At 39.7% G+C, this 144179-nt stretch overlaps 1 protein-coding gene across 7 annotated transcripts; it reads right to left on the minus strand.

The window, feature by feature from the left end:
• Positions 1 to 308: 308 nt before the first annotated feature.
• IL15 (interleukin 15) lies at positions 309 to 99483 on the minus strand. Of its 7 annotated transcripts, XM_069556846.1 has the most exons (9): positions 98944 to 99118; positions 91547 to 91624; positions 67302 to 67426; positions 17751 to 17849; positions 16556 to 16653; positions 15176 to 15260; positions 7192 to 7236; positions 5107 to 5244; positions 309 to 2107 (listed from the first exon to the last, which is right to left on the minus strand). In XM_069556846.1, the coding sequence occupies exons 4-9, from the start codon at positions 17760 to 17762 to the stop codon at positions 2000 to 2002; spliced, it is 486 nt and encodes a 161-aa protein (XP_069412947.1). In that variant the 5' UTR covers positions 17763 to 17849; positions 67302 to 67426; positions 91547 to 91624; positions 98944 to 99118; the 3' UTR covers positions 309 to 1999. The 7 variants fall into 7 exon arrangements, with proteins under 7 accessions (XP_069412947.1, XP_069412943.1, XP_069412944.1 ...); XM_069556842.1 differs by lacking the exon at positions 91547 to 91624 and having other exon boundaries at positions 98426 to 99483; XM_069556843.1 differs by lacking the exon at positions 91547 to 91624 and having other exon boundaries at positions 98944 to 99261.
• Between the last annotated feature and the right edge of the window lie 44696 nt (positions 99484 to 144179).

A 144179-nucleotide genomic window follows, 5' to 3' on the forward strand; every position in this document is an offset into this window, starting at 1 on the left:
TGAAAGAAAATATTAAGCATACATTGACTGAAAGAATGAGATACAAGAGCATGGATGGGGTATTAGACTACTAAAGAATGATTCAATAGAGAAATGGTTTGCACTATGACATGGAAAGAAATCAAATTCTTAAGATAAATTCCTACTCTTTGATCTCTCAGTGAAGTCTGCCAGAAGTGAACTAGGGGCAAGAAATCTGTGATGAGATGAGCATATTTCATTTCAGTCAGTTCAGTTTCAAGAGAGTTTGAAAATTATAGACAGTATACTAAAAAATAATAGAAACAATTATTTCATGCCACATCATGTTAGCTCTCATCAGCAGTTTTTTATTATCCAAACATGACAAAAACAATGTAGGAAAGTAAAATACTTGTACATGAGGGAAGAATGAAATATAAACATTGTTGCAACCATTAGCTTTTGATACACAATTTCACCTGTCAGTAAAGGTTTATTATAGCCACAGTAAAGGTTTGTTATAGATGGACTGATGCATAGTCCCTGCCAGGCACTTGCAAACTCTCTTCATAATAATCAGAGCTTTAGTGGTGGCTCAGTGGTAAAGAATCCACCTGCAGTGCAGCAGATGCAGGCTCAACCCCTGGGTCAGGAAGATTCCCTAGAGAAGGAACTGGCAGCCCACTCCAGTATTGCTGCCTGGAAAATCCCCTGGACAGAGGAAACTGGCAGGCTACAGTGCGTTGTTGTTCAGTCGCTAAGTCATGTCTCTGACTCTTTGCAACCCCATGAACCGCAGCACGCTAGGCTTCCTTGTCCCTCACCATCTCCTGAAGTTTGCTCAAATTCATGTCCATTTAGTTGGTGATGCTATCTGACCATCTCGTCCCCTGCTGCCCTCTTCTCCTCGTGCCTTCAATCCTTCCCAGCATCAAGGTCTTTTCCGATGAGTTAGCTCTTCGCATCAGGTGGCCAAAGTATTGGAGCTTCAGCTTCAGCATCAGTCCTTCCAATGAATATTCAGGGCTCACTTCCTGTAGGATTGACTGGTTTGATCTCCTTGCTGTCAAAAGCACTCTCAGAGTTTTCTCTATCACAACAGTTTGAAAGCATCAATTCTTCAGTGATCAGACTTCTTTATGGTCCAACTCTCACATCCATACATGACTACTGGAAAAACCATAGCTTTAAACTCTACGGACCTTTGTTGGCAAAGTAATGTCTCTGCTTTTTATTACGCTGTCTAGGTTTGTCATAGTTTTTCTTCCAAGGAGCAAGTGTCTTCTAGTTTTATGGCTGCAGTCACTGTCTGGAGGGATTCTGGAGTCCAAGAATATAAAATCTGTCACTACTTATACTTTTTCCCCTTCTATTTGCCATGAAGTGATGGGACTGGATGCCATGTTCTAGGGCTAAAGTCTATGAAGTCACAAAAAATGTTGGACACGACTTTGCGACTAAACAACAACAACAGCAAGAAGAAGGGCCTTGTATATCAATAATGAAATTACTGGTTTCTACCGAGTTCCTCCTTTCTTGTTGGTAGTCAATTCTCCTTTCAAGTGCTACACCTGAAGAAGTAATTGAAGGTTGGTAGTCAATTTCCACATTGGGTAAGGCATCCTCTATGCCTATAGCCATAGTACCAAGTGGTACAGCTTGTTAAATAATTTGACTGTCACCCTTGAACCAAACACCCTCTATTTTCTTATAAGATGTAAAATATCAGTGCAATTTCAAAGGATAAAATATGTACACAATTTTATTCAACATTTTACATTATGCTACAGATATGTACAACTTCAGTAATAAATTAAAAATAAATGAACAAAATAAGTCCGTCCTTGGCAGACAATGTGATCTCACTGCTATGTTTCAACTTTTACTGTTATGAATCCATCCCAACCAAGATCCTGAGCATCGTCTTGCCAGGAGAATTTGTTCTGGCAGCACATTTGAAATGCTGAGTGCTTTGTTGCCTCTACGCCGTGGAAAGATGTTTGTTAATAATAGAAATGTGCAAAAGGATCAGCTGCAATCAAGAAGTGTTGAACATTTGCACAATATGTACAAAACTCTTCAAAAATTCTTTGATACTTTTTTCCTCCAGTTCCTCACATTCTTTGCATCCCAATTCTGTTTTATTCTGCAAATAAAAAGAAAGGATTAGATTGGAAAATCTAAAATGTGCCTTGCCTGTGAATATCATATCATTTGAACCACATGGTGAGGTGTCCAGACATAAAATATTTGGCAGATTAATTACCATATTAGGAAGAACTAAGGGAAAAGAGAACTGGAGAGATTTGATAAGGACTGATTTTTCCCTAGAGTGAATTAAGGACAGTGAAAATATAATTTTAAAAAAGATCTATTGAACCACAAACTTCTTGCTTAGAGGCCTGCAGTAGTTTCTGGTCGTCTATCCTAGCATGAAGTCCCTGGTCCCCTGCACGGCATGCCGGCTCTCCTTGAGCTGTTCCTTACCCATTTCTTTCACTTTTCCCACAGCTCAAAGACTCAGCCCTAGGAACACTGGGCTCATGCCTTTTGGTCCCATACATACATCAACCTATTAGGTATTTTGCTGTCTTTGCTTTTCTCTCTTCCTTTCACACTTCTATTTTAGCTACAACCACTCACACTTAAGATCACTCAGGTGCTGTCTCTACTGGGAATGCTTTTCTGAACCTGGGAGCTCCCGAGGCTGGACTAAATGTCCCATCTCTTCATCCTCAGAACTCTGTATTGAGGCTCTCTCTCACATCACATCATGTGTTAGGCTGATATTAAGGAGCTTTATGCTTCTCAGACCACTGTTTGCTCTAGGCTTTTCCAGGAAGTCAAGGCTATGTATTGTTGCTTCGCACAGGGCCTGGCACATGATATTCAGCCAATTATTATTGGTTATTTGAACTATTTTTATGAATACCATAAATTATTGTACTTTAAACACAGTTTCTACAAGTGTAGCAATCTACAAAACAAACTTTCCCGGGATCATCTGAACTGTGAAAGCGGTTTCAGGAAAAATCAAAATGAGAATTTTCCATCCATTAAGCATTTAAAATTCAAATTCACCAACGTTTATCCAGCACATACCCTCTGCCAGGTGCTGTCATATTCCATATAATGCTGTCCTATTTGATTCTGAAAGTAATCATGTCAGATAGGAAGGCAGAGATAGTAAATGACTCATTTAGTTGACACAATCAGTGAAATTCTCCACATCCAGGTCTTCTGACTGTGCATTTGGGCCACACTATGCCATGATGAGGGGGACTATAAAAATGCACATTAAAGAGTTCCCCATTGACATTTGCTATGAATTATCTGTTGCATGGCTCAGCCTTTCCACCAATAACAGAGAGATAACATATCACAAGAGTATTTTAAGCATTAATATATTCATTTCAGAAATAGATCAGCATTCTAGTACATGTCAAGCATTGTTCTAGGATTTGGGATACAGCATTAAAAACAAACAAACAAAAAAAAATGGAAACAAAACACCTGCCCCTCTGAAGCTGAAATTCTAGTAGGAAAAATCAGACAATATCCAGCAAGTAAAATATATAGTATTTAAGATGGTGGGACAGATAGAGAGGGGGGTGAGGCATGCTGAGGTGGGGGCAGGATTGCAGTTGTGAAGAAGTGACATTGCTGTGAGATGGTGACATTGAAGTAGAGACCTAAAGCAGCTTGGTACTTTAGGGAAAATCAGCGGTGTCCAGCCACCCTAGCTCAGGGTCTCTGCTCTTTCAGTTGCCTCTGACTGAACATACTTCCCCATGGCATCCTTGAAGCTCATTCTCTCTCATGTTTTTGCCAACTGTCAGCTTTGTAAGCAAACCTTCTCTAGAGCCTCAGTGTCCTTATCTGCCTCTTTTGTGGCCACTACAGTTATTAATAAACACCTGACCTACTATTTATTTGCTAATTGATTACTACGTGTTTCCTCCTTTTGTAAGAGCAGGAACAGTATGTTTGTTTTAACTTCTGTTATCATGAGGGCCTACAATGGGTCCCAAAGCGTATTTGTTAAGTGGACAAATTATGATGATGGCTTTGTTTGTTTATGAAACTTTTTCTGTCCACTTTCCTTTGGCCACTAGTGTTTCGCCATGCAAGCCATAATCGTCTGTACTTCAGGGCCTTGCACAGCTGATGCTCCAGCCTCGCACAGGGGTCCCTGGCATTTGCACTCCAGGAGCCCGATACTGCTCTTGCTACCTAGGAGTGTACCTTATACTCCAAGTATTCAGATTTTTATGATTATTTTTTTGCAACATTTATCCTTTGAGTAGATAAGAAGGTAGACTCTGGAGAGAAATTGCTCGGGGATTCCTGGCTCCTCATTTTACTAACTGTATAAACTGGAGAGAGAGATGCAAGCTCCCAGAGCCCCAATTTTTTAAACCTCAAAACAGAAACAATGATAACCATATCTCACAGATTGACAGAGAATTCAATGAGTTACCATCTGACCCTGGAAGAACAGCATCTGGCACAGAGTAATAACACAAGTATTACTCTATGGATGCTCAACAGTTGGGCATCAGACATAAAGAACCTTCCCTGTTGGCTCAGACATAAAGAATCTGCCTGTATGCAGGAGATCCAGGTTTGATCCCTGGGTTGGGAAGATCCCCTGGAGAAGGAAATGGCAATTCACTCCAGTATTCTTGCCTGCAGAATTCCATGGACAGAGGAGCCTGGTGGCTTATAGTCCACAGGGTCAAAAACAGTTGGCTAGGACAGAGTGACTAACACACACACACGGACACACACACATGCTTAACAATTATGTAACTATATCAGGTGATCGACACCATGAGGTCAGTGACCTCTTTGTCTAGTTAACCTTTGTCATTTCAACACATTTCAGCACACGCCTGTGTGCACTGAAGCACACACTGCGGAGCATGTAGGAAATGTTTGTTGAATGAATAAATCAAGGAAAAGTTTAGGATTGTGTGCACAGGAGTGGTGGTGCAGCTTCTGGCAGCCATTCTGCTGGAATTAACTCCTTTTCCCAAGTGCTCCCTCCAAGGGTCTCCATGTCCATTCCCATCCAGCTAATGATTGCCCCCAGTCAATCCAAGAGCATCTGATGCAACTCTGGACAACTACTGGATAACTCACCTCAATAGAAGATAAATTTCTGTCTGCTAGCATGGTAAGATTTTCTATTATTTCATAAATGGCGGCATTTTTGGACTCGTGTAAAATAACGCGTAGCTCGAGGAGAAAGCACTGCAACGCTGTTACCTTGCAATTGGGCTAAAACAGAATTACAAAGAATCATTTTTGAAAACAATTATTTTCCCATTATTTCAGTTTCACACAGATGCAATTCTGATTTTGTAAAAAGTCAATCCAACTATTTTATAAAGAAACACAATATTCGTAAGACGTTTTACATAGGAAACAGCTTCACTTATTTTTCTCTTTTGGCTTTGAAATCAAAACAAAAACAAACTGAGAGCAAAAAACAGTCAGGAAAGATGGGGATACTGTGCAGAAGAAAGAACATAAAACTAGACAATGTAGAAATAATACGCCACTTTTCCCCACTAAGCACATTTCCTCTGTCTAAAGGGGTGATAATATTGACCTGGAACTCTCAAAACATGAATATAGACGGTGCATATGGAAGATTTTTTTTTGAATCAGACTGTATGGTTAACATTTTAAATTTGGTAGCTGCTAATCATACTATTCCTGCAAGTTCCAGTGGCACACAGGATTCCAAGAAATTTCTTAGAACAATCAAAGCAGGAGTATGGCCTATGCGCAGGCTGGCCAAATCAGAAAGGTACTTTTCAGGTCTCATAAAAATACATTTCTCAAGAGGACTACTTTAACAAAAACCTAAACTTCAAACCAAAGTATTTAATGAGCATGTGGGGGATTTGACAGAGACTGTCTGATTTCTTGTTTTCAATGCCATGAGTAGTGCCTGGAGCTCTGCAGGCACTTGGCAAGTGCTTACTGAATGAATGAAGGCGGGAAGAAAGGAAAGGACACAGCCACCTGGCTGGCACTGGAAATACTCCTTACCTTCCCATAGCCACTGCTCTGGATTGAAACGGTAAATACTGTTGCCATGTCAATAAAATAAATAACAACTAAAATATAAATAATAAAACTGAGGTTCAGAAGTATTTAGTGTCTTCCGAGGCAACAAAGCTAGAAAGTGACTGAGTCAGGGTTTAAATCTAAATTTCGGTCTCAGCTTCTTGCTAGCTACAACCCCAGGAGCAGCAAGGTTATCTTCTTACAAAAACAGCAGCCTCAGGATTCTGAATGTTGGCGGTTAACTGACTACTTTCTACTTTGAAGAAAATGCAAAGGAAAATGGAAAACACGTCGAAGCCAAAAGAGGAGACTGTTTCTAGTGCAGCAGCACTGTATCCAAGGGTTGATAGATACCTGTGCCCCTCTCCCCTAATTTCTGGCTGTGGCTTCTTTCCAATGCTTAAAAAGTCTCGGTAGGGTAAACTTTCTATTTTGGAGAAGTTCTAATTAAGGAATAATAGAAGACTCACTGTGGTGAATACACACAACTCAGAGTTGGTTTTCCATGAAAAGATGTCAGGGATTTGTGTCTTGGTTTTAGTAACCAATTCAGAGAGAATGGACCACCAACTCAACAGAAATTCTATATGCCTTAAGCAATGTCAGCATATTAATGAAGTGATTTAAGATCATTTTTGAATTCTGATAGATTTTATGGGTTTTGTTTGTTTCTTTTCTCACATAAAGAATAACCAGGCAGAATCCTTTTCTGACTACTGTAGAGATTCAGGCAAAATGTAGAACAGGAATATACTTAAACAATTTGTAAAAAATATGATTAAAAGTGATAGCACTGGATAAAATTGATATGTTGGATATTTTAAAATTGACCAACTTGATTCTTGCATCAATTGCATTATGTTTTACTTGCATGACAGAATATATATACTATGTTTTGTTTGACATTGATAGAAAAAGGCGTATTCATGTCTTGATTTGACAAAGATGCTACAGTGTAAATAGCATCTATGTAGCTCTTTCTCCCTAAAGTGCTATAATCTCAACAATTGCATATAAAATTCATTGATCATATGAACACCGCAAACATTAGATTTAAAACTATACATGTTCCAGTAAATTTATAAAAATATATTTCCAAGCCTTTGAACACTGGAAAAGACAGCAATGTTGAAAACAAAATATACTCACATGAGCATCACTTTCAGTATATAAAGTGGCATCCATATGCATAGACTGAAAAGAAACAAAAAGAAGCAACATGAGAAGCTATTCCCTGCTTTAGATACGATGGGAACAACCTACTGAAAACATTAAATTAAACTTTTTAAATTAAAGTCTTTATTTTGAGATAATTTTATTCATGTGATGTTATAAGAAAAATACAGCAAGATCTTGTGTGCAGCAAGATCTTGTGTGCCCCTTCACCACTTCCTCCAGTGATGACGTCATGCACCATCAGTTCAGTTCAGTCGCTCAGTCGTGTCCGACTCTTTACGACCCCATGGACTGCAGCACGCCAGGCCTCCCTGTCCATCATCAACTCCCAGAGCTTGCTCAAACTCATGTCCATCAAGTCAGTGATGCCATCTAGCCATCTCACCCTCTGTCATCCCCTTCTCCTCCTGCCCTCAATCCCTCCCATCACCACATCTTTTGAAATGAGTCAGTCTTTCACATCAGGTGCCCAAAGTATTGGAGTTCCAGCTTCCATATCAGTCTTCCAATGAACATTCAGGTCTGATTTCCTTTAGGATGGACTGTTTGGATCTCCCTGCAGTCCAAGAGACTAAGAGGCTTCTCCAACTCCACATTTCAAAAGCGTCAATTCTTCGGCGCTCAGCTTTCTTCACAGTCCAACTCTCACATCCATACATGACCACTGGAAACACCATAGCCTTGACTAGACAGACTTTTGTTGGCAAAGTAATGTCTCTGCTTTTTAATATGCTGTCTAGGTTGGTCATAGTTTTTAGTCCAAGGAGCAACCGTCTTTTAATTTCACGATTGCAGTCACCATCTGCAGTGATTTTGGAGCCTCCCGAAACAGTGTCTGTCACCGTTTCCCTAATTTTCCCACCTATTTGCCATGAACTGATGGGACCTGATGCCATGATCTTAGTTTTCTGAACTTCTATTTTTAAGCCAACTTTTTGACTCTCCTCTTTTACTTTCATCAAAGCTCTTCAGTTATTCTTCACTTTCTGCCATAAAGGTGGTGTCATCTGCATATCTGAGGTTATTGATATTTCTCCCGGCAATCTTGATTCCAGCTTGTGCTTCAAATAGCCTGTATTTTTTATGATGTACTCTGGATATAAATTAAATTAGCAGGGTGACAATATACAGCCTTTACATACTCCTTTCCCAATTTGGAACCAGTCTGTTGTTCCATGTCCAGTTCTAACTGGTGCTTAAGCCTGCATACAGATTTCTCAGGAGGCAGGTCAGGTGGTCTGGTGTTCCCATCACTTGAAGAATTTCAAGTGCTGGGAGAAATAGCAATAACCTCAGACATGCAGATGACACCACCCTTATGGCAGAAAATGAAAAGGAATTAAAAAGCCTCTTGATGAAAGTGAAAGTGGAGAGTCAAAAAGTTGGCCTAAAGCTCAACATTCAGAAAACGAAGATCATGGCATCTGGTCCTATCACTTCATGGGAAATAGATGGGGAAATAGTGGAAACAGTGTCAGACTTTATTTTTTGGGGCTCCAAAATCACTGCAGATGGTGACTGCAGCCATGAAATTAAAAGATGCTTACTCCTTGGAAGAAAAATTATGACCAACCTAGAGAGTATATTCAAAAGCAGAGACATTACTTTGCTGACTAAGGTCCGTCTAGTCAAGCCTATGGTTTTTCCTGTGGTCATGTATGGATGTGAGAGTTGGACTGTGAAGAGCGCCGAAGAATTGATGCTTTTGAACTGTGGTGTTGGAGAAGACTCTTGCGAGTCCCTTGGACTGCAAGGAGATCCAACCAGTTCATTCTAAAGGAGATCAGTCCTGGGATTTCTTTGGAAGGAATGATGCTAAAGCTGAAACTCCAGTACTTTGGCCACCTCATGTTAAGAGTTGACTCATTGAAAAAGACTCTGATGCTGGGAGGGATTGGGGGCAGGAACAGAAGGGGGCGACCGAGGATGAGATGGCTGGATGGCATCACGGACTCGATGGCCATGAGTCTGAGTGAACTCCGGGAGTTGGTGATGGACAGGGAGGCCTAGCGTGCTGCAATTCATGGGGTCGCAAAGAGTCGGACACGACTGAGCAACTGAACTGAACTAAACTGAAGAATTTCCCATAGTTTGTTGTGATCCACACAATCAAAGGCTTTGGCGTAGTCAATAAAGCAGAAAGAGATGTTTGTCTGGAACTCTCTTACTTTTTCCATGATCCAGTGGATGTTGGCAATTTGATCTCTGGTTCCTCTGCCTTTTCTAAAACCAGCCTGAACATCTGGAAGTTCACAGTACAGATACTGCTAAAGCCTGGCTTGGAGAATTTTCAGCGTTCCTTTGCTAGTGTGTGAGATGAGTGCAATTGTGCGGTAGTTTGAGCATTCTTTGGCATTGCCTTTCTTTGGAGTTGAATGAAAACTTGAATGACCTTTGGCCTGTGACCACTGCTGAGTATTCCAAATTTGCTGGTTTACTGAGTGTAGCAGTTACACAGCACCATCTTTCAGGATTTGAAAAATAGCTCAACTGGAATTCCAATACCTCCACTAGCTTTGTTCGTAGTGATGCTTCTTAAAGCCCACTTGACTTCACATTCAGGATGTCTGGCTCTAGGTGAGTGATCACACCATCATGATTATCTGGGTCATGAAGATCTTTTTGTACAGTTCTTTTGTGTATTTTTGCCACCTCTTCTTAATATCTTCTGCTTCTGTTAGGTCCATACCATTTCTGTCCTTTATTGAGCTCATCTTTGCATGAAATGTTTGCTTAGTATCTCTAATTTTCTTGAAGAGATCTCTAGTCTTTCCCATTCTATTGTTTTCCCCTATTTCTTTTCAATGACCACTGAAGAAGGCTTTTTTATCTCTCCTTGTTATTCTTTGGAACTCTGCATTCAAATGGATGTATCTTTTCTTTTCTCCTTTGCCTTTACCTTCTCTTCTTTTCTCAGCTATTTGTAAGGCCTCTTCAGATAACCATTTTGCCTTTTTGCATTTCTTTTTCTTGGGGATGGTCTTGATCCCTGTCTCCTGTACAATGTCACAAACCTTGGTCCATAGTTCTTCAGGCACTCTGTCTCTCAGATCTAATTCCTTTAATCTATTTCTAACTTCTACTGTAAAATTGTAAGGGATTTGATTTAGGTCATACCTGAATGGTCTAGTGGTTTTCCCTACTTTCTTCAATTTAAGTCTGAATTTGGCAATAAGGAGTTCATGATCTGAGCCACAGTCAGCTCCCGGTCTTGCTTTTGCCGACTGTATAGAGCTTCTCCATCTTTGGCTGCAAAGAATATAATCAATCTGATTTTGATATTGACCATCTGGTGATGTCCATGTGTAGTCTTCTTTTGTGTTCTTGGAAGAGGGTGTTTCCTATGACCAGTGCATTCTCTTGGCAAAACTCTGTTAGCCTCTGACCTGCTTCATTTTGTATTCCAAGGCCAAATTTGCCTGTTACCCCAGGTATCTCTTGACTTCCTACTTTTGCATTCCAGTCCCCTATAAAGAAAAGGACATCTTTTGGGGGGTGTTAGCTCTAGAAGGTCTTATAGGTCTTCATAGAACTGTTCAACTTCAGCTTCTTCAGTGTTACTGGTTGGGGTATAGACTTGGATTACTGTGATACTGAATGGTTTGCCTTGGAAACGAACAGAGATTATTCTGTCATTTTTTAGATTGCATCCAAGTACTGCATTTCGGACTCTTTTGTTGACTATGATGGCTACTCCATTTCTTCTAAGGGATTCTTGCCCATAGTAGTAGATATAACGGTCATCTGAGTTAAATTCACCCGTTTCAGTCCATTTTAGTCCATTGCTTCCTAAATTATCGATGCTCCCTCTTGCCATCTCCTTGTTTGACCACTTCCAATTTGTCTTGATTCATGGATTTAACATTCAGGTTCCTATGCAATACTGTTCTTTACAGCATCAGACTTCACTTCCATCACCAGTCACATTCACAACTGGGTGCTGTTTTTGCTTTTGCTCCATCTCTTCATTCTTTCTGAAGTCATTTCTCCACTGATTTCCAGTAGCTAATCAGGCACCTACTGACCTGGGGAATTCATCTTTCAGTGTCCTATCTTTTTGCCTTTTCGTACCATTCATGGGGTTCTCAAAGCAAGAATAGTGAAGTGGCTTGCCATTCCCTTTTCCAGTAGACCACATTTTGCCCTGCATAACATGGTACAAGATCGTAATGAGGAGATTGACATGGATACAGCCACCGACTTTGTTCAGATTTCACCAGTTTTTGTGTGTATGTGTATAGTTCTTTACCATCTTATCAAATGTGCAAATTCATGTAACCACTGCCATATTGAAGATACAGAACAATCCATTACCATAAGGAAGATTTCATTACTCTTTTATAGCTAAAATCACCTTCCTCCCGAAACATTCGTATTCCCCTCCACCATCCTCCTATATACCTGTCAACCACTTCTCTGCTCTTCATTCCTATGATATCATTTCAAGAATATTATATAAATGGAATCATACAGTAGGTAACCTTTTGAAACTGGCTTATTGAAAAAGTTAATAGACTTTATTTTTTAAGTGGTTGTGGGTTTGCAGGACATGGCAAGAAAAGTTCCCATATGGCCCCAGGCCCCTTCCCAAGTTGCCCCTATTATTAATATCTTATATTAGGATGGTACATCTATTACACCTGATGAGTCAATATTGATACTTTTTCAGCTAAACTCCATAGATTACATTAGGGTTCACTGTTGGTATTGTACACCTATAGTTATTGAAAATGTGTCATGACATGCATGGATCATTATAGTTACATACAAAATAGTTCCACTGCCCTAAAAATCACCTGTTCTCCAGACTTTCATCCATCCCTTTTTCCTAACCACTGGTAATCACTGATGATTTTATTGTATCCAACCTTTTCCAGAATATCATATAGTTGGAATCACATACAGTATGTAGCCTATTTTGATTGGCTTCTTTCACTTAGCAAATGGGTTTTAAGGATCCTCTTCACCTTTTCATGGCTAAGTAGCTCATTTCTTTTTATCTACTGAGTAACGTTGCACTGTATGGATGAACTAGTTTGTTAACCCCATTTACTACTTTTACACAGCTGTATGTGGATCTCCACTGAAACCAGCTGATCTGGAGATTCTATTTGGGGAGCTTATGAATTCAAATATTTAGTAGTTATAGGAGAGTTCACATTATCTATTTCATCTTGGCTACATTTAGATAGGTTGTGGTTTATGAGAAAATTGTCCATTTCCTCTAAATTATCAAATTTATCAGAATCAAGTTGTTCATGGTTTTTCTTTAGTATCCTTTTAATGTTTGTAGGTTCTGTAGTAAGACCCCAATTTTAGTCCTGATATTAATGGTATCTGTCATCTCTTATCTTTGTCGAGATTTCTAAAGGTTTATTGATTTTATTGATTTTTTTCCACAAGTAATGAGCTTTATATTGAGTTGATTTTTCCCTATTGCTTTCCTAACTTGAATTTCATTACTTTTTGTTTTTGTCTTTATTACTTCCTTCCTTCTGCATGGGTTAGATTTATTTCGCTCTTCTTTCCCCAGTTTCTTGAGGCACTAATTTAGATTGGTGATCTGAGATCTTTCCTCTTTTCTAATGTAATCATTTAATTTTATCAGTTTTCCACTCAGTAATGCTTTAGCTAAATCCCCCAGATCTTCCTATGGTGCATTTTTTTCTTCATTCAGTTCTATATTTTAATATCTTTTGAGACTTGCTCTTTGACCCATGGAACGTTTCTAAGCGTATAATTTAACTTCCAAGTATTTAGAGATTTTTCTGTTGTATTTATGTAATCAGCTTCTACTTGAGTTCACTGTGGTTGGACAACATATGCTGCATGGTTTCAGTTCTGATAAATGTGTTCAAGTTTATTTCATGGCTCAGGATACATCCAGTCTCGGTGAGTGGTGCCTGAGAAGAATGTTTAGTAGCTGTTGTTGTGTGAAATGTTCTATCCATGACATCAGATATTGTTGGTAGACTGTGCTGTCCAGTTCTCCATCTTTCCTGATTTTCTGTCTAGTAGTTCAATTTGTCGCTGAGGAAGTGCTAAAATCAACTATATTTATGGAATCATCTGCTTCTCCTTTTGGATCTATTATTTGTTTTTGCTTCTTACATTTGGAGGCGCTGCTGTTTGGTGGGTACACATTTAAGATCATTATGTTTTCCTGGTGATTAATCTCTTTTTTACCAAGGTGTAATGTCTCTCCTGGCTCTAGTAATTTTATCTGCTATTAAGTTTGCATTATCTGATATGAATAAAGCCATTTCTGATTTTTAAAATTATTGTGTGAATGACTATGTGTGTGTGCCTCAGTTTCCTAGAGCTGCTGTAGCAGGGAACCACAAAGTGAGGGCCTTCAAGTAACAATTCATGCTCTTTCAGTTCAAAGCCAGGGATTCAGCTGAGCCTGCTCCCTCTGAAGGTACTAGAGAACTGTCACTCTCTCTGACTCCCAAACCCTTGCTGCATCACGCCAGTCATTCCAGTCTTGTTTGGCTGTGGCTGCCGGTTCTCACAGGGCCTTCTTCCCTGTGTCTATGTATCCTGTTCTCGTCTTATAAAGACAATAGTCAAGGATTTAGGGCCCACCTCACCTCACTGTAATCTCACCCTAACTGAGTATATTTGCAAAGACTTCTGCGGTCTAGGTGAACATGAATTTAGGGGTGGACACTATTCAGTCTACTACAACACGACATATTCTTTTCTCTTTCTTAATTTCAACCTATCTATTTCCTTGTAGACAGCACAAAGTCAGTTTGTATTTTGTCAATGATTTGGCTGATCTATGTCTTTTTGTTAGTATTCTTTTTCTCCTCTCCTTCTAGGATGATAATGCCCGGAAGGCTGGATCTTTTATTGTCCCCCAAATCCCTGAGGCTTTATTTACTTTTTTCCAATCTGTTTTCTCTCTGTTCTACCCTCTAGTTGACTGTCTTTCCTCTGTCATATTCATTCTGCTAATGAGCCTTTTCAGTCTGTTTTATATCTCAGCTATTGTATTTTTCAGCTCTGTCATTTCCATTTGGTGTGCTTTTACATATTGTATTTCTTTGCTAAGACTTTCTGAGTTGTTTTTTTGTTTTATTTTCAGTTGTTCCAAGGATATCCACAGTTGCTTGCTGGCACATCTTCACGATGGCTGCTTTGAAATTCTTGTCAAATAATTCCAACATCTAATCCATCTCGGTTTCAGAGTCTGTTTCAGACTTTCTTCTCATTCAAGTTGTGATTTTCCTGCTTTTTGGTTTGAAAACTGAGTTTTCAATATATTCTGGTATTTAGGATATTATGTGAGAAGACCCTGGTCCTATGTAAGTCCTGTAGTTTAGCGTGCAGCCACTCTGTGTAGGCTTAGCACAGAGGGGCTGACTTAGTTTGTATGCTATGATTCCAACGATGGTTTAGTTTTCAGAATCTTTGTGGGGCAAATTTGGAAGGTTTGGTATACCTGCTGCCCCTGGGATGCTCACTGGTCCTCTTGTGTTGCCCATACAACAATACAGCCCCTATTTCTCTCCTCTACAGTTTCTGCCAGAAGAACCGGTGTCTCCAGAGGGGGTTTTCTAGCCCATGGAACAGAGAGTCCTTCCCTGGGTCAGCCTATTTCCCGTATAAGGGTCACCAAGTCACCTGGTTTTTCTGCTAACGAGCTTCTCCAGTCTGTTTCATATCTGGAGGATAGATCTGTTATATATCTGACAGGAAAAGGGAGTCTCTCTGGCCTGTGGTCACATAGAGCTCTTCAAACTAGGCCATTCATAAACTGAGGTTTAAAGGTAATTGCTATCTGAAAATTCTAAATAAAAGATTTCATTGGAGGTTCTATGAGGCATACCAATTCTACTGAAACATTATTGTTTTATGTGAGATTTCATTAAGACTGACAGCAAAACACAGAGAGAAACAGACTCCATAGCAATTATACGAAATATTTTATGGAAAAATGAGTACTTACTTGAATAAGATGCTCAATTGTTTTCAAATCCTGTATTACAGACTGCCAGTTTGCTTCTGTTTTGGGAAGACCTGCACTGATACAGCTGAAAGCAAAACCAAAGAGCAAAGCATTGTGAATGAACACAACACTCTCTTGATGAATACTACAGGCAAAAGAGCAATCAAGACCTTTTCATTCCACCAAGTGAAAAAATGAGTGCTATCTTTGCCTTTGTGCCTCGTAGATGAATATAAACACTGAACATAGAATACAATTTTGGTGCTTTACTCTAGCTTGATGACCAACCTGGATTACAGAAAAATCTAATTCAGAGGGATACTTTATAGATAAGCTGGTGCAATTTATCACATCAAAATAAAAACATTGCTTGATATGTGGCAGTGCCCAGAATATGTTTTTGAATGAATTATTACTTTCCTTTAAGTAGAGGTCCCATCAGACTTTTAAGTCTAATAAATGGGTAAAATCATTAAATAAGCAATCACCTCACCTTTTTCATGTAAGGATTTTGACAGTAAGGGACAGTAATATGCCCCTTACATGCACCTTATAGCAGCTTTCTCCATAAACATTATGGACTCGGGCCTAGTCACAAAACTAGATCATACAACTTACTTAGTTTTGCAAAATGGAATTTAATATCAGGACAAAAGATACACACACTGACCAAGTAACTGCAGAATAGTTCTTATAGCTTCAGGAAAAATAGTTGCTCCCTGATGGATCCAGGAAAGAAGCGTGCAAGTCAAAACTATTCTGTTTTTGAGAGGAGGAGTTACCTGCACAAATCTATGGTTCCCCATAGCATGAAGGCATTAGCAGAATAAAACTGAATTGTAATTCAGATCACAAAACTACAAGTTGGGTGAGTGCAGTATATTAGTTTTCCTCTAACAGAGAAGGAAACAGTTAATAGGCATGGGAAAATATGAATGTTTATTAAGAGGAAAATCAAAAGGCCTAAATGAAGAAACAAATGTTTCAAACTGAACTAAGATAGGGCTCAAAGGATAGCAAGAGTCAATGCCAGGGGTAGATAAAAAAGTAACATTGGTAAGCCCTCAATATCTATTTTCTTACTGGTGTCAAAATCACACAGGATGGTAATAAAGAGTTTCCTCCCAAGTTTAGTCAGATACCAAGAAGTCCAATTTATTTGCAGGATGTAATACTCATTTGGAATTTTATAAGAATATAGAAATTCTCTGTAGGATGTTTACCAAACCTCCTCTGAATCTCCATAATCTGCTCTCATACCCCACATACTAAGAACCTAAAGATTTAAACAATGAACATGAACCAATTTAATAGAGAAGATATTGAAGAACAATGATGCTGGTTATTAACATGATGATTCTATGCTGAAAAAAAAATTACCCCAAAATGAAGACATGAATGCCAGCCTCTGTTAAAAAATGACTGTTCAGAAGTAAACACAAGTAGCATTGGATGGAAGTACTTCTCAAATACGGTTTCTGAAAAATAAAATTATAGACAAAGTGGTTAAACTCAGTGAAAAAATGAGATTCAAAACAATACCTTATCATATTTTTAGGTTCCAAAATGTAAATATATCAAACTTTCAGAATTCCCTATTGGAATTAATGAAATTAGAATGTATCCTTTTTGCTTTCTCCCCTACCTTCAACTTTGTCTCCTACATGCAAATTCTTTAATACATATTTCTCCAGATGCACTTCAATAATAATGATGCATTGAAAATATGTATATTTACTAATTTACCTATATGGTAATGTAATTTGTTTCTATTATCCTTAACTTCCTTCTCATCCTTGTTTTCTTTTTTCTTCTTTTTTTCTTACTTCCTTTTTAATTGTCCAACATATTTCATGTTAGTTATATGAATTACTAATATAGGTATGCTAGTTATATATTAATTTCATATAACAATATGAAAATTAATTACATATTAATATCATTTGGAGACAAACTGAATAGAAATGAAACCAACCAAAGATACTCTATGCTATCTTAAGAGCTGATATATAATAAATTTTCTGGGTGATTTAGGAAGATTACTTATCTCAGAACTTCCTGGAGTTTTGATATTTCTGCCTGCCTCTTTCATGTGGTCAAAATCTTTATAGTTTCAGAGAGCAATGCTTTTTCTATTTTTTGGCCATGCAGCATCGTGGGATCTCAGCCCCCTAACCAGGGGTCAGACTCACAGCCCCCTGCATTGGAAGGCAGAGACTTAACCACTGAACTGCCAGGGAAGTCCACAAAGAGCAGTGTTGACTTAACCTCTAAGAATCTGTGCTCCATGTTATTCACACTGAAAGAATGAATTACACAACTTATTGATTAGCCATTTAAAGAACAAAATAGAGTGACATAAGTGAAGAACAAGAAGAGCACATCAAGGTGCTAATAGACTTTAAAAACCTAGTTTGTTTACTTTCAAAATAAGAATAACCCAAATGTCAACAGACATCTGTGATATCCCAAAATCTCCAGAGAAGAGCCATATAAATTATTATTATGAAGTATCTGAGACACAAGTGACCTTTTAAGAAAAGTCCATATACTATCTTCATCTAATTTTTCTTACCAAAATTCTCATTACTCAATGCCAGAGTAAATCTTTCAGTATTGAAGAAGAGCTGGCTATGGCAATGGGTTTCCAGCAGCCATCCATCCAGAATACTTCCTACAATACAACCCAGAGTAAAGACGATCCATTAAAAACACAAGTGGACTAGTAGGGGCAAAGAAAGGGAAGAGAATTAACAGTTATTGAGCATTGACTTTTTCACAGTCACTCGATTAGTCACTTAGAAATGTGCACCTCATTCAATCATCAGAACAATCCTATGATGGAGGGTTAGCAACTTTGCGGTGAGCTGCCCAAGCCCCACAGGAAGTATGAGACAGCCATGATTTGAGACTAGGTTTGTCTGATTACAAAGCCCAAGTCCTTTCCACTATATTAGATTCTTGAATTGACTGAATTCCAAAGACATATTAATGAAAAGTTGAAGCAGCCAAATACCTTAATGCATATAAACTACTGGCTATTAATATAATTTACAACAGAAGTAGCTACTTCTATAGACACTGAATAGATGTCTTCAGTCTTTATATCACTGTTAACTGAAACTCACTTGAGAATTTCATAAGTAACAAAATCCTGTTTTCTTTAATTCAAAGTGATGAAGTATATGAAGATTACACATTCCCATATCCAATTCCACTTCATTTAAAAAAAATAAAACCAAAATATATAAAATTTAAACAACTATTTTGGCCATCATTCTAAAATAGTACGTATTTGTTGACTTTCCTTCAAAAACCAAAATCTGCCATGTCTCTCAACATAAGTATTCACTGCAATTAAGTTTTGTAGATTGAAATAATTATTTTATTTTCAGATGTTTTTGAAATATAAAAATGATTACCTTATATGATGTATAACTCTTTAAAAGAAAAACTAGAATTCAACTAAGTATTAAAAAAGAGAGTGTAAGTGTATTTCCAATAAAAACGCCATATATTCCACAATAAAATATTAAGCCTAATCTTCCTATTGCACATAATCTAAACCACTCATTAATCAGTGTAATTAAAGCAACCTCTGTTACTCTCATCTTAATCATTCTCTTTGTCTATGTTATCTCACTGCTCCAAATTATTTGCAAAACTTAAAAATTATCTTCACCATTTCACTCAAACTCTTTTAAATTCCCTACTCCCTTTTTAGTTGTAGGATCCCCCACTCCACATTGTTCAAGAAACAGGATTTACTGAGCTGGGACCAAGCAGTACAAAGGGTGATACAATTGTTAATGAGGCCTCATGAAGCTGCTTGAGTAAGCAATGAGTATTTCAATCCTGGGCTTTTGCTTCAGTGCGTCTCCACACACGCAGGATGTTAAAATCTTACCAGTCAGACTTTCACTGTCCTGTCCACCCACTAGCAGCTGCTGTAAGTCAAGGACAACTAACAGCGTTAGTCAGAATGCTCCATGCAAAGTATGGTAGAATAAGTAGGAAATGACCTCAAAGACGTCTAACAAATAATGATAATAAAAACCAGTGTTACTTGAGGATATTTTTACTGCTTTGTTAATTTGGCAAAAGAACTGATGTGGTTTTCTGGCTGACAGAAAGACAGATTTTCATAACATTTTTGGAAGTTTTGACATTCCATACTTCTGTGGATCAATAACTTTGCTAAGAATGAGAGTGTGTGTAATCCAGGAGAGTAAAGAAGATCCAAAAAGGTAAAATACTCTGTAACTTTCTCTTTGAGTAAGACTCAGTGTTAACATTTAATATAATCATCACTCACGATGGCAATACTAATTAGAGTAAGAATTGTTTACCAAATGCTTTTAAGTCTACAAAATTATTTCACATACATTATCATATTCAATCCTGGCAATATCTTTATATGAGATATATAACTCTTATTTTACAGTGAAGAAATTGAGGTTCTGAGAGGTTAAGTGACTTGCTTCAGATAAATGTCATACATGTGGCTATCAAAATTCTACCTCAAAATCCAGGCTGCACAAGTAGAAGAGAGATGCAAGAAATAATAAACTCTGGTTGAGAAGGGGAGGTCCTTACTGTAAAAAGCAGCTGATCCATCCCATGTGAATCATAAAAAGCCATTGCTCTCTGATAGTTTACAAACAGGTCTTTCATTTGTGGTTGCCAAGGGGGAGGAAGGTGGGAGAGGGATGGACTGGGAGTTTGGAATTAATAGATGCAAAATAGTGTACACAGAATGTGTAAACATTCCAAAGTCCTACTGTATAGCACAGGGAACTATATCCAGTATCTTCAGGTAGACCATAATGGAAAAGAATATAAAAAAGGACATATGTGCTTGTTTATATACGTGTGTGTGTGTGTGTGTGTGTAACTGAATCACTCTGCTATACAGCAGAAATTAGCAAGATGTTATAAATTAACTGTACTTCAATAAAAAACAAACAAATGTGTTTCAAACTGTTGTGACGTGAAACGAAACTCAAGTCCTTTCACAAACATCATCTCATTTGACCCCCACAAAGTACCTGTTAGACAAAAGTGGCTGAAACCAGGTTAATTACTTTCTGAGAATAGAATTGTAGTGATGCAATAAATTGTCCACTTCCTTATAATGTCATATTTGCGGGGAACTGTGGAAGCAGGGTTTAATCCTGGCACACAGTTGGCATATGGTCATGAAAGGCCCTAGCAATCAGCATCTTTGACGTGCCCTTCATTCACCTGCGTACCTAGATCCAGGAATGAAACAGACTAAATCCAAGCCCTACTCTCAAAGAGGTGTCAGAGTTTAAGCTGATTTTTTTTTGATTCCTGTGACAGGGTCTTACTGCAGGGCACTCCCTGAACTTATGGCAGCAATACTATCTATTTCACTGCCTAAGAGTTAGACATCGTGAAAAGCGGACAATCCACACAACGGGGTGGCTCCAGCAGCTTTAATTCTGGAGTGACTTGTGAAAACAATTGTAAATATTCTGCATGCTAAGGTGCTTCAGTTGTGTCCGACTCTTAGTGACCCTACAGGCTATAGCTTGCCAGGCTCTCTGTCCATGGGATTCTCCAGGCAAGAATACTAGAGTGGGTTGCCCCTCCCTCCAGGGCGTCTTCTCAACCCAAGGACTGAACCCACGTTTCTTAAGTCTCCTGCATTGGCAAGTGGTTTCTCTACCACCAGCACCACCGGGGAAGCCCCTATTCTATGCCAATAGTAGTTTTTCCCAGTTAGGACAAACAATCGAGCATACTGCAGTTTTCTTTTGCTTTATTCTGTTTAATTATTTACCTGCCTAGTCACACATTTAAAATAAACTTAAATAGACTCTGCAAGAAGAGAAGGGCTATAAGTATTGGTTTATTTGGTACACATATTCAGCTAGTCACTCAAAAAAAAACTAAAACCAAGGGCAGACCAAGGTTGCATGCTTATGTGGAATATAAAAAATGTAAGATTACATGGCTGTCCTTAACCATTTAGTATGCATTTATTGAGTACTTACTACTTGCTGGATGTTTTGGTATGACTGAGGCATACCTGTTCACAAAGCAAATCAGTGAACACAGAAGCACCTTGGTTTCAGGAAGAAAGATGGACTATATATAGTATACATAAGTAAATGGATTATATATTTCATTAAAGAGTGGCTAAATGATACAGGAAACAGGAAACAGGTAAGAAGGATAAGGTTGCAACTTTAAGAAGGGTGATATTCTAGAAGTCAAGTGAGAAAAGTACATTCAAGAAAAGGAAATGAAGAGCATGTCAGATGTGCTGACAGGTCAAGGAAGACACAGACTGAGTGCTTAGCAACATGAAGGTCATGGGTGACATAAAAGAGCACTTAGAGGGGAGTAATGGAGGCAGAAACCTACGTGAAGTGGGCAGCAGAGAAAGCGAAAGGATTCTAAATTGCTAGTGCAGACAATCCATGGGGTCGCAAAGAGTCGGACACGACTGAGTGACTGAACTGAACTGAACTGAAGCGCAGACAATGTTTTAAAGAATATTGCTCCAAAAGGTGATAATAGGTGGTAGAAAATGAGGGAAATAACAGCACATTTGTATGCTGCGGTAAAAACTGATTATGGAAGAGAGGGGAACAATTGTCAGAGGGACACTCTTAAACAGGGCTTCCCTGGTGGCTCGGAGGGTAAAGAATCTGCCTGCAATGCAGGAGACCGGTGTTCAATCCCTGGGTCAGGAAGATCCCCTGGAGGAGGGAATGGCTACCCACTCCAGTATTCTTGCCCAGAGAATCCCATGGACAGAGGAGCCTGACAGGCTATATAGTACATGCAGTCCCAAAGACTTGGATACAACTGAGCGATTAACACACACACGAGAGGGGAACGATTGTTACAGTGATATTCTTGAATAGGCAAGTGAGGATGATATCTGGGGTATCGTGATTTATAATATGTATTTGGTCTTCATTCTCATTTCTGGCCCACAGCTCCTAAAACCCTGGGAATTTTCAGTGATGAGGGTGATAAGGAGTCTTTGAGAGTGATGAGATCTTTTATTATGATTATCAGGTGATTTTGGGAGTCCATCCAAGGATGTGGGCTGGTTTCAGGGAGAAACCAACTGTGAGAACCAACTATGTGATCGGAGAAGGCAATGGCACCCCACTCCAGCACTCTTGCCTGGAAAATCCCATGGACAGAGGAGCCAGGTGGGCCGCAGTCCATGGGGTCTCTGAGTTGGACACGACTGAGCAACTTCACTCTCACTTTTCACTTTCATGCATTGGAGAAGGAAATGGCAACCCACTCCAGTGTCCTTGCCTGGAGAATCCCAGGGACGGGGGAGCCTGGTGGGCTGCCGTCTAGGGGGTCACACAGAGTTGGACATGACTGAAGTGACTTGGCAGCAGCAGTAGCAGCAACTATGTGATTAGAGGGTTGAAACTTTCAGTCCTATTTCTGCCCCCACCTCAGGAGAGGAGAGAAGAGAGGAACTGGAGATTGAGTTCAGTCACCAAGGATCAGCAATTTAATCGGTCATGTCTATGTAATGAAATGTACATAAAAAACCATACGGGTCTGGAGAGCTTCAGGGTTTTGGGGGCCATGTGGAGGTGCTAGGAGAGGGCATGGAGCTCTGTGCCCTTGCTTCACACCTTGTCCTGTGCAGCTCTTCCTTCCATCTACCTATTCCTGAGTTATTCATTTATTAAAAACCAATAAACTGGGGGTGTTGGGGACCTCTGATTTATAGCCAGTTGGTCAGAAGCATAGATAACAACTTAGACTTTCCACAGGCAACTGAAAGCTCATGATGGAAGGCTGGGAGGGGGCCAGTCTGGATGGCTGAACCATCAACCTGTGGGATCTGACTCCTCATTTGGGTAAAAAGTATCTGAATCGAGTTGAATTCTTGGACATCACCCTACTGGTGTCTGAGGATTGCCTGTTAGTCACAGGGCAAATCCACCCTCCTCACGTTGAAACTGAGTGCTCAGAACATCAAAAGAGTATTTTATACACAAGGAGGTCCAAAATTGGTCACTTTTCAATATGATCTTGGGAAGGAAGGCTGAGAAGAAGGAACCCTAGATGCACAGGCTGAGAGGCAGGTGGACATGGTGCTGAAATTTCTTGACATTGCTTCGATTTTCTGTTAAGTAGGACTAAAGTCATCAACAGACAGCCTGGGAAGGAGGTGTTATGGGTTGAAGGTTGGAGAATACATGAAAGAGCTATCAAGGTATAGAGGACAGTGCATAGATGTTAAGTATTTTACAAGAGCCTAGCCTAATGGACTTCCCTGGTGGCTCTGATGGTAAAGCATCTGTCTACAATGTGAGAGACCCGGGTTCGATCCCTGGGTTGGGAAGATTCCCTGAAGAAGGAAATGGTAACCCCCTCCAGTACTCTTGCCTTGAAAATCCCATAGACAGAGGAGCTTGGTGCAGGCTACTATCCATGGGGTCACAAAGAGTCAGGTACGACTGAGTGACTTCACTTTCACTAGCCTAATGAAAGTTCATGGCCATGAAGGGCCAGAAAGTAAGATGAGTCAGCATGCTTGTGTTTCCTACAGCCACATTACTACATACAAAGAATAGCTAGGCTTGGAGTAGGTAGAGAAACGGATTTAGTCATGGTTGCATATGTCAATGGAGAAGGCAATGGCACCCTACTCCAGTACTCTTGCCTGGAAAATCCCATGGCTGGAGGAGCCTGGTGGGCTGCAGTCCGTGGGGTCACTAGGAGTCGGACACGACTGAGGGAGTTCACTTTCACTTTTCACTTTCATGTGTTGGAGAAGGAAATGGCAACCCACTCCAGTGTTCTTACCTGGAGAATCCCAGGGACAGGGGAGCCTGGTAGGCTGCCGCCTATGGGGTTGCAGAGTCGGACAGGACTGAAGCCACTTAGCAGCAGCAGCAGTAGCATATGTCAAGCAAGTACAACCAAGAGAAAGGCAAGGGATTTTAGAGTATACGTAAAGGAGTATAAAAGACATGTGTCTAGGTAATATCACTTTTTTAAAAAATTGTAATTGTGGAGCTTCATAAAGGAAGGGTTAATGGAATCATGGGGCTTTCCTGATGGCTCAGTGGTAAAGAATCTGCTTGCCAAGCAGGAGATGTGGGTTTGATTCCTGGGTGGGGAATATCCCCTGGAGAAGAAAATGGCAACCCACTCCAGTATTCTTGCCTGGGAAACCCCATGGACAGAGGAGCCTAGTGGGTTACAGTCCATAGGGTCACAAAGAGTTGGACAAGACTTTGGAACTAAACACTTCAATTGAATCATATCTTGAAGAACAGATAGATTTTAGATATGAGCAAAAAGAAACAAGACTTTAGGTGGAGAAAAGAGCCTTCAGGGACTTGTGTACTCAGAGGAAAGTGAGTCATTTGATAACAAAGTGAAGTCACTCAGTCGTGTCCGACTCTTTGCGACCCCGTGGACTGTAGCCCGCCAGGCTCCTCTGTCCATGGGATTCTCCAGGCAAGAGTACTGGAGTGGGTTGCCATTTCCTTCTCCAGAGGATCTTCCCCACCCATTTGATAACGGTGTGAAAGTAATGGGAGGAAACTGTAAACAAGACTGTCACTATTGTATAAAGCAGGAGTGAGTAAACACTCTCTGTAAGGGGTCAGATAGTAAACTTCACGCTTTGTAAATCCTGTAGTCTCTGTTTCAACTATCTAAGGCTGACACAATGTGAAAACAGCCATATACAATGCAGGAATGAATGGGTATATCCAATACAACTTTACTTACCAAAATAGACTCTTGATGGATTTGACCCACAGGCCAGCCTCTGACACTTAGGGATTTCCTGCTGCTGCTGCTGCTGCTGCTAAGTCGCTTTAGTTGTGTCCGACTCTGTGCGACCCCATAGACGGCAGCCCACCAGGCTCCCCCGTCCCTGGGATTCTCCAGGCAAGAACACTGGAGTGGGTTGTCATTTCCCTCTCCAATGCATGAGAGTGAAAAGTGAAAGTGAAGTCACTCAGTCGTGTCCGACTCTTTGCGAATCCATGGACTGCAGCCTCCCAGGCTCCTCCGTCCATGGGATTTTCCAGACAAGAGGACTAGAGTGGGGTGCCACCACCTTCCCAATTTCAGTAGAGTTGAGAAAGTGATATCTTTAACATCTTAAATTGTCCTGTCATTAAGGGTACTTGCATTTTTCAGTAACTTCTTTCAAGCTGATTTCAACTGACACCAATACTATGAAATTTTCAAATAAGAAATTTCTTAAACACACAATCTGTGTTCAATATTAAGGCTAAAAAAATCCAATGTGAACTATGTTACCATGAGTTACTACTGTGACTTTTAAAAATCACTTCCATTTAAAAACAAGAATTGGTGCACTGGGATGACCCTGAGGGGTGGGATGGGGAGGCAGGCGGGTGGGAGGGTCAGGATGTGGAACACATGTACACCCATGGCTGATTCACGTGAATATATGGCAAAAACCACCACAATGTTATAAAGTAATTAGCCTCCAATTAAAATTAAATAAATAAATAAAAATAAAAACAAGATTTGAAGTTGCCATTTAATTTTCATGACTCCACACAATATGTTATTAAGGCCTATGAATCACAACAGTTTATCAAAACAACAAAAATAAATGATTAAGTAAGATTATTTTAGTATTTAAAAAATGCTATTTCATATAAGACCTATAAAATAATATACACATATATTTTAAATAAAACAACCCGAAGTTCTTGGAATACTTAAGACAAATTGCTTAACTATACTGAAATGCTTCCAAACAAATCACAGCCATTTAAATATCACACTGCCAAGGACAAAGGTAGTTATGAAGTTTGGACACCTTAGTTACCAGGACAACTCAAAAGGCCTTAACTAGAGAGACGGTATTATAGAAAGTGAATATAGAAACACCTAAGGTAGTTTATCATCAAAGACAACAATGACGCATGTCTGTGTGTATGCACGGTAGATGTTCAGTCGTGTCTGACTCTCTGCGACCCTATGGGCTGTAGCCCACCAAGCTCCACTGCCCATGGAAGTCTGCAGGCAAGAACACTGGGGTGGGTAGCCATTTCCTTCTCCAGACCATGAAGCATATATGTAGCTAAAGGGCATATACAAACGATGCTCTTACTACTCTTTGATAATAGTTCTACACAGCAATATGTTCGTGTGCGTTTTTTATCATTTGGTGTAAGTGTTGTTGAAAAATGTTTTGGGTAAATGTTTTTGAGAAAGGCTAACTCTAGGGCAGGTGTAAGTAGACAGCTTCTGCAGAGCAGCACGACTTTAATACTTAACCTACTGTCCAGAAATGGTCAATAAGATCTATTCCTCTAGCTTAGTTTCCAAAAGCACTTTTTTTCCAAAAACTGGTGAAGATGAAACCATAGTACAGAAGAACATTAGTATTTGAGAAAGAGGATAAAGAACATTCTTCCTACCAGACCTCAGAAAATTTAAAATCCACTGAACGTCTATGAAATAATAATGTGAAAATACATTCTAGGAAACTAAAAAAAAAAAAGTTATCCAAGAAAAAGAAAAATATGGGATATAAGAAATCATGGAGCCCAACACATGTAATATTCACACTTGGGTATAAATAACAGCCACATTTTTTAAAGTTTTTTTTTTTTTAATAAATCTCATTCATTCATTTAATTTTGCAAAAATGTGAGATTCTTGTGGTAGTAACCTTGTGTATCGTGTTCATTACTGAACTCCAAAACAAAAAAGCATACTAGGTACATAACGAGCACGGGTCACATTTGTTGGATTTTATTTTTCACTTCTTTACAATTACACAGCCCCCATCTCACACACACACACACACACACACACACACACACGCACACACTCAGAACTTTATCAGACTCTTAACCTGCAGTTGCTTCCCTATCCAGCAGGTGTCCCAGTCGGCCACTGTGATACTATCCTAAAGAGAATCTAAATCTTCCTCCACCGAGTTTTCTCCACATTTCACCTTTCTGATACTTTTATTTTGCCAGTGTCCAATTCCAAGCTACATAGTATTGTTGGAAAAAATGTTCCCTGATAAATTTTTGAAATGCAATCTTTAATTGGGCCTTCTCTACATCTTGCTAATGATTTCTGGTTCTTTCTGACACTCCCCACTATACATTTAAAATCAATTTTATTGATATAATTTCAAGGTGATAAAACATACCAATTTTAGGTATATGATATGCAGAGTTTTGATAACTGTATATAGCCATGAAATTGCTCCACAACAACAGAAAACAGCTATAATCATCAAAATTTCTCCCATGCCCCTTTACAGTCACACCAGTCCCAACCTCTACACCAGGCAACTCCTGACCTAATATGTACTTTTCCAGATAGCAGTGTGGAAGGAAAATCACAGGTAAATTCCATGTGGTAAATATTGTGAGAAAAGAGGAAAACTCATGCTAAGATTATTACTTTATGCGGAAATCAAAAGTTCAATACAGAAAAAGAATATCCTGGATATACTGTAATTTTCAAGCTTAAAAATAAAATAAAGTAAAATGAGGCAAAGAAAACCTAAGCAAACTAACAGAAGGTAATGGTAAGCATAAAAGGAGAAAATTAAACAAAGAAATCACAATAAGAAGTTCACACATAAAAAGTAATGTAGCAGTAGTAAATCTAAATATACAAGTACATTCACCCATACATGAAACGATGTGATCAAAAACTACATTTGATTACTAAAAGACACTTAGATTGAGTTTTAAAAATAGAGAGGTAGAAAGATAACAGATAATGTTTTTTTAATATGGTATTTGTAAAAAATTAAACAAAAATAAAATGTTACGAAAAGCTTGAAAATGAAAGTACAAGAAAAAATATGCTAAGCAAATATGAGTATAGTTAGTAATAATAATACCATAAAATTAGAATTCAAGGCAGAAATTCAATTAGAATTCTAAGCAATACAAAGATAATGGATATGGATGAAAGTTACTATCTGTAAGAGGATATAATAACCATGAAGCTTTATGCTTCTAAGAATATAGTTTCAAATATATAACAATATAGCTTCAAATTATATAAAGGAAAATCTAATAGAAAAACAAGGAATTATTTAAAAATCTTAAACTCTGCTCAGAAATTTAAACATTAAAAAAATGAGTAGGGCTGTGGTTTGGGTATGTGAGTTAGCTAATTCTCAAAACACCACCACCACCATCACCTTGTAGCATTTGCCAATTTCTGTTATGTAAGTACCTCACCATACTGATTTCAAGTCACAGTGTTTTAACAACTGGTTCACAAAATTTCTGCATATTTAACCGTTGGCTCTCACAAGCCAATTAGAGCTGGCTCTAGCACACCACTGACTGTGGTAAATTTTAAAACACAATGAACAATGTTTTATGTAGGGTGTATGTATATTAGATTAACTATAGATAGATGAAATATTCTACCTCATAGACATAGCACATAGAAAATAAATACATAGGACATTCCTAAGAGGTTGCTTATGACATATTCCTAAAGCATCAATGTGCTAAACTTAATGTCTCAAAAAAATTACACAAAAATCTGAAATCAGATTCTATATGCCACATGCTATAAACACAAATCAATAATATCAATAATATTGGATGATTGAATTGAATAATGTTGAATTAATATCAATGCTGTTGAATTAAAAAGCAATAAAAATAGAAAATAGAAAATGTATACACTTGAAAATGTAAATTACCCTTTTAAATAGAGCTGGTATAAAAGAAAATCAATTTGAAAATTACATGTCATTAAAAAACATTATGGCAAAAGCATAACATATAGAATTCTATAGATTCTCACAGAAAATAAGTAGATTGAAATACTTTACTATTTATTAATCTCAAGAATGTATAAAATAATTTTAAAAGGAGAATTAAGTATTACTAAAGATAAAAAGAGTAATAAAGTAGAAAAAGGTAATTAGTATAACTAAGAGATGTATCTTTGAAAAATAAATCTGATCAAAACTAAAAAGCAAAATGTCAGATTACAAATATATGTATTAAAATACAAAAAGGCAATTAGTAGTATAATTTTTGCAAATTATATGTTCATGCAAATCTATGTGAACACTGATTTCTAAGAAAATTATCAAAACGGACTCATGAAAATAAGGAAAACTTAATTAAAGATTAATCAAAATACATGTAATAAAGGGGGCTTTCTGTTGGCTCAGATTACTAAGGAATCTACCTGCAATTCAGGAAACCCAGGTTCAATCTCCGGGTTGGGAGGAGCCCCTTGAGAAGGGAATGGCAACCCACTCCAGTGTTCTTGCCTGCAGAATCCAATCGACAGAGGAGCCTGGCGGGCCACAATCAATGGGATTGCAGAGTTGGACACTATTGAGCGACTAACACAGACATGTATTAAAAGACTCTGAATTCTTTAGGAAGGCTTTTACCAAAAATTCAGGAAATGTACAGATCCTTACAGTATTTACAGTATTATTCTAATTCATGGGCACCAAAATCTACATCAAAACTATGTAATGATAACCTAGGAAAGAAAATCATATAGCAATCTCTTATTGGAACACAGATACTAATTTCCAAAACATTAAATTTTACTAAGTAGAGAAGTTTGTTCTTGAAAAGATGGTCAGCATCAGGAAGTTTACTTGTGGGCATGCACGTGTGCTAAGTTGCTTCAGTCATGTCTGACTTTTTGCAACCCTGTGGACTGTTGCCAGCCTGGCTCCTCTCTGTGGGATTCTCCAGGAAAGAATACTTGAATGGGTTGCCATGCCCTCCTCCAGTACCTGCGTCTCTTATGTCTCCTGCCTTGGCAGACGAGTTCTTGACCATGGGTTCTTTCCCAGGGCGCCACCTGGGAAGCCCTTAGTTGTGTGTTCACTACATTAACAGATAAACAGAGAAAAGTCACATGGTTGCCTTTGTAGATGGAAAAAATAATTTAAGAAAATTCAGCACAAAATTTTTAAAATATCAGAATAAGATCCAACTGAAAAACAGTGTCTAATGCAAACCTGTAAGATTCCTATCTGGGGTCATTTACACAAAGTACAGGCCCTGAATGAGGAGACACACACTCAGGGCTGCCAGTCAACACTGACACGGTCACAACTATACAGGTTTGAATCCTCTCATTTATACGCTAGGTGACTTCAAGACATGCATATGCCTTAGTTCCTTTTTTTTCCCCAAATCATCAAAATGGAGATGATCATAGAACATATCTCTTATGACATGTGAAGATTACTGTGAAGATTAAAATTTATATCTTGCACAAGGCATAGTAAGGACTCACAACATCATCTATGAATTGAGACGGCATCTCATCAACAACCTATGAGAAAAATATGGCAGGCACCATTATTATCAGCCTCCGTTCACAAAAGGAAGGGAGTAAACCTCAAAGAAGTGAAATCATCTGCCCAGCATTACACATGGGAAGCAGAAACATAATTGGAGTTTATTCCTGGTTCCTTCATTCACTCACACATTCATCAAAAATATATTAAGCCCCTACTATGTGTCACTCATTATCCTAAGGACACAGCACTGAAAAAAAGGAAAAAAAAAAGAAACAACCCAGGAAGTCAGGACATAACTAAAGGAGTGAAAAAAAAAAAAATATATATATATATGACTGACAAAACACAACTACCATGGAAAACAATAAATACAGTACTTGTGAGGTTAACCTCTATTTTACAAGAGATGGGCAAGAAAGACCTCACTAATAGGTGACATCTGTCCATCTAGTCAAGGCTATGGTTTTTCCAGTGGTCATGTATGGATGTGAGAGTTGGACTGTGAAGAAAGCTGAGCAACGAAGAATTGATGCTTTTGAACGGTGGTGTTGGAGAAGACTCTTGAGAGTCCCTTGGACTGCAAGGAGATCCAACCAGTCCATTCTAAAGGAGATCAGTCCTGGGAGTTCTTTGGAAGAAATGATACTAAAGCTGAAACTCCAGTACTCTGGCCACCTCATGCAAAGAGTTGACTCATTGGAAAAGACTCTGATGCTGGGAGGGATTGGGGGCAGGAGGAGAAGGGGACAAGAGGATGAGATGGCTGGATGGCATCACTGACTCAATGCACGTGAGTTTGAGTGAACTCCGGGGGTTGGTGATGGACAGGGAGGCCTGGCGTGCTACGATTCATGGGGTCGCAAAGAGTCAGACACGACTGAGCAACTGAACTGAACTGAACTGAAATTGAAGCAAAGTCCTAAAGGAAGAGAGTGAGACAGTGTCTGAGGAAACAGTTTTCCAGGCAGAGGCAACAAGGAATACAAAGACCCTTGTATGGGAAAAGCTTGCTGGGAAAGGCAAGGAGGCTCTATTTTCAATCCTTTTGACCTTGCTGCATGGCATGTGGGATTTTAATTCCCAGACCAGGGATTGAAACTGTCCCCCTACCCGCCGCCCCACCCCCACCCCCTCGCTGCAGTGGGAGCATAGAATCTTAACCACTGGACCCAAAGAGGCTGTAATTCAGCCAGAAATTTAGGAAGTGAGGTGAGACGAGAGTAGGGGACAGGAGCAAGAGGTATGGACTTGGGTAAGGTCTTGAGCTTTCACTGGAAAATCTCTTTGAAACATATTGAGCACAAGAAGGATGTAAGCTGGTTTAGTTTTTTATTATTTATTTATTTTTACAATTAAATTTTTTTTTATTTTAAAATAATTTCAGAGTCACAGAATGGTTGTAATAATAACAGAAAAGATTCTTGTGTACCTTTCAGCCAGTCTTTCCAAACAGAGGAAGGAACCTTTTACATTTCTCTACTCAAACACAATCTCCTGCCTTCTGCTAAATGTAACCACTATTCTGCTTTTAATGGGAATAAGTTCTTTCCTTTTTCACTCCCCTAGTTCTTTGTCTTTTAAGTCTTCTTTAATCTCCACCTCATCTCTTTTTGTTCCTAACCATTTATTTGCTGAGGCTGCAGGATTGGCCTTTCTGCTCTGGTTTAGATTGTTAAAGCTACACTCTGGCTACCATATTGAGAAAGACTTTGCTTGGGTAAGCACAGGCTTGGGGAAATGATTGTAATATTGCTACAGTAGTCCAGGATGACAGTAATGGAGAGAGAGAGAATGTATATTTTGAAGATACAGGATTTTCTGCTGAATTGGATGTTAGTTATAAAAGAAAAAGAAGTGTCAAGGATGACAACGAAGATGTGGGCCTGAAATGGCAAGAGCCAGTTCACTGTTTATTCAGCTGAGGGAGTCAGGGAGCGGTGATTTAAGAGAAAAGTCAGGAGTTCCGTCTTGAAAAGATTAAGTCCCACAGCTGTTAAGCATCCAATTTTATCAAGATGTTAGGAAGAGAGCGAGAACTGGATTTCAGGACAAAGACCACAAAAAGAATACTGGGAATGTTGATAATACACTAAATAAACAATAAAGTGTGTGTTAGTCACCCAGTCGTGTCTGACTCTTTGCGATTCCAATGACTGTAGCCTGCCTGGCTTCTCTGCCCGTGGGATCTCCCAGGCAAGAATACTGGAGTGAGTTGCCATTCCCTTCTTCAGGGGATCTTCCCGACCCAGGGATAGAACCCAGGCCTCCTGTATTGCAGGCAGACTCTTTAAATAAGTAAATATAAAGGGAACCAGAGAGCTGCTGTCTTCACTCTCCAGTTCTGTTCACCAGACATTTACTGAGCATTCTCTGTGTGCTTGGCATTAGGATTACAAAGGTGAATAACCACAGTCCCTGTCTGTGAAGAAATCACAGAAAGCAAACATACTTTCCTTGGTGTCGTTTAGTCACTAAGTCCTGTCTGACTCTTTGGCAACTCCATGAACTGTAGCCCGCCAGGCTCCTCTGTCCATGGGATTCTCCAGACGAGAATACCGAAGTGGGTTGCCATTTCCTTCTCCAGGGGATCTTCCCCACCCAGGGGTCAAAATCATGTCTTTTGCATTGGCAAGCAGATTCTTTAGCACTGAGCCACTAGGGAAGCCCAATAGTGTAAATGCTAAACCAGTTTGGATATCCAGGTCTGTAGGTAGAGAAAGCATCCTAGAGGAGATGACAAAAACTGATTGCCTTAAAGGGAAATTAAAGTTAGCCAATCTTAGAAAGAGGAAAAGGGCTTTTCAAGCAGAGGAAAATAGTGGGGGAAGGCATGGAGGCAAGAAATACTGTGAAGCATTCAGGTAAACTCCAAGCACTTCAATTTTACCAGCACATCAAGGTGGAGAAAGGGGGTAAAAGTGGAATAATTGAAAGTCGCTCAGTTGACTCTTTGAGGCCCCATGGACTATACTATTCTGGCCTGGGGAATTCTCCAGGCCAGAATACTGGAGTGGGCAGCCTTTCCCTTCTCCAGGGGATCTTCCCAACCCAGGGATCGAACGCAGGCCTCCCTATTGCAGGCGGATTCTTAACCAGTTGAGCCACAAGGGAAGCCCAAAAGTGTTATGAAAGTGGTATGATCAAGGATAAATGAGTTGTCATGGAAAACCTTGCTTGATAGAACTTGCTGCTCACTGTATTCAGAAGTGCAAGGCACAATCAAAATTTGCATTTGATTTAGATATCTTGACCACCCTGAAGAGAATATATTTAAAGGAAGCAAGCCTGAAGGTAGCAAAACAAATCAACATTATTACAGTGGATAGTTCATGTGCTACCGAACATAGTTCACGTCTGAAGAAGTAGTAATAGGAATTCCAAAGTAGTAACAGCAAAGAGTCGGACATGACTGAGCAATTGAACTGAACTGAACTGAACTGAACAGTGTTACTTGGAGAAGGCAATGGCAACCCACTCCAGTACTCTTGCCTGGAAAATCCCATGGACGGGGGAGCCTGGTGGGCTGCAGTCCATGGGGTCACAAGGAGTCGGACACAACTGGGTGACTTCGCTTTCACTTTTCACTTTCATGCATTGGAGAGGGAAGTGGCAACCCACTCCAGTGTTCTTGCCTGGAGAATCCCAGGGATGGGGGAGCCTGGTGGGCTGCCGTCTACGGGGTCTCACAGAGTCGGACACAACTGAAGTGACTTAGCAGCAGCAACAGTGTTACTTATTGGAGTAACATTTCCCAGAAAAATTGGCAGGTTGCATTGACTGTCTGGTATGTAGAGGGAAAAAGCAGGAAGAGGCTTGAATGACTCACAGGTTTTGGGTTTGGAATGTCAGAGTAGTGGAGCTACTAATTGAGACTGGACATAAGACAGGGTTGGCTGGAAGGGAAGATGATTCACTCAGGGTGAAGCTTGGGAGGGTGGTGGAATAGCAAAGATAATGGTTTGCATATCATCAAAGACAGATGATATACAAATTAGAATCTTAAGACATGGCAGCGCTGAAGATATAATGCATGGGCTTAAAACCATGAATTCAGATCAAGCTAGGAGAGCATATAAAGAGAAAACTGCAGTGAGAAATGGGAAGAATAATCTTTAAACTTTCTTCAGATGATAGCTTTGGTGAAAGGCTTCTAATTGCTTGGGGTTAGTCACAGCTAACATGATCATGGGACAATGGAAACAGTGACAGACTTTATTTACTTGGGTTCCAAAATCACTGCAGATGGTCACTGCAGCCGTGAAATTAAAAGATGCTTTCAAGAAAAGCTATGACCAACCTAGACAGAATATTTTAAAAAAAAAAAAAGCAGAGACATTACTTTGCAAACAAAGATCCATATAGTCAAAGCTATGATTTTTCCAGTAGTCATGTATGGATGTGAGAATTTGACCATAAAGAAGGTTGAGTGCCAAAGAACTGACGACTCTTGAGAGTCCCTTGGACTGCAAGGAGATTCAACAAGTCAATCCTACAGGAAATCAATCTTGAATATTCATTGGAAGGACTGATGCTGAAACTCCAATACTTCGGCCACCTGATGTGTAGAGCTGACTCATTAGAAAAGACCCTGATGCTGGGAAAGACTGAGGGCAGGAGGAGAAGGGGGCAACAGAGGATGAAATGGTTGGATGGACATGAGTTTGAGCAAGCTCTGGGAGATGGTGATGGACAGGGAAGCCTGGCGTGCTGCAATCCATGGGGCTGCAAAGAATAGGACCTGGCTGAGCAACTAAACAACCACAGCATGATCCTGGGCTTCCCTGGTGGCTCAGTGGTAAAGAACTCCCCTGCTAATGCAGGAGACGCAGGTCCAGTCTCTGGGTAGAGAAGATCACCTGGAGAAGGAAATGGCAACCCACTCCAGGATTCTTACCTGAGAAATTCCATGGACAGAGGAGGTTTGCAGGCTAGTCCATGGGGTCACAACAGAGTTGGACGCAACTTAGCAACTGAACAACAAAAACATGATCACACAGCCAGCAATTACAGCTCTCCTATGGACTCAGCACAATTTGTTTGAATGTACAAAGCACATTTTTTCAATTCAAACATTTCTGAAGTAGGGTCTCATCTTATAAGTGATCTCTAATTTCATCTCGAGAAAAACTGATTTTCCAGGCGAGAGTACTGGAGTGGGGTGCCATTGCCTTCTCTAGTAAAAAGATAGGTGCTTCTTAAAGACAATGACGGCATCTCAAGGCAAGTTCTCCGGGAAGGAGACTCTGAAACAGATTTATGTGCAGGATGTATATTGAGAAGTGTCTTTGGGATCACTCCCAGTGGGGTAAGGAAGGAGAAATAAAGCCCAGTAAGGCCCAGTCTCTCTCTCGGCTCTGTGGTGCACTGAAGCTGGGATGGCCCTTGACGTGGTCGATCTTGGAGAAAACAGGGCTTTTGTAAGACTCCCCTCTCTGCAAAGAACACTGGGCACACAATGCCCCGGGGGTGGCTGTGACCTGGGCAACGAGAGGTTCTCCCAGAGAAGACTGTCCAGCAACCGGCACTCCCAACCAAGCGGACAGCAAAGTCATCACTCCTTAAGGAAAATACAGCCACAGCACAGCACCCACTGCAGATGATTCTTGAGAATGAAGGAAAGACAGCCCTTCTATCTCCATGTGATTTGATTTTAATATGATCCTGAAGTTTCAAACATAAATATTCCTTGGAACAAGCCATTTTAAAATCTGTCTTAGTAAAAGGTTAGGTCACCTGGAATCCCACCCTGTTTGGCATAAAGTGTAGAAAGAGAATTACTCTGGGACATTTAAAGTAATATATAAGATTTTTAAAAGACATTCATTGCAAAATTCCCAGAGACTGACTGAAACATTATTAGGGACAAAATACTAAATAATAATGGTTAAGTTCTAACTTTCTGAGCACTTAGAATGAGGTAGATTTATCATGTAATTAGTAGCTCTGAGGTTCCAATGCTCCTATCTTAAATGGCGAGGAAGGAAGAGCCCCAGCCCTGTAGTGGAGGCATGGAGGGTGACCCCAGCCTTGTGTCACATTCTGCCTCCTAGTTGGCATCTCAGGTTAACAGCAGGTCCTATCAGTAGGCAGGCTGCCAGCACTCCCCTCAATCTACCTTGACTCCAGTGACAACCTAACCCCAGCAGACCTCATGGGGAATCTAAACCTTATCTGTGACTCTCAAGGACCTGAACACCAAGCCTGGTGCCTTGACTCCCCAGGGCTTTCAGCTACTTTATATTTGTGTATATTGCATGCTAAGTCCCATCAGTCATGTCTGACTCTTTGCCTCCCTAAAGACTGTAGTCTGCCAGGCTCCTCTGTTCTTGGGATTCTCCAGGTAAGAATATTGAAGTGTATTGCTATGTCCTCCTCCAGGGGATCTTCCAGACCCAAGGATCAAACCCATGTCTCTTATGTTTTCTGCTCTGGCAGGCGAGTTCTTTACCACTAGCGCCACCTAGGAAACCCAGATGCTCTATCCAGATATGTGCTAATGAAGCAACAGTTAGAACTGGACATGGAACAACAGACTGGTTCCAAACCGGGCAAGGAGTACATCAAGGCTGTATATTGTCACCCTGTTTATTTAACATATGCAGAGTACATCATGAGAAAAGCTGGGCTGGATGAAGCATAAGCTGGAATCAAGACTGCTGGAAGGAATATCAATAACCTCAGATATGCAGATGACACCACCCTTATGGCAGAAAGTGAAGAGGAACTAAAGAGCCTCTTGATGAAAGTGAAAGAGGAGAGTGAAAAAGCTGGCTTAAAACTCAACATTCAGAAAGCTAAGATCATGACATCTGGTCCCATCACTTCATGGCAAATAGATGGGGAAACAGTGGAAGCAGTGACAGACTCTATTATTTTGGGGGGCTCCAAAATCACTGCAGATGGTGACTGCAGCAATGAAATTAAAAGACGCTTACTCCTTGGAAGGAAAGTTATGACCAACCTAGACAGCATATTAAAAAGCAGAGACATTACTTTACCAACAAAAATCCATCTAGTCAAAGCGATGGTTTTTCCAGAGTCATGTATGGCTGTAAGAATTGGACTATAAAGAAAGCTGAGCTCCTCTGTACATGGATTTTCCAGGCAAGAGTACTAGAGTGGGGTGCCATTGCCTTCGGAGGAGGTTAAAAATGCACTACTTCTGGTAATGCATTCTGAAGGTAAAGGAATACTTCCTAAACCATCAACCAAAAAAAAATTTTTTTTTCAATCTACTCTGCCACAGGAAATAATAACTTTTCCTTCTATTCTCCCTATAGAAAACATTAAGAATCATTATCACATAAAAGAGGAAATCTGAGTGTATGCAGACAAAAACCCAGCTTAGAGTATTGTTGTTCTTCCAAAGCCTCTGTTCTTTAGTTGGGTGCTTGTTTCATACAAATTGAAAACATGAGCTCTTGAATCTCTCTTTTTTTAAATGATCAATGACACCTTTAACATCTAAAAGCTATGCACTCCCTCCTCAGAAAAATGCATATAAACACATATCCAAAAATTGGATGAAATCATATGAAGCTAAAACATCAAATCCTCTAAAAGTTTCAGAATACCTTTTTTTCTCAATTGTTGGCTCTGCAAAGTGATTTTTTAAAAATGCATATACATAGCACATACATAAAATACATTCGTTTATCTCCTACAGTGCCTAGCATTGCAGTTAACACGATGGAAGTTTTAATAAATGTCCACTGATTTCAATTACCCAAGAACTAAGTAGCCAACAGAAGACAGAACCATCCTTGTAATTCTTTGCCTGGTCATATCTTACACTATATTATGATTTCCTTTTTTTAAAAAAGACATAATTATTGTTACTGTGGGTTCAGGTTTAGAGCAGACGTAAAATAAACATTAAACCACAAACTCAGTATAACTACTTGGATATAACTATACATGCAATAAAAATTCACATTTAGGTGAGGAAAGTACCTGTAACATAGGCAGTACTCAATAAGTATTTGTGGATTATGAATACATGAATATATGAATAATAAATAAGACAGGAGAAAGGCTGCTGCAAATGGAGGTTTTTGGATGGTTGGGGGCAATTGAGGTTAGTACTGAAGAGTGAATATGATTTGAATAGGAAGAAGGAGGCTATTCCAGCTAATATAGCCCCAGCATAAATTATACCATCCAAGGATGAAAAAACTTAAGAGGAGTCACCAACTGGAAAGTAAGGAAGGAAGTCAAAGGAAATACATTTGAATAGGTGAATTGGAGTGAGACTACATATGACCTTCCAAGTCAAGGTGAAGAATCAGATATTTGTTCTGGACAACAGAATACAACTTCAGATTCTTAAGACAGTGAAGTTACCTAACAATCATACTTTACAAGAATTAGTCAGTAATTAAACCCATAACTGAAGAGAAAAAAAATCATTCATCATTTTTTAACATCAGCTAGTATGATACTCAACCAAGTGTTTACTTAGTAGACAAACTATTACCTTAATCTGAGTGATAGCTCTTCTACTTTAAAAAAATTAGCTTTTGTTTCCTGGTCATCAACAATCACCCTTTTGTTCCAGGAAAATAGAGACTGTTGATAATTTAAGAGTGAAATTTGTAGGTGATGGCATGCTGAACCACACGTTAATTATTAGAAGGGTAAATAGAGGACTGGGTCATAACTAGTTGAGATCCCAGCATAAAATTCTCCAGTCTCTCCAGCACATATGCCCAATAGGAACTTCCATCTGGGTTGTGACTATTGTCTCTCATAATATACATAAATATTATATATACATCATTAGACTTATCAAGTATGCATGGTGTTTCTGCATTTTGACTGGCCTACTAAAGCCAGCCTTCATTCAATCTCTCTATAAATCCCTTCAGAGTACATTTGGTTATGGCCCTCTTTAGAACTCTAACTATTGATAAAAGTGAAAAGTAAACAATGTTTTTTTCTTTCCCAGAAAATTTGTACCACCCCATCTCCAGCCAAAAACCTTATTCCTCCCCTTCAGCACCACCTTCTCCGCTGGCAAACAAGTATTATTTCAATGACTGAAAGTGGAAGTAAACTTGAGAAAGTGAAGTCACTCAGTCGTGTCCAACTCTTTGCAACCCCGTGGGCTGTAGCCCACCAGGCTCCTCCGCCCATGGGATTCTCCAGGCAAGAATACTGGAGTGGGTTGCCATTTCCTTCTCCAGGGGATCTTCCCGATCCAGGGATCGAACCCAGGTTTCCCACATTCCCACGCTTTAACCTCTGAGCCACCAGGGAAGCCCCAAACTTGAGAATGCTGTCCTAATATATAGATAGGATAAAAGTGAGCCATTAGTTGTTAAATAAATTATACCAGGTTCCTACACTTTATCTATGACATCACAGCGTCTCTCACTATTCCTTAACTGTCCGGGGAACTTCCCAGTGTTGGCTTGCCGTTGTATGTCTATCTATGTGTGTGTGTGTGTGTGCATGCCACGTGCACACACACATATCTTTCCCATTTCATAGAATCTGATAAAAGTCTCCACTTCTATAAATCTTATATATTTTTTTGATGTGACTATTATGTAAGGGTGTTGTAGCTATGGGGAGGTATATAGCACTGGCCTTCTGATGGAAAATTCTAGCTAGTACCTTATACCTTAAATGGTTTTGATCAAAAGTTTGATGGGGAAAAGCTTGTAATTAGATAAAATCAAAATTTTTGTGGAATTCAATTATCAATATTTTCCAAGGTTAGACTTGACAGAAAACTCAGATTTCACTAACTCAAGTTCACCTTGTTGTTAACATTTCTTATGGATCTGAATTTAAGAGGAAAGTATAGAGAAGGAGAACAAAGCTGGATATTATGGTTGTAGTCACCTACATAGAAAGATAATAGTTGAACCTGTCTTTATTGTTAACATTAGTAAGTGTTCAGAAAAAGCTCACAATGGTCTTCACTGGTAGCCCAGCGGATAAGAACCCACCTGTCAATGCAGGACACATGGGTTCAGTCCCCGGTTCAGGAAGATTCTATATGCCACGGAGCAAATAAACCCCTGTGCCACAACCACTGAGCCTGCGCTCTAGAGCCTGTATGCCACAACTACCCAGCCCGAGTGCCCAGAGACTGCATTCCACAAGAGAAGCCACGGCAGTGAGAAGCCCACACACCCAAACGAAGAGTAGCCTCCCATCACCGCAACTAGAGAGAGCCCACGGAGAGCAACGAAGACCCCGTACAGCCAAAAAAATAAAACGAAAGAAGTAAATATAGAAAGAAGAAAGCACTCACAGTATGTCACAAACTATCCCTGAAGATAGAAAGTACATTAAAAGAACAAAGTGTTAACATTAATAATCTCTGTAGCAGAACATACCATTCAAATATATCTAACGTATCTAATGTTGGCTTCCCCGGTGGCTCAGAGGTTAAAGTGTCTGCCTCCAACGTGGGGGACGCAGGTTTGATCCCTGGGTCGGGAAGATCCCCTGGAGAAGGAAATGGCAACCCACTCCAGTATTTTTGCCTGGAGAATCCCATGGATGGAGGAGCCTGGTGGGTACAGTCCATGGGGTTGCAAAGAGACATGACTGAAGCGACTTCTCTTTCTTAATTTAAAAAAATTAGGGACTTCCCTGTGGTCTGGTGGTTCGGATTCTGTGTTTCCACTGCAGGATGCATGGGTTCTGTCCCCGGTGGGGGAACAAAGATTCTGCATTCTGGATGCATGTCCAAAAAATATTAAGAAGAGTTCAGAACAAAAATTCAGAAAGCAGCAGTGGAAAAGAAGTGTTTAAAAAAATTGAACAACTGTATAGAGAAATTAGTCTTCAGCATAAATTACTTCAATATGAGCTGTAAATTTGTGAATTCTATTGAAATACACAATCTGCATGATGCCAAGAGGAAATAGAAATTCTTGGCCTCAGAAACAACAAAATGGATCACTTGATGTCAGGGAGTTTTGTACAACCAATGGAGATTAGGCTCTGCACTAATGATCTCTTATCAAGAAACTAATGACTTAACTTGATCTCCTGAAGAGTCTGTGGATTATTATCTGAAAAGAAAGAAAGCCCCATAATAGGGTAAAAGGCCATGCAGAGTAACTGCCTTTGGAAAAAAAAAAAAAAGCTTTCTCCGTTTCCAACAGAAACACATAAAACATAAATTATACGGGAATGAAAAATATGTTAAAAATCTTGTTTTTTCACTTCGATTCCTTCGGGCACCCATTATCATGCTTGAACTGAATATTTACATCAAATAAACACCATTAGCAGAAAAGATGATGAAAGAAAATTCTTTCCCCACTTAGAGCATTTCAACATCTGGGCTACCATGGGTCATTAAGGAACAGGGAAATAGACCCTCTAGACTGCCACCTACCCTTTGATTTTTTTTTTAAAGGGAAATGTGAAGAAATATCTGTATTGTTAGATTCCATTGCGATGCTGGATAACCTGTTTCCAGGCAAAGAAAAGATTACTGTGACTTCTATTAACCCTTTAAAAAAATGTCTTCTTCTTTTAACTCGGGTTAATGAGACATGCCAATTCTTAAGAAAACAGAAGAAGGAAAGGCACCGTGTTTCGCAGTGCATCTCACGTAAGAGTTCTGAGCAACAATCAAGTGGGGTTCTGGGGAAAGAAGGAAACGTACAGTGAGAGAAACAGGCATTCTCTCAGGCTTGGCTTAATTAAGGTAAAACAAGACCACTTAGAGTCACAGAATTATTGGGCGGGTGTTAAGGCTGAGCTGAGTACCAGAAATGTCACCACAAAGGGTAAGTGGAGAATGAGAAATTTTAATAAGGAAAAACTGGCATTAAAGTATGCTCATTTCAATGGAAAAACAAAACAAAACAAAAAACCTCTCCAAGATGTTTAATTAATGCTCAGTGAGGATTCCTTGGTCTGAGGCACTTCTTAGGAGTTATGCCCAGAGTAATAAAAGAGGTGAATTACTGAACATAAATGATGTTTGATCCTTTACAGTGCAAATAGCCAAGGAAAGAAGTACAAAAGCTTGATTCTAATGCACAGCAAGGACGAGCTGAACAAGACTAGAAGCGCGCCAGCAATGACTGACCGCGCAGAGGCATGGCCGAGAGGGGATACCCCTCACCCAAGGTCAGGGGCGGCGGTCGAGAGGAGCTACCCCTCACCCAAGGTCAGGGGCAGCAGCCGAGAGGAGCCACCCTACGCCTGAGGCAGCCGGGAGGAGCAACCCCCCGTCCAAGGAGCGGCAGCTGCGCGGGCACAGGAGGGCTGAGAGGAGCTACTCCATGTTCAAGGTCAGGAGGGGCAGCCGTGAGGAGATACCCTTCGTCCAAGGTAAGGAGCTGCGGCTGCACTTTGCTAGAGCAGCCATGAAGAGATACCCCACATCCAAGGTAAGAGAAACTCAAGGAAGACGGTAGGTGTGGCGAGAGGGCATCAGAGGGCAGACACACTGAAACCACAGTCACAGACAACTAGTCAATCTGATCACATGGACCACAGCCTTGTCTAATTCAATGAAACTAAGCCATGCCGTGTGGGGCCACCCAAGATGGACGGGTCATGGGGTAGAGTTCTGACAGAATGTGGTCCACTGGAGAAGGGAATGGCAAACCACTTCAGTATTCGTGCTTTGAAAACCCCATGAACAGTATGAAAAGGCAAAATGATAGGATACCAAAAGAGGAACTCCCCAGGTCCGTAGGTGCCCAATATGCTACTAGATATCAGTGGAGAAATAACTCCAGAAAGAATGAAGGGATGGAGCCAAAGCAAAAACAATACCCAGCTGTGGATGTGACTGGTGATAGAAGCAAGGTCTGATGCTGTAAAGAGCAATACTGCATAGGAACCTGGAATGTTAGGTCCATGAATCAAGGCAAATTGGAAGTGGTCAAACAGGAGATGGCAAGAGTGAACGTCGACATTCTAGGAATCAGCGAACTAAAATGGACTGGAATGGGTGAATTTAACTCAAATAACCATTATATCTACTACTGTGGGCAGGAATCCCTTAGAAGAAATTGAGCAGCCATCATGGTCAACAAAAGAGTCTGAAATGCAGTACTTGGATGCAATCTCAAAAACAACAGAATAATCTCTGTTCGTTTCCAAGGCAAACCATTCAATATCACAGTAATCCAAATCTATGCCCCAACAAGTAATGCTGAAGAAGCTGAAGTTAAATGGTTCTATGAAGACCTACAAGACCTTTTAGAACTAACACCCAAAAAAGATGTCCTTTCATTACAGGGGACTGGAATGCAAAAGTAGGAAGTCAAGAAACACCTGGCTGCTGCGGCTAAGTCACTTCAGTCATGCCCAACTCTGTGTGACCCCATAGACGGCGGCCCACCAGGCTCCCCCGTCCTGGGGATTCTCCAGGCAAGAACACTGGAGTGGGTTGCCATTTCCATCTCGAATGCATGAAAGTGAAAAGTGAAAGTGAAGTCGCTCAGTTGTTTCCGACTGTTCACGACCCCATGGACTGCAGCCTACCCGGCTCCCCTGTCCATGGGATTTTCCAGGCAAGAGTACTGGAGTGGGGTGCCATTGCCTTCTCCAAGAAACACCAGGGGTAAGAGGCATTTTGGCCTTGGAGTATGGAGTGAAGCAGGGCAAAGACTAATAGAGTTTTGCCGAGAGTATGCACTGGTCATAGCAAACACCCTCTTCCAACAACATAAGAGAAGACTCTACACATGGACATCACCAGATGGTCAACACTGAAATCAGATTGATTATATTCTTTGCAGCCAAAGAGAAGAAGCTCTATTCAGTCAGCAAAAACAAGATCGGGAGCTGACTGTGGCTCAGATCATGAACTCCTTATTGCCAAACTCAGACTTAAATTTAAGAAAGTAGGGAAAACCACCAAACCATTCAGGTATAACCTAAATCAAATCCCTTATGATATACAGTGGAAGTGAGAAATAGATTTAAGGGACTAGATCAGATAGAGTGTGTGATGAACTATGGACGGAGGTTCATGACATTGTACAGGAGACAGGGATCAAGACCATCCCCAAGAAAAAGAAACGCAAAAAAGCAAAATTGCTGTCTGGGGAGGCCTTACAAATAGCTGTGAAAAGAAGAAAAGTGAAAAGCAAAGGAGAAGAGGAAATATATAAGCATCTGAATGCAGAGTTCCAAAGAATATCAAGGAGAGATAAGAAAGCCTTCCTCAGAGATCAATGCAAAGAAATAGAGGAAAACAACAGAATGGGAAAGACGAGAGATCTCTTCAAGAAAATTAGAGATACCAAGGGAACATTTCACCCAAAGATGGGCTCGATAAAGGACATAAATGGTATGGACCTAACAGAAGCAGAAGATATTAAGAAGAGGTGGCAAGAATACACAGAACTGTACAAAAAAGAGCTTCATGACCCAAATAATCACGATGGTGTGATCTCTCACCTAGAACCAGACATCCTGGAATGTGAAGTTAAGTGGGCCATAGAAAGCTTCACTACGAACAAAGCTAGTGGAGGTGATGGAATTCCAATTGAGCTATTTCAAATCCCGAAAGATGATGCTATGAAAGTGCTACACTCAATATGCCAGCAAATTTGGAAAACTCAGTAGTGGCCACAAGACTGGAAAAGGTCAGTTTTCATTCCAAACCCAAAGAAAGGCAATGCCAAAGAATGCTCAGACTACCGCACAATTGCACTCATCTCACACTCTAGTAAAGTAATGCTTAAAATTCTCCAAGCCAGGTTTCAGTAATACAAGAACCGTGAACTGCCAGATGTTTAAACTGGTTTTAGAAAAGGCAGAGGAACCATAGATCAAATTGCCAACATCTGCTGGATCATCAAAAAAGGAAGAGAGTTCCAGAAAAACATCTATTTCTGCTTTAGTGACTATGCCAAAGCCTTTGACTGTGAATTACAATAAACTGTGGAAAATTCTGAAAGAGATGGGAATACAAGACCACCTGACCTGCCTCTTGAGAAACCTGTATGCAGGTCAGGAAGCAGCAGTTAGAACTGGACATGGAACAACAGACTGGTTCCAAATAGGAAAAGGTGTATGTCAAGGCTGTATATTGTCACCCTGCTTATTTAACTTATATGCAGAGTACATCATGAGAAACACTGGGCTGGAAGAAGCACAAGCTGGAATCGAGATTGCCGGGAGAAATATCAATAACCTCAGATATTCAGATGACACCACCCTTATGGCAGAAAGTGAAGAGGAGCTAAAAAGCCTCTTGATGAAAGTGAAAGAGGAGAGTGAAAAAGCTGGCTTAAAGCTCAACATTCAGAAAACGAAGATCATGGCATCTGTTCCCATCACTTCATGGGAAATAGATGGGGAAACAGTGGAAGCAGTGTCAGACTTTATTTTGGGGGGCTCCAAAATCACTGCAGATGGTGACAGCAGCCATGAAATTAAAAGACGCTGACTCCTTGGGAGGAAAGTTATGACCAACCTAGACAGCATATTGAAAAGCAGAGACATTACTTTGGCAACAAAGGTCCATCTAGTTAAGGCTATGGTTTTTCCAGTGGTCATATATGGATGTGAGAGTTGGACTGTGCAGAAAGCTGAGCACTGAAGAATTGATGCTTTTGAACTGTGGTGTTGAAGACTCTTGAGAGTCCCTTGGACTGCAAGGAGATCCAACCAGTCCTTCCTAAAGTAGACCAGTCCTGGGTGTTCATTGGAAGGACTGACGCTAAAGCTGAAACTCAAATACTTTGGCCACCTCATGCGAAGAGTTGACTCATTGGAAAAGACTCTGATGCTGGGAGGGATTGGGGGCAGGAGGAGAAGGGGACGCCAGAGGATGAGATGGCTGTATGTCATCACCAACTCAATGGACACGAGTTTGAGTAAACTCTGGGAGCTGGTGATGGACAGGGAGGCCTGGCCTGCTGCAATTCATGGGGTCGCAAAGAGTCAAACAAGACTGATTGACTGAACTGAACTGAACTGAACTGATTGAGCCCCCAAAGAAAGGCTAGTGGGACAAATGTTCTGTCAGAAGAAGGTGGTCAGATGAAAGATGTGTCCAAATACACTAGGCAAACACAGCACTGAGTTAGGTACTTTGTAATAACACAGAGGGCAGAATTCATAAAGACAATTTCCAATCAACTTTTATGAGATTTCCTTTATAGCCAAGTTGTAAAGCCATCTCCATGCAGGAAGCTTTACTTCCCATCAAATATTTGACAGAAACAGAACCATTTGACAAGTCTCTGATACTCAAAGAACAAAAAAATAAAAGCAGTGATACAATATTCATTCAGTAGAGTGAAGCACATAAAACAGGAGATAGCTCACTCTGGACATGATACTGGTGGCATCAGGCTTCCTGCCTCTAACGATTGTAGTCACACGCTCCCTCTAGCTATAATAAAACATTGTTATCTAGCTAGAAAATCAACACATTGGCTTCCAAAGCACATGGACTCACTAGTTTTCCTATCAGAATCCTACAGCTTTATGAAGCCACGCGCTGACAGAATGGCAGAGTAAAAAGAAAATAAAACCAAAAGAAAACCAGATAAACAGCTGTTTCCCCTTGCACGAAGGCATCACTGCAAACACATAGTAGTAAAGGTTCTTGCATTGTGAAAAGTCTTTTTGTTCCCTACATACTGAATGGCAGCATGAATGGTTTTGTTCTGTTTGGGTTGCTATTTTCCAAACTTTATTACCAGAAAAATCATTCCCTAGATGCATGTTGCTCATAATATCCTCCCCTCTAGGGAGAGAAGTTATAGCTCAGACCCCATTTCTAATTTAACCATTCACTTAATTTTCTTTAACAGTTTAAAATGTCCTGTGGATGCTACGACTTGGGCCATCAATTTGGGGGAGAGCCTGTCAGAATGACACCAGTATTTCATACAACATATTTCACAAAGAAAGGCAAAAACAACCTTGCTAAGACAATGTGTGATAACTATTCTGGCTCTGGTCTGCTATTATGATGCCTGTGTCTCAATATTTTGGTAATTTATCCTAGATAGCAGAAATATGACTGTCTCATCAAAGTGAGAATAATCATGCCTAGTTTGTAACCAAATAGTCAAATACTCAGTATAAAAGATATGCTTGGTGAAATGGAGAAAAGGCAAAAAAAAAAGAAAGAAAGAAAAGAAAGAAAATGAAACACTTGAGAAGAGCAGAGCATCAAAACTGGAAGCTAAGAGTTTCATTGTGTGAAGAAAGAAAAACAGTCCTATAACTTGTCAAGCCCCATGTACATTCCAATCAATTTTATTATTATAATAGTCACACACCCACCTCCTACAGAAATGGAAATAAAAATAAACAAATGGAACCTAATTAAACTAAAAAAAAATAGTCACAAACATTCATCTGTAAATTTTCTTCATATGTTTTGTTGAGATCCAACAAACTCTAGGTAGTCAAACCAAAATAAATTAAAAGTCTCTAGCAACCTGGAAACTAGCCAAAGTATGTTGTTCATTTTATAGTTGGGACAATGAGGTCCAGAGATGTCTACTGACTTGTCCCAAATTACTTAATTACTGAGTAAATAATAATTATTAAAGTAATTGCTATTATGAAAATCCAGAATGCACACTGTTTCACACATAAACTATACTGCTCCTAATACAACTGAGCTGGTTCCCACAACTGTGAGGCTGGATCCAACCTCTAAATCAGCCTCTAAATGTGGAAAAAATAGATTCTCTCATTGTCTTAATGGGGAGAAAAAACAAGATTCACAAGCAGTCAACAAAGAAATCAATAGTACTCTCAGAAAAGTTACACTCAATAGCCTAAGTAGTATATATCCCATATTCAATATAACACCATGTGCTGTATATGTGCGTGTGCACCAGATCAAAAATTCTACTCCATGTGGTCTCTAGTTAATGGTAGCTTGCTATCCTCAAGAGTGGGAATTTTCTTCATTGACTTTATATTGTTTGCAGTTCCGTTAGCACACTCTTAAAGGAATTATAGTCATTTACTTCAATTACCTCTGAAAAGAATATGAATAAAAAAGAAAAACTACAATTGCACTCTGATTTCCAAAAGAAACTGAAATGAGTTTGACTCAGTTAATCAAGTCTTTAAAGTGCATTTCTAAGATAAGCAGAGAGGAGACAGGGTGCAAGCAGAAACCACAGCTTGAAATACAACAGGGCGGATTAAACTGAAGTCCAGTGCAAATCACGGGAATATGCAGAGCATAACAAAGCCTAATTTAGGTTACTCTTGGCCATCTGGATATCCTATTTCGTAGGTCCAGTGCTCATGTAAAGCTTGTGCTGGCACCCTCTAATGCAGTAGTTTTCACAGCAGTATGTAGAACCAACACAGTCTGGCTATGTAGCAATAATGTTGGTTCCCATAATGCCCGTGTATAAAATCAGGCCCTCTGATGAATGTGCTATGGGGACAAAGTTCTGTAGTTCAACCAAATCCAGGCTTGCCCAACTCAGTCAATTGCTATTTTGGAGGAACAGGGCATGACAAGCAAAATTATATACCTCGCCCTGCACCCCTACCAAATCCTACCTTAAAATGTGCATATGGTGAGATATTACCCCTGTTATATGGAGATGTTATATGGCACAGTTGACCTTGACAGGGAGATTATATGAGGGGAAGTGGGCAAAGAGGACAACTAATTTAATCACATGCACTCAGAACTTTTTCTGGATGGTGGCACAAAGGGATGCCAGAGAGATTCAAGTCATAAGAAGGACTACACATGCCTTTGCTAGTCTCACGATGAAGGGAGTCATGTAAGAAGGGATACTGGTGGCTTCTAGGACTCGTGTGTAGCCCCTGCTGACAGGCAGCAAGGAGACAAGGACTTCACCCGTACAACCACAGGAACTGAATTATGCTCACAATGAATTATGCTGAATAATTAAATTTAACTTAAATGCTTGGCAATCGATGTTTCTGGAGTTTCAAAGCCTCCACATAAAAAGCCCAGCCTGGAAAACACCTTGATTTCTACCTTGTGAGACCCTGAGTAAAATACCCAGTCAAGCTTGTCTGGACTTCTGATCTACATAACTGTAATATAATTAATGGATGTTATTTTAAGCCACTAAGTTTGGAATGATTTGTTACACGGCATAGAAAACTACTACATAGGGCAATTTACTTACCTCCCAAAGCTTGTAAAAAGCAAAGATGACAATATAAATCATAAGAAGCTGTAATGAAGAGTAAAGAGATGATGCACACGATAAACCTAGCAAAGTAAGTGAAAGTGAAGTGAAGTCTCTCAGTCGTGTCCGACTCTTTGTGACCCCGTGGACTGTAGCCCACCAGGCTCCTCTGTCCATGGGATTCTCCAGGCAAGAATACTGGAGTGGGGTGCCATTTCCTTCTCCAAAGTAATTAGCATGCAATAAGAAATTAAGAAGCAATTACTGTACTTTTAAATATTTTATGACATTTCAAAGATATTTGTCACATTTTGGAAGTCAACCATTCTGAAATCCCCTGCAAAGTTGTTTGGCTATTATTTCTGCCAAAGTCGCCAATACCTTAAACAGACTTAACAGGTGTGTGTAATTGAAATGTCACGTGAGATAACACATGAAATTAATCAGATGACTCACAAAGTACATTTGAAAATAATTTTGGCTCATTTGTGTATTTTCATCTTATACATGCTCCAATTCAGCAGAGCATAAAAAACAATAATAATATTTTTAAAGATATCTTTAAACAAGATTAGGATCCTGATAAATAAAGCCACAAGTGCTCTAGGTTCTGGTTCATTATTACAATAAAGAACAACTGAAGAATTACCTGAAACCTGCGCAAGGCTAATATCAACTTTAGCAAAATACTCTGAATTTTAGGATCCAAACAGGAAAGAGTAAGTGCCTTGTGAATGCTCAATTTGCTTACATGGTTTGACTAGTCAAAATAATGCATAGTTATGAAAGTGGAAATGTGGCTTGAGAGAAAAGAGCAGAAAATTAATTATGTTGGAATATTAGGAATAGGATAAGAAATGAAAGTACTCTGAAGGAAGATAAACCATGTAATAAAGTTAGAAAGAAACTAGAATGCTTTGAAAGAGGATAAACCATTTAGTAAGATGAAAAATTAAGTGGATCTATGAGATCACTGTTAGGATGAGAGCAAGATATCACATATAAATGACACAAACGGACACGAGTTAAGGAAAAGACCTTACACAGTGACAAAGGGTCAATCCGAGAGGAAGGAAAAACATTCGTAAATATTTATCCACCAACATAAAGTGAAAGTGAAGTCGCTCAGTCGTGTCCAACTCTTTGCGACCCGTGGACTGTAGCCCACCAAGCTCCTCTGTCCATAGAAGCACCTAAATATATAAAGCAAATATTAATGTACCCAAGGGGAGAAAAGGAAAAAAAAATACAATAATAGCAAAGGACTTAACATCCCAATGATATCAGTGGATAGATCATCCAGACAAAATATCAATAAGGAAACCCTTGATTTAAACTACATGTTAGGCCAGTCTGACCTAACAAACATATACAAAAGATTCTATCCAAAAGTAGCAGAATATTTAAAAGTCAGAAGATAAGAAATTACGTTTATCTTCAAGAAAAATAAAAGACATTCCCTATCATGAGAGACTATAATCAATATATGTAATTTGTTTTCCCTGCTAATAGGAACATATATATCAATAATTACATTAAGTGTAAATGGATTAAATGCTCCAACCAAAAGACACACACTACCTGAATAGATACAAACACAAGACTTATACATATGCTGTCTGCAAGAGACCCACTTCAGACTAGAGACACATACAAACTGAAAGTGAGACGATGAAAAGAGATATTCCATGCAAGTGAAAATCAAAAGAAAGCAGAAGTAGCAATTCTCATATTAGACAAAATATACCTTAAAATAAAGAATATTATAAGAGATAAGGAAGGATATTACATAATGATCAAGGGATCAGTACAAGAAGAAGACATAACAATTGTAAACATTTATGAACCAAATATACAAGCACCTCAATACATAAGGCAAACTCTAACAGACGTAAAAGGGGGAATAGACAGTAACACAATAATAGCGGAGAACTTTAACACCCCACTTACACCAATGGACAGATCATCAAAACAGAAAATAAAGAAACACAAGCCTTAAATGACATATTGCACCTAATTAGATCTAATAGATATCTTCAGGACATTCCATCCAATGCAGAAGAATACATTTTCTTCTCAGGTGCACACAACATTCTCTAGGATAGATCACATTTTGGGTCACAAATCAAGCCTTAGTAAATTTAAGAAAAACTGAAGTCAAATCAAACATTTTTCTGACCACAACACTATGAGACTAGATATCAATTATAGGGATATATATATATATATATATATATATATATAATAAAAACAAATTGAGATTAACCAATGCATTTCTAAATAGCAAACAGGTTACTGAAAAAATAAAATGGGAAATAAAAAAAATTTTTAGAAACAAATGATAATGAAAACACAATGATTCAAAACCTATGGGATACAGCAAACTCAGTTTTATGAAGGAAGTTTATAGCCATACAATCCAACCTCAAGAAACAAGAAAAATATCAGATAGATAACCTAACCTTACACCTAAAGCAACTGGCAAAAAGAACAAAAGAACTCCAAAGTTAGTAGAAGGAAAGAAATCATAAAGTTAAGAGCAGGAATAACTGAAAAAGAAATGAAAGAAACAATAGCAATGATCAATAAAACTAAAAGCTGGTTCCTTGAGAAGATAAACAAAATTGACAAACCATTAGCCAGACTCAAAAACAAACAAACAAACAAAAAAAAAAAAACAAAGGGAGAAGACTCTAATCAACAAAATTAGGAATGAAAAAGAGATTACAAAAGACAATGCAGAAACACACAGGATCATAAGAGGGATAGGATGGGATGGGAGGTGGGAGGGAGGTTTAGCAGAGAGGGAAACATGCATACCCACGGCTGATGCATGTTGATGTATGGCAGAAGCCCACACAACATTGCAAAGCAATTATCCCTCAATTAAAAATTTTAAAAAGTAAGGAGACTAAACAGCTAGAAATGACATTAAAACAGAAATGACATGAACACTACTCGGCTCTGCTCAGTTGCTCAGTCATGTCTGACTCTTTGTGACCCTTCAGGCTATAGCCCACTAGATTCCTCTATCCAGCGGGATTTTTCAGGCAAGAATACAAGAGTGGGTCACCATTCCCATCTCCAGGTGACCTTCCCAACCCAGGGATCAAACCCAGTCTCCTTCATCGCAGGAAGATCCTTTTACCCGCTAAGTCATTGGGGGAAGCCATTAAAACCACCAGATTAAAAAATAAAACAAAATTGCTCCCCATCTCCACTCTATTATCTCTAAGCCTTGGCTATACACTGAAATAAAAGAAAACTGAATTAAAATATATTTATCTTTTTGTTATGAAGGAATAAAAATGACAGCTAGTAAGAGGTAGGACTTATTTCTATGGTTAAACCACTGAAGATCAACTAATGGGATGTAAAATTCAAATTAGTAGATTTTACCCATATACAGATAGAACCTTTACTCATAATAAATGCATAAGTCAGAAGAAGCTGCAATACTTCCTTTATCTTATTTCATATAATTATTTACTAGTAATGATTACCAAAATTAAAAAAATACAACTGTCAGTCTCTGTATATAGAAAGATTTTATCAAAGGTAAAATGAAAACTCACCATATTGCAAAGATGGCCACAACAATCCCTTCATCCCTGTGCCTTTGTGCAACATAATGTTACTTCTCCTTCCATAGAGGGATGGAATCGCTTTTCTGTCCCATTAACCTGGGCTGGCCCTATCTCTATAACTTGCTGAGGTTGAGAAGATTGGCAAAAATAAATAGGAATTTCCAGGGCTAGGTTGTAGGAAGCTGTGCCTCTCTGTTTTCTCCATCTTTGAATGCTTCCACTGCCATGAAAGAAAATCCAGCTAGACTGCTAAATGAAATAATCATATATAGAGAAAAACTCAGATCACAGCCAGCCCCATGGGCCCAGATATGTGAGTGAGGAATCTTGAGTAAGTCCAGACAAGACCAACAGAGAAACTGACCAGTCAACAAGCAGAATTGTAAGAAATAATAAAGCACTGTGGCTTTAAGTCCACTAATTTTGGATAATTTGTTACCTAGCAACAGATTGTAAGATTTAGAAAATATGAGTTATCTCTACTTAATAGATCTCAGCCTATAATGTTAAACCATCTAACTTTCTACAGCATTTTGCAGTACATTTCACAACCTAGTTTTTCCCCTAACCATAACCTTAGGAGCTAGTTATTATTAATATCCAGACTTAAAGAAGAGAAAACAAAGGCTGACTAGTTTACTTAGCTAAAACTGTGCCCACAAAACTATCCTCACTAATCTGTGATCTTCTTTAGGTAGGGGATGTCTTACTCATCTTTGAATCTCAAGCACATGCAAGATGACAAACGTAAAGAAGGAAATTTTTAAAAGGTTGGATGGATGGATGGTTGGGTGGATGGTTGGATAAATGGATGGATGAATCAACCCGTTACTTCCTCTACTCTTATAAATATTTTAAAAAATTGATATACATGGAGCCACCCTCATGCACAGCCCATCCAAAGTCTTTCTTTGCTAGGTGTTTTGGCTATTTTTCACTTGAGTTAGTAATAGATAGCTTCTATTCCTGATTGTCTCCTTGTAAGTAAAACCTAATGTATCAATGTTTTTCTCAAAACTTAGTACCTAAAACTAAACACAATAATGAATTTATCTAAAACTCCTTTCTGTAATCCAAATTCTGCATCTATAAGAAAGCAATGCTTTGTAAATTTCAAAAGTTTATCTGAAATAAGGTATCACATTAAAGAAAACAAATAAAATAATGTCTTGGTTCTAATGGGATGAGATTGAATCTCTCTAGAAATCTGTTGTAAGAAGCAAAATGCCTTAGTTAAACTTAAGATCAATAAAACTCAGTCGGAAAATATAATTATTCTCTTGTGATCTACTTGAATTGAGGGAATAAATGGACTCATTAATTTTAGCTAGTTTAAGAGGCTTCTTTAAACTGTGCCATTGATTTTGGTTAATTTAGATAGAATTAAAGAACTCAAGTTGTTTTATTAAATGCTTTTTATAATGCATTTATTTTGGTCAGTTTTGAAAGATTATTACACCCTTTAATCCCATGGTTAAAACATAAATAATCCCCAATCCTTGATGCCAAGTGCAGCTAGCTACAATTATGTGCTGTTTTGTTCTATCATTTACCATGATGCTCTCATAAACCAAACGTAAGCCAAACTTTACATTAATTTCTTTAGAATTATGAAGTTAAGAATTTTCAGAAACTATTATGTTAATGCTAACAATTTTTTAAAGTCTATATTAATTTGGGGTTTCCCAGGTGGCACTAGGGGTAAAGAACCAGCCTGCCAATGCAGGAGATGGAAGACATGTGGGTCTGATCTCTGGGTTGGGAAGATCTCCTGGAGGAGGGCATGGCAACCCACTTCAGTAATGACTTTTCAAAACATATATATGCTAAAGATTAGGAAATCTAGATTTCTAGCCCGGACATGTCTGCCATCATTCTGTTCTCTGACAATAAATTATAGCAGGGGTTTGGGAAATATGGCTTGATGGGGAAAATCAGGTTGAAGCTTCTGTTCTACATTTTAAAATTAGAAAAAAAAAGAAATTAAAAAAGAAGAATATGTAACAGAGACAATCGTTGTCCCATAACAATTAAAATATTTACTATTTGACCCTTTACACAAAAAAGTTTGATCACTATCAATCGTATTTCCACCCAAATAGGCTATCACTTTTTCAAACTTCATTAATCTAAAAGCAAAGCTTTTCTGCCAAGACAACACCTTCTGCTAGCTTTTCATTCAACTTGCTTCGACCATGACCCCTGGCTCAGAAGCACCTGTTACCAGAGCCTCTCTCTGGGCCCCAGTAACCATTCCTATGCTTTTGTGTGTCACCACCGCTATTTTCAACAACTTAGTTGAAACTTACATCACCTTAAGGCTGAATTCCCATAATGATAATCTCTGTTTCACCCTTTAATTCTGCTGTCTGTGCCTCTAATGGGTTGATTTAAAACAACAACTTTATTATCATCATAGATCACTTAAACTGTATCAAGTTTTCCATTGCTTACTATTGTATGTATAAATTATACGGCATTGTTCGAGTTTATGGTGGGCTGCTGTCTATGGGGTTGCACAGAGTTGGACATGACTGAAGCGACTTAGCAGCAGCAGCAGGGATAGGGAGGGAGCTTGGGATGGTCGTGTACACACTGATATATTTAAAATAGATAACCAACAAAGGACCCATTGTATAGCACGTGGATCTCTGCTCAATGTTCTGTGGCAGCCTGGGTGGGAGAGAGGTTTGTGGGGAGAATGGATACATGTATATGTATAGCTGAGTCCCTTTTCTATTCACTTGAAACTATCACAACATTGTTAACTGGCTATACACCAATATAAAATAAAAAGCAAAAAAAAAGGAAAATAAACCCCAGGTAAAAGGACCAATTTAGGAGTTGAGATCTTATAGGACAGAGGTACAGCCATAAGAGGAGTTTACAAAGAAGTCTGAATGATTTAAAGAGTTTCTTTAATAAAAGGAAATGTTTCTTTAAAAATAATAAATAAATTATATAGCATTTTCAAAGTCCTACATAATCAGACACCTGCATTTTTAACTTTATTTTCCAATTAAGTGGTGGCCAATAAAAAGTTGCAGGGGGTGTAGCTCTGTGGTACATTGCATGCCTTGCATATATGAGGCCCCAGGTTCAACCCCCACCTCCTCCATCTGTGTATTTTGGGCTTCTCTTATGGTTCAGTGGTAAAGAATATGCCTGTAATGCAGGAGACACAGGAGATGAGGTTCAATCACTGGTTGGGAAGATCCCCTGGAGGAGGAAATGGCAACCCACTCCAGTATTCTTGTCTGAAAAATCCCATGGACAGAGGAGCCCGGTGGACTACAGCACAATGGGTCACAAAGAGACAGACAAGACTGAGCAATTTAGCATGCACAAATAAGAAGTTACTTACCTTCCTTCAGTTAGGCTCCTCACTTTATTGTATTCTACTTATGCTCTCCATCTTCCAATATATAAAATAAGGATTTTTAAACTATTATTTAAAATCATAAAAAAGAATAATTACTAACAAATATCAAGTACTGACTACTTAGTTATTGTTCTACGCTATTACATTTACATAGTATGAACCAATGTTTTTGTTACAACAACTTTGTAAGGAAAGGATTGTTATTATCATAATTCTAAAGTTAAGAAACCTGAGGAACAGGGTTTCCTGGTCCAAAGTTACACAGCTAGTAAGTGTCAGCACCAGGGCAGGAAAGCAGGAAGGCTGGCTTGCTTCCTTGCACCATGCTCCTCTCAGAATTAAACTAATGTCACCTCCTGTTTGGAAAATTCCTACCACTTGGCTCTCCGGAGGCTCCTTGAAAAGGAAAGTGGATCTAAATAGAGTTTCTTTTACAGTAGAAGTAGAAGGAGACAGGTAGAAAATTCTCAAGGTCAGAAAGATGTGATCCAAGGGAATGTTTCAGCCAGGAGGGAGAGAAAGCTAAAACAGGGAGGAGACAACAGATGTGAGATAAACTCTCCATTGAGGGATCAGCACCCTTGGTGGAGTGGGCTGAGGGTACACTTGATGGCAAGGCTTAGTCCTGGCTCATGCTTTGGAATTCCTGATGGATATCAACAAAAAGGGTACCCCCCACAAAACAGGCAGCCAAATGTGATAGAAAAATAAAGGTGAGGATTAACTAGGCAGAGGGAAGGACTGAATTAACACACCCAAGCCTCCTCACTGGAAGGGATCCAGAAGTTTCTGTCAAAACCCACAAAAGAATGGTGAGGATAGCTAAGGAGAGAGCCCTACTTGTATGTGAGAGGCAGTGGCGAGGTGACATAAAGGAAGATAAGCCAATTAAAGCAGAGATAGTTTAAAAGTGTTGCCTGAATAGGTAGGCCGAGGCTCAGAGGATCTGCCGGATCTAACTTGCAAAAGGTCCTCCATTGGATTTCCCTGGTATCGAGTGGTAAAGAATCCACCGGTCAATGCAGGGGACATGGGTTCAATTGCTGGGCTGGGAAGATCCCACATGCTATGGAGCAACTAAGCCCCTGAGCCACAACTACTGAGCCAGCACTCTAGAGCTGGTGCTCCAAGAGGCCACCACGACTAGAGAGCAACCCCTGCTCACTGCAACTAGAGGGAGCCTGTGGGCAGTAACCAAGACCCAGGGTAGCCAAAAGTCAATGAACAAAGAAACAAAAATTTTTAAATGTTTTAAATTAAAAAAAGGATCCTTCATTCCGAAGAAAAGACTTCTTAACAAGGATGTGCTTACATTTCCTGGCATATGTACTACTAAGTATTACCTCTATCACAAAATCAATAATTTAACAAGTTTTAATAAAACCACAAAGTGTTTTAACCACAATTATACAATATGTATTCATAAAAGGTATACCTCCTTTCTGCACATTTTAATGTACAAATTATAGTTCTGTAACAGCCATGAAATTAAAAGACGCTTACTCCTTGGAAGAAAAGTTATGACCAACCTAGATAGTATATTCAAAAGCAGAGACATTACTTTGCCGACTAAGGTTCGTCTAGTCAAGGCTATGGTTTTTCCAGTGGTCGTCTATGGATGTGAGAGTTGGACTGTGAAGAAGGCTGAACGCCGAAGCATTGATGCTTTTGAACTGTGGTGTTGGAGAAGACTCTTGAGAGTCCCTTGGACTGCAAGGAGATCCAACCAGTCCATTCTGAAGGAGATCAGCCCTGGAATTTCTTTGGAAGGAATGATGCTTAAGCTGAAACTCCACTTTGGCCACCTCATGTGAAGAGTTGACTCAATGGAAAAGACTCTGATGCTGGGAGGGATTGGGGGCAGGAGGAGAAGGGGACGACCCAGGATGAGATGGCTGGATGGCATCACTGACTCAAAGGACATGAGTCTGTGTGAACTCTGGGAGTTGGTGATGGACAGGGTGGCCTGGCATGCTGCGATTCATGAGGTCACAAAGAGTTGGACACGACTGAGAGACTGAACTGAACTGAACTGAATGTAAGTTTACTACTACTGCTGCTGCTGCTAAGTCACTTCAGTCGTGTCTGACTCTGTGTGACCCCATAGACGGCAGCCCACCAGGCTCCGCCTTCCCTGGGATTCTCCAGGCAAGAACACTGGAGTGGGAAATCTCCACTGCCTCATAAAAAATGTTAAGATTTCAGGTGAGGTTTCCACAGAATATTAAAATAATCACCTGTATAAGAAAATTAGAATTAAGACAAGATAGAGGATAAAATGGGGCTTCCCAGGTGGCACTAGTTAGTGGTAAAGAACCCTCCTGCCAATGCAGGAGACATAAGAGACGCAAGTCCCATCCCTGGGTCAGGAAGATCCCCTGAGGAGGGGATTACAACCCACTCCAGTATTCTTGTCTGAAGAAACCCATGGACAGAAGAGACTGGCGGGCTACAGTCTCTAGCATAGTAAAGAGTCAGGAAGGACTGAAGCACTCATGCAGAAGATGAATAAGTAAGCTTGCTAACAGTGAAATAGTAATAGATTGGCAGTGAGGTTCAGGCTTATATGCATTGTGACTAGCCCTCCATACATATGGGCAGATGACTAACCAGTCAGAGTATTTTGACAACTTCTTGAATGTTATGCACATTAGGACACCAAGACAAAAATAAACATGCTCCACCTTATGAGAACTTAAACATCTCAAAAATTAGTATCCAACTCAACTCCACCCTTCCTTCCCGAATAAACAGAGCCTTGAAAAGCAGAAGACAAACTTATTTCTTAATCTTTCTGACTAGAAGAAGCAAATACATTTTTTTTGAAGGTGAGTGACTTACTAAGAGCGGTGTTCTGAAAAAATAGGGTATGAATTAAGCCATACAACACCTGCTGTGTCCATTTTACAAACAACAAAGCTGCGAGGAGCAAGTAGCTAGCCTGCATTTGATATAGTGCTCCTAAGTGCTAGAGCTGGGCTTCAAATTCTAATAGTGTCCCACAATGCATTTCACAAAATTCAGCATCTTCTCTTAAAAAAAGGAATTCTTAATAAAAGGAATAGAATAGTTACTTCTTAACATAATCAAGTCTTCTTTAAACTAATACCAACTTCTAACCTACTAACAAATAACTCTGTCCCCACTGTATTCCGGACTAAGAATAAGATACCCTGGTGGCTATTCTTGGAACTTTTTTGGGAATTTCTGATTAATAAAGTAGAAAAAATAAGATATTCTAGTTAAAACTACTCAAAAAAATAAGACCATCACTTTTATAAATTCAACAACTATTTAATACAACAAAGCTAAATACATTACTTGAGCTATCACAGACTGAAATGGCAAGTTCTTCAAGGTGGTTTGGAGCAAAACAAATGATAAATAACTAAATAACCATAATTTTCATATTCACCATTCTATATTTTAACAATATGTAGAGGAAATTATATAACTCACATTATTGACAAAAGTATGCAATTAGGATAAATATTAGAACTATATAAAAATCAATAAAGCTAAATTAAAAAGCAAAAAAGACAAATACTTTGAGAAGTATACTTTATTCCTGGATAGAAACACTATATATTCAGAGATATGTTTCCAAACTATTTCATAGGAAATGAAATTGACATTACAATCTTTATGTTCATCTTGGAAAAATCTACTAGCAAAAACAGTGAGAATAATTTTGAAGTAGTAAAGTAATTAACCTCCAATTAAAATAAACAAATTTATATTTTTAAAAAAATTAAAAAAAAGAAAAGTAATAAAGAGGAATCAGGCCTAATAGATGTGAAACAAATATATAAAAGCCTGATTTGGGGATAGGATTTAAAGCAATTTTTTCAAAATTCAACAAAATAAAATTGATAGAGTTGACAAAATAAAAATTAATATTTCTATAAGTTAATGTACAATAAACCAAATGAAAGGGAAAACAGTTAAGAAAAGTGAAAAAAAGACTAAAATGTACTTGTTCCTTATATTTTTAAAGGATTATAAAATTTGGTAAGAAAAACAAAATATCTCTAAATATAAATAACAAAGATCATTGCAGTAAAAATACAAACAACAAATGAACACTTTATGGAATCCAATATCTACGGTAATCAAGAAAGCAAATTAGACTCAAATGCATTTCTCACTTTTCAAATCTGGGGAAAATGTTACATTTTATTGACTTTAGGAAGTGATCACTATGTATGCAGATGTCAAATTATAAGGTTGTACAGCTGAAACTTATGTAATTAAAAAATTACAGTTTGTTATATTTTTTTTATAAAAGTAGTGTACATAGTTGAAAAACAAACAAAAAGAAAAGATATTCATTTTAGAAACTGTACCCTGATTCCTATCCCTGTTCACCTGTTTTCCCTCCACATTCCTGCCTTGACTTAGGCAAACATTTTTAGTTCTTGCAAATACTTAAAAGCTTCCTTATGAAATGCAAGCAAATTTAGTAATATATACTTGTATTTCCACATTCCTCAAATAAAATTAAATAACAAGCAGCACTTCACATGAGGTTGAACATATTTTTTATGAATCAAAACACTATTTGTATTACTTACAAATAGTAAGTATTATTTGACTGTAATGGGTCTTTGCTGTTGAACGGGCTTTTCTCTAGGTGCAGAAAGTGGGGGCCACTCTAGTTGGTTAATGGGCCTCTCATTGCAGCAGCTTCTCTTGCTGCAGAGCGCAATCTCTAGAGTGTCTGGGCTTCAGTAGCCGCGGCACATAGGCTTTAGAGCACAGGCTCAATACTTGTGGCACACGGGCTTAGCTGTCCTGTGGTACGTGGGATTTTCTTGAGCTAGGAATCGAACCTGTGTCTCTTGCACTGGCAGGCAGATTCTTTACCATGGAGCCACTGGGGAGGCCCACTATTTGTATTTTTTAATGCTCATTTATCTTTGCCTAATTGGCTGATTTGGTAAAGAATCTGCCTGCAGTGTGGGAGACCTGGGTTTGATCCCTAGGTCAGGAAGATCCCCTGGAGGAGGGCATGGCAACCCACTCTAGTATTCTTGCCTGGAGAATCCCATGGACAGAGGAGCTTTGCGGGCTACAGTCCATGGGGTCACAAAGGGTTGGACACAACTTAGGGACTAACACACACTGTTCTATTGCTTTGTATTTCTTTACACTCCCACAATTCCTAAAATATATTTAAGAGAGAAAACTCCTGGTCATTTGAGAGGCAAATATTTTTTCCCAGCTTATCATTCTCCTTTAGAATTTCTCCAGAGTTTTCTTTTGTTTTGGCTTGTATTTTTTGCCAACCAAAGGATTTCTTTTAATGAGTCAGAGTTACTTTTCTCTCTTTCTTTTAGATGCTGCAATTGAGCAATAGAAAATGTTCAGCTAGATTTCATTTTTATTTTTAAGTATTAAGTCATTTACAAATAATAGCTTTACTTACACTTTTTAAAATTTCATACCTCAAATTCCTTTGCCTTTTTTGGTTTTGTTAACTAATATCTCTGGTACAACATCACTAGCAGGGGTAATAGGTAAACACAATTATCTTGTTTGTTTTTTGAGCAGAAATAACAGAAACACCTCTAGCATTTAGCCATTATGTTTGTGCATGTGTATGTGTGAACATACAGTTTATTGTTTTGTCATGGTTATAAAATGTTTGACTCTTTCTTTATTGAGCTATCTCTCTTTTTAAAACATCCAGAATGGTTGCTAAATTTTATCAAATGGGTAGAAATTAAACATATGATTTTTTCCCTTAGATCAACTATTACGATGAAATATTTTAATAGACTTCATAATCTTTCATCCCTGGAATGAACTTTACTTCATCATGAATACATAATTCCTTTAATGAGCTGCAAATAATTTTCTGAAGAGCTTTTCATTGATATTCATAAATAAAATTGAAAATAGTTTTCTTCTTGTGAAATTTTGTAGGTGTCAATGATAATCTTCCTTCACTAAAACAAGCTAAGTTTATATTCCTCTGGAAGGGTTTAAATCACACTGAAGTACTCTCTTCTTTTAAAAAATCATTAGGTAGGGTATAATATACAAATGATACATACTGTAATATCTAGGTAACTACATCTTGAGCTACAATTTTTAAAGATACATTTAATATTTAAGGGAAAAATAATGAGTGAAATAATATTAATTAATAGATTAGTAGAGGAAATAAGGATAGCAAAAAATTCATTAATCCATATAAAGTCAAGAAAGGAAGGATAAAACTACATAAAGAGATGAGTCAAGTGGAAACAAATAGTAGGCTGGTAGATATGAATCCAACTATATCAGTAATTTTATTAAATGAAAATGGGCTAAATACTCTATGTAAAAGACTAGGATTGCCAGATTAAGTTAAAAACAAAAACAGCTACCTCTTGTCACAGGACGCACACCTGTAATGTAAGGACAATGCCAGGGTGAAATGGAGGGGAAAATATGTATCATGCAAACACTGAAAAAAATAAGCTGGAGCAGCTCTACTAATTTTGGATAAAGCAGACTTGAAGGCCAGTCACTTACTAGAAAGATAGGCGGGCATTTCATACCCTGTAAAAGGTCCATCCACCAGGGGAATATCATGATTAAAAAAAATGCAGCCTCCTAAAAATTGTAGCTTTAAAGTTTATAAAGTGAAGCTAGAAGAACTAGAGAAAAGAGAAAACGGCAAATTCACCATCATCTGGGTGACTTTAAAATATCTCTCTCAAAAGCTAACAGAACAGAGAGAGAAAATCATCAAGGGTAGAGTAGGTCTGAAAAAAAAAAAAAAAAGCTTGGTCTACCTGACATGTATGATGCATTGTACCTCAAAATGGAAAAAGTCACTCTTCTACTTCTGGAATATGTGCCAAAGGTGACCGACCATGTGCTGGACCACAAAGCAAGTCATTATATTTAAAGAACTAAAATTATTCAGTGTTTATTATCTGATAGAATTCTGGCTGTGAAATCAATAATAAACTCTCAGTTTATTTTCTCAATTCTCAACTGTGTGAAAAATAAACAATAGACTTCTTAAAGAATTCACGAATCTGAAGAAATTCCAATGGAATTCAAGCAAACAAAAAAGATATGACATCATCATTAGGCACAGAAAAAGGATTCTAGTAAATAGTGCACTTCCAAGAAAGCAAGAGAAGGTAAAAATGGGAAAGCAGCAGGACAGGGGTGAGGCCCCTAGAAGGAAGTGCCCAGGAAGGCTGGCCATTCTTAAGTGCACAGAGCCACACAAAGGGCAGCTTTGCAGTCACCCCCAGGCAGAGGAAGGGGCAAGATTTGCAAGAATGTGTTACTAACTCCTACAACCCACAGGACAAAGATTAGCCAGACAGCCTGTTAACTTGCTGACATTTCCATCATGAGGAAACCCCATGCAGGAAATCCAGGATATGAGCTGATACCCGACCCCACCTGTCACTGAGGGACACAGCCACTTCGTACCAAGGCATTTCCTTCCTTTTTGAAAAATGCGCTTTCTGAGATCTGCTGCTCATGGGGACAAAGACCCTTTCTCCGTTTCTCCTGGCAACGACTCCCTGCTCAGGCTCAGTCTCCACACAGAACCGGGCTCCTTCTTTCCCACTGGTGATAGCTAACAAATGTCATCACACGGCCCCTCCATACTTCATTTCTCTCAGTCTCTCAACCGAACTTCCTCTGCAAATGTTACGAGCCTCAGGTGCTTTAGTCTACAGCCCACATTACAGCTTTTCACTTCGGATTTTACAGCTTTTTCACTATCTCTGAGTTTTGCTTTAGACTTAGTTTGTGAGTCTTTCCCCAGTCCCATTCTATTAATACATGATTTCCAAGATGAGAATTATATTTGGTCCAATCCACTGCTCATCTTGGAAGCAGGAAAGATTGCTTTAAAATTGTTAAATGTCAGCAATGAAGAGAATGTAGTGTCAAAAAGACTCACAATGGTATGATGAAGACGTAAATCTGTACATATTTTCTGAAATATGTCTGGAGTACCATTTATAACTTTAAACATTTGAATTTTCCTAGAAAATTTTCCTAATAAAAATTTCAAACATCTGGTCACAGATTTATTAAAAAATTATACTTACTGAAGTTCTCTTTTAATAACTACAAGTTAATGACATTATAATAGGTTAAGATATATTTAAATTGAAGTATTATATACACATGAAAATAATATCAACTTATGTAATATCACAAGGAAATGCCACAGTTTGCTGTTGAACAGACAAAAGTACAAGGCAAATTTTCAATATTTTTTATATCAACCATGTAGAAAAAAATAGCCCTGGAAAAAATCATGTAATAATCTGCCTCTTAGTTATTGCATTACTGGCAATGTTTCTCTCACTTTATGCTTTTCTGTACTCTTCACTCTTATGATACCAAGCACATGTTACTTTGATAATCAGAAAGATAACAAATAAAACAAAAATCCTGAGACGCTCTCCCACAGATAAGAACAGCTATTGCAGGCCTCCACAAACCATCAAAAGGGTTGTTTTTAAGGACCCCAAAGGAAGCTGCTCTGCATTTTTATTAAGAATCCCTAAACTCAAGAAACCACCTGCTCAAAAACTAGGAATAAAAAAATTCCAATAAACTGAAAGTACTTTTGTTATGACTTCAAAACAACTGAGGGGATATTCCTGCTTACTTTCTTACATATTTCAAGTATGATTTCACTTAATGAAAAGACCCCTGGTTTTTGCCCCAGAATTGATCATAATGGAATTTTTTTAATAACATGTCTATTCATTTTCATAAACAGTGACAATTTAGAGCTATGTTGCTGTGACAACAATGTCCCAAGTTCTATTCCTCAACATCCAAAGGACTCTCCCTCTTCTTCTTTGAGCCTGCAGTGGTAGCAACACATGAAATGTGTTTATCTCTAAGACTGTCAGTAAGTTGCTTCTCAAGTTTAGGGAATTCCTAATGAAGATTCTAGGAAACAGAGCAGTTTCAAAGAAACACATGAAGTTAGAAGATATGCCTATTTTGTAGGTAGTTATAAACAAAGGACATTTTCTTCATTCTTTTTCTTTCAATTTATACTTACTTTATTATTTATTATGCCAGAAATGATTGCATAAGAAAGGAATTACTTTTTTCCCCTCTTAGGATTCTTGTAAAGGGTTTCACTTTTCATAAACCCCTGTACTTTACTGCCTATTCTGATCTGAACACATGGTACAGAAATTTTTCTAACAGAGTTATATATTATAACTGAAAGTAAAATTAAATCATGTGTTCACTTTATCAAAAGAAGCTAGTTCCTTGGATTTCCATTTCTGTGACTTTATTTTGTTTAGTTCTTGAGACTACTTGATTTTACATCGCTCTCACTTTTCAAAAGTTTCAAATAGTCCCTCTAGAACTCTAATCTATATTATTCTCTGATCTCCTTACCTTTGTAAAATCATTCAGAGATTGGATCGCTGTGTTACCTTTATTATCTAATTATAAGTACACTAGTTTGTTTTAAATTGACTTAATAATAGAAAAAAATGAGAGGCAGAATTTCTTCAACTAATATGCCAAGGGTCAGAAAACTGACCCACAGGCCAAATTTCACTTGCCATTTGTTAAGTTTTGTTAGGATAAAGCCATTCCCATCTATGTCTATACTTTCCCAATACTTTCAGTATATAGTGGCAGAGTTGAGCAGTTGCAAGAGACATCATTTGGCCGGAAAAACCTAAAATATTTACCGTCTGGGTTTTTTTGGAAGAAAATTTGCCTACCTCTGTTGTGTGCAATGTTCTCTGTTCTCAGAAAATGCTTTCAACCTTCTACGACAAATGGCATTTTAGTTTTTACTAAGATGCCCACTTCTTAAAAATCTCAGGTACATCTATTTGCAATTTTTTAAGGAATCTCCACACTGTTCTCCAAAGTGGCTGTACTAGTTTGCATTCCCACCAACAGTGTAGGAGGGTTCCCTTTTCTCCACACCCTCTCCAACATTTATTGCTTGCAGATTTTTGGATCGCAGACATTCTGACTGGTGTGAAGTGGTACCTCATTGTGGTTTTGATTTGCATTTCTCTAATAATGAGTGATGTTGAGCATCTTTTCATGTGTTTGTTAGCCATCTGTATGTCTTCTTTGGAGAAATGTCTATTTAGTTCTTTGGCCCATTTTTTGATTGGGTCGTTTACTTTTCTGGAATTGAGCTGCATAAGTTGCTTGTATAGTTTTGAGATTAGTTGTTTGTCAGTTGCTTCATTTGCTATTATTTTCTCCCATTCAGAAGGCTGTCTTTTCACCTTGCTTATATTTTCCTTTGTTGTGCAGAAGCTTTTGCAAAACAGCAAAAAAGACACAGATGTGTATAACGGACTTTTGGACTCAGAGGGAGAGGGAGAGGGTGGGATGATTTGGGAGAATGGAATTGTAACATGTATACTATCACGTAAGAATCGAATCGCCAGTCTATGTCCAACGCAGGATACAGCATGCTTGGAGCTGGTGCACGGTGATGACCCAGAGAGATGTTATGGGGAGGGAGGTGGGAGGGGGATTCATGTTTGGGAACGCATGTAAACCCATGGGGATTCATGTCAATGTATGGCAAAACCATACAGTATTGTAAAGTAAAATAAAGTAAAAATAAGAGACAAAAAAAAATAATAAAAAAAGAAAAAAAATCTCAGGTACATATATAATATCTAATATTATATCAATATCATATCTAATTGCCACATCTTCTTTATTGTTAATTACATTATTACATAAATGGGTCTATACTGCATGATGTAATTCTTAAAACCTTACTTACATGACCTCCTATATGCTGGCTATCTGCTAACAGTGACTTCGTGACTTGCTGTGACATCACCAACATGGCACATGATGAGACATTATTATTTTGAAGAGCCACATGACCATATATAGGAATGGATTCTGTAGGAGTCAAAGGCAGGATAAAGAGATTAAAAATTATGTACTGAATAATCTTCCCTTCCTTGAATTTATAATTACTTCTGCATCTGATGATGCTGGAAAAGACAGGAAGACTCATGGAGAAAGCTTCAGAAGTCAATAAGAACATTTTAAAATTAATTGTCCCTAAAATCTTCAGTCTTCCTCATAATTTAACTCACATCCATGCTGAATATAGCTGCTTCATTTGGGAAAAGAAATAATCATACATTATTTAAAAGGAGGATTTTTTTACTCTTGCCCTGAACTGGTGATGAGAACCAAATATTGGGGATAAAGAAGCATTAAGCTGCCCTACATTCTAAAGAGAGTTTTGTAGGTTTCTAGACACCTACTCCAGGGAGAATTCAGAGGCAGGCAAACCCTTACTCTACTTCTCCTACCTCAACACCATCACCTCCAAGACCCCATGACTGGTCCATATACAGAAGACTAAAATACTAGCATGGGAAGTGAGAGGCAATGATTGGAATCACCAGTCAGCAACATGACAGGAAGTACTATGGGACTATACACAAGAGCCACTGTGTTATAAACTGAGCTGTGTCTCACCAAAATTCTTATGTTGAGGCCCTAGCCCCCATTGTAACAGTATTTGCAGATGGGGTTTGGAAGGTGACTAGGGTTAAATGAGATTGTACAGGTGGGAACCTCATGATGGGATTAATGTGGAATTATGAGAAGTGGTATTAGCACACTTGTTTCCTTCTCTCTCTACACTTCATGAGGACACAGCAAGAAGGCAGCCATCTGCAAGCCAGGAAGGGAGGCCTCCCCCAGGGAACTCAATCAGCTGGCATCTTGATCTTGTACCCTCAGGGGAGGGATCTGAAAGGGCAGGAAAAGCCCAATTCTGGAACCTTCCACACAGAACATATCAATAACCTGTTCCTGTTAGCTAGGAAGGGAAGCAACAGCTAACAGAGTATAGCCTAGTTAAGTCAGGAGCCATCTGGTATGTCTGTCCTTCACCACCCTTTATGCCCTCAACTTCCAGCGGTTAAAACCAGAAGGAGGTTAGAAAGCATGAAAATGCTGACCACACCCTCTTCCCTCAACTGGTTCCACAGGCCTAACTTGAGCTAACTGAACATCATCTGGAGATGAGACTGGAATTTTAAATGGACTAGACAATTCAATAATCGGAAGTGATCAAGATGCCACCTGATCTGACAATTTTGTGAATGGATAATTACAAACGGGTTACGAAAGAAGCTGTATCTGGAACACTGAAGAGTCAGCATACCTAGGTCTTTGATACCATGTGCTAAGAAGGAAAAGGAAGAGGCGAGGGCTGTTCAAAAAAGAGTAACGCATTTTGGATCACTTTAAGGCAAATTCCTTTTCTATCATTTCTCCCACTTTCTAGAATTCATTTTTCTAGTTTATTCCCTTTCAAATTCCTTTTTTAACAATCTTTCACCTAATCCACTACTATTATATAACAGTAAGAATAACAAGAATTTTTATGAAGCTTTTTGTTGAAAGAAAAAAAGATTTTTGAGAAAAATGTTGATCTTAAGACACAGCCACTAACAAACCTTTCTCTCTCTCTGTTTTTTTTTTTTTCTTTCGTTTCTTCTCTGCATCATGTTCATACACCAGCCAACTCCTTAGTTCTGGTTTTTCTTCCTACTTGTATTATCTGTATGCAGGTCAGGAAGCAACAGTTAGAACTGGACATGGAGCAATGGACTGGTTCCATATAGGAAAAGGAGTACGTCAAGGCTGTATATTGTCACCCTGCTTGTTTAAGTTATATGCAGACTACATCATGCGATGGATGAAGCACAAGCTGGAATCAAAATTGCCAGGAGAAATACCAATAACCTCAGATATGTAGATGACACCACCCTTATGGCAGAAAATGAAGAAGAACTAAAGAGTCTCTTGATGAAAGTAAAAGAGGAGAGTGAAAAAGTTGGCTTAAAGCTCAACATTCAGAAAACGAAGATCATGGCATGTGATCCCATCACTTCATGGCAAATAGAAGGGGAAATAGTGGAAACAGTGGCTGACTTTATTTTGAGGGGCTCCAAAATCACTGCAGATGGTGACTGCAGCCATGAAATTGAAGGACGCTTGCTCCTTGGAAGGAAAGTTATGACCAACCTAGACAGCATACTAAAAAGCAGAGACATTACTTTGCCAACAAAGGTCTGTCTAGTTAAGGCTATGGTTTTTCCAATAGTCATGTATGGATGTGAGAGTAGGACTATAAAGAAAGCTGAGCACTAAAGAATTGATGCTTTTGAACTGTGGTGTTGGAGAAGACTCTTGAGAGTCCCTTGGACTGCAAGGAGATCCAACCAGTCCATCCTAAAGAAGATCAGTCCTGGGTGTTCATTGGAAGGACTGATGTTGAAGCTGAAACTCCAGTACTTTGGCCACCTGATACAAAGAACTGACTCATTTGAAAAGACCCTGATGCTGGGAAAGATTGAGGGCAGGAGGAGAAGGGGATGACAGAGGATGAGATGGTTGGATGGCATCACCAACTCAATGGACATGAGTTTGGGTAGACTCCAGGAGTTGGAGATGGGCAAAGAAGCCTGGTGTGCTGCAGTCCATGGGGTCGCAAAGAGTCGGAAATGACTGACTGACTAAACTAAACTGAACTGAACTGAACTCTATTTTCTCAGAAGAATTTATTCTTTGAGATTTTTCTTGGATGTTTTCCCATCCACTCTACAAACACTCATCAACTTGATCAGGAACACCTAAGAGAGATCTCTTCCTTGGGCATTTTCCCTCTGCAACCAAGAAATAAGCTTTTTGGATAGGCACCACAACTGAGAATTCCACAGAATGTGTGAGAATGAAATCAGCAAATACGCTGAAAGGCACAGGATGAGCACGCAGACCCATCTGATTCTCAACAGGAAGGACCCTGAGAGCTGCTATGACTTTTTGGCTACCCCCTGGGCTTCCCAGGTAACGCTAGTGATAAAGGACCCACCTACCAATGCAGGAGACATAAGAGATGTCGGTTCAATCCCTGGGTCAGGAAGATTCCCTTAATGAAGTAAATGACAATCCACTCTAGTATTGTTGCCTGGAGAATCCCATGGACAGAGGAGCCTGGCAGGCTACAGTTCACAGGGTTGCAAAGAGTTAGACGTGGCTGCAGCAACTTCACACGCATGCACGTTTACCCTTTAAAGCTTCAAAACAGAGGATGAATAAAAGCACCTACATCTCTGATTTAAAGCTAGATAGATCCCTGCCTTTCATGTCCTCTGTTGGCTGATGTTCCAATTATTAGCAACAAGGGATAATGTTTCTAGAAAATAGGAGGCAAGCTTCTTCAGGAAATACCTAAGAAGGGGTAATGAAAATATTTAAAAACCAAATTCAACTCAGCTCTGCTGCCATTTGCCCCAACAACCTGCCTCAACTAATGCTACACACTCTTGAAATGCCGTAACAATGCATGTCCTCCATCTCCACACTGCAGTTAAGGCTGACTGATCCAGACCACTAGCCTCTCTGTGGCCAAATGCATGTTTGGGAAATATTTTTGTCTCTTACTTTGGCCTTCAGTTTGTACACACTGAAATGGAATAGAATCAAAGAGTGTTTGATACTCCAAACAACTTCCATCCAGGCATCCATATTTCAGAGAGGATAAATGGTTCCCTCTGGAAAGGTTCAGAGGAAATGCCTTCCTCTGACCACCAAAGCCATCTCAGGATTGTTATCCCTTTCCATAAAAGATGCAAAGAGGCTCGGCAGAACTGTCATGAACATGGAGGCAGTCGTCACACTAGCTGAGAGCTCAGAGCTGAGTCTCTGCAGAGATGCCCTCAACGGACTCCTCCCTGGGGACCTGGCCTCCTTCCCTGGAGTCGGAGCACGCCTGAAGGGTCATCAAGCTTCAGAGAACTCCTTATGGGATTGACTGGCTGAGGTCTTTGCTCCAACTGCCCCCCAGTCCAACTTGTCCTTTTACCCACTTACTTCCATCCCCCTCATTTCCATCGGGTGTTCCTGAAGACACACCCCCTGAAGCTCCTGCATGTACATTCCTGTCTCAGAGTCTGCTTCCCAGGGAAGGCAATCTACAAAAAGGTTATACTCTCTTAGCTCAGAAAATGTATGGTTGAGAAACACTTGGATCAACCCTACTTAAGACTGGGAGGGGGGGCGGGGGTCTCCTTTAATTTGACAATGTGCACTGTGAATCTTCAATGAATATCCAGAAGTTATTTAACCACAGAACTCTCTTCTCATATTGGACATCTTCTAAGATCCATACTCTATGGCGTATGCTCTGGGAAACATGAATGCAGTTCACTCTAGCTCACATAAGAATATAATTGGTGAAGTTCTTCATGCCAGTCCCTCCCGTAATGGCAAAAGAATGGAAATAACAATGGGGGAACAATAAAGAAAACAATAGGGGAATGTTTATATAAATTATGACATTTCATGAAATATTATGAATCCCTAGAAAGAAATAAATTCTTTAAGTTCTAGAAAGAAAAAGTATCCAAAGTATATATTTTTAGTCCAAACAGCAAGGTTAGGTGACTGTGTGTACTTGTTCTTTAAAAAGGGAAGGATTAAATACAAGCGTACATTTTCTTCTGCATGCATAAAATATTTGGAAAGGCATACTTTAGAAAATGATGGCACTAGCTGTTTCTGTAGAAGAAAATTAAAAGCACTTTGACGTTTTTATTTTAAACCATGGAAATAGACGACCTCTTCAAACAATTAAACTATTAAAAATTAAAAGCAAAACACTACAAAATATTAGATAGCAGATATTTAAATACTTCATCTAATCATATATGAAGAAACTCTGGAAAATGTATAACATCCTCTACAAAGTTACTTATACTGTGAGCTCCTTAAAGACAGGAATCATATTTTATTCACTTATTCATAATTTCCACAGCCCAGTGGACTGTCTGAAACAGAGGAGATGGTAGATCATTTGTTTGCTTTTTAATTGAATCCTACTGTATCTATATAGCAATAGATTTAACACAGTCCTTCCTTCCTGAAAATTTTTTTTTTTTAATTTGAGATCTAGGGAAATTCTAAAAATGGAGAAAGACTAGCACATTCTCTGAATGTATTTTCCTGGTTTGGTTTTCCCCTTATAAGCCTATAGTCAGCAACACTTGAAAGTATCTGAAGCAGTGCTGTCCAATACAATGGCCACTACCCACATGTGGCTATTTAAATATAAATGTAAATTAATTAAAATAAAATGCAACTAGAAATTCACATCCCTAGTTGAGCCAGCAATATTTCAAGTGCTCAAAAAGTCACACATGGTTAGTGGGTACCATACTGGACACAGCAGACAGAGAACATTTTCATTGCTGCAGAAATTTCTGGATAGCACTGTTTGAGGTATAGTACAGAAATTGATTTTGGACATCAATGGGTTGAATTCCAACTTAGGCACTTGAAACTCCAATACTTTGGCCACCTCATGCGAAGAGTTGACTCATTGGAAAAGACTTTGATGCTGGGAGGGATTGGGGGCAGGAGGAGAAGGGGAAGACAGAGGATGAGATGGCTGGATGGCATCACTGACTCGATGGACGTGAGTCTGAGTGAACTCCGGGAGTTGGTGATGGACAGGGAGGCCTGGCGTGCTGCGATTCATGGGGTCGCAAAGAGTCGGACACGACTGAGCGACTGAATTGAACTGAACTGAGAAGTAGAATTTAGGGAAAGTTGATCTCTCACAGCCTCAGTTTCCTCATCTGGAGAATAGGGAAAATGAGAAAACTTATGCCACTGGGTCATTGTGAAGTTCAAACGAGCTCTTTCATGCAGATTTCACAGGACACGGGGAACACATAAAATGTTACCTCTCAGTGACTATCACTACTGTGAATATTACACCTCACCATGAGCCAGTCATTTTGTCCCTCCCAAACAGGCTCTTCCACCCCTTCCACAGGACTGGAAACTAACAGAGTAGCCTTTAACATTCTCACAGTCTAGGTCAGTGCTATTCAAATACCAGTTTTACCAGACCACCTGACCTGCCTCTTGAGACATATGTATGCAGGTCAGGAAGCAACAGTTAGAACTGGACATGGAACAACAGACTGGTTCCAAATAGGAAAAGGAGTACATCAAGGCTGTATATTGTCACCCTGCTTATTTAACTTCTATGCAGAGTACATCATGAGAAACACTGGGCCGGAAGAAGCACAGGCTGGAATCAAGATTGCCAGGAGAAATATCAATAACCTCAGATATGCAGATGACACCACCCTTATGGCAGAGAGTGAAGAAGAATTAAAAAGCCTCCAGATGAAAGCGAAAGAGGAGAGCGAAAAAGTTGGCTTAAAGCTCAACATTCAGAAAACGAAGACCATAGCATCTGGTCCCATCACATAATGGAAAATAGATGGGGAAACAGTGGAAACAGTGTCAGACTTTATTTTGGGGGCTCCAAAATCACTGCAGATGGTGATTGCAGCCATGAAATTAAAAGACGCTTACTCCCTGGAAGGAAAGTTATGACCAACCTAGACAGCATATTAAAAAGCAGAGACATTACTTTGCCAACAAAGGTCCATCTAGTCAAGGCTATGGTTTCTCCAGTGGTCATGTATGGATGCGAGAGTTAGACTGTGAAGAAAGCTGAGTACCGAAGAATTGATGCTTTTGAACTGTGGTGTTGGAGAAGACTCTTGAGAGTCCCTTGGACTGCAAGGAAATCCAACCAGTCCATCCTAAAGGAGATCAGTCCTGGGTGTTCATTGGAAGGAATGATGCTAAAGCTGAAACCCCAATACTTTGGCCACCTCATGTGAAGAGTTGACTCATTGGAAAAGGCCCTGATGCTGGGAGGGAGTGGGGGCAGGAGGAGAAGGGGACGACAGAGGATGAGATGGCTTGATGGTATCACCGACTTGACGGACACGAGTTTGAGTGAACTCCAGGAGTCAGTGATGGACAGGGAGGCCTGGTGTGATTCATGGGGTCGCAAAGAGTCGGACACGACTGAGCAACTGAACTGAACTGAACTGAAGCATGCACTAAATCTTTGTTCAGAAAAGTCTTGTTAGAGAAAAAAGGTCAGATGAACTAAATACATGTTAGTGGTGTGGTGCATTTACATTCTGGGGCAAGCTCTTCACTGGGCCAAATTCTGGGAACAAATATTTTGATACTTTGGCCTGCAATGGTCTAGTTAGAAACACATAAGCCCCTTGATATGATTTTAAAATTCTCACAAAGAAATGGATCGCCAGTGCAGGTTTGATGCTTGAGACAGGGTGCTCGGGGCTGGTGCACTGGGATGACCCAGAGCAATGGGATGGGGAAGGAGATAGGAGGGGGGTTCAGGATGGAGAACGCACGTACACCTGTGGCTGATTCATGTCAAAGTATGGCAAAGCCACTACAATATTGTAATTAGCCTCCAATTAAAATGAATAAATTTTTAAAAAATAATAATACTTCCTGAAAAAAATAAAATAAAATTCTTATAAAGAAGTCTATTAAACTTTTCCATGAGTAGAGCAAAGTCTAAGACAACAGAATTAAAGGATAAAAGAAAGCTGGGTCAGTCCAAATGAAGTTTTTATAGTGGGTAAGCCTGAGCTCAATTTTGAAGAACATAAGAATTGTGATGAGGGAATAGAGAGAAGTAAGAAAAATAACAAAGGAATAATACCGAGAGAAAGGAAACAGAAAGATGGGAGAGAAGACTTTAGCTTTTAGCCCTTCAAGAACAAAGTAGTATTTTCCTCTTATCCCTTAAGCCCAGACATTCCCATGTTAACTCATGGCTTTCCAAAGAGAAAATCAGATAGACTTGATTTTGGGCATCCTTAGTCCTATTAAAGCTAGTGGAGGTGATAGGATTCCAGTTGAGCTGTTTCAAATCCTGAAAGATGATGCTATGAAAGTGCTGCACTCAATATGCCAGCAAATTTGGAAAACTCAGCAGTGGCCACAGGACTGGAAAAGGTCAGTTTTCATTCCAATCCCAAGGAAAGGGAATGCCAAAGAATGCTCAAACTATCGCACGATTGCACTCATCTCACACTCTAGTAGAGTAAAGCTCAAAATTCTCCAAGCCAGGCTTCAGCAATACGTGAACTGTGAACTCCCTGATGTTCAAGCTGGTTTTAGAAAAGGCAGAGGAACCAGAGATCAAATTGCCAACATCCGCTGGATCATGGAGAAAGCAAGAGAGTTCCAGAAAAACATCTATTTCTGCTTTATTGACTATGCCAAAGCCTTTGACTCTGTGGATCACAATAAACTGTGGAAAATTCTGAGAGAGATGGGAATACAAGACCACCTGACCTGCCTCTTGAGAAACCTGTATGCAGGTCAGGAAGCAACAGTTAGAACTGGACATGGAACAACAGACTGGTTCCAAATAGGAAAAGGAGTACGTCAAGGCTGTATATTGTCATCCTGCTTATTTAACTTCTATGCAGAGTACATCATGAGAAACGCTGGACTGGAAGAAACACAAGCTAGAATCAAGATTGCCGGGAGAAATATCAATAACCTCAGATATGCAGATAACACCACCCTTACAGCAGAAAGTGAAGAGAAGCTAAAAAGCCTCTTGATGAAAGTGAAAGAGGAGAGTGAAAAAGTTGGCTTAAAGCTCAACATTCAGAAAACGAAGATCATGGCAACTGGTCCCATCACTTCATGAGAAATAGATGGGGAAACAGTGGAAACAGTGTCAGACTTCATTTTTGGGGGCTCCAAAATCACTGCAGATGGTGGCTGCAGCCATGAAATTAAAAGACGCTTACTCCTTGGAAGAAAAGTTATGACCAACCTAGATAGCATATTCAAAAGCAGAGACATTACTTTGCCGGCTAAGGTCCGTCTAGTCAAGGCTATGGTTTTTCCTGTGGTCATGTATGGATGTGAGAGTTGGACTGTGAAGAAGGCTGAGTGCTGAAGAATTGATGCTTTTGAACTGTGGTGTTGGAGAATACCCTTGAGAGTCCCTTGGACTGCAAGGAGATCCAACCAGTCCATTCTGAAGGAGATCAACCCTGGGATTTCTTTGGAAGGAATGATGCTAAAGCTGAAGCTCCAGTACTTTGGCCACCTCATGCGAAGAGTTGACTCATTGGAAAAGACTGATGCTGGGAGGGATTGGGGGTAGGAGGAGAAGGGGACGACTGAGGATGAGATGGCTGGATGGCATCACGGACTCGATGGACGTGAGTCTGTGTGAACTCCGGGAGTTGGTGATGGACAGGGAGGCCTGGCATGCTGCGATTCATGGGGTCGCAAAGAGTCGGGCACGACTGAGCGACTGAACTGAACCTAACTAGTCCTATTATGCAGTATCTATCTACCTAGAATAAAAATATGAAATACATAATAATTTTAAACTCTCTAAAGTTATATATGGAAAGCTATTTTGGTGACTTTCTGATCCTTCAAATATTTGCAGTTAAAGATAAATGAGCTCCAAACCAAAAATATCCCAAGTACGTGTTTCAAATGAGTGTTCTTTTTCCTTCTTCAGATATTTATAGAAAAAGATCCATATCAAAATTATTCTTCATCATAAAAGTCAGCCAATCATTACTAAACAATTTTCCAGCACTGCCACTACAGATAATTGTTTAACTATTAAAGTGTATGTTGTGAATTATAACTGCCATAATGGCACCAATCTCTACATGGTTGCTGGATGCTGCCATGGAAGACATAGCTCATCTGTTGTGGCATGAAATGCCGTGTGACAATTTATACTGATGCGCATTTCTTATTACCTGCTGCTAATAACCCATCAGTGAAAACGACAGCTTAATTATACAGCACATCTCCCGCTGGCAAATAACTAGAGTCAAACATTTCTCTTGCTTCTCACCTATCCCTAATAGAAGCAGAAAGAAGAATCACTGCAACCCTCAGAAACAGCACTTAAAATTAAGAAAAAAAAAAGTCTAAGTCAAAGTTGATCTTTTATTAACCACATATGTACTTTAGCCCGATAATTTCTCAGCAACCCATTTCCAGTTCACGAGAGCGGGTTACCATTCTCCTTTGCTTTTATATTTCTTGCTGATTAGGCCTCTGATATTTCTCATTCCAAATATTGGGCTTTTTATGAAATGGGTCAAATGATTTATCCTAAGCATTGAATCTCTGAATCAACACCACGGCCACAGATTTGCTGTAGTAATCCCAAAGGTCTTGTTTCTAAGGCATTGCTTGTAGGTTCCTTCCTGACAAGTAGATTCAGCTTCTCAAGCCTACAGAGCAAAGCAGTAGTGCTTACAAAACTAGGTGGCTGGATGTTTCTATCAATTAAGTTTATTTAACTGGCAGCATGCTTACATTCCTAAGTTCCATGTGGTCCATGGGGCTGTGGCCTTCTCTTCCCTGGACTGGATGGCGGAACTTCCTGACCTTTTCCACACTGGTGGGTTCCTTCTTTTCCACTAGAGCTGTGTGTCATTATCTGGGAACAGCCTACAGAATGGCTGCCCCCCAGTTAGGAAACTTAAGGCAGTTTTAGCTCTCTACCTCGTCTTTCATCGTCTCATTAAATATTCTTTTTTTGAATGAATTTTTATTGGAGTACAGTTCCTTTACAATGCTGTGTTAGTCTCTACTGTAAACAAAGCGAATCAGCTATACATATACATGTATATTCTCCTTTTTTGATTTCCTGCCCATGTAGGTCACCACAAAGGATTGAGTAGAGTCTCCTGAGCTATATGGTAGGTTCTTATTAGTTATCTATCTTATACATGGTATAAACAGTGTATATACGTCATTCTCAACCTCCCAATTCCTCCTACCCTCCCCTTTCCCCCTTGATACATATATACAATGGAATATTACTCGGCCATGAAAAAGAACAAAACTGGATCATTCGCAGGGATGTGGGCGGACCTAGAAACTATCATGCAGAGTGAGGTAAGTCAGAAAAAGAAAAATAAATATTGTATATTATTAATACTTATATATTAAATCTAGAAAATGTTACAGATGATTTTATTAGAGACACAGACATGAGATCATTAAATATTCTTATTCAATAGCTACTAAAACTACTACTATGAATAGACTGCTATTCCTTTATTCTTTCTAAACTTTGCTTTCCATTTTCTCTGCTTTTTACTTCTTCCAAGCTCCTCAGTTTTTCTTCCAAGAAAATAGGCTATTAGTTCAGTTCGGTCAGTCAGTCGTGTCCAACTCTTTGTGACCCCATAGCCTGCAGCATGCCGGGCTTCCCTGTCCATCAGCAACTCCTGGAGCTATAGACATCATCAAATATTCAGTGTGCCTCCATGGGACTGAAATACTCAATTCCTTCTCTGGGATTACATATTTGTTAGAGTCTTTAAGAGTTTGACCCTTTCTACTGGGTGTCCTTGTACAAGATGCCCAAGATGGCTGCATTTTTGTAGTTTAAAATGTTAGATTTTTTTGAGAGCTTTTTTGTTTGTTATCACAGAGGATTATAAACAGGTAAATGTAGGAGGCTGCTTCTTGCACCAGAGCTATTCCTAAATAACAGAGGCTGCACTATTAACTTCAGTGAACAAAGGAAACTAAAAAGTTTTATAGAATATAGCTACAGGATAGAAAATTATCTTCATTCAGCTGTAGGACATAGCCTTCTAAGCAAATAGCATTAAAAGTATCACAACCATGTGCTGGGATCACAAACATCCATCTTTGTAGAAATAAAACCTCTCTCTTTGGACTCATGTAAATAATAGTGATGGTCACTATCTTTTCTCTTACTGGACTCCTAGCATCCTTCTATTCTTTTCATCATTAGAACATTATAAACATTGCTCTTATCATTAGAACACTAATTCTTTCCATCATAACTACCAGACAGCAGGGCACCAACAGCAAAAGACTGGGAAGGATACTTGGGAAACAAGTTATCGGAAGAGCACAGAGCCATGGAATTGTTAAATCCAGTAAAAAGTCTTCAGAAGACTTGATGCTTCTGAACTGTGGTGCTGCAGATAACTCTCGAGAGTTCCTTGGACAGCAAGGAGGTCAAACCAGTTCATCCGAAAGGAAATCAACCCTGAATATTCATTGGAAGGATTGATGCTGAAGCTGAAGCTCCAATACTTTTGCCACCTGATGCAAAGAGTCGACTCATTGGAAAAGACCCTGATGCTGGGAAAGACTGCAGGCAAAAGGAGAAAGGGGCAGCAGAGGATGAGATGGTTAGACAGCACCACTGATTCAATGGGCATGGAACTGAGTAAGCTCCAGGAGACAGTGAAGGACAGGGAAGCCTGGCATGCTGCAGTCCATAGTGTTGCAAAGAGTTGGACATGACTTAGCAACTGAGCAACCATGGCAACAAAGTATCTTCAACCTGAAGGGTGCCCCACCCAACACATTTGGAAAACTGTATCAAGAGCCAAGGGCTTTGTCTTTCAGCTGATAATACTAAGCTAACAAAGATCACAATTTAAGAAATATAATATTACATGGAACAATATTAGTGGGAATTCCATAAAAGAGTGACAAAAACTGGAAAAATATATGCCAGATGGGGAAAGCCTAGTGGAAGAACTAAGAATTTAAACACGAATTTTAAAAAATAGTAAACACCTTGCAGTATGTACCCGTCAATCTCAATCTCCCAATTTATCCCTCACCTTCCCCCAGAATGCATCTTTTTTTTTAAAGTGGGGTATAGTTGCTTTGTACACACTCCTATATATAAAACAGATAACTATTAGAACCTACTGAATTGCACAAGAAACTCTATGCAATACTCTATAATGCCCCAAATGGGAAAAGAATATAAAAATTGAATACGTATATATGCATAACTGATTCATTTGTCTGTACAGCTGAAACTAATACAACATTATAAATCAACTATACTCCAACAATTTTTTTAAATAATAAATACTGGAGCAGTAAGAAGGGTTTTGGAAACATGAGTCAAGAGGAAGAAATTGTGAAGAAATAAATGGGTATAATAAATATTTTTAAAATAAGTGATAAAGTAAGGAATTAGCCAAATAGCTTGAATGCAGGATGAAAACTACTGCAGGGTGAAAGAATGAGCTACGCAGTTCCATCAGGCATTGTCCCCAGAGGCATTTGGGCCTAACAATTACATAAGGAAAATGAAGGAAGAGTCAAATGACATGGAAGATGAAAGCAGAAATTTCCACTTCTGTCTACGTGTGGTCTGCAAACAGAAAAAAAGGACAGAAATGAGAATATAATAATCAAGATGTTTCTAAAATTGCAAATGTAAGACCTCAAAATAAAGAGGATAGTAGAGTAGCAAAGAAGATAAATCAAAAACTCAGAGTCAGGAATATTTTAGTGCATTCAAGAATATGCAGGCCAAGGAGAAACCTTGGAAATATTCATTACAGTGAAAGCAGACAAAAGTCAGACAGACATCAGGTTTCTTGAAAGAAACACCGGATGCAAGAAGATAATAGAGTCCCCACAGTGTGGAAGGAAAATAGCCTTGCACCTAGAATTAAATATCCAGGGAAACCATTATTTAAATGTGCAGACAAAATGACTATATCCACAGGCATATGAGACCTCTGAAAAATTCACCCTTCATTTACCATTTGTGAAATAATTTTGAGAGGAAGCAAAAAGACCGAGGAAACAACGATAAGTAAAGAAGAGTCTGTGTCTGTGTGTGCGTCCAAAGTTTCTCAGCTGTGTCCGACTCTGAGACGGTATAGCCCTCCAGGCTCCTCTGTCCTTGGGACTCCCCAGGAAAGAATACTCAAGTTGGTTGCCATGTCCTTCTCCAGGGGATCGTCCCAATCCAGGGATCAAGCCTGTATCTTTTATGTCTCCTGCATTGGCAGGTGGGTTCTTTATCACTAGCACCACCTGGGAAGCCCTTCAGTTCAGTTCAGTTCAGTTCAGTCGCTCAGTCGTGTCGGACTCTTTGCGACCCCATGAATTGCAGCACGCCAGGCCTCCCTGTCCATCACCAACTTCTGGAGTTCACCCAAACTCACGTCCATCGAGCCAGTGATGCCATCCAGCCATCTCATCCTCAGTCATCCCCTTCTCCTTCTGCCCCCAGTCCCTCCCAGCATCAGAGTCTTTTCCAATGAGTCAACTCTTCGCATGAGGTGGCCAAAGTACTGGAGTTTCAGCTTTAGCATCATTCCTTCCAAAGAAATCCCAGGGCTGATCTCCTTCAGAATGGGCTGGTTGGATCTCCTTGCAGTCCAAGGGACTCTCAAGAGTCTTCTCCAACACCACAGTTCAAAAGCATTAAGAGTCTATTAATATTTAAATAAGCAAAACATATAAAGCACTTAAAATACTGCTTAGCACATAGTGAGTACTCCGTGAAAATGAGTTGTTACTATTATTTTGGTCCTCAGTTTCTGATTAAATAGTTGCATTGAAATCTCTAAAAAGTAAAGAAAATGCTTTTTAAAGTTCTATATGTGTGATGTTTACTAGAGATTTTTTAGTGGATATCATTAATCCATTCATGTATTTATTTGGAAGACCCCATCAAATTTTATCAAGCTCTTATTTAAGATAAAATAGATAACTAATGAAAACCTATTTTATAGCTCATTTCAGTTCAGTTCAGTCACTCAGTTATGTGCAGTTCTTTGTGGACCCCATGGAAGGCAGCACGCCAGGCCTCCCTGTCCATCACCAACTCCCAGAGTTTACTCAAACTCTTGTCCATTGAGTCAGTGATGCCATCCAACCCTCTCATCCTGTCATCCCCTTCTCCTCCTGCCTTCAGTGTTTCCCCACATCCGGGTCTTTACCAATGAGTCAGTTCTTTGCATCAGGTGGCCAAAGTATTGGGGTTTCAGCTTCAGCTTCAGTCCTTCCAATGAATATTCAGGACCGATTACCTTTAGGATACACTGGTTGGATCTCCTTGCAGTCCAAGGGACTCTCAAGAGTTCAACACCACAGTTCAGAAGCATCAATTCTTCAGCACTCAGCTTTCCTATAGTCCTACTCTCATATCCATACATGTCCACTGGAAAAACCATAGCTTTGACTAGATGGACCTCTGTGGGCAAAGTAATGTCTCTGCTTTTGAATATGCTGTGTAGGTTGGTCATAACTTTTCTTCCAAGGAACAAACATCTTTTTACTTTCATGGCTGCAGTCACCATCTGCGGTGATTCTGGAGCCCAAAATAATAAAGTCTGTCACTGTTTCCACTGTTTCCCCATCTATCTGCCAGGAAGTGATGGGACCAGATCCAGTGATCTTAGTTTTCTGAACGCTGAGTTTTAAGCCAGCTTTTTCACTCTCCTCTTTCACTTTCATCAAGAGGTTCTTTAGTTCTTCACTTTCTGCCATAAGGGTGGTGTCATCTGTATATTTGAGGTTATTGATATTTCTCCTGGCAATCTTGATTCCAGCTTGTGCTTCATCCAGCCCACGATTTCTCATGATGTACTCTGCATATATGTTAAATAAACAGGCTGACAATATATAGCCTTAACATACTTCTTTCAAGATTTGGAGCCAATCTGTTGTTCCATGTCCAATTCTAACTGTTGCTTCCTGACCTGCATACAGATTTCTCAGGAGGCAGGTAAGGTGGGCTGCTATTCCCATCTCCTTCAGAATTTTTCACAGCTTGTTGTGATCCACACAGTCAAAGGCTTTGGCATACTTAATAAAGCAGAAGTAGATGTTTTTCTAGAACTCTCTTGCTTTTTCCATGATCCAACAGATGTTGGCAATTTGATCTCTGGTTCCTCTGCCTTTTCTAAATCCAGCTTGAACATCTGGAAGTTTACAGTTCACGTACTGTTAAAAGCCTGGCTTGGAGAATTTTGAGCATTACTTTGCTAGCATGTGAGATGAGTGCAATTATCAGTAGTTTGAGCATTCTTTGGCATTGCCTTTCTTTGGAATTGGAATGAAAACTGACATTTTCCAGTCCTGTGGCCACTGCTGAGTTGTCTAAATTTGCTGGCATATTGAGTGCAGCACTTTCACAGCATCATCTTTCAGAATTTGAAATAGCTCAATTGGAATTCCATCACCTCCACTAGCTTTGTTCGTAGTGATGCTTTCTAAGGCCCACTTGACTTCACATGCCAGGATGTCTGGCTCTAGGTGAGTGATCAGACCATCGTGATTATCTTGGTCATGAAGATCTTTTTTGTACAGTTCTTCTGTGTATTCTTGCCACCTCTTCTTAATATCTTCTGCTTCTGTTAGGTCCATACCATTTATGTCCTTTACTGAGCCCATCTTTGCATGAAATGTTCCCTTGGTATCTCTAATTTTCTCAAAGAGATCTCTAGACTTTCCCATTCAATTGTTTTCCTCTATTTCTTTGTGGTGAATCAATCACTGAGGAAGGCTTTCTTATCTCTCCTTGCTATTCTTTGGAACTGAACTCTGCATTCAAGGGGGTATACTTTTCCTTTTCTCCTTTGCCTTTTGCTTCTCTTCTTTTCATAGATATTTGTAAGGCCTTCTCAGACAATCATTTTGCATTTTTGCATTCCTTTTTCTTGGGGATGGTCTTAATCCCTGCCTCCAGTACAATGTCACAAACGTCCCTCCATAGTTGTTCAGGCACTCCATCTCTCAGTCTAATCCTTTGAATCTATTTCTAGTTTCCACTGTATAATTGTAAGGGATTTGATTTAGCTCATACCTGAATGGTCTAGTGGTTTTCCCTACTTTCTTCAATTTAAGTCTGAATTTGGCAATAAGGAGCTCATGATCTGAGCCACAGTCAGCTCCTGGTCTTGCTTTTGCTGACTGTATAGAGCTTCTCCATTTTTGGCTGCAAAGAATATAATCAACCTGATTTTGGTATTGACCATCTGGTGATGCCCTTGTGTTGAGTCTTCTCTTGTGTTGTTGGAAGAGTGTGTTTGCTATGACCAGTGCATTCTCTTGGCAAAACTCTATTAGCCTTTGTCCTGCTTCATTCTGTACTCCAAGGCCAAATTTGCCTGTTACACCAGGTATTTCTTGATTTCCTCCTTTTGCATTCCAGTCCCTAAAATGAAAAGGACACCTTTTTTGGGTGTTAGTTCTAGAATGTCTTATAGGTCTTCATAGAGCTGTTCAACTTCAGCTTCTTCAGCATTACTGGTTGGGGCATAGACTTGGATTACTGTGATATTGAGTGGTTTGCCTTGGAAACGAACAGAGATTATTCTGTCATTTTTTAGATTGCATCCATGTACTGCATTTCAGACTTTTGTTGACTATGATGGCTACTCCATTTCTTCTAAGGGATTCTTGCCCACAGTAGTAGATATAACGGTCATCTGAGTTAAATTCACCCATTCCAGTCCATTTTAGTTCACTGATTTCCTAACATGTTGAAGTTCACTCTTGCCATCTGCTGTTTGACCACTTCCAATTTGCCTTGATTCATGGACCTAACATTCCAGGTTCCTATGCAATATTGTTCTTTACAGCATTGGACTTCACTTCCATCACCAGTCACATCCACAACTGAGTGTTGTTGTTGCTTTGGCTCCGTTTCTTTACTGTTTCTTGAGTTATTTCTCCACTGATCTGCAGTAGCGTATGGGGCACCTACCAACCTGGCGAGGTCATGTTTCAGTGTCCTATCTTTTGCCCTTTTCATACTGTTCATGGGGTTCTCAAGGCAAGAATATTGAGGTGGTTTGCCATTCCCTTCTCCAGTGGACCATGTTTTGTCAGAACTCTCCACCATGACCCGTCCATCTTCAGTGGCCCTACATATCATGGCTCATGGTTTCACTGAGTCAGAGAAGGCTGTGGTCCATGTGATCAGATTGATTAGCTTCCTGCGACTGTGGTTTTCAGTCAATCTGCCCTGTGATTATTGTTTTTTATGTTAGCTAACATTCTATTTAGTGTTGAAAAATGCTACTGATTTTCCATTATTCTTCTGCCTGGCAATCTTGCTGAACTTGCCTACTACTTGTAATAGTTTGTTAATATTCACAACTTTCATTTATAAACAATGATAATTTTATCTCTTCCCATTTCATCTTTATATCTCACATTAGTTTTTACACTGAAGCAACACCCACTAGGTGAACAGTTAATGTTCTGGAGAGATATCTGGGTTAAAAGTCTAATTCCATCTCTCTGTGGAGCCTAGCCAAGTCACCTAAACTCTTGCGGTTTCAGTTGCATCACTGGAAAAGTGGTGAAGATGTAAACACCTTAAGGAGCTTGGGAGGGTTACACAAGTGGAAGGGCTTCGCATGTGGCTGACAATAAATGCTAACCATAGCCCTGTTTCTGTATACACCAGGGACTAGTCCAAGGAACCCCATGGATACCAGTCTTATATAAAATGATGGAATATTGGCCTATAACCTATATACATCTTGTATACTTTGAAGTGTGTTAGTCGCTCAGGCGTGCCTGACTCTTGGCAACCCCAAGGACTGCAGCCCACCAGGCTCCTCTGTCCATGGGATTCTCCTGGCCAGGACACCAGAGTGGGTGGCCATTCCCTTCTCCTTTGAATCACCTATAAATTACTTGTAATACCTAACTAAATATGAATGTTATGTAAATAGTTGCCAACGAGCCACAAATTCAAGTTGCTTTATGGAACAAACATTCTAGCTTTTTTTTTTTTTTTTTTTTTTTGAGTATTTTTGATCTGCAGTTGGTTGATCCTGAGGTTATGGCACCCAACAAATAGAGAGGGCCAACTGTTCTGAAATATTTATTACATGAAATTAAGAATGGGAGATACCTAACCCAATCTTGGAGTCTTAGGGGAAATAGTCCCAGAGAAAACAATATCAAAGTGAGACACCTGGACCAGGTAAGTGAGTCAGGACAAAGAGGTGAGGAAGAGATGTTGGATGAAGTATTCTCAATGAGGGACGTGCATGTCTGTGCATTTAGCAATGAAAGAAAACATGGATTGTTCAGAGAAAGGACAGTGTGTCCTGGGTAACTTGGCTCTTCATATACAAATATTCATTGCTCCATGAGATAATAAGTTCCTAAAAGTTATCATGTTTGGTTCATGTGTTCATCTCTCACAGCACTTGGTAGACAGCCAAGCACAGAGAAAGTATTCAATAAATCATAAATATCTGCTATTGTTTGGGAGAGTTTCTGGTCTGTTGTTATCCTACCTGATTCAAAACCATCCCTACAAGCCAATGCTTTATGAACTACAGAGGCTGAGGAGTGTGTCTTAAATTAAGAGAGGTCAAAGTATAGAAGAGAACTATATCAACATTAAATCTAATATGCCAACATAAAACCACATGTCTGAAGTTTTAGAGGTCCTTCACAAAACAATGAACACGAGGATCTTTATTTCTAGAAGTGAAAAATATGAAATGCAGATTTTTAAAAAGTCACATTTAGAATTACTGCAAATTTTAAAGTGACAAATAGTATTGCTATGACTGCACATTTGTCCTCTTGGCCTCCCAGGGAAAGAAGTATCAAATAAATTAAGTATTAATGCTACCACTATTTTTACAAAAGCTTTCTCCTCTTTTTTGTACTATTGAATATTTTTTTTCCAAAATACTTAGCAAATACTGTTGAATTAGGAAAACAAAAGAATTTCTGTTTGAAGCAATATAGAAAATAGGGTGTGGCTTGCTTCTACTTCCTTTTATTTACTGAAGCATTTACTTTGCAATTGATTAAAATTATCCTGTCAGATAATAAAACTGGAAAAAGAAATATTAAACAACCCTAGTTTTTTAGTCAGTTCTAAAAACCATCCTACTAATCTAAGAAGCTTATCTGTATTATCTAAAAATGAATGTAAAGATTCTATCTGTAGTTTGGCCCAAATTAGACTCTCAGAAAATTATATCTCCCTTCCTGATCCTGACAATGAAAGCATGTGCTGGGACATTCTAACAGCTATGTGATCATTCATGATTTATTTCCAGTCCAACTCCTTTTCTCAAAACCTAGTATTATTACCTGACCCCTCAGCAATATGTGAAAGATTACTGACAACAATAATAACATTATTAGAGTTTTACCATGTACCAGGCAAGTGCCTGGCACATAAGGACACAGCGTTTTCCAAACTTTAGCCCTTCAAACTCCATCATGATTCTTGTCATCCTTTGCACCACCGGTATCATTTATCTGAGGAGAGGGGTAATAAGAACATGAGTCAATATAGAAAATACTGCAGATACTTACAGAAGCATCCATCAGTGGAGAGAGCACAAACAGGATGTGATCAGTGTTTCCAGTTGGCTAGAGAGGAGGTAAGCCAATGCAGGAGACATAAAAGACGCAGGCTTAATCTCTGGGTCGGGAAGATCCCCTGAAGCAACCTATTCTTGCCTGGAGAATTTTACAGACAGAGGAGCCTGGTGAGTTGCAGTTCATAGGGTCACACAGAGTTGGACATGACTGAGGCGACTTAGAATGCATGCACCGAGACCAGGTAAACTTAAGGTTTTGTCGAGAGAACTACATTAGAAGAAGTAACTCATAGAACACACGAGTGGTTGCCAGAGGTAGAGGCAAAATGTGTGCAGGGTGTCAAAAGGCATGAATTTGTAGTTAGAATATAAGTAAGTCATGGGGATGTAATGTGCAGAATGGTGACTATAAGACAATTGTGCCATGCTCGTCTGTTTCAATCGTGTCCAACTTTTTGCAACTCTGTGAGACTGCAGCCCCCCAGGCTCCTCTGTCCATGGCATTCTCCAGGCAGGAATACTGGAGTGGGTTTGCCATACCCATCTCCAAGAGATCTTCCTTACCCAGGGATAGAACTCATGTCTCCTGTGTCTCCTGCACTGCAGGCAGATTCTTTATCACTGAGCCACTGGGGAAATCCCTGGGTAACAATACTATAGTGCATAACTGAAAGATGATAAGAGAATAAATCTTAAAAGTTCTCATGATAAGAAAAAAAATGATAACTTTCTATGGTGACACACATTAACTAAACTTATGGTGGTGATCATTTTGCCATATAAACAAAAGTCAAATCAATATGTCATACACCTGAAACTCATAGAATTTACATGTCAATTATACTTCAATTAGAAAAAGAGAAGATTTGTGTGTAAGAATAGGCCTATGGGGGATATGGAATCCATCACAACAGAAGCAGACAGTGTGGATATGATACACAAGCAAGGGTTAGAAGATGTGAAAAGCCTAACATTCTCTTTTGAAGACCTGGAAATTGACTAACCCTTTCTTGAAGATCCTTTCTGAACATCTCGTTTTCTGGAGTGGCCAGCTCAGCAGTGGGCCTGTGGTCTCCTCTACATACATTTGCCTCCTGGAGAAATATTCCCACAATTGGCTTCAGTCAGTAATTCCTGACAATGAACTCATAAACTAACATCTCTTGGACTAATAGCCCACCCAGTCTTTAGTGCAGTACTTCAAATGAGTCACCGGACATTTTTGGTTTTCTGTTCCACTTTTTCTCAATCTTGAGGTTTCCAAAATGAAACTCATCCATTTCCCTGACTCCCCCTTACATTTTAGCCACAACCCAAATCAGTTCCTACAGTGTTTACTTTTCCTGACTCCCAAGATTAAAATCTGAAAGTCTTCAGGATCCTCCCTGCACTTTGAACCTCTAACTGAATGAAAGCCAGTCAAGGGCTTCGAAGAGTGTCTGGCCCATAGTAGGCACTCAAAATTATTACAAATAAATTCTAAGAACAAATAAAACATGAATAAATTAGACCTTCCTTGACATAGCTCTTGTTTTATTCCCCATTACTTTGAACATATCGTATTCTTTGGCATTCATTCAGCAAATATTTATGAGGCACTACCATTTGCAACCCACTCCAGTGTTCTTGCCTGGAGAATCCCGGGGACGGGGCAGCCTGGTGGGCTGCCATCTATGGGGTCGCACAGAGTCGGACACGACTGAAGCGTCTTAGCAGCAGCAGAGGATGGAGATATGCCAATGAACAAAATAACAAAAATGCTCTCCTATAGCTCATGTGCAAATGGGGAAAGGTGGGAATTAACACACATGACTGAATAAAACATCGTCCCTTATCTGAAAATCTTAAATTTTCAATTTAAGACTCTAAGACTGAAGGTTTTGCTTAATTTGTTGGTTAACAAAACATGAACTGGCATAAAACTATTTAGAATCTGTATCTGTTTCTCTTTTGAGTAGCTTCCTGAATAAGCTTACTACATACCATAGTCGTCACATGATATATAGCAAAGGCATTATGTCACTACATTAGTCTGTGCTCAAAGGACTGCCATTGCAGAATACCATAGATTGGGTGGGTCACACAACAGAAATTTATTTTCTCATAGTTCTGGAGGCTGGACGTACAAGATCAAGGTGCTGGAAGGGATGGTTTCTGGTGAGGTCTTTCTTCCTGGCTTGCAGGCAGCCACCTGCTCACTAGGTCTGCACACAGCCTTTCCTCTGTACATGTGGGCTCCTGGGGTCTCCTCCTCATCTTACAAAGACAGCATTTCTAGTCCATTAGGGGCCTGCCCTTTTGACCTCACTTGCCCTGAATTACTCCTGAAAGCACTGTCTCCAAATGTCATCACACTGGAGGCTGAACCTCTATGCCTGGATTTGGTGGGGAGAGGGACAGACATAACTCAGTCTATCACAATTACCTTTCCAAAAGCTGAAAAAAATCTGAATTCCAAAGACATCTGACCCTAAGTGTTTTGGATAAGGTAGCAGAAACCTGGTGGTATATCAGGTAGTTATGGGTGTCTGGAGAAATGTTTGAGCTGAGAGAGAGTGTGCGTGGAAATGCAACAGGAAGTACACCCATCAGGGAAAGCCTCCCAGCAAGGTGGGTATTTGAGCCAAGCCCCGCACAAGGTAAGGGAGTAGGCCACATCTGAGAGGAAGCATTCTAGGCAGAAGAATAGCAAGTTCAAAGACCCGGAGACAAGAACAGAGCAGTGCACATGATGAATTGAAACAAATACCATATATCAATGCCTATATATATATATATATATATATATATATGGAATCTAGAAAGATGAGACTGATGAGCCTATTTGCAAGGCAGCAACGGAGACACAGATATAGAAAATGGACTTGTAGACACAGGAGGGGAAGGTGAGGGTGAGACGAATGGAGAGCATAGCATGGAAACATACACATTACCATACTTGCTGTATGACTCAGGAAGCTCAAACTGGGGCTCTGTGACAACCTAGAGGGGTGGGATGGGGTGAGAGATGGGAATGAGGTTCAAGAGGGAGGGGACATATGTATACTGATGGCTGATTCATGTTGATAGATGGCAGAAACCAATACAATATTGTAAAGCAATTATCCTTCTATTGAAAATAACTAAATAAATTTTAAAAAGGGAGGTTGTCAGAGTTACCAAAGCTCTGAGCTAAAAGAGGAGGAGAAGATGAGGTAACAGAGGGACAAATCACTGAGGGCCTTACTGACTACTGTAATAGAATTTGGCTTTTACTGAAGTGAAATGAGAAGGCAATGGAGAGTTCTGAATAGAGGAATGGCATGACCAGATCAAGGCTTTAACAGGATCACAACGTGTGACAGATGATTTCCAAGATGATGGCCACTAATCAACATCTTCCTTCTATGAACAAGCGTAACATACAGCCCAGCAAGAGGCTGAGTCTATGTCCTCTCCTCTTGAATCGAGGTGGCCTCCGGACTTGCTTTTCCTGATAAAATGAGACAAACGGGACAGTCTGGGAATTTCAGACCTAAGCTTTCCGAGCCTTGGCAGTTTCCACTTCCTCTTTTATAGAAGCTGGATACTGCATGAGGAGTCTGACAACCCTGAGACCACTATGTTGCGAATGAATCCAATCCAGTCACGTAGAAAAAGTGAAGTGGAGAAGAACAAAGGAACCCAGGCAACGGGCAGAACTGAGGCCCCACCTATGACCCAATTTCTTGTACAATCTCAGACAATCCTGGACCTTTGGAGTCATGATAACTGAGATCACAGACATTCTGACATAGAGACAAACCATTGCCGTGGGGTCCTGTCCAAATTTCTACACTTGGAACTTCAAAAATATAAAATAATTTTTATCTTACACTGCTAAATTTGGGGGTAGTTAAATACATAGTAATTAACAATTGACTGAAATTGATATGAGCTCAGGTGAGGAGCAGACACCTGAGGAGTATGTAGCAAGGATACTCACTGTTAGTGAGCCTAGAAATGGTGTGATGAAATCATTATCAGAGGCTGGAGAGAAGGTGATCCCATGCTTCATAACTGCCTGCAATAATATGGACAAAAGAAAACGTGTCTAATAGAAACTTGTGGACCTGGCTAAGAAAATTTCTGAATGTGATAATCGGCTTTACTCTGTGACCTAGGATTAATTACAGGAAGAGAAAGAGGAACTAAAATGTTCAAGTTGTATTTAGAGGAAATCATTCAAACTAGGACTTGTTAGGTTGGAAAACAAAAATTACTGTCCTTCTTGCCTCTCGAGGCAACACAAGATTCTCAAAGAAGCAGTCTTAGGACAAAGATCAAATCCAGGGTCTATTAGTACAGTGTCCCCTGAGGTTAAAGATTAAATCAAGCATGTGGCTGGAAGATGTCTCATTAAGACCTAGAAGAGATTTAAGGTGACACCTCACAGACCCTGTCCAGAAGGAAAAGCAGTTTCCAAAGACCCTGAAGGTTTTTCCTACAGCATTCTGACTCATAGTCAAGGTCAACTGCAGGCTGTCTCAAGAGTCTTCCGGGTATGCCTTTTCCAAAGGACCGACCCTTAATAGACAAATGGGAAGCCTCCAAGGTTTATGAGAAAAATGTACCCCCCATAAAAGCACCACCAGCTAAACAAAAAGAAGGACACCTGGGTGTGTGGCAGGAAGATGAAGAAGTCTTCCCGGGTGTGTCGCTCCCGGTAGCCTTAGAGGAGCTGCATGTAGCCCAAACCGCGGAATCATGACAAATAACATGTTATTGTTTTTTTAAGCCACGACATACTGGACTGGTTTTCATTTGTTTGTAGATAAGTAAAACATAAGTAAAAACGGATAACTGAAACTTTGGCAGGGGGGTGGGGAGAGACAAGAGTTGCAAAAGAGAGACCCACCTGGCCACTGTACCGCGAGACAGGATAATAGTGACCTGGACCTGGGCAGTGAAGGTGGTAAGCAGGTCAGATGTGGGATCTATTTTGAAGGCACAGCCAAGTGATTCAGCAGATTAAATTAAATGGTGTGAAGGGGAAGAAAGGGATACTCCACGGTGAACAGTTTGATTGGTGATCTGTGCAGTTACAAGAATGGACTTGTCATGGGTGTAGCAATTCTGGGGGTAAAGTCAGGAATCCAAGTCTTTACCATCTGGTGGCTCAAACAGCAAAGAACCTGCCTGCAATGCAGGAGATTTGGGTTCGATCCCTGGGTCGGGAAGATCCCCTGGAGAAGGGCACGGCAGCCTACTCCAGTATTCTTGTGCCTGGGAAATCCCATGGACAGAGGAACCTGGCGAGCTAGAGTCTAAAGGATCCCAAAGAGTTGGACATGACTGAGGCGACTTAGCAGGCAAAATGACACATGCAGGTCCTTGAGTAGATGACAGGAACAAGATATATCCCTGAATGGACTTCCGGCTGGTTTCCTTAGCTCCAATTCTTTCTTTTCTTCAATAAAGCCTGCCCTACACTAATTTTCCTAAAATACTGCCTGTATTATAATGTTCCAGCAATGTGTTTTGCTGTGTTGCTTAAGTTTCCTACCTGTTTTGCATCCCTCTGCTTAGCTGTTAAACTGTTCAATGATCACTGAGGTCAATAGAAGCTAACTATGTGTCCAACCCCTGGCTGGGGACATGGTACACACTGTCCTGTCTTTACTCAGAATGTAAGTGTAGAGACAGACACATAATAAGATGCATTCACAGAGAGAAATGCTATTACAGGGGAATGTTCATGTGCCTGCTAAGTTGCTTCAATTATGTTCAATTCTTTGCGACCCTATGGCCTGCCAGGCTCCTCTCTCCATGGAATTCTCTAGGCAAGAACACTGGAGTAGGTTGCCATGCCCTCCTTCAGTGGATCTTCCCAACCCAGGGAGTGAATCTGCATCTCTTACGCCTCCTGCATTGACGGGCAGGTTCTTTACACCAGTGCCACCTGGGAAGCCCATAGAGGAATGTAGACAGCACCAAGTAAATTCTTAGAAGGGAGAGAATAATTTTTCCTGGGCAGTAGAAAGGGGCAGCCAAAGTTAGCGAGGGGGGCTTTGTGAGAAGGACACTTGGCTGACACGGAGTGATGAGGAATATGTATGGCAGGTGTGTCTGGAGCACAGAAGAGGTGACTGGAAATGAAGCTACAAAGGCTGTTGAAGCCGGACTAGAACCTACTCTTCAGTCCTATCATTGGGAAGACTCTATTGCAGCCAGATTCCCCCTTTTATTGTCTGCCCCACAAGGCGTACTCACGCATGGGTGTGGACACACAGACACTTGCTTTGAAGCACAGTGAGCCCTGGCAGTCCAGAAACCATGGGAAGGGGCTGTTGGGAACAAGGCTGAACTAGATCAGAGCTCATCAGGGAACCTCTATGACTTTCCAAGGTCTGAACAACCACAGAGAGTTCTAAAGAAATGAATTTCCAGATCCACTACTTCCATAGGAGCCCCTTTTATGAATGATATGCCTGAAATGAGCCTGAAGCAAGCAGATTTCTAGCAAGTTCTCTTTTCCCACTTCCTCTTTCATAATGATGCTTGTCCCATTTTACAAAAGAAAGGTGGACCTCGCCCCCAGTCAGAATTCTACTTTGCGCTTTGCCTGTCCAGGGTGTCAAACATAGGGGAAAGGGGGAAATTGCTATTCGAGACACTTTCTTTAGTCAAAGCAGTGATATCCACACTGTCCACACCTACTCTGATATATATTTCTAATACAGTTTAGTTCTATGCTAATAACTAGAGAGAGAAGGCAATGGCACCCCACTCCAGTACTCTTGCCTGGAAAATCCCATGGACGGAGGAGCCTGGTGGGCTGCAGTCCATGTGGTCCCTAAGAGTTGGACACGACTGAGCGACTTCACTTTCATTTTCACTTGCATGCATTGGAGAAGGACATGGCAACCCACTCCAGTGTTCTTGCCTGGAGAATCCCGGGGACGGGGGAGCCTGGTGGGCTGCCATTTCTGGGGTCACACAGAGACAGACACAACTGAAGAGACTTAACGGCAGCAGCAGCATCAATAATTATTTATCAAAAGTGAATGGGTTATTTTGGTTAGTTGTGTACTAATAACTATGCTTAAAATAACAGAAATAATAAATTTCACAATATAAATATTAATATTTATTTTAAAATGAAATCTCAAAGTATATGCTTCTTTTTGGTGCTGAGGTGTATTTGTGTGTGCGCTTAGCTGCATCTGACTCTTTGTGGCTCCATGAACTGTAGCGTGCGAGGCTCCTCTGTCCATGGAATTTTCCAGGGAAAAGTACTGGAACAGGTTGCCATTTCTTACTCCAGGGGATCTTCCTGACCCAGGGATGGAACCTATGTCTCCTGCATTGGCAGGCGAATTCTTTACCACTGTGCCATCTGGGAAGCCCGCCAAGGGGTAAGGAGAGCAAACAAGTCAGAAAAATATATAGCTAAATATCTAACTAAAATGTTCAATTAGAAAATAATTTGAAAATGTTAGCAGTCAGTGCTAAAAGTGTGCAAATGATACAGACGACACTTGAATAGCGCAGGGTTGGGGCTCCAACACTCCGCTCTATGGAAAATCTGCTGTAACCGACAGCAAGCCCTGGGTACCGCAGTTCCTCAGTGTCCATAGTTCTGCATCACAGAGTCAACCAACCATGGATACCGTAGCAGTGTGGTATTTACTGTCAAAAAAGGTCTCAGATAAGTGGATCTCACAGTTTAAACTTCTGTCATTCAAGGGCCAATGTACTTACTTCCTCTCCCAAAGTTGTGTCAGAAGGCGCATGAGCAAAAGAGCCAGCAAGGAGACTTCAGCGGTGCAGGCTTCACTGCCTATGTCACTGGGCTGGTATGTCACAAAGATCATTAGAATCCCCACCCCCAAGCTTAGAGTCATCATATTTTCCTCTTCTGGAATCATTTTCAGTTTCACTTCCTTTACTTAACCAAACACTTTCTGTCACTCTCCTTCAGCATTTAGAAAAGACGCAACTTAGAACATGGCCACCTAATAGGCATTCTGACTTTTTTTTATTCCTTTTCATATGGTCCATAAACAGCCCTCTGCTCTTCCAAAAAAGACCTGCCATGCACCACGAGATTTTCAGTGGGATAAAACCCTGGAAAATATATGTGTATACATACTCTGCCTCCAGATATAGAATATGTACAAATACTACCACTGGATTGAGCTGAGGTCAAAGAGCATTTTATTTCTTATTTCTGATTCTAGCACTGAATAACTTAAAAAAAGGGTAACATTCCCTGACATACAGCAAGTTAGTAAGTAATAACACATACGAAGTTGACTGCAGTTATTTTAGTAAAATTCACCATTAATTAGGAGTAAATACTACTAGCAAAACTCACAAATGTTCTCTCATCTTTCCTATGGGATGTTTCCACCCAATCCATAAAATAGGATACCAGCCAGCATATGAACAATGCTCAACTCAATAGTCTCACACAATAATCTGTAACCACTGGATCAATAAATAAAAGAGCTAATATTGAGCTAAAGAAAGAAGCTGGCTTCTTGCCAACCCTCAGACCATAAATATCTTCTGAAAAGAAGTCTTCCCATACAGTTGACTGCACCCACCTCCCCTGTGTTATGTGAGTGTCTTCTGAAGACTCCCTCAATCTCAGCCTTCTACTTGGATGAATGGATATATAGGTAGATAGCTAGATACAGACATACATCAATCCACATTTGCCTACTATTTGTTAAGCTCTATCAGCAAAAACTAGGTGAAATGGACAAATGTTTTCATTCAGGAACCATGAAAAGATTTTCTTCAAGGACCAAACTCATATAGACATCCATGCGATGTGACTACTATTTGCTCCTAAAGGTAATCTTTAAATATATAATTAATAATGTTAGTATGAAAGTACCATATAAGTGTTACTATAAAACCAGTGTTCCATCATCTCACACTACATTGCAATGAAATCATGGCTGACTGTCACTGTCAAATTGGGAGAAATATTTCTATGGAAATAATAGCCTTCATAAATACTGGTGTTCTTAAATCTCTACCACTTTCTCACTCTGTGACTTTGGGAAAGTTATTTAATTACTCTATGGTTCAATTTCTCCAGTTATAAAATACAGTCCTTACCACCACAAAAGTTTATTATGATATTGTTTTTAAATACACACATATTTAGAACAATGTCTGGGACATAATAAGAAGTCAACAAGTGTTAGCTATGATTCATATTATTTCCCATAGTTCAAGTTGTAAACCTGAACAGGACTCTCTGCATTATCATTAACTAACCTGCAAAGAAACTGTTACATAATGAATAAAACTTAGTATACTCAATGGGAGACAGGAAGAAAAGGCAGTTTTGTAAGTTTTTAACGTTTTTCAAACTGTTCTGTGTTCGAGATCCATCCAAAAAGATCATTAGAGTTATGGCTATTTTCCTCAGAAAAAGTCCCTTTATTCACAGCCTTCCTGAAGTCCTGGTTTGATAGCAAACCTGAGATGGAGATCCTTCTAGGATTTAAATTTTTCAATTATCAAACTTTAGACCACTGCTTTCCCCCTTCCTTCAAAGAAATTGATAAACATGTATTTCACTGACAAACATTATGTCCTGAGATATAGCTGTTAGCATTTACATATTAATTTCATGGATTAAAACAAAAAGCATCAAACTGTTTTTCTTAAACCCACCAGTAAGCTGTAGGAAAATTCCTAATTCCAGAAACTGTAGCTTCAAATCAGATTCTGGAGTTCCCATTCCAAAGCAGCAAAGAACGGTGAACATTCTGCCTACCAGAAGTCCAGGCCAGCACCGAACTTAACCCCTCTGTCACCCTGTCCTAGAGCAGACAATCCTGCTGGAAAGGCCATTCTGAGTATGATCAAAACTCTGAGAAGAGAAAACTGAGGAAGAAATACAAGGATGTGCCTTTCCTGCCTACCAGAACAAACCTTCACAATCTTCCAGACTTCTTAACTTTATTAAGTAAAATTTTAATTTTTTTCACCACTTTTTAACTCTAAAATGGCTATTGCTTTGTCATCAGTCCCTTCCTTTCTATATCTTAATGTTCTTCTCTTTGTATCTGCTCCCTTTTATCTATCATGCCTACCGCACTGCTTTCCAATAAAATGTCAGGAGTTTAATGTATCTTGTACCTTGATGCATTATCCTAGAACATCCACCTCTGCAGAGCAGGATACTGTAATCACCTAGATCTCATCTGTTTATTCAATCAAGTCAACTAAACACACTGACAAAATGAGACTGCCTATCAGTTACAAGGAGATGCTATCACCAGTGTCATAACATCAGATAGTAGTTTTTAAAAACATAATGGAAATCGCTAGTGACAATCACTTTACTTCCAGTTTTGAAACTTCTGATTCACCCTATTTAAGAACCTATTACAAGCATCATTTAAAAATTAACCTTGGTTTACGTACACTTCGATGTTAAGAAACATTTAAATGCACAGATCAAGTTAAATTCAATACATTATAAGCTAAATTCAAATACGTTGTATATGCTTGCAAAATCTCAACAACACTTGTAAAAATTAACTAGATTTTCATTTAAAGCCCCTTTGAGTAAGCAGTTCACAGCAGTACAAGTCTCCTGCGTTTCTTTGAAGTTTCTAGCACTGATTTTCCGGAAATAATATAAAGCTAGGCCAGACTGTCAAAAGGTAACCATCCTATAAATTCCTCTTCCAAGGCAGGTAAGTGTCCTGATCAAAAAAGAGGAGGGCAGTTTGACTGACAAACATAGAGTCAGACGTGCAAGCTCACACCGGAGTTGGCACCCGTCGGCGAGTTGGCAACAGTCGGTGGGGGGTTTGGGAGGAGGGAGGGAAGAAGCGGGGAACTGCAGTACCTTACTTGAACTTTCTGAGCTGGATGAGGTGCAGAACCCAGCGCTCTGTGCGGCGTGACTTCCCTTTCTCGGAACCCCGCAGCTCGGCGCGGGCAGCCGGGCGCGCTTCCCTTGCTCTCCGCCTCCCAGCGCGGAGTAGGTGGAGCGCACGGCACCCGGCGACGCGGAAAGAGCGGAGCGCGCCGTGGGGCCGCGGGGGATCCCCGCGGGACCCACAAGTGGACTAGCAGTCTGTGCTCGGCTGGAAGCGGAGGATAGCGTGGAGAGCCCGCGACAGGAATAAAGGGTCAGAAGGGGAAAAACCTCTGCGCCTAGCGCCACCGAAAACCGAAGTCGCGGTCAAGTGTTTCCCCGGTTAAGAGGGCGGGGCGGCCCGGCTGGCAGCTGGTCGGCGGGGAGACGGGTGGGTCCGGCCAGTTCTGGGAGGGGACCGAGACGAAGGCTTTCGGGGAAAATTCCCTTGCCCTTTCCAGCCACCAGCACCTCCCCTCCCGAAGCGGAGAAGCCAAGCTCTGTACCTCCATCGACTCCGGGCTGCAGGGTCAGGGGCGGCCGGCAGTGCAGCGGGGCGGGCGCGGTCACCCGGCTCCCGGGCGTCGGGCCTCTGCGGCCACAAACAAATGGGCTGGGGTTTCCCTGGGCGCCTGGAACCCACGGAGCCCCAACCCCCAACGAAAAGAAAAGTGAAAGGGAAAAGAGCGAGGAGGAACGGCGAAGATAAACACCCCCAGCAGGGGTTGGGGGAGGGGCGGGCGGCGGCAGCTCTTGGCCGCGTGCCCCAGGTGTCTTGGCTCCACGCCCCCTGGGAGGTGTCCGCCAGTGCCAAGCCCGGGGGCGCAGAACCTGGAGGGCAGCGGGGAGGAGGGCAGGCTAGGCGCTCCAGCCCCGCCTCCTGGGACGCTGGCCCTGGCCTTGGCCTATCCCTCCCTCGTGGGACACATGCCGGGAAGGAGCGAGAAAGTGACCCGAGGTCCATCTGCCGCATCCACGGGCCCATGGCAAGCGAGGCTGTCCGAGCTGCGACTGAGGCCTGGGCGCGGCGCAGGTCCAAGGCGTCTGCAGGAGAGGGAAAATGTGTTGGGTCGGGATGGGCGGCCACCTCAGACCTTGACCCTCCCTGTAGGTAGGCTGGAAGAAGGAAGGCTCTGAAGTTCTGCTAAAGAAACCATGGAAGGAAGACATCTGGGCGACTACTTTGTCCAAGGCAGTTGGCACGGAGGGTGAATGAATTTGAAGGGAGCCTGTCTGCCAGCCACTTTCCCAGTCTAGCGCATAGTCCAGTGTGACACATTATAATAGGACCGTGTGAAATGTTGTTATTGTTGGGTGTTACTGCTGAAAGAACCAAGTTCCTTGAGGTGAAGATTCTAATGCCTCAAAGCCTGCAGAAAAACTTTCAGTTTTTTGGAGGCACTTTGGAGACCTTGCACACATTGTGAATCACTGAAAATCCCTAAGGGAAGGGTGCTTCCCCAAATTTTTCAGAGTTATGTCATAGGAAAAATAAGGCTCCCTGGAGCTTGGTACAGCATTTAACTATTCTTTTGCATCACATACATGTTAAAAATAAAATAGAAACATATTAGAAGTAATTTAAATATTAAATGTTCCTAAAGTTCCATATAGAATCACTTCCCTTTTTATGAAAAATTTGAGCTCTAGGTAGTCACTGTCAACAAAATGAGATGAAAATGTAAATACTCTTTTACAATCATTCAAAATTTTACCATAGTTGGAAATTATATTTAAAGAAATAAAGCAATTATTCTTTTCTGTTCAAGACAATGTAATACTGATTTTTCCTGTGATAATGCCAGTGATTTAAAATCCAATCACACTTGGCCATGGCAACGTTAAGTCCCCTACATACAAACTTTCAAGTTGCAAACTTTCAAAGATGCAAATGTGCGTTCACATGTCCAATCATATGAGTTAGTTCATTTGTCTGGCATACATTGTCATGTATGTGCATTGTCTACAAGTGACTGTGCTTTTTGCACTTTACTGTACAGTACTGTATAAAGTATAGTAGCTCAGTATATTTCAAGCCCAGAATCTCCGGAAGCAAGGTAAAAGTAATGATGATGTAGTTGGTACTGATACATGCTGCTGTACTTTTCAAGGTTCTGTACTAGAAGATTTAAAATGTTTATTTTTTGCATTTGTTATGTATTATTTGAGTGAAAAGTGTTATAAACCTATTATGGTACAGTACTGTATAACTGACTGTGTTTAGTTGGGCACCTAGGCTAACTTTGTTGGACTTAAGACACATGCTCTGGGAATGGAACTTGTTTGTACGCAGGGGCTAACGATACACTGAAGCTCTGATTTGCAGAACAAATATGCATCCTGAGATCAGGCTTGCCCAGGATTGGATTCTGTTACAATAGACATAGCAGCCCCAAAGGCAAAGCATGTGTATATGTGAATATGGAAATCAATGACGGAGAAGAGGATCTGTGTCTGCTCATCGACTTGAACTGCTCCAGTCTTTCTTGGCTCCTGCAAGATGAACTCCGATACCGCCTTCAGCTCCCCTACAGATGCTGTGTGATCTGCAGCTGACAGCTGAAGCAGTTGTCCAGATAGTAAGGCCCCTCTGTGGCCTCACTCAGCAACAATTAGCAGAAGGAAATATCACTGCCACCAGAGGTCAGGTCGTTACAGGCTGCACTTGGCTGCCTAAGAGCACTTTAAAAAAGTTACTCTTAGCTGGAGCTCACTAGCAGCCTGGTGGCTCTGGCTGTCCCCAGGGCTGAGAGACATCAGTGTCTGACAGCACACTTTTAATACGTGGTCGTCATGAATTTTCTGAGCTACTGGAGAAGTTTTCGTGGTGCTGTGAAACTGACGGGAATTTTCTTCATGTAGCCAAACTGTAAAATACAATCAGTATAAATGGTCTCTGGACGTTGATTGAGCTTCTAATACATGTAAGCTCTAGAACAAGATGGACTGAATGAAATATGAAGCATTTAGTCAGGAGATAAAATAACACAAATGACAAGAAAGTTGAGAAATGGAATATTTCCTGCCCTATGTCTCAGTGGTAAAGAATCTGCCTGCCAATGCAGGAGACACATGGTAAGCAGGTTGATCCCTGGGTCAGGAAGACCCCCTGGAGTAGGAAATGGCAACCTACTCTAGTATTCTTGCCCGGAAAATTCCAGAGATGGAGAAACCTGGCATCTACAATCAATGGGGTTATAAAGAGTCAGACACAACTGAGCACACACACGTCACGTCATCAGTGAACAAGGATGTCACAATCATCAGCGATTGCAACCCTCCAGTGCAAGCTGGTGAACCCTAAGGGCACTCAGGAGGGAGAATACCTTAGAGCTAGCAGCCTTGGGACTACAGCCACTCCCTATGGTGAGCCTTGAGGAAAGGAAGCTCAGGATGTGAAAAACACTGGAAACTGGCCCCAGACAGCTGAGATGCAAAAGAAAGGAATGATTTCAGTGAGCTTAGACTCTTGCATCTTCCCATACATAGAAACCTCTACGTTCCTTAACTTGGGATATCTGGTTTTCTTTAATTAACAGCAATCATATGACGTTCAGACTACCTGCCCTTTGTTGCAAAACTTGTATATAACCTGGCTCCTCCCCTTGCCTCCTCAGCACAGTTCTCTCAGGGTCACTTGAGATGCTGTCTCCCAGGCTCAAAGGTCTAAAAATTCCCATTGAAAAAAAAACGTAACTATCAACTTTTAGGTTGTGAATATTTTTTAAGTTGACAAATTGAAATTGAAACTGATGATGGCCATAGGAGAAACTTTGCTCAATTACATACTTGCCTCCTGAGCATATAGGTCAAATTTGTTTTCTCAATTGCACACAAAAATGTATATTTGAACTGGTTATATAAGTCTGTGCAATTCAGTGAGGTTGGGTTTTCAGCGTGTTTTTGTTGCGGTGCCTCAAAAAGAGAAATCTAATGTATGCAACTTGTATTTTCAGTTTCCACAGGCTGTTTGGCAGGGTATTAAAAACTGCTCACACCAATGAACAAGTAAACCCCACTGTATAAATTAAAAGCAAAGGCCAAGATTGATGAAATTGCCTAAAGGTAACTAATAAAAGTACCATGTGGAAAGAAGTAAAAATTAACTAAATCTCACAGAAGTGATGATAATGATCTTTCTTTGAATTAAAAAATATTAAAATCATAATGGAATAAATTTTAATATCTGATTTTTCATTCAAAAGACAATATTACCTAGTTGGCTAGTTTTCTTTAAAATACATGGCTAACAAATGTTTTCTGTAGCTTTGGTGACTACGTTGAAGCAGTTGAAAGTTCGCTCATCTGACTTAGTGTTCAAAGTCCATGACTATGACTTTATTTATGGTTCTCCTAAGGAGCAGATCACAGAACAAGAAAAAGCTGACCTTCTGGTCTATGTAAAACATAGACTGGGACCCCTCAAGGTGCCATTTTGGCTAAAACCTTACCTCGAGGTTGCTTCCAGTCTTTTTGGTGGTCCTGACCACCAAGAACAACATTCCTCCTCTTAAAGAAAATTTTTAAGCATTTTTTAAATTACTGCTTTCTCAGAGGTGGAGCAATACTAGCTACTATTTCTGTAGTTCCTAGAAGTGTGCCTACTAAGACAAATATTAGCTCATTAAATCCTCGTGATCATGCTATTGATGGAGAAACCAAGGCCACAAGAAATTTCACAGTTTGCCAGCAATTCACATGCAATTGGGTGGTCCCCTATAAGGATCTGATCTTGCGTGGTCTAGCTTGGGTCTACCTCTAACCCCTGCCACCTCTAAACTGACCCAGCCTCCACAGCTTCTGAGAAAAGAAGCCTTTGCTCTCAGACAGTATCTGACGGTTATATTTTGTTTGCTCTAGAGTAATTTTAGCTGCCACCAGGGAGGAAACTCATCAGTTCCCTTGAATTTCTGCTTCCTGATCTCCTTGTGTTTCTGTAATGAAACTGCCATGAAGTTTGCAACTCCTTTATGAAAAAGATTATTTGAATAAAATCACTGACAACAGGCTGGCAGAGCTCTGCTGCAGGTCATAAACAGAAGAACTAATGGCTGATACCTTCTGGCAGATGCCCATTAAAGATGGTGATTTTGTTTGGACTGCAGAGTCAAAGGGTGCCCATGGCAAATAAGGAGAAAGGGCACCTAGTGTCAAGCTGTAAATGAATTTAAAATAATTATATGATGACATAATACTTAATATGATTAAAAGTAAATAGTATCTTAAATGTTTTGTTATTTAGTAAGAAGAAGAAGGGGTTTAAATAGAACCAAGAGATAATTTAATGTGCTAATACTACTACTCTGAACAGTCTTCGAAGGCTGATCTTATCAATCACAATCTAGTTCAAAATACATTAATTACCTTACTTAGATTTATGAGAGTATACTATAAATGTACACAATATGACTGGGTCTTTTTCACATTTATTTCAATGACTAATTATAAAAAGAGATTTCCTTTTCATCACATATACTTGCTGAGGATGGAAAAGACACATTACTTGAGTTAGTCCTCTAATTTAAATGAAGCACTTTTTATAATATGTCATAATTTTAATGAAAGGGTGTGAACCAAAGTCAACACCAGTAAGTCAACATCAGCAAGTTAAACTGACATTGATTTTGATTTTGACCATATGGCTAGCAAATAGGCCCTACATAAATACTTGAGTTTATTTTTGTTAAAAACAATAGTTTCATCTGTCATTTATTGGTTTTAAATTCTTGCTAAAATCAAAACTTTGAGAATATATAGACATGTGTGTACGTATGTATATAGATACTGCTACTGCTGCTAAGTCACTTCAGTGGTGTCTGACTCTATGCAACCCCATAGATGGCAGCCCACCATGCTTCGCCGTCCCTGGGATTCTCCAGGCAAGAACACTGGAGTGGGTTGCCATTTCCTTCTCCAATGCATGAAAGTGAAAAGTGAAAGTGAAGTCACTCAGTTGTGTCCGACTCTTAGCAACCCCATGGACTGCAGCCTACCAGGCTCCTCTGTCCATGGGATTTTCCAGGCAAGAGTACTGGAGTGGGGTGCCATTGCCTTCTCCATATATAAATACATATGTACACATATACATATGTATTGTACCTATACAAGTGTATGTATGCATTTAATACATACACAAAGAAGAGAAGTTAAAAGCAAGAGAGAAAAAACAGATATACCCAACTGAATGCAGAGTTCCAGAGAATAGCAAGGAGAGATAAGAAGGTCTTCTTAAATGAACAGTGTAGAGAAATAGAGGAAAACAATAGAATGGGAAAAACTAGAGATCTTTCCAAGAAAATTGGAGATCAAGGGAACATTTCATGCAAAGAGGGGCACAATAAAGGTCATAAACAGTAAAGACCTAACAGAAGCAGAAGAGATTAAGAAGAGGTGGCAAGAATACCCAGAAGAACTATTAAAAACAAAAGGGGGGGGGGTGTCTTAATCACCTAAAAAACTATGATGGTGTGGTGACACACTGAGAGCCCGACATCCTGGAGTTTGAAGTCAAGTCGACCTTAGGAAGCATCACTGTGAACAAAGCTAGTGAAGGTGATGGAATTCCAGCTGAGCTATTTCAAATCCTAAAATATGATGCTGTTAAAATGCTGCACTCAATATGCCAACAAATGTGGAAAACTCAGCAGTGGCCACAGAAGTGGAAAAGGTCAGTTTTCATCCCAATACCAAAGAAGTACAATGCCAAAGAATGCTCAAACTCTGTATGATTGCATTCACTTCACATGCTAGCAAAGTAATGCTCAAAATCCTTCAAGCTAGCCTTCAGTAGTACAAGCCCCCAAAACTTCCAGATGTATAACCTGGATTTAGAAAAGGCAGAGGAACCAGAGATTAAATTGCCAACATTCATTGGATCATAGAGAAAGCAAGAGAATTCCAGAAAAAACATCTGCTTCATTGACTACGCTAAAGACTTTTACTGTGTGGATCACAACAAACTGTGGGAAATTCTTAATGAGATGGGAATACCAGACCAGCTTACATGCCTCCTGAGAAACTTGTATGCAGGTCAAGATGCAACAGTTAGATCCAGAAAGGGACTGGTTTCAAATTGGGAAAGAATTACGTCAAGGCTGTATATTGTCACCTGGTTATTTAACTTATATGCAGGAGAACATCATAGGAAATGGATGGATCACAAGCTGAAATCAAGATTACTGGGCGAAGTATCAACAACCTCAGAAATAGCAGAAAGTAAAGAGGAACTAAACAGCCTCTTGATGAAGGTGAAAAAGGAGAGTGAAAAAGCTGGCTTAAAACTCAACATTCAGAAAACTAAGATCATGGCATCCAGTCTCATCACTTCATGGCAAATAGATGGGGAAAAAATGGAGACAGTGACAAACGTTATTTTCTTGGCTCCAAAATCACTGCAGACAGTACTGGAGTCATGAAATTAAAAGATGGAAGAAAAGTTATGGTAAACCTAGACAGTATATTAAAAAGCAGAGACATCACTTTGCTGATAAAGGTCCATCTAGTCAAAGCCAGGGTTTTTCCAGTTGTCACGTTGGACTATAAAGAAAGTTGAATGCTGAAGAATTGATGCTTTCAAACTATGGTGCTGGAGAAAACTCTTGAGAGTCCCTTGGACAACAAGGAGATCAATCCAGTCAATCCTACAGGAAATCAACCCTGAATATTCATTGGAAGGACGGTTGCTGAAGCTGAAGCTCCCGTACTTTGGCCACCCGATTCAAAGAGCCGACTCATTGGAAAAGACCCTGATGCTAAGAAAGATTGAGGGCAGGAAAAGGGGGTGAAAGAGGATGAGATGCTTGAATGGCATCATCGACTTAATGGAATGAGTTTGAGCAAACTCCAGGAGATAGTGAAAGACAGGGAAGTCTGGCGTGCTGCAGTCCATGGAGTCGCAAATGTCAGACGCAACTGAGCGACTGAACAACAGCATAACAACATCATTTGTAAAAATTAACACAAATGATTCATAGCCCCAAATGGAAAAGATAAAAAATATATAAACTTTCCAGAAGAAAGCATTAAAGAAAATGCTTTACAATCTAGATGTAGGTAAAGATTTGTTAGCAGACAAAAAGTATTATGAATGAAACAAAGTGAAATAATTGGATGTCATCAAATTATAAACTGTTTTTCTCCTTTTAAGGTCCACAATGACTACCAGTATACTAAAGCTTCTAGGTACTCTTGCAATAGTCTGAGATAGCTTATTTCTCAAATTTATTGGTTAAAAAAACCATTTTTGCAGTGGAACCCCAATTAATGAGCAGAACTTGTTTTCCAGAAAACGCACTTGAAAAGTGGTATTGAAGAGACATCACTTTCTCCTAGAATAAACTCCATTATCAATGCTAATTGAAGGAGAGGAGCCGTAACAGCCAAATAACTATTTTCACCACCAGATATGCTCTGCGTTTGATTCACTTACACTTTAGTGTGATGCTTTAAATGTTTAGGAGTTATATACATGCCTTTATGGCAATAAACATCCAGTATTTGTAATAATTGTACAACTTAATTGACTGTTCACCTACTAACACCCATTTACAACTTGATTTATTTTTGTTCAAATTTAAAAGTCCTCATAAACAATTTGACTGGAGAATCTGAAATTTAAACTGAAGCCTAACTCACTCTGGTTAAAGGAGTCTAAGAAACATTATTGCCAGGAATGGCTTTCGGTTCAGTTCAGTTCAGTTCAGTCGCTCAGTCGTGTCTGACTCTTTGAGACCCCATGAATGGCTTTAGTTATACAAAATCTTAAAATGGGAATTCCCTGGCAGTCCAGTGGTTACAACTCAGTGCTTTAGCTGAGGGAGCCTGGGTTTGACCCCCAAACCAGGAACTAAGATCCCAGATGCTGCCACTGCCCTCCAAAAGAAAAAAGCAGAAAGAAACTAGAAAGTTGATTCACACTTTGTGAAATATGCAAGTAATGGCAGAGCTCAGAACAGATCCCTGAAGGTCATGAGAATCTGTCACCCTCAAATATGCCTCAGGCATAGGGATTATCTTGAGCTGGTTATTTATAAGAAACAGCAGACATAGGGAAAGCTCTGAAAACTAAGTAGTTATCCTTTTCTAAGAGAACTATACATTTATAAGAGAAAGCTTGATTTTTAAGGGTGTCTTCATCTCTGTACCAAGAAGTGGATGAGAAAGAATTCTCTGGAAACACTTATGACTGGAGAAGGCAGGGACTTAAATCTGTATAAGCATCATACCCTTGTTTATTGTGCTTTTCCTGGTAACCTCCCATAACTTCCCCCCCCATACCACACCAGAACATCATTTTTTTGTCTTTAACTGGAGATGATATTTAAGATGGTGGCTGGGCAATTTCAGAGAGTTACCCAGTTTTCTTGGGTATCTCCCATGTGTACAAGAGGTATACATTTTATTAAACTGCTGCTTATGGGTCTCAGCCAAGAACCTGGAGAGTTGAGGGAAAATTGTCTTTCCTCCCCTACATGCCTTAAGAAGCAACCAGGCTATCACTAAGATTCCTCACCTATAGATCTTCAATTAAAAGAGACAATCATGATGATTACATTCCGTAATGTCCCTAACAAGAACTCACCGAAAACCAGCACTGGTTCAGTGTAAGAAAGTGTTGTCGATAAACACTGTGTTAATTAAATCATGGAAGTAACCCTTCTTACATAGTTGAAATAGCAAAGTAAAATTTACGTAGGTGTAATATAATACCTGGGCTTCCCAGGTGTCTCAGTGGTAAAGAATCCGCCTGCCAATGCAGGAGACACAAAGAGATGCAGGTTTGATCACCAGGTCTGGAAGATCCTCTGGAGAATGAAATGGAAACCCACTCCAGTATCCTTGCCTGGAAAATCCCATGGACAGAGGAGCCTGGAGGGTTACTGTCCATGGGATCACAAAGAGTCAGACATGACTTAGCGTCTAAGCAGCAGCAGCAATATAATACCTATTTGAATTCTTGTCTGATATAGCACACAGAAAATAAGGTGTATTCCAAGAAACCATGTCATAGCTTACTATTTGATTGCAGAAACTTACAAAAACACTGAATGAGCATTTCTTTGAAAAATGGCTTTCAAAAAGGAAGGTTTGGTATTTTTTGTTCTTTCTGAAACATGAATAAGAAATGATGTTCTAGTGCAGGCAAAGGAAAATCTTATGTTTGTAAAATCAGCTTTCACGCTCAAACATAGTGAACATAGAAGTGTTGGGAATAATTATGCATAGTATTTGAAGGTACTTTCATATCTACATGAATAAATAATGATGGTATGTAAATTGTGTTAGAAGCCTTGCTGCTGCATTTGCTGGTCTCACCCCTCAGATACAAACCTTCCCTTTAAAATCCACAACCTAAGTGCTTCCCTGGTGGCTCAGTGGTAGAGAATCCGCCTACAATGTAGGAAACCCAGGTTCGATCCCTGGGTGGGGAAGAGCCTCTGGAGAAGGAAATGGCAACCCACTCCAATATTCTTGCCTGGAGAATCCCATGGACAAAAGAGCCTAGCGGGCTACAGTCCATGGGGTCGCAGAAAGTCGGACACAGCTGAGCGACTAACATACCTAAGTTTACTGTGGGAAATCTAAGATCTGAATATTCAAAATCAGCTTTGATAGACCTAATGCTAATGTTACCAAACCAGTCTTTCATGAGCATTTATTTATTGCTAACTCTGCACTCAGAATCTGCTACATGCCACAGATTATACAGAAGTAATATAAGGTATAGTTCTTCCTTTCCAAATGGAAAATACATGACCTAATTGCTATCATTGAGAATTTTACAATATGTTGTGGTTGATTTGTGCATGTTGGCATAACCACAAATAGTGGCTTGCCGATAACCCTATCTGTTCAAATTTTCTATTATAATGACTTTGAAGTAATATCACAATGTCATTTCAATTAACTAGCTTTTATCCCCCCCATGATAGTTTACTGAGAATTTTGACGTCAGGTGTATGCTAATTCTTATGCACTCAAAAGGGGAGAGAAAAGCAAACCTGTAATTGAAGGCTTAAAGTCTGATCTATTTAAGCAAGTATCATTAGTCATACAAATTTATCTCCCAGATGTCCATTCACTGAGATTAGATGTTGTGATGTCAGCATGATATCATATGGAGAATATTGAATTGTTAAGCTCCATAATGTGAGCCTAGTTTTAAATCTATCTGGCCAAAGTGGACACTATTCATTTAGAAACTGAAAATCTAAGATAAAGTTGTCTAGGCTCTCACAGAAATTAAGTGGTAAATCCATTATTTGAACCAATCTCTATTAGCAAAGCTTCACCTTCTCTGATAGAAGAAGCACCTTCTGGGGCTTCCCTTCTGGGGCTTTAGTTGGTAAAGAAGCCACCTGCAATGCAGGAGACCTGAGTTTGATTCCTGAGTCAGGCAGATTCTCTGGAGAAGGGATAGGCCACCCACACCAGTATTCCTGGGCTTCCCTTGTGGCTTAGGTGGTAAAGAATCTGCCTGCAATGTGGGAGACCTGGGTTTGATCCCTGGGTTGGGAAGATCCCCTGGAGAAGGGAAAGACCACCCACTCCAGTATTCTGGCCTGGAGAAGTCCAACGATGGTATAGCCCATGGAGTCTCAAACAGTTGGAAATGACTGAGCGACTTTCGCTTTCACTTTCACCTCTAACATACTGCAAACTAGTTGAGTATTGGCCCATAAATGATTAACAATTGCTATGTTACTTACTACCTATGCTATGTTAGCTATACCTTTGCAGCTTAATATGCATCATTAAAAAAATATATATTTGTATTTGGCTATGCCACATGTTAGTTGAAGCACTCGGAATCTTTAGTTGTGGCATGTGGGACCTAGTGCTCTGACCAGGGGTTGAATCCCAGCCTCCTGCCGTGGGAGCTCAGGGTCTTAGGTACTGGACCATCATGCATCATTTTTAATCCTAAAACTAAAGTCAACAAGATAGAGATTATCATCTCCAGTTTACATATGGTAAAACTGGGTTTCAAAGAGATTAATGTGCCAAAGGGCATATAGCTGGAGAAATATATACAGTTCCATTTCCTTAATTCCAACTATGTTTCAATAAAACACACACAGATTTACATACACTTGGAGATTGAATCCAAAACCACCACAGGGAAAAGAAAACTAGCCAATTAAAATGATCTTGTTTTATTACTTCAAATTGTGAAAACAGCGTTGTTTTCTGGGAACCTATGGAGCTTTCAGTTTTGTCACTGAGCCATCTGATCTTGTTGTATAGTCTGAATTCAATCACATCCACAACAGAGTTGCAACAAAATGTCTCAAAATAAGCAATAAAAGATTCATTTTTATTGGGTATCTTTTTGAGTTAACAGAGAGAGAAGTAGACGATAAAGTGTTATTTTGATGTGCAAAGTTAAAAAAAAAAAGATGTCAAACACATTTTTACAATACAGGACAGCAATCAGAGCTGAACCTTAAGGTAATTGCCTATAAAAAGCAGATGCTAACTTCTCAGGCCAGTATTTTTAAAAGTCTCCCATTAACTGATCTACTGAGTGCCATCTCTCTTTACAGTTTTGACTGCAGCCATGAAATTAAAAGACGCTTACTCCTTGGAAGAAAAGTTATGACCAACCTAGATAGCATATTAAAAAGCAGAGACATTACTTTGCCAACAAAGGTCCATCTAGTCAAGGCTATGGTTTTTCCTGTGGTCATGTATGGATGTGAGAGTTGGACTGTGAAGAAAGCTGAGCACCGAAGAATTGATGCTTTTGAACTGTGGTGTTGGAGAAGACTCTTGAGAGTCCCTTGGACTGCAAGGAGATCCAACCAGTCCATTCTAAAGGAGATCAGTCCTGGGTGTTCTTTGGAAGGAATGATGCTCAAGCTGAAACTCCAGTACTTTGGCCACCTCATGTGAAGAGGTGACTCATTGGAAAAGACTCTGATGCTGGGAGGGATTAGGGGCAGGAGGAGAAGGGGACAACAGGATGAGACAGCTGGATGGCATCACTGACTCGATAGATATGGGTTTGAGTAAACTCCGGGAGTTGGTGATGGACAGGGAGGCCTGGTGTGCTGCAAGTCATGGGGTCTCAAAGAGTTGGACACGACTGAGCGACTGAACTGACTGAACTGACAATTACATCTACCCTAAAGAACACACCAGTTTTGTTGCTTCCTACTCCTGTCCCTTCAGGTGTGTGCTTCTATAGCTCTTTTTCTGGTTAATAGTTGACACATTAAGCCAAACCTTTTCTCACAGGCTGCCTCAAGAGTGTTCCCCATCAAGGAGCTTTCCATATTAACTTCAATTCAGATTAAATATCCCTTTGCACTTGAGAAAACTTGTTTGTGGATTTCACGTTTGCTCTCATGTTGTTTCCTCACTGAAATGGTTGGTGGTCAGCTTCATAATGATTAGCCTCTCAAAAATCAGATAAATTAATGTCTTAGAGCTGGGACAGATTGAAGAGAACTTGGGTGTTGCTTGTTTGTTTAATAATCTCTGCCTTGAGCTGCTAGTTTGGGGATTTGAGATGAGTGTCTTCCACATGCCAGAGTGTAAGTTTACACCAGGGAGCATGGGGCGGAGGGAGAGAGAGAGAGAGACCTACCTGGGTTCAAATACCAGATTCACCATGTCATTTCTGTATGATCTTGGACAAGTCCATTTTTATCTACAGTTTCATTTACAGAACAAGCATATCATACTTTCCAAGCTGTATGAAAATTAACTCCAGATAATTTACATGACAAAGTTTTCATTTGCATCAACAAGTTGAAGTCAGGCTGTCCCAAGGAGAAGCCAGCTGTTGGGTTGTCAGGAGCCCCATCATAATAAATTCAGCAAATTTAATATGGTCCAGACTTCTGCTGTGGCTCAGTCGGTAAGAATTTGCCTGCAATGAGGGAGACCTGGGTTCAATCCTTGGGTTGGGAAGATCCTCAGGAGGAGGGCATGGCAACTCACTCCAGTGTTCTTGCCTGGAGAATCCCCATGGGCAGAGGAGCCTGCTGGGCTATAGTCAGTCCATGGGGTCACAAAGAGTCAGACACGACCAAGTGACTAAGCACAGACTTCCGTTACATAATTTGATGCCTAATAGCCTTTGGATCTTAGGATTCTGTAATATCACGCACCCTGATTCTCAATAGCCCAGTGAAATAACCATGCTATCTTATCAAGACGCTTTTCCCTAGAGAGTGCCTGAACCGCAGCACCAACAGGCCCTCCCTTTTCTCTGCTTCTAGCACCCAGCAACCTTCCCTCATTAACACTTTATTCCTTTCCAATGGTATGATGGAATCAAATATAGCCAGGTCTGTGAAGTGATTCATTTTTCTCTCCTCTTCTCCCTTCTACTCCCATCCCCACTCTCTCCTCCCTTCTTCTCTCTCCACCCGCACCCTACCTCCTATTTGACTTGAATATAGAAACAGAATACATACATAATACCTAAAGAAGGACAGACAATCACCTGTAATCTTACCATTAAAAGCTAAGAAATGTTAAGCAAAGCACCAGTCTTTTCCTTTAACGTGCTCATACTGTATATAGAGGGTCTTTTAAAATTTTATTTTCAAATTATATTCTTCAGAGTATAAAAATAATGTATACCTTTTGAACCTAACGTGTTTACATTCCATGTCATTTGACATCTTTCAAAACCCAAGTTTAATGAATGTGTAGTACAATGCTTTAACCATTCTTTAGTTGGACATAGAAACGTCGCAATTTTGCAATGTTAATAATTAACGTTATAGCATTCATGCACGCTAAGTTGCTTCAGTTGTGTCCAGCTCTTTGGAACCATACAGACTGTAGCCTGTCTGGCTCCTCTGTCCTAGGGATTCTCCAGTCAAGAACACTGGAGTGGCTTGTCATGCCGTCCTCCAGGGGATCTTCCCAACCCAGGGACCGAACCTACATCTTTTACGTCTCCTGCATTGGCAGGCAGGTTCTTTACCACTAGCACCACCCGGGAAGCCCTAACATTTTAGTAATCAGCTTTAAACACACATATTTCGCATGCTTCTGGTTATGTTTAGCACAGAATTCTAGCTCTAACTCTAAAGTTAAAGTCTTAACCTTTAAAACACTGATTATTTTTTCAGAAATTTACCTATCATGAGCACAGAAAGCACCCGTTTCTCTGCACAGATATTCAGATATATAAAAATACAAAATATTTTTGTATATTCAGAAATACGAAACATTCTAATTATTTGAATCAGGTTTTTTTTTACAATTAATAATCTGCATATAATCATAAATCTGTACCCTTTCCAAAATTATATTTCTTAACACATATCAATACTTATTGAATTAGTGACAACTCCAGAATCATTTTAAATAAATACGGGTGACTTGCTTCATTATTTTATTGGAATAATTTTAATATCTTAACCTTAAGTATAATTTGCCTGATATTTAAAAAAAAATTCTTTGTTATACAAATGAAGTAAGTATATTCTTATTTAATAAGTTAATTTTATTATAGATGAAAGTGAAGTGAAAGTCGCTGTTGTGTCCAACTCTTTGTGACCCCATGGACTTTACAGTCTATGGAATTCTCCAGGCCAGAATACTGGAGTGGGTTGCCATGCCCTCCTCCATAGGATCTTCACAATCCAGGGATTGAACCCAGGTCTCCCACATTGCTGGTGGATTCTTTACCATCCGAGCCACCAGGGAAACCTTTTACTATAGATAGAGGCATTATAAAGTTATTAAATGTTTTAAGGGTACAACTGATATTATCTTGTGGTGGAGAAGGCAGTGGCACCCCACTCCAGTATTCTTGCCTGGAAAATCCCATGGACAGAGGAGCCTGGAAGGCTGAAGTCCATGGGGTCGCTGAGGGTTGGACATGACTGAGCGACTTCACTTTCACTTTTCATGCATTGGAGAAGGACATGGCAACCCACTCTGGTGTTCTTGCCTGGAGAATCCCAGGGACGGGGGAGCCTGGTGGGCTGCCGTCTATGAGGTCGCTCAGAGTCGGACATGACGGAAGTGACTTAGCAGCAACAGCTGATATTACCTTGTAATAATCCCATGGATGGAGGAGCCTGGTAGGCTACAGTCCATGGGGTCGCAAAGAGTCGGACATGACTAAGCGACTTCACTTTCACTTCACTTATGTGAATGATAAGTTACATTTTCTCCTTTGACATATGTAAATGATATATAAAATGTATTTTAAGATTAAACTATACTTGCAACTTTTATTTCTTTGCAATTCTGAGTTCAATAGTTATTCAGTTGATTTTAGAGATATGCATTTACACTCATAGATTATACTGGTATTCTTACTCATTTTCTCTTTTAATCTATAGGATATATTTATGTCCATGTATATTCAATTTTTCTGTACTATGTTATTTGGAATATTAATTTTTACTATTGTTTTAGCCTCATTAATGTTTAAAATTTTTTCATTGAAGTATATTGTTTTGCTATATAGCAAAGCGATTCACTTAGATATATATATATTCATTTTTATATGCTTTTCTATTAGAGGTTATTAGAAGATATTTAGTATAGTTCCCTGTGCTATACAGTAGGACCTTGTTGTTTATCCATTGTATTTTAAATAGTTTGTATCTACTAATCCCAAACTGCCGCTCCATCTCACCCACATCCCCTCTCTCCCTCGGCAACCACAAGTCTGCTTTCTGTGTCTTAGCCTCACTAATGTTTTATCTGTCATGAGTAAAAAAATAACTCTTCTCAAAGTAAGTTAACTTGAATTTTAAGTGTTTTGATAACATTGAAAAAAAAAATCAAGGTTCAAACATTTGAATGAGAAAAACCCAAGTTCAAATTCCAAGTCTGTGATTTTTAGCACAGGGCTTCTTTGAAGCCCAATCTCCTCTTCTGTGGGCTTCCCTGGTGGCTCAGATGGTCAAGAATCCGCCTGCAATGTGGGAGACCTGGGCTCGATCCCTGGGTCAGGACGATCCCCCTGCCTAGAAGAGGGCATGGCAACCCACTCCAGTATTCTGCCTGGAGAATTCCATAGACTGTAAAGTCCATGGGGTCACAAAGAGTTGGACACAACAGCGACTTTCACTTCACTTTCATCTATAATAAAATTAACTTATTAAATAAGAATATACTTACTTCATTTGTAAATTTTTGCGCAGCATCCACTTGTCTCCTCAGCGTGTTCTTTATATATGGCAGGTGTTCGTATTTCTTTAGAATGACAACTTCTTGAATCCTGTTTTAGACAAGCCTAAAAGTTTCTTTTGCTTCCTCTCATAAATCACTTTTCCCAGAAATTTAATTTTCCTGAATTTTCAGGATAATATATTCCTCTTCTTTTATGCTACTGTTTTTTTTTCCCCCTTAGAGGGACCATATGATGCTTTTTTATCAATTTTTAACACTACTGAACACTTGGTACATAAAAGAACAGGTGCAGCATAATAATAGAGTTAGCAACATAACACAATAATAGAGTAAGTAACAATATAACAAAACAGTAATATTACTAGGACTGCTGAAGTGTCCTGGAAACCCTCTCCAATTACCTCCCTTTGGGCCCCAGTTTTTCATATATCTCAGACCTTTTACCTAGCATCTTTTTCCTTCTTTTTGAAGTATATCCTTCAGATGTTCTTTCGGTGAGAATTTGTTGTGGTTGAGTGCTTAGTACATAAAAATGTCTAATTTGGCTTTCTTTGAAAGGTGTATTTTGGTGCATATGATTCCAGGTTGAAAGAAACTTCCAGCATCTTGAAAATGTTATCCTAGTGCCTTCTGGCTCCTGTTGAGAAGTCAAGTGTTAATCTAGTCGCCATTCCTCTGTTGATAATCCATCTCTTCTCTCTGTTTTTCTAAAAAGTTGCTATATTATTTGTTGCTCTGCAGTGTTTTTGCTTTTGTACCTACAAGTGATAATATATTCTATTTGGGATTTGTTGGTATTCCTTAGAATGAATTCATTAGGACTCATGAAATTCTTATTATTCATTACCTATTTAAATATCCCTTCTGTTTAATGTAGTATTTTTTCAGAGCTTTGATTAGATACATTGTTGGACTCACTCATCCTCTCTTCCATGTCTCTTAATCTCTCTTTTGTACTTTTCCATCATTTTGTGGGTACCAATTATATGACTTCTTAATTAATATCTTCTGGCTTCATTAATTCTCTCTTAAGGTATTATTCTGTAAACTTAGCTTTCATTTCACTGACTGTATTTTTTCATTTCTAAAAGTTCAATTTTGCTTTTTCCCAGCTATGCTTGCTGGTTTTGATAGATGCAGAGTTGTACCGTTCTTTTTGCTTCTCTGTTGTCCCATGGTAGATGTGGGGAGAGAGGGAGGGGAAAATCTCCCTTTAGAAGACCAATGAGAAAGCAGAGGTAGAGGAAATGCACGTAAAATACATAGATAAATTCTTTAAGATTTTAGAGAGTCTTACTTCTCTCGGGATACTGTTGTTTTTCCTTTGGGTGCCTAGCTGCTTTCTTTCTCTGGGCTCCCATGCCAGTGACTTCATGCCAAGGACACGTGTTTATCCTGGTCCATTACTATTGTTTTCCAGGTTTCTGTGCTTATGTGCTTTCACACAGTCCTACAAGTGTCTCCTGTCTTCTCTATTTGGCTGATCCCTTCACTATAATTTCACAGTTCCTGCCCTCCAGGATCAACAGAAGCTGCTGCTGAGCTGCTGACCGGCTCTGCTCTAGCACTTTGTGGTCACCCTTTAGAGTCTATGAAGTCAGAGTTTATAGGAACAGTTCTTTTGGTAAGTGTATGTCTCACCGCTGCAAAGACTGTCAAACCTGATTAATAATCTTCTCTTTCAGTCAGATCTGAAACTTACCTAGTAATTATGATTTGACTGAAACTCTTAAACTCTCAACTGTTCAACCAGAGCACAACTATCACAAATGATCTGCAAACTGATAAAAATGCGAAAAGCCAGTATAACCAGTTTTCTCTTTTACTCCTGAATGTGTACCTGTAATATTGGTGTAGGTTGATTCTCTCTCTCTCTCATTCCCTCCCTCTCCACATTCTGCTCTGCTTCCAGAAAGGAAAATTTTATTATAAAATGCCTTAGTTTTCAAGACTTTTTCAGAATTTCCTTGATCTTGTAGGGTTGCTGGAAACCACTGACCTCATAAGAAGATCTTAACATTGTCAGTGTGTTCTCCATTGCTCAGGCTGAAAGAGAAATGCCAGTTTGGTTCTGTTTAGTTCCACCTCAGTCAGGAGGAGAGATTCCTTTTCATACCTTCATCCCCACATAAGACATTTCTACACCTAGGTGGGTATACAAGAGTCTAGGATTGCTACAAAGCAAGGGGGACACAGTCAGTTTTTCTAATGATTTTTATTATTTTTAAAAATGGATATTAAGTGGTGAGATTGTAACTATTTATTAACTTTTTTGGATCCAGTGACTTACAAAAGGCTCTGTAAGTTACTTCTTTTGGTCCAGGGGTGACACAGAAAAATTACTGACACACTAAGACCACCATAACTGAAAAAAATTGGGGAGCCTCTGATCTAGCCCAATATTCCACCTAATACATGTGGCAGCTCCTGAACATATTCACAGACTTACAGATGAGATATACCTATAACAAAGACAGAAATAAACCATAACATATAAAGAAGAAAATGATGTAGTGACTAAACTACTCCCAAATCATGCTTTTGGAAACTATAAGCAAGGTGAAAAGACAGCCTTCTGAATGGGAGAAAATAATAGCAAATGAAGCAACTGACAAACAACTAATCTCAAAAATATACAAGCAACTTATGCAGCTTATCTCCAGAAAAATAAACGACCCAATCAAAAAATGGGCCAAAGAACTAGATAGACATTTCTCCAAAGAAGACATACGGATGGCTAACAAACACATGAAAAGATGCTCAACATCACTCATTATTAGAGAAATGCAAATCAAAACCACAATGAGGTACCACTTCACACCAGTCAGAATGTCTGCGATCCAAAAATCTGCAAGCAATAAATGCTGGAGAGGGTGTGGAGAAAAGGGAACCCTTCTACACTGTTGGTGGGAATGCAAACTAGTACAGCCACTATGGAGAACAGTGTGGAGATTCCTTAAAAAATTGCAAATAGAACTCCCTTATGACCCAGCAATCCCACTTCTGGGCATACACACCGAGGAAACCAGAATTGAAAGAGACACATGTACCCCAATGTTCATCGCAGCACTGTTTATAATAGCCAGGACATGGAAACAACCTAGATGTCCATCAGCAGATGAATGGATAAGAAAGCTGTGGTACATATACACAATGGAGTATTACTCAGCCGTTAAAAAGAATTCATTTGAATCAGTTCTGATGAGATGGATGAAACTGGAGCCAATTACACAGAGTGAAGTAAGCCAGAAAGAAAAACACCAATACAGTATACTAACACATATATATGGAATTTAGGAAGATGGCAATGACGACCCTGTATGCAAGTCAGGAAAAAAGACACAGATGTGTATAACGGACTTTTGGACTCAGAGGGAGAGGGAGAGGATGGGATGATCGGGGAGAATGGGAATTCTAACATGTATACTATCATGTAAGAATTGAATCGCCAGTCCATGTCTGACGTAGGGTGCAGCATGCTTGGGGCTGGTGCATGGGGATGACCCAGAGAGATGTTATGGGGAGGGAGGTGGGAGGGGGGTTCATGTTTGGGAACGCATGTAAGAATTAAAGATTTTAAAATTAAAATAAATAAATAAATAAATAAATAATTTAAAAAAAATTAAAAATAAAAAATAAAAACTACCAAGCACGGCATGTATCAGAGACTTCATGGCTTCTTAAATCTACCCTGCCTATATCTGCTCAGTTCAGGACTAGGCCATTTTACTTTTCTGCTCACATCAAGAAAAATCTCCCATTGGTTTCCTATTTTGTTCCAAAGTCCGTAACAAACAAGTTTTGGGAAATCCATGGAGATGAGAAACGAGTATAAAAACTATTGTAGATTTCCTTTTATGCGCACGTTAATAACAGTATACATTGTCATTCCTGTGCATGTAATCTCTAAGGGCTTATTCATTCATTCAACAAGTTTTTCTTGAGTGCATACCAGATGATCATTATATTAAGCTATTGTTAAATGTTCCATAATGACAGACATTTTATTTAGCATAGATGTTAATCATAGTGAATCTTGTTCTTTAAAAAAAAGCATATTTTAAGTGAATTAAAAAATAAAATTTTATTTTTCTTTACTTAACTCAAGGGTCAGGTTGTTTTTAAAAATCAGATGACTGGTAGTTTACAGATCAAATTAGAATTATATTTTGTTGAATATTTAATAAATGAATATTTGGCTATAAAAATACTCAAAGTGAAAGTGAAGTCGCTCAGTCGTGTTCGACTCTTTGTGACCCCATGGACGATAGCCTACCAGGTTCTTCCATCCAAGGGATTTTCCAGGCAAGAATACTGGAGTGGGTTGCCATTTTCTCTTCCAGGAGATCTTCCCAACACAGGGATTGAACCCGGGTCTCCTGCATTGTAGACAGAGGCTTTACCATCTGAGCCACCAGGGACAGTGGTAAATATAGAAGAAAATGTATAAGTCCCACTTAGTAAACTCTCTCACCTTTTAACATCCAAATTCCATTTTCTGCCTCAGAAGTCACCCTTGCCTACATTGTGGGGTGTATCTTTCCGTTATTCTAGGCATTTAAAGACACACAGAGTGGGATCATATTATAATACATACATATATATATATGGCTTCTCTGGTGGCTCAGCAGTAAAGAATCTGCCTACAATGTAGGAGATGAGGGTTTGATCCCTAGGCTGGGAAGATCCCCAGCAGGAGAGCATGGCAAACCACTCCAGTATTCCTGGCTGGAAAATTCCATAGACAGAGGAGCCTGGCAGGCTACTGTGCCTAAGTTCGCAGAGTCAGACACGAGAAGAGACTGAGCACACACGCACATATATACATATATATAATTCTACTCTCTACTGTCATTTGCTTATTTCTGCTCATTTATAACTTCTGAGGCATTTATGTATATATACATATATATAACTTATTTTTTCCCAAGTTTTATTGAGTTATATTGGTATAAACATTGCATTAATTGAAGATGCACAATATAATTATTTGATATATTATGACATGTGTATTGTTAAATGATCACCGTAATAAATTAACATTCATCAGGCAGTTATAAATACATATATATACATATGTATGTATATACACATACATACATCTTTTAAATTAATTCAGTTTTGCATGGTTGGATTTACCATAATTTAATCAATTTCCTAACTGTGATTTTTATTGATATTACAATGATGTCTTATAGAGTATCTTCATTCATATATCTTTATGCACATAGGTGAGTGGTTTTGTTGAATATATTCCTAGAAGCAAAGTTCTTTGGGACAAAATATATGCATGTTTTAAATCTTGATCGATACAGCCAAATTGCCTTACAAAGTGGCTATAACCACTTGTATTAATATTATCAATGGTATAGCAGAATGCTACTTTCCCTGTAAAGATTTATGGAGAAATGTTTACAATTTTATTTGTGGCCCAAACACTGTGACTGTTCAATCAATAATAGAAAACTGTTTTTTAGATTTAATGTCCAATATTATTAACAGAATTAGCCAGATTACACATATTTATATATTTTTTTCTCAGTCAACAGCCAGTTTTTCAGAGTGCTGTGTTAAAGGGTGCAACTAGGATTATGCCTTTGTCAGGTACTTAAATTTCTAACAGTTTTTTCTTTATTTTAAACTTATGATGTTAGGTGCATAAAAGATTCATGAGATGTACTGGTAGGTTGTACCTTTATAACAATATATAAGGCTGTCACGTTAAATTTCTTTTGTCTGACTGGGAATATTTGTTTCCTGATAGTACCATAAAACATTTATTTCACTTGGTTGTGTGTATCCATTCTTTAGCTTTGAGACTATTGGTTTCATATTGTTTTATGGGTGCTTCTTTGCAAAGCCCTAACGACTAGAATTTGAATTCTTGTTTTTAAAATTGATTTCATGTCACTTAATCTGGAAACTTCTATCTTTGGAAAGGAATTAGATGCAATTATTGATATTTTGATTTATCTATTTTATGCTTTCTACTTTTATTTGCTCCTTTTTGTTATTCTGTTGACTTGATGAATTCGTTTTCTTTGGTTTTGGAATTCCATGAGTGTCTATATTTTTGTTGCGATTCATGGGGTCGCAAATGAATGAATGAGCGACTGAACTGAACTGAACTGAACTGAAAGTATAATTTACATATAAATGAGGTACAAAGACCTTGCATGTACAGTTTGCTCAGTTTTGAAAATGCACCTTTTTGCAAATGACAATTTGTCCCTTTTAAAATATTACATTAGAAAAGGCAAATTCAGGACAAGGAAACGAATGAAATACATAAACCTTGACTGTTGTAGATACACTCCTGTCAAGATGGCCATCCCCTAAGAAATCTCCCTCTTGCATTATCCCAATCAATCTCAGTCTTTCAGAAACAAGCGTGGTTCTCATTTCTATAACCATTAGTTAATTATGCTACTCCAGAATGTCATGTAAATGGAAATATCCAGAATGTCATGTAAATGGAACTATCCGGAATGTGCTGTTTCATGTCTGCCTTATTTTAGTCAGCATTTGCCAAAACTTTTTGTCCATGTTATTGTGAGCATCGGCAATTCATTTCTTTATTTTGCTAAATAGTATTCCATTGTATGGGGCTTCCCTGATAGCTCAGTTGGTAAAGAATCTGCCTGGAATGCAGGCGACCTCGGTTCAATACCTGGGTCAGGAAGAACTGCTAGAGAAGGGACAGGCTACCCACTCCAATATGGAATACCAGAAATCGTTTATTCATTGATCTGTTGTTGGATGTTTTGTTCATTTCCAAATGTCTGTTATTATCAATTAAACTACAATAAACATTCTTGTATAAGTTTTTCTTTGTGGATGTAACAAAAGGACTATAAAGAGTCTGGGATTTTACCCTTTTGAAACCTAAAATGTTTGCTTGGCATAGTTTCATGAACTCTGGCATACATCAAGAGAATACTGAGTCAAAGATAAATGACTCTGTACCTTGGGCACGATCAGCGGTTTGAGTATCTGTATATTTGCATCAGTTCCCCTTGCCTCCGAGCCTTTTGAGATGGTATGGTGGGACTGAAGTGGGTATTATGCACGCATAGGTTTGTGACAGGACCAGATGCTGACAACACCAAATGCTGGTAAAGACATGGAGTAACATGAGCTCTCACTCATTGCTGGTGGGGCTGCTGAATGGTCCAACCACTTTGCAAGACAACTTGACCATTTCTTACAAAACTAACCATATAACCCAAATGTTGCACTCCTAGGTATTTATCCAAATGAACTGGAAATTTGTTGTTGTTGTTTTTCAGTCGCTAAGTCATGCCTGACTCTACAACCCCATGGACTGCATCACAACAGTCTTCCTTGTCCTTCCCTATGTCCCAGAGTTTGCTCAGACTCATGTCTATTGAATCAGCGATGCTCTCTAACCATCCCACCCTCTGCCACCCTCTTCTCCTTTTGCCTTCAGTTTTTCCCAGCATCAGAGTCTTTTCCAATGAGTTGGCTCTTCGCATCAGGTGGCCAAAGCATTATGTCCACACAAAAACCAACACGTGAACGTTTATATCAGTTGTATTCAAAATTGCCAACATTTGGAAGCAATCAAGATGTCTACAATAGGTGAATGATTAAATAAGTCACACATTCAAACAATGGAGTGTTGTTCAATGATGAAAAGAAATGTGCTACTAAGATCTGTAAGACATAGTGGAACATCAAATGTGTACTGCTAAAGAAATCAACCTGAAAAGGTTATATGCTGTATGAATCCAGATATATGACCTTCTGGAAAAGGTAAAAGTACACAGAAAGCGAAAGGAAGAGAGGTTGCCAGAGGTTTAGTGGATGGGGGACAGGGACGAACAAGTGGAGCACAGGACATTTTTGAGGCAGTGAAGTCATTCTCTGTGATACTGGAATGATGGATATGTGACGTTAGACATTTGTCTAAACCCACAGAATTGTATAATATAGCAAACTCAGGGACTTCCCTGGCGGTCCAGTGGTTAAGACTTTGCTTTACAATGCTGAGTGTGCAGATTCAGTCCTTGGTCAGTGAGCTGAGATTCCACATGCCCCAGGGTCAAAAAGCCCCAAAAACACATAGAACAGAAGCAATACTGTAACAAATTCAATGAACACTTAAAAAACAAAGTCCCCATAAAAGAATCTTAAAAAAAAAAAGTGAACTCTAATGTAGACTAAGGGCTTTAATTAGTTAATAGTGACTCATCAATATTGGTTCATCAATTGTAACAAGTAATAAGTGTAACCACACTAATGTAAGCTGTCAATAAAAGGGGAAGCTATGTGTGGTAGGCTAGTAATGGAAGATGGTAGGCAATATATGGAACTTTCTATACTTGCTGTATAATTTTTCCATACCCTGAAAACTGTTCAAAATATAAAGTGTACTTAAAACAAAATACACACACCTACTACGTCAAAGGAGGCAAGAATATAAAATGGAGAAAAGACAGTCTCTTCAGCAAGTGTGCTAGGAAGGCTGTGTGCTGCTGCTGCTAAGTCGCTTCAGTCGTATCCGACTCTGTGAGACCCCATAGACGGCAGCCCACCAGGCTTCCCTGTCCCTGGGATTCTCCAGGCAAGAACACTGGAGTGGGTTGCTATTTCCTTCAAGGAAGGCTGTGTAGCCACATGTAAATCAATGATGTTGGAACACACCCTCAAAGCACACACAAAAATAAACTCAAAATGGCTTAAAGACCTAAATATAAGACATGATACCATAAAACTCCTAGAAGAGAACATAGACAAAACGTTTCTCTGGTGCAAATTGTACCAATATTTTCCTAGATCAGTCTCCCCAGACAAGAGAAATAAAAGCAAAAATAAACAAATGGGACCTAATCAAGCTTAGAAGCTTTTGCAAAGCAGAGGAAACCATAAACAAAACAAAAAGACAGCCTATGAACTGGGAGAAAATATTTGCAAATGATGTGACTGACAAGAGCTTGATTTCCAAAATATATCAGGAGCTCATATAACTCAATAACAAAAATCCAAACAACCCAAACAAAAAGTGGGCAGAAGACCTTCATAGACATTTCTCCAAGAAGACATACAGATAGCCAACAGACGCATGAAAAAGATACTCATCATCACTAGTTATGAGAGAAATGCAAATTAAAACTACAATGAGGTACCACCTGATAGGATGGTCATCATTAAAATGTCTACAAGTAACAGATGCTGAAGAGGATGTGGAGAAAAGGGAACCTGCCTACACTGTTGGTGGGAATTTAAATTGGTGCAGCCACTATGGAGAAGCCACAGTATGGAGGTTCTGCAAAAAATTAAAATTAAATGGAAAAGAATATGAAAAAGAATGTGTATTATATATATATATATATATATATACAGACACACACGTATATATGCGTATATGTGTGTGTGTGAGAATCACTTTGCTGTATAGTAGAAACAATCAACATTGTAAATCAATTATTCTTCAATAAAATAAATTTTAAAAAAATAGAGAACAAATAAACACATCTCTTGGAAAGATGGTTTGGAACTAACATTGTCAGTGTCTCCAGTCACACAGCACACAGGAACCCTTAACCTAAAGGGAATTATCCACAAGCATATGACCCCCTGCTTTTTATGCCATATTGATTTCTGGTAAATTTTCCTGTGAGTATGACACCCTGTTTGTTACTCTGATTAATCTGACTAGAAGAAGAAGGTTAGAACAAAATATATTTATTTTTGTCTTTACAACATTTCATAAGGTTACTCTCAACAGAACTCCAAACCCCAGGATAAGGTCAGCCTACAGTACTGACCTCCCCCATGCTCTTCCTCCCATGGTTTGAGCCAAGCCAGCTGAACAAATGCCAGAAACCATCAGAGCATACCTTGAAAATCCAGTGGTGCTGTGCATTTCTGTATTGATATTTCTACTTGGCCTAGATATGGCTTGATGTATTAGCAATTACATAGCTTCTGTCTTAGCCTGCAAGGAAGAGGTGTAAGGTAATTCTACCCATCCATCATAATCCTGGCCAGTGAGTTGAGGCAAGCTTGAATCCCTTCCAGATCGAAAGTGGTACCATTGATTACTTCAGTTAAAATCAAGGACAAATATCACATAAGTTGGAATTGAATGACTCTCAGCATAGGGATAAATAACTAGACAGCTTTCCCTTGGAGAAACTCTCCCAAATAACCAAGGATAGGCTCATTTTGGAGAGCCATCTGAGACATACGTGATCTACTTATAGTATTTCCTTAATTACATGCATTCTGAGGTACAAATTTTCAAGTTTTTAAGATGGAGGCAAGTTAATGTCTGGCTTGACACACAATGTATCATTTCAGGAGCACATATATTACCTAGAAAGACAAGGTTGTTTTCAAATTTGAGGGCCATCCAAATGGGACCCATACAAGTCAAGAAGGTGCCACCAGTGTGGTCTTCTGGATGACTGCTGGGTTCTAGGGTTCCCACTTCAGCTTAAATAGTTGACTCATTTCCTAATTTTTTTTTTAAAAGACTCAAAGACAGACAGCTCAATCTGTGCTGTTTGTCCACACCACCTTCTGGGAAACATCTGTCTGCTCCACAGAAATGACTGAGAAAGTTAGTGGAAAGATATCTAGATGTGATGACAAGCATTTTTCTTGGAAAGTAGAGGGCTTGGGATCATTCCCTGCTATTCCTAATATACTTTATAATACAGTTAAGGGAAATAGCAATCAAATTATGGCCAGAACTATCTGGTAATGGTTGGCAGACTCTGCAGTTGGTTAAATTCAAGACATTTGCAACAGTTTGGTAGAGCTGGAGTAGGGCATTTTCCTTCATGAAGAAAGTACCAAGAGTAGTTCTAAAAAAGAAGCATTATTAATATCTTGCCTTCCTCCATACCACCCTGCATCTATCTAATATTCCTTCCCCAGGTGCTGAGAATGTTATTCTCCCCCAGTCATTACAAAATTGGTATGTCCCATTCTGGTAGCTATAATTTCACTTTTTTTTCCCTCCCCAATCATCTCTTACTCTCACCTGTATTTTCCATAGAGAAGGTCGGGTGCTAGAGGAACAAGGGTATTTTAATAAACCTTATAGAAACCCATTATGTGCCCCATGTGGCCTGCATGGGTCACGGTAGTGGGCTCAGCGAGCAGTACTCTCAACCAAGTGGTCATTATCTTTAGGATCGAAAACACTGTCAGTCCAACAAGTGAATCCAGGTGTCTAAAGCAGAATCAAGTTTGAATCTCTTAAATTCCCTTTTCATTGGTTTACCACCACAATGATATACTGTGTGTGTGTGTATGTATGTATATGTCAAATATATATATATGTGTGTGTGTATGTGTGTATCACACTTGATTTACTATCAGGAAGAAAAAGAAGCATCATATTTGGGGATGTTCAGAGCAGAATCCCGAATATTCAAAATCAGTTTTCATGAACTCCCACCTCTTCTGTGGGACCTATACAAGTCAAGAAGGTTGATAGTGCCTCCTGTGTGGTCTTCTAGTTGGCTGGGTAGGTCCTAGGTTTCCCACTTCACCTCAAAAGGTGACTGAGAGAGAACTACCTCATTCTGGGGACCACACTACCCACACTGAGGTTTGTGAACAAGGAAGAGATGATAAAGGTAGACTTTGAAATAGTTTTGGGATGATTTTTGAGGAGCCATTCCAATACTCAAATATACTAGATGTCTCTGGACGCTGGGAAGTATGGAACGTCCATTGACTATCTTGATCATTACCCTTGTTGAGTGGCCCTTGTGATAAAAGGTATGTTATCTCCCAACTGTAAGTGACCCAGAAATAAAAAACATGACATAGATTAGCTTGAAAGGACAAAATAATGTGGCTAGAATTGACTGACCCAACTGGAAAAATAACACTAGCATCTGAAAAGTGTCAAGAGCAGTGAGGCACTACCAACAGCCCTAAAAGGGTTCAAAGATCTCATATAATCTGGGAAGAGCAGGGGCAATGCCCGGTGTGATGTAGTCTTCTCCACTGAAAGACAAACAGATCAACTTATGATAGGAGCACAGGTCTGGTAGTGGTGCCCTCTGAATCAAAACCCGAGAGTCCTTTGCTTTGTGCCAAGTCTCTGACGGCACATACGTTGTTCTGTCTGGTACAATGGTAAATTCAGCAGCAATGGTGGCATCTAAGTAGAGAAGTCCCAACTGGTACCTTAATTTCATGTAGTCTCATCAGAAAACAGGCCCTTACTATGGGCATCTACCAGTGTGCTCAGTATCATCATTAACCATGACTTTATTCCTAGTTTTTGGCTCTGAAGAGATCTGTCTTTAATCTGCCACCTGTGGTTTTCTAAAAGGCAGATCAAACAGCTAAACTACTGACAAAAGTCAGAGTCAATAAAATACAATAAGGTTTATTGAGTGTCATATTGGACAAAGATATGTGAAATGCCTGGAGTCCTCAGCTGAGCAAGTTCAGTTCAGTTCATTTCAGTTCAGTCGCTCAGTCGTGTCCGACTCTACGACCCCATGAATCACAGCACGCCAGGCCTCCCTGTCCATCACCATCTCCCGGAGTTCACTCAGACTCACGTCCATCGAGTCCGTGATGCCATCCAGCCATCTCATCCTTGGTCGTCCCCTTCTTCTCCTGCCCCCAATCCCTCCCAGCATCAGAGTCTTTTCCAATGAGTCAACTCTTCACATGAGGTGTCCAAAGTACTGCAGTTTCAGCTTTAGCATCAGTCCTTCCAAAGAAATCCCAGGGTTGATCTCCTTCAGAATGGACTGGTTGGATCTTCTTGCAGTCCAAGGGACTCTCAAGAGTCTTCTCCAACAACACAGTTCAAAAGCATCAATTCTTCGGCGCTCAGCCTTCTTCACAGTCCAACTCTCACATCCGCACATGACCGCAGGAACAACCATAACCTTGACTAGACGGACCTTAGTCGGCAAAGTAATGTCTCTGCTTTTGAATATGCTATCTAGGTTGGTCATAACTTTTCTTCCAAGGAGTAAGCGTCTTTTAATTTCATGGCTGCAGTCACCATCTGCAGTGATTTTGGAGCCCCCCAAAATAAAGTCTGACACTGTTTCTACTGTTTCCCCATCTATTTCCCATGAAGTGATGGGACCAGATGCCATGATCTTCATTTTGTGAATGTTGAGCTTTAAGCCAACATTTTCACTCTCCTCTTTCACTCTCATCAAGAGGCTTTTTAGCTCCTCTTTACTTTCTGCCATAAGGGTGGTGTCATCTGAATATCTGAGGTTATTGATATTTCTCGCGGCAATCTTGATTCCAGCTTGTGCTTCTTCCAGTCCAGCGTTTCTCATGATGTACTCTGCATATAAGTTCAATAAGCAGGGTGACAATATACAGCCTTGACATACTCCTTTTCCTATTTGGAACCAGTCTGTTGTTCCATGTCCAGTTCTAACTGTTGCTTCCTGACCTGCATACAGATTTCTCAAGAGGCAGGTTAGGTGGTCTGGTATTCCCATCTCTTTCAGAATTTTCTGCAGTTTATTGTGATCCACAGAGTCAAAGGCTTTGGCATAGTTAATAAAGCAGAAATAGATATTTTTCTGGAACTCTCTTGCTTTTTCCATGATCCAGTGGATGTTGGCAATTTGATCTCTGGTTCCTCTACCTTTGCCTTAGCTGGGACTAAGCTGGACTGTGGCTGTAATCCAGTGGACTATCAGATTTCAGCTTGGGCAAGTCATAAGTGAACAAGGCCCAGGCATTTAAGTGAATCTCCTTGAATCAAGAAAATTCAGTGGCTTTGCTTCAGGCAATACAGTAAGTATAGGTAGAATGTTTCTCCCAGTGAGATAGCTGCCACTTTTTCTTGTAGAAATGTTATTGCTTTTAATTCTTAATATAATATTATATCAGTGAACATATTGCATATCATTTTAATACTTTAAAATTTATTGATATATGCTTTATGATTCAGCATATAATCTGTTGTTTGTCTCCCAATAAGCTCATCCAAAGATATCTTCATTTTTTTTATTATAGTTTTTCAGCTTTCCACTTGACTTTTGTAATCCATCTCTCTCATAAAATTCTCTATCTATAGTGGAGAGAATAATGTCCCCTGCAAAGATGTCTGTGTCCTGATTCCTAATACCTGCGAATGGTATGTGATATGACAAAGGGGAATTAATATTTCATTTAGAATTAAGACTGCCAAACATCTGACTTTAAGGATGAGATTATCCTGGGTTATCCAGGTAGTCTCATTGTGATCACAAAGTTCTAAGAAGTGAAAGAGGGAGGCAGGGGAATTAGTGTTGGAATTAAAGACAGCCTTTGAAAATGCTGCCATGCTGGTTTGGATGATGTGGGAAGGGGCCATAAGCCAAGGGATGCAGGCAGCCTTTAGCAGCTGGAAAAAGCAAGGAAACTTATTCTCTCCTAGATCAAAGGAAGCCCTGCTGATATCCAATTTTACCCCATAAACCCCATTTCAATGTTCTGACCGTCAGAACTTGAAGATAATGAATTTCTATTTTTAAGCCATTACATTTGTGGTAATTTGTTACAGCAAAAATAGGAAATGAATACACCACCAGTCCACCGCAGGTTAGCCATCTCTCTCTACTACTATTTTTCACTTACATTTTAACATCCCTGTCTGATAACTTCAATATTTGGTCACCTCTGGTCCCGGTTTCAGTGACTATTACTTTTTGATAATTGGTCATTAATTCTTGCTTCTTTGCATGTCTCAATGTGTTTTTCTCAGTAGAATGCTGGGCATCGTGAGTAAATAAATAGTAGAGACTGACTAAACAATATTTATTCCTAGAAAAGGGGACCTCATCTATGTCAGACTGCTAAGGTAGATTCGGACTGATCCCAAGCTTTGTTGTTGTTTTCAATAGACTCTATTTGCAACAGGCTTCAAATTTGATGCTGGATCAGAGCCCTCTTTTTAGCAGAAGTGGGGGATCTGGGTGCCTGAAAGGTTTATCTCAGTTCTCTTGTGCCCACCTTTGAAAGCCCCATAAAACTACATCCAGAGATGGGTCTCTATCAGCTTTCCAGAGCTCCTTAGAATCATAGAAGCCACTACCTTGAATTTAGCATGGGACTTCCCTGGTGTCTCAGACAGTAAAGAATCTGGATGCAGTGCAAGAGACCGGGGTTCGAACCCTGGGTTGGGAACATCCCCTGGAGAAGGGAATGGCAACCCATTTCAGTATTCTTGCCTGGAAAATTCCATGGACAGAGGAGCCTGGAAGGCTATTAACCATGGGGTTGCAAAGAGTCAGACAAGACTAAGCGATTAACACTAGAGTAACTATAGCATTTCTTTCTGTGCCCACGTCTTGTACCTGACTTCAGCAGGCTCCACATATTTGGTCCTCAGGAAGAGGTAAGGGATGTCCCTTTGTTTTGCTGTGTTTATTTTTGTTTTAGGTTTAAATGATTCAACAACAAAAGAAATTGCTAGTTATACACACTTAAACAATTTCAACTTTTATAGAATATGATTTGACAATTTCAGTATACAGTCATTAAAAGAAAAGGAATGGAAACAACAGAGCACAGCAATAGCACATGCATCACCAAATTGGGCTGATCAACATCCAGACTTAAACAGCACGAGGAAGTCCCTCATTAACAACACTCTGGAGTCCCAGCTTGGATAGGGTCACTGATGGTGAGTCTACCCAACAGGTGCGACTTCAAACTGTGGTTTGGAGGCTCCTGTTTATCATCCCAGGCCACAAACTGAAATCATCATCAGTAGCTCATATGCAAAAATGCAGCTCTGGTTTTCCTTTAACCTTTTTACAATGCTGTTTGCTTCGTCTGAGTCATAGGATTCTGTTAGACCTGGGAGCAGGGGGTAGGAGGGTTGGCCAGATCTCCAGGAGCTCAAAAATTCCAAACTCACTCCCTTTCTTATCTAAAGTGCCTCCTGATTTGCTGTGCTTGCTGGCAGGTGTGTATCCAGGCAGGTGTGAGGCCTGCTCTCCTGTATCTGAAGTCTGAACAAGACTTCCTCTATTTTAAGTTCCCTAACACCCTCCCAGCTCTCTAGGAAGACAACTTTTGTCTCCTACTATGTCTGATGACCAGGATACCTGTAAAGGACCTACCTCAGCCCTCTTGCTGTCTTTAATCCAGTGGTCCCCTTCTTTTTAGCACCAGGGACTGGTTTTGTGGAAGACAATTTTTCCACAGACTGGCGCAGCTGGAGGGTGGTTTCAGGATGATTCAAGCATATTATATTTATTGTACACTTTATTTCTATTATTATTACATTGTGATATATAATTAAATAATTATACAACTCACCATACTGCAGAATCAGTGAGCTCCCTGAGCTTGTTTTCCTGCAACTAGATGATTACATCGGAGAAGGCGATGGCATCCCACTCCAGTACTCTTGGCTGGAAAATCCCATGGACAGAGGAGCGTGGTAGGCTGCGGTTCTCGGGGTCGCAAAGAGTTGGACACGACTGAGCGACTTCCCTTTCATTTTTCACTTTCATGCATTGGAGAAGGAAATGGCAAGCCACTCCAGTGTTCTTGCCTGGAGAATCCCAGGGACGGGGGTGCCTGGTGGGCTGCCGTCTATGGGGTCACACAGAGTTGGACACGACTGAAGCAACTTAGCAGCAGCAGCAGCAGATGATTACATCTGGGGGTGGTGGGAAAGCAATGGAGAACAGTTGTAAATATAGATGAAGCTTAGCTTATTAGCTAAACACTCACCTCCACCTATGCAACCTGGTTGTTAACAGGACATGAACCTGTGCTGGCTCATGGCCTAGATGTTGGGGATGCCTGCTTTAATCTTTTCACAAACATTCAGCGAAGGCCCATGGAAAAGAGCTGACACAGACTCTCTTTGTGACTGGGTTCCAGTCACTGAGATTGGCACGCAGCCCACATTGAGATTTTTAAATATTCAGTGAAAGTTTCTTTTCTTCTTACCTATGTTAATGGGAGCTCCTTCCTCCTCTCTCTCCCCTGCAAAAGATGGAGTTGACTATTGTTGTTGCTATTGTTCATTCACCAAGTTGTGAGTTAACCATGCGCCTCTTCTTCCCTAGGAGGAGGGTGGGTTTCCTGCACATCATTAGATTGCCTTGTGATCTTAGCTGTCAGATGGTCTCAAACAGCAAAGCTACGACTTTTGTTGGTTATCCAGCTTCTTCTCATCTTCATGGTGGGAATGATGGTCTCATATAGCTTTCTACACCCTATATAAAAGCAGAAAAATCACACTTAAAATTTAACTCATGCATTTTAATCATCACATTTTCTATCAGTCACTATCAATGGTCCACCATAATACCCACAAGATTTTGAGAGTATTCAGCTTCTTCCCTCCCTCTTCATCATTGCCAAGTTCCAAGGTTTGCTGAAAACTGGAAAATTCTGTGCCTCTCCTTTGTTCTTCTGGGGATCACTACTTAACAATTTCCTGAAACTTTGTAATTATGCTGTCAGCTATTATTTAGGTTTCACTATAAATTTCACTGACTTATTTGTTCTGCTTTCTTATATATTTTATTGCCCCTTGGCCTAGATCCAACTTTACTTAAGCCCTACTTTCAAAAATACTTTTTTAAGATAGTAAAATTTCTTTGTATATTCCCCCTTTTTCAATATCATTTTGACTATGTAATTTAAGATTTTTAATTATTTTCCCTTAGAAGATCTTAAAATAGAATTAAAGACAAAAAAAAGCACAAAATGTTAAAATACATCCAAAGAATGTGCTTATGCTAGAGTATGTTTCTAAGAAAGTACAAGTAAATCTTGAATTCTCATGCCATTTCTAACATCTCTACACCACTTAACAAAACATTTTGTCAATAAAGGTCTATTTAAATCTTTCTGTTGCCAGAGATACTGCATAGTACTAGAGAGCCCAAGATGAACAGATAATTCCTGCCCTCAAATTGTTTGAAAGTAAATGAATGATTACAATATAAAGTGTTTTTGTTAGAGATAAATTCAGGATACAGAACTTACAAGTAGAAGCTAGGACAAAACCAAACTGGTTGAACTTTCTAGGTGGGTGGTTCCTTAGCTAAGTCTTGGTATAAATAATACTTGGTTTAGAAAAAGAAAAGATGAGAATGTTTGTCCCAAGAAATGGGAGCTGTAAGTTCAAAGACTCAGAAGCTAAACAGAACTTAATGGGATCTAGAAACTTCAAGTGCTGCATTTCATGTAGTATATGGCACATATACAATGTATGTTATATATATATATATATATATATATATATATATATATAAAATACATATCCATATATGTTTAAAGACGGCATGCCCTTGCCAAAAGTAATTCCAAGAAATTATTTTGAAATACTGATATTGCTAAAAATAATAACATTAGGACATAGTGTGAGCCAAATTTAGCAACAAGCAGCGAATTTGCAGTCCCTGGTTTTGAGGCTTAGAGAGTAAACATTATGAAACCCTGTGTCAGAATCTTGTGGCTGAACCATGTGACCAGAGAGAAAGAGCTAGACTTCTCCGAGAGAGTTACTTCCAGTTGTAAAACTCTAACAATGAAGCTACAACAATACTAAACACCTCAACCTCATTTCACTGTCATGTTTTTGAGGTTAAAGGCACACCCAAAACCAGTCAATAGGAAGATCAAACCTCAAGGCACACGCCCCTCATTTTCCATCACATTTTGGTGGCGTTTATTTTACCAGGTATTGTATTATTTTTGTACCATAGTCTCTCCTACCAGAATATAGGCCTCAAGAGACCAGAAATGATTTTTTTCCATCTTAATAGATCCTATAGCATTTTACCAATGTCTCACAACAAGTAGGTAATCACAAATAAAAGGTCACAGAAAACTTTAAAATTTAAAAGGGGAAACATTTAACTTTTGAAGACAAAATTGCATGCATTTTTAATCTTGAAAAGATGGAAAAGGGAGCTTTAGGAAGCAATATTTCATTATCAAAACCAAAACATAACCAAGAAAAGGAACAAACAAACAAGCAAACAAGAAACAAGAAAGGCCAAAAATGGTTTGTTTTTCCTCCCGTGGCCCTAGGTCAAATGTCTTGAATTGGCAAGAAATGGTGTTGACAGTTTCTGGGTCTGGGTTACAATATACATGAATCACAGTACTTTCTCTCAATTACGTTATCTTTCACCAATGAAATAGCCCTATTTTAGCAGGAGTACGATCATGTTGCCTAAGATATAACTATTCCTGAGTACTTACAGTTGAGCTTTCTTCATAATGCCATAATGCTTGCTCATACCATTATTATAGAACTAATTATGTAAAATTCTGGTTAGGTCTTTATACAGCTCTCTCTGCCTTGGGGCTAGGAACTCCTCTAGGGCAGAAATATTATCTCATTATTCTTCATAGCTAAGATTGTAACAAGTGCATGGCATATATTTCATGTAATGGTAGTAATAAAAAGTAGATGTGAAATTTTCATATCAGGTTAAATTATAGATTGCAATGCTCTGTGGACTCCAACCAACGGAAACAACAGTGGGCATTTTTTCTAAGGGAGAGGCAGTAGAAACAGGAACAATAAAGTCATTTCTCAACTTTGACATCAAATAGGATTTCTGGCCAGCCTTTAAAGACTGGTCAGATTTTAAAAAAATTAAATTCTTTTAATTCCTCGTGATAAAGTTAAAGTTCACCCCCTTGAACTATTAGGCAAAGGAAAAGACTGCAGTCTTAGCCAACATCAAACTGCAATCAAAGAAAGCCCTGAGCATGAGCTGCTTTACTCAGTCCTCCCCAAATTTCTTACCCCCAAAGTCCAGAGAGAAATATAAGATTTTTTTTTTTACTAGTCATTTTGGAGGTGATTTATTATGCCTTAAAAAATAACTGTAGTTGATCATGACTTGAAAATATATATATAGGCAAGATGAATCAGCTAAGTATTTTATTTAAGAGCTTTTTAACTATGTTTGTTAGTGAAATAAAACTTTTCTGTTTTAATTTGTCCGAACCTTGAAGTATTTCCTGGATTTTTCTTATTTGAAAACTCTAGTTGTTTTCAATCTCGTAATTATATGGCAAGACTCCCTTGTTAGTTTTTTTGTTCTGGTTTTTTGGCCATACCTCAGGGCATGCAGGCCCAAGGCTTGAACTTGTGCCCCTTGTAATGGAAGCATGAAGTCTTAACCCCTGGACCACCAGGCAAGTCCCCTGAATTAGTTTTTATTGCTGTATAACAAGGTACTATAAAGTTAGAAGCTAAAAACAACCCCAATTCATTATCTCATAATTTCAATGGGTTAGATATTTGCAACAGCATCTGGGTCCATCTGGCTGAAAGCAAGATGTTGGCTGGGCTGAGTTCTTGTCTGGAGTTCTCTGGGGAAAAATCCACTTCAAGTTCATTCAGGTTGTTGGCTAGTTCTAGAATCAAAAATCTACTTCCTGCTGATGTTGACCGAAGGGCCATTCTCAGCTCCTAGAGGCAGCCTACCACTTCCTGGCATGTTGTTCTCTCCCAAACTTGGCATTTACTTCTTCAAGAACAGTGGGAGAATACCTCTGCTATTTCAAATCTCTGACTCTCCTGGTCTCTGACCGCTAGATCTAGACTTAAACGCTCCTGCGTTTAGAAAAGGCCCACAAAGACAAGTTCTTTCTCCACATCAACTGTGTCATCTAATGTAGCTTCATCACAGGAGTAAAATTCATCATATTTATAGTCCAGGGGATTCTGTGGGTGTGTATACACAGGGCAGGGATCCTAGGGGGCGGGGCATGTAGAATTCTGCTTACCACAACTGCTAAGGCTAATTCATCTTTACATTTATTTGGTTTACTTCCTTTCTATTTGTATAATTTCAAAGGAAGCTAGGAAAGCATTTATCTAGAATATTCACTGTTATATTCCAGGCTCTTCTAGCCAAGCAATTGAGGGCAGGGGATCTGAGTGGTCTAATAGTATTTGCTAAGCAAACTACTAGCAAGATGATACAGGCATCGAGGAATTATTATCTTCCTTTTAGAAGTGGGACACTTAGAGTTACTATGTGTTATACTGGGATTGCCTTCTCTGGTGGCTCAGAGGTTAAAGCATCTGCCTGCAATGCAGGAGACCTGGGTTCAATCCCTGGGTTGGGAAGATCCCCTGGAGAAGGAAATGGCAACCCACTCCAGTATTCTTGCCTGGAAAATCCCATGGACAGAGGAGCCTGGCTGGCTACAGTCCATGGGGTCGCAAAGAGTCAGACACGACTGAGCAACTTCACATACTGAATAGTATAACCATTAAAAACAAAATTTCATGCAGCCTCTGAGCAAGAAATCAGTCTGGAAAGATCTCAAAAGACCCACTGGGCTTTGGTGAAACTATGTAGAAATTTAGAGCTCTCTCTCTTTCTCGGTGTCAGGCTCCTATGAATGGAACACTCAAGACTGACATAGCAACAGGAGAGCTACTTATTCAGTTATTAAGTGAAATGTAATTTTCACATGCAGTGAAACAGTTGTACTTATAGAACCAGTGTACTCTTTTTCTAGAGGCAGTCCTAAAATGGAAAAAGAAATCTGAATCAGAAGGTGGCTTTTTGAGTACAGAATCGAGAAAGGGGATCAAGCCTACAAACCAGGTGACTGGGGCTGACTTAACACTGGGGCCAAGGAACTCACAGGCTGCTAAGGTTTCTTTTTGTGGGTAGTGCTTCAACAGGCATTAACAATGTTCTTCTGGCCCCCAAGCCTGGGCTTTCAGGTCTACAGACACCATTTGGAGGCATCTCATCAGGAGACACTCAAGTCCTCCCATCTGGAAAGTTCTGTGATTTTAGGTAATGTCCAGACCTTAGAGTTTATCCTACAGTCGAATCACCAGGAGGGGATCATGTGTTTCTGTCATTTCCATGTTCTTGGTAGTGAGTTGGCTGCTCAGGGTTCTCCAAGTTCTGAAAACTGGTATAGATATTTTTTAATCACTTGTTTTTCTTCTAATGAAATTCCTGTAAGTAATGCATTTTAAAATTGTGCCTCTCTTCTCTAATTTTTGTTGCTCACTTCATTATGAGCACACAGTAAGCTTAGCAAATTAAAATAACTATTAAACCTCAATCATTGTTTTCTAGTAAAAAGAGTAAAATTAAAACTTTACAACAATACTTAATCTTTTCTAGAAGCTCCCCCCACCCCAAAAAAAGTCCTCTTTATTTCAAATACATTGTCTCATTTTAGAAAAAGATTATTAGCTAAGAAAAGCTTATAGTATTGTATTTATGGTTGCATTCAACCAGATAGTCTCAGGTGTTTCTTCAGGAAGATGAAAAAAGACTATTGTTTGTAACAGACTTTACTACTTCAATACTACTTTAGATTTGTAACTATAATTCTTCAAAAAGATAAGGTGTTATGGCAAACACACTCTCACAGTCTTTATTTAAAGAAATTGACATTTGTATGAAACATAAACATAGTCATTTTAAAAAAGGATAGTTTTGCATTTTTCCCCTTAGGAAACGTTTAAGTGATAGTTTTACATAAAAAGCAAAGATAATGTGGAGAAAATATGCTTTGTTGGTATGATTTGTAGAAATGAACACTTTACTGGAATTATCTAAAAATTGTTTCAGTGCACCATTCAACTTCACATGTGGGGCACAGTCTTGCTGTTCCAAAATTTCATCGATTAATATCATGACAGTTTAATGAGAAAATGCTATACCCAGAGTACACTGGCCACAGAGATGCAGCGATGTGTCTCCTGCCTGTAGGCCTAAAATTCCTTCGTTCATCGGTTTTGAAGAATACATACTATGCCTTAATGGGGGAAAAAAGACTTAATGACTTTTACAACATTGTTATATTAACAATTTCCGACATTTGTATATGAAATGATCTTAAGAATTTTTTACTTGTCAATGAGCCTATGTAACAATGAAAAAAAAAATCACAGAGACTTTTATGGTAAGACTGGGAATTCTTTCACATTTGTATGTGAAGAGGAATTGGGATTTACTTTTCTTTCAACTGATCTGTTGTTTTCCACTAGGCTTCATGAAAATGGGTGGAAAGTTGCTGTGTGGCTACAGATACAAAATTCAGTGCCACCTCAAAGATTTTATCCAGTGGCAACATATAGTCAAGTTGAGTTATGGCTCACTTGTTATGCCACCCCGAGGCCTTTGACTGGGATTCCCTCGTGGCTCAGCTGGTAAACAATCTGCCTGCGATGTGGGAGACCTTGGTTCGATCCCTGGGTTGGGAAGATCCCCTGGAGAATGGAAAGGCTACCCACTCTAGTATGCTGGTCTGGAGAATTCCATGAACTGTATAGTCCCTGGGGTCATAAAGAGTCGGATACGACTGAATGACTTTCACTTTTAGTCCTATGAGAGCATGTGGGAGTTGGCCGTGCCCGCATGAGACTGTGCCCTAGACTGGATGGGGGAATTGAGAACGTTTTCCGCCTTTACTCCTATCTCTTATCTTCCCATTTTCTTTAAGTACAGAGAGATTACTTTCTCTTTTGGTACCTCTCTATCTGCATTTTTCAAATGGCAACCCACTCCAGTATTCTTGCCTAAAGAACCCATGGACGGAGAGGCTTGGTGGGCTACAATCCACAGGTCGCAAACAGTCGGACACGACTGAGTGACTACACTTTCACTTTCTTTCACTTTCACCCCATACTCACCAGGACAAGATATTAATTTGACAGGTAGTTGTTATTTTTTTAATGAAAAAGAATGAAAAATATCAAAATATATTGCAGAGTAGAAAGGTGCACGTGTATTGTTTGGGGTACTTCGTGTGTGTGTGTGTGTGTGTTAGTCACTCAGTCTGTTTCCAACTTTTTCACACACTGTAACTGACACCTTTTTAAGAACAGAATAAAGGGCACACCCAGATAGCACTAGGGCTCTCAGACGAGGCTGGCGATGTGAGAGGTTGGGGAAAGAGTGCCGCATACGATGTTGCTGCCCCAAACAGCGTCCCACTTAGTTGTTCTGGCTATGTACAGAAGCCTGCAGGACCCATAAAACCTTCAGCTACATGCCCCCAGTACATATGTGCTCTTGGATAGATGCTTGTCATAGTTCTGGGAGCTGGGATAATTATCTTGCAGAGTATTTGTGAAGATCCATGGAGAAATGAAGGTTCAGTACTAAACCACTGAAGTACTGGGTTGGCCAAAACACTCATTTGGGTTTTTCCAGAAGATGGTACGGAAAATCCAGAATGAACTTTTTGGTCAACCCAATAGAATAAATGACAGCAATTACTGATAAATAAATTTGGTATTTGCTGCCTTCATTGCTATTTTATATGTTCTCAGTTGACCTTCTCCTCCACCTAAATGGACTCTCAGCTTTCTTTTAATCACTTAGTGCATTAGGTGCAAATAGGTATCCTTGACTTGCTTCCTCAGAAAGTCAATATTCTTCTAGTATCCTTCTTTTTATACAGGCAATACTCCAGCCTCTAGCAGAACTGACCTTAGAAGTCGTATTATGGTCCCACAGTCTGATTTGAACTGAACTAGATAGAGTTCTTTGTCTCCAAATAGCTCCCTTCCCATTTGTATAATATTAAAACTATTCCACTGTTACAACTGGAATCTTGAGCTTAGGTCTTAAGGGTATTTGGAATTTTAACAATTATATTGGGTTGTGCAGGCTTTCCAACAGACTGTTACACAGATGAGGAAACAAAACCCCAAAAAAGTTAGGTAACTTTCCCAAGCTTATACATTTCAATTCCTATAGCATTACTTTTATAGATCAGGAAATGGAAACGAGGAGAGGTGAAATAGCTCAGGTCTTGTATCAAAATGTAAATATACTCAGAACAAACTATGAATCAAGCGATAAAATCCACAGCCTGAAGTAAAATCTGTACCTGAAGTTGGAAGTAAAACCTAATGGGAGTGTATTTTGTAAATATTAAACTGATGCATTTTTATTTCTCCATTAAATCATGTTTACTGGCAGCCTTAAATTTCCAAAGCGAGGCTCAAAGCTTATTTCTCAAGGGAAGAAGAGCAAGGATACAGACCAGAGCAAAGTGTTCAGTAGTCGCCTTTGCGATTCAAACCTGAATTTCTCAGTCTCTCCAGCAATACCTTAGTCATGCAAGCCAGATGTCAGAAAAGAATTTTCTAAGTTATTTTATTTCACTTTCATAACTAAAGAGGCTTGTTTGATGAACTTGATTACACACTACTGTGTTAAGGGAGAACATATCCAGATCAAAAGAGGAAGCGGAGGAAGCCAGATCCTTAGGGTCCTGGTGAACAGTGTAAAACTGAGGCATTGGAAGCAAAGCAGGAAAGTCAAGCACCAACGCCCTGGTGTGCCCTCACTTAACTCCAAATATGTCTGGTACCAAGAAGGGGGAAATTGCATCATTTGGCTTATCTCTTCCTGAATCTGTACCTTTCGCTGTGTAACACTGCAATGCCTGACCTTGTGGACAATATGCTTCTTTTTTAAAAACTTAATTTTTATTGGAGTATAGTTGCTTTACAATGTTATGTTAGTTTCTACTGTACAACAAAATGAATCAGTCATACATATAAACATAGCCCCTCTCCCCCTTTTTGGATTTCCTTCCCATTCAGGTCAGTAAGCAGAGTTCCTTGTTATACTATATGTTCTCATCAGTAATCTATGTTATATATTGTATCAATAGTGTATAGGCGCCAATCCCAATCCGAACTCAACCACTGACTTGCTTTGGCCAGTAGACTGAGGCAAACACAGCAGCAAGCCAGTTCAGAGCCTAAACTTTAAGGACACTTCCTGCCCCTGCTTGTTCTCTTGTGCCTCTCTGATTACCATGAGCACATGCTCAGGCCAGCCTATTGGAGGATGAGAAACATGTGAACAAAGCTGAGTTGCCTTGCACCAGTCAAAACAGCTTAGAGTGGTGACCACCAGGTATCCACCACCCAGGCAAGTGAGGTCAGCCAACACCAGTAGAGCAGCCTAGCCAATCTCCAGCTTGCTCTAGACATATGAACAGTAAATATCTAACTCATGTGTTAGTCTCTCAGTCATATCCATGGGCTGTAGCCCACCAGATTCCTCTGCCCATAGGATTTCCAGGCAAGAATGCCAGAAGGAGTTGCCATTCTCTTCTCCAGGGCATCTTCTTGACCCAGGGATCCAACCTGGATCTCCTGCACCTCATGCAGATTCTTTACTAAGTCACCAGGGGAGCCCATGTGCCTCAGAGCCTCTTTGATTATTTGTTTCACAGCTGTATTTTAGTAAAAGCAGGGGCGGTGGCCAAGAGGAGCAACCCCACTTCCAAGGAGGGGTGGCTGCGCGGGTGCAGGAGGGTTGAGAGGAGCTACTCCATGTTCAAGGTCAGGAGGGGCGGCAGTGAGGAGATACCCTCCGTCCAAGGTAGGTGCAGCGGCTGTGCTTTGCTGGAGCAGCCGTGAAGAGATACCCCACGCCCAAGGTAAGAGAAACCCAAGGAAGACGGTAGGTGTTGTGAGAGGGCATCAGAGGGCAGACACACTGAAACCATACTCACAGAAAACTAGTCAATCTAATCACATGGACCACAGCCTTGTCTAACTCAATGAAACTAAGCCATGCCCTGTGGGGCCACCCAAGATGGGCGGGTCATGCTGGAGAGGTCTGACAGAATGTGGTCCACTGAAGAAGGGGATGACAAACCACTTCAGTATTCTTGCCTTGAGAACCCCATGAACAGTATAAAAAGGCAAAATGATAGGATACTGAAAGAGGAACTCCCCAGGTCGGTAGCTGCCCAATATGCTACTGGAGATCAGTGGAGAAATAACTACAGAAAGAATGAAAGGATGGAGCCAAAGCAAAAACAATACCCAGCTGTGGATGTGACTGGTGATAGAAGCAAGGTCCGATGCTGTAAAGAGCAATATTGCATAGGAACCTGGAATGTTAGGTCCATGAATCAAGGCAAATTGGAAGTAGTCAAACAGGAGATGGCAAGAGTAAACGTCAACATTCTAGGAATCAGAGAACTAAAATGGATTGGAATGGGTGAATTTAACTCAGATGACCATTATATCTACTACTGTGGGCAGGAATCCCTTAGAAGAAATGGAGTAGCCATCATGGTCAACAAAAGAGTCCAAAATGCAGTACTTGGATGCAGTCTCAAAAATTACAGAATTATCTCTGTTTCCAAGGCAAACCACTCAATATCACAATAATTCAAGTCTATGCCCCAACCAGAAATGCTGAAGAGGCTGAAGTTGAATGGTTTAATGAAGACCTACAAGACCTTTTAGAACTAACACCCAAAAAAGATGTCCTTTTCATTATAGGGAACTGGGATGCAAAACTAGGAATTCAAGAAACACCTGGGGTAACAGGCAAATTTTGCATTGGAACATGGAATGAAACAGGGCAAAGGCTAATAGAGTTTTGCCAAGAGAACACACTGGTCATAGCAAACACCCTCTTTCAACAACACAAGAGAAGACTCTACACATGGATATCACCAAATGGTCAACACCGAAATCAGGTTGATTATATTCTTGGCAACCAAAGATGGAGAAGTTCTATACAGTCAGCAAAACAAGACCGGGAGCTGAAGAAATTGAAGAAAGTAGGGGAAACCACTAGACCATTCAGGTATGACCTAAATCAAATCCCTTATGATTATAGAGTGGAAGTGAGAAATAGATTTAAGGGACTAGATCTGATAGAGTGTGTGATGAACTATGGACAGAGGTTCATGACATTGTACAGGAGAGAGGGATCAAAACCATCCCCATGGAAAAGAAATGCAAAAAAGCAAAATGGCTGTCTGGGGAGGCCTTACAAATAGCTGTGAAAAGAAGAGAAGTGAAAAGCAAAGGAGAAAAGGAAAGATATAAGCCTCTGAATGCAGAGTTCCAAAGAATAGCAAGGAGAGATAAGAAAGCCTTCCTCAGCAATCAATGCAAAGAAATAGAGGAAAACAACAGAATAGGAAAGACTAGAGATCTCTTCAAGAAAATAAGAGATACATGGGGGACATTTCATGCAAAGATGGGCTCGATAAAGGACAGAAATGGTATGGACCTAACAGAAGCAGAAGATATTAAGAAGAGGTGGCAAGAATACATGGAAGAACTGTACAAAAAAAGATCTTCATCACCAAGATAATCACGATGGTGTGATCACTCACCTAGAGCCAGACATCCTGGAAAGTGAAGTCAAATGGGCCTTAGAAAGCATCACTATGAACAACAAATCTAGTGGAGGTGATGGAATTCCAGTGGAGCTATTTCAAATCCTGAAAGATGATGCTATGAAAGCGCTACACTCAATATGCCAGCAAATTTGGAAAACACAGCAGTGGCCACAGGACTGGAAAAGGTCAGTTTTCATTCCAATCCCAAAGAAAGGCCATGCCAAAGAATGCTCAAACTACCACACAATTGCACTCATCTCACACGCTCGTAAAGTAATGCTCAAAATTCTCCAAGCCAGGCTTCAGCAATACGTGAACCGTGAGCTTCCAGATGTTCAAGCTGGTTTTAGAAAAGGCAGAGGAACCAGAGATCAAATTGCCAACATTTCCTGGATCATGGAAAAAGGAAGAGAGTTTGAGAAAAATCCATTTCTGCTTTATTGACTATGCCAAAGCCCTTGACTGTGTGGATCACAATAAACTGTGGAAAACTCTGAAAGAGATGGGAATACCAGAC

The sequence above is a fragment of the Ovis canadensis genome, chromosome 17, assembly GCF_042477335.2.
Source record: "Ovis canadensis isolate MfBH-ARS-UI-01 breed Bighorn chromosome 17, ARS-UI_OviCan_v2, whole genome shotgun sequence".
NCBI lineage: Eukaryota > Metazoa > Chordata > Mammalia > Artiodactyla > Bovidae > Ovis > Ovis canadensis.

Excerpts from the sequence above, each read along its gene's own strand:
- IL15 (XM_069556842.1), bottom strand. Across the intron at positions 15,261-16,555 it reads ATTCATGTCTTCATTTTGGG|CTGTATCAGTGCAGGTCTTC; the intron begins GTAATTTTTTTT and ends TTTTGCTTTCAG. Across the intron at positions 5,245-7,191 it reads ATACTGAAAGTGATGCTCAT|CCCAATTGCAAGGTAACAGC; the intron begins GTGAGTATATTT and ends ATTCTGTTTTAG.